The following is a 143,177-nucleotide window of genomic DNA, read 5'->3' on the forward strand; positions in this document are numbered from 1 at the left end:
GAAAAGCTGCGCTCTTGCTTTCTCCTTCCTCGCAGCTGGAGGGGAGGGGCTGGCGCCTGAAGGGCCAGATGTGGACCCCACCCATCACCTTCTGCGGCATGTCCAGCCTCTGGAGACTGAGGGCCTGTCATGTGTGGTACGGGGCCGGACTCCATCCCTCCCTGTCTGTCACCTGCCCCTCGCCCATTCTCAAAAGCAGCTAGGGAGAGCCCTGTTGATCCCGAGAGGCCCGTAGCATCTTAATAGCACCTTAAAGCCCCTCCCACTAAAGGGCGGAGTCTATCTTCCCACCCCTTGAGTTTGAGTCCCTTCCACTAACGAGCAGAATCAGTTTCCCTGTCCTTAAACTTTGGCCTGCCCACCCTAGATTCTGGGTCTGTTCATAGATCCGTTTGTCTGGGTTAGGCTAAGCTGGCCACGGTGACCTGACTTGGCCAAGAGACCGTGAGGAAAGCCAACGTGTTCATGCTAAGCTAAGAGCCTGCAAGACCCTGAAGACTCTATGGCTTCCCAACCCCACCCTGAGAGTAAGCTGGGAATCGATCTGCTGATGCCACATCCCCGACAACAGAGACCAGCCAGATGAGTTGTCAGTCAGTAAATGCTCTATCTGAGAGAGAAGCCAGTCTAGATCCACAGAGCTACCCAGCAATCCATCACCGAGCAGAAGTGCCTGAGAGTGAAGGGTTAAAACCAGGAGGACCATGATGCAGACTTGTGGTATGTGATGCTTATGGTCTGCGGCCTCAGGGTACTGGGGTCATTTGTATCACAGCAGCATAAGCTGACTGTTACATTCCACCCTCAGCTTACCCATGAAATCTACCCTTACCTGCTTCCCTGTTACCTCACTTGTCCCTCATCCTCCAAACTCTCCAATCAGGAACATGTCAGGCTCTCAAAAATGTGTCCTGAATGAACAGATCAATGATCATACACAGCCCCTCCTTGTGCTTATGTGGAAGAGCGACTAGGGAAGGAATAATGAAGGAGTAGGAGAGACAAGCTGTGTAGTACGGTAATATCTGAATAGAGGTGTAATGCACGGAAGGGAGAAAAGCATTTCAGAGGGAAGGGACAGCATGTGCCAAGGCCCTGTGGCAGAAGGATTCATGACAATAAAGTCAAAGAAGATGGCATTGTTTCTTTTGTTTCTTTTCAAGTGACAAAAAGTTATTGATGCCCCCTCACCTGTCAGGGATATGTAGCGCACGCGCACGCACGCACACACACACACACACACACACACACACACACACACACACACATTCCTGAATAAAAATTAGTTTTTTCTTTCAAAGGACTCAAGCTCTCATGCTCTCATGGTAAGCACTTGACTGTTTAATGGTTGCCTGAAACAAACAAAATCATGTCGATTGATTAGTAATGTCTGCTCTGGCACAGGCACAGCACTTGCGTAATGTGTGCTCCATGTTTGCCCTGCTTGCCTTGTTACTGTAGGTACTGCTCTGGCAAGTCCTTAATGATTTTAAGCCTGTACTTGAGTCATCTCTTGAAGATTGGCTCTAAACTGACCAGCTAAGCAAAGACATTCCCAACATAAGAAATCTTCAGGAACAACGTTTGGAAAAGGGCCCAGAGATGATGAGGTGAGAAGTCACAGAGCACATCTAGGGCTAGCCTGAGGATATGGCAGATTGTACACCTGCAGGTGAGCTAGGGTTCTGCAGCTCACGTCTGGGTGTGTCTTCACACACAATGGTCACTGGGTATCATGAAGCCTGTAGCCTGATTTTCAGCTGATCCTCCATAGAGCTCTGGCTAAGCCCAAACCATGCTCCATCAATGCTTTCCTTGGAGGGGACTCTAGAAACTGGGGTTAGCCCCTGTCATCCCCTTAGCAAACACTCCCCCAAATCTCCCCAGTGATTCTGGTAAATGTCACAAGCCGTTCTGTGCAGATGGGGAAACTGAGGCTGGCGGAGATGGGGCTGATGGAGAGAAACTGACCTGTCCAGCTCACATCCCAGGGGGTAGTGCTCAGACTGAAGCCAAATGTGTCTGACTCTGGGTTCTGGATTTTTCACTCCTTCCCCTCCAACCCTGCTTGGAGCATTTGTGAAGTTTTCATGCATGAGAGATTGAAGCTCCTGAAGAAGACCCTCAGTGTTGGCTTGGTGGGGTAGGGTGGGGTGAAGATCTGGCTGGCCCTGTATTGCTTTGTGATTTGCATTGCATGAGTGCACACTCGTGTGTGTGTGTGTGTGTGTGTGTGTGTGTGTGTGTGTGAGTAAATATGCACTCACCATCCCACAGTGTGCATGGAGGACAAAGGACAACCCTTGGTGTCAGTTCCCCATTTCCACTGTTTTTTGAGGCAGGGCATTTGTCCTCTGAAGCATTTGCCAGGCACACGGCCCTTTGCACACAAGGATTCTCCAGTGTCCTCCGTAGGAATGCTAAGCATTGTTTTTTATGTGGGTTCTAGAAATTTGAATTCTCCAGGTCCCCCCTCCACGCTACCCACTGAGCGACCTGTCTGGGACCATGAATTTGTGTGTGTGTGAATCTGTGAGAGGTGTATGTATAGTGTTTATGTGTGGGTTCATGCATGTGGCGGTCAGAAGACCAGCTTGGAGCTCTCTCACTGGCCTGGAACTATATCATCTAGTCCAGGCAGGCTGACCCATGACTTGCAGGGATCGGCCTGCCTCCTCCCACTCTTCCTCCCTAAGACATCACGCTTGTGTCACATGCTCAGCTTCCTTTAAATGGCTTTTGGGGATCCAGATTCAAGTTCTCACACTTGCCAGGCAAGTGCCTGTGGACCAAATCATCAGCCCGATTCCCGGTGCCTGCCATTCTTGTTGCCAAACAGGTACAGCATGACAAACACACACTAAAACCGTGAGCTGGGTGGGTGGCATTGAGAGTGTGTGCTCAGGTGTGAACCTGAGGTCCAGCCAACTTGTGATGCTCTTGCATCCCTGGGGAGCAGCCCTGGGATCTGACCCTGGCTCCTTCAGGTCACGGCCTGCGGGCTTCCTCTGTGATCACACGTAGAGCCCTCTCACATACAGTCCCACAGCACGAGGACTCAGGGGGCAAAGGAGCCCATTTCCCCAGGAGGGAAACTGAGTCTGGCTGGGATAACAAGTCAGGACTCACATGGGGACTGGGTCCTGCCTCCCATTGCTCCATGGAAGCCTCCTCCTGCTCCTCTTCTCCCTCTGAGGACTCGCCCCAACCCCCACCCCAGGGAGACCGGAGGAGGACAGTGATGGATTCGGGCTGGGCCTCATTTTCTTCCTCCCTCCCCACTTCCCCTGCAGACGGATGACAAGCGAGAACGCCTGTGACCCGAAGAAATTATCTCCCCTTTTCCTTTGCCGCATCATTTTCTGCCCTCGCGTCTGGACAAGCCTGGGTGATTTTTAGCTACAAAAAAAAAAAAAAAAAAAAGAGGGAGAAATTATCATTCAGGGGGAAAAAAAAATAGAAGTAGGCTCCGGGCTCTCTACTAGACAGGCTGTCTCAGGGCGAAAATGAGAATCTCCCATCGTGTGAACTCGGGGAGATGCAGAGGGGGTGTTCACACTTGCAGATGGTGCTGAACACCCTGGGGGGCCAGGCCTGTGCCTACAGCAGGTTCCAGTGGTTAGAGGCACCTGCAGGTTTTTCTGGGGGGCACCACATGTGGACGCACACCTGGCAGGCTTGCGGGGGGTGGGGGGGAAGGCAACAGTCCTGAACAGTCCTGACAGCTGTACCCCAGGATGGCTGAGCTCTCCGATAATGCTACACCCCAAAATGTTGCCTAAATTTGGGGCTTTCTGAAATTTTTTTCTCTCTCTCTCCCTCTACCCACATATCCATACGGTGCCATATTCACAGGGCCCATGCTGCAGGTTGGCAGACAAAATGGTGCTGTCTTGATATGTAGCCCAGGCTGGTCTTGAACTCATGATCCTCCTGCTTCAATCCCCTACGTGCTAGAATAGCAGGCACACATCACCTCATCTTGTGCAAACAATGTGGTGTTTAAAACACTGCTGCACACACACACACACACACACACACACACACACACACACACGCAGTGCACGCTTGTGTACATGCCCTCAGTGCCTCCTCAGCTCGACCACTTGCTGTCTGTCTTTAGGCATGATTGAGAGTGATGCTCATGACATTTTAGAATTGATGGCTTAACAGGGAGAGTGAGTGGCAGGAAGGGAGATTACCCTGCAGAGAGGTGAGAGGAGGAATATGGAAAGCCTTTTGTGAGAGGAGAGAGCGGCAGCCAAGATCCAGGGAGGGGCTCCTGGCTGGGTGAAAAGGTGGTGGGCGCCCCTCACACTGCCAAGACTAGCCTGTCTCTGATCATCCATGCAAGCCATTCCACCTGGACCATGTTCCCTCTCATCCTCCTCCTCCTCCTGGAGTTCGAAGCATTTGACTTGAGGCATGGTGTGGTGGTTTGAATAAGAATGGCCCCCATAGGCTCCTATATTTGAAAGCTTAGTCCTCAGGGACTGGTGCTGTTTGAGAAGGATTAGGAGGTGTGGCCCTGTTGGAGAAGGTATGTCACTGAGGTGGGGTGGGTTTCAAAAGCTCAAGCCAGCCCCAGTCAGTCAGTCAGTCAGTCCATCCATCTGTCCATCCATCCATCTGTCTCTCTCCCTCCCTCTCCCTCCCCTCCCCCTCCCCCTCTCCCCCTCTACGGCCCCTCTCTGCTACCTGCAGACCTCTCAGCTACTCCTCCAGCACCACCTCTGCCTGCCTGTAGCCATGCTCCCAGCCAAAATGAGAATGAACTAAGCCTCTGAAACTGTAAGCCAGCCCCAAGGAAATGCTTTCCTTTATAAGAGTTGCTATGGCCATGATGTCTCTTCACAGCCATAGGACTCTGACTAAGACACCTGGCCTCAGCGCCAAGCCTTTTCTTTCTCAACATGAGGCCTTTGCCCATCCACCTTTTCCTTGAGGATTCTTGAAGGTACAAGCAATCCCACAATTATTTCTGAGATGCTGTCTGTCCTCCTAGGGAGAGAGAGGGGAAGCTTATTCCTGGGGTGACCTCTCGGGGGTCCAGAACAGTTTGGGAGCTAAGGGCTTCATAGAGAGCTGTGGGCTAGCTTATCCAAGCAGAGTTTCTGGGATGCGTGTAGTGGGCACATGGCTGTCATCCCGGCCCTTTCTCAGCTGAGAAAGGAGGGTTGGAGGTTCAAGGCCAGCATGAGCTACATAGTGAGACCCTGTCTCAAAACAGAAAAATAAAACACTAAAACCAAGTCAAATAAAAAGTGGCCATTCTTTATCCTGGTCACCCCATAAACTTATATGGGGAGAGGTGACGTGTCACCAGCACCCAGCTTGTGGGCCTCTCAACCTCAAGGAGGAGGCTTGGAGGAGAGCCTTCAGGTGACACCCCAAGCTGGGTCATACATCCACCTGCCTATCTGTGTCCATCCTGGTGTTGAAACTGAACACAAGTTATACAGTGTGCACTGGTTTGATGGTCTCTCTCTTAGTTACAGTTTCTATTGCTGGGATGAAACACCATGACGGAAAAGCAAGTTGGGGAAGAAAGGGTTAATTCGGCTCATACTTCCACAACACTGTTCATCATCAAAGGAAGTCAGGACAGGAAATCAAGCAGGGCAGGAACCTAGAGGCAGGAGCTGATGCAGAGGCCATTGAGGGATGCTGCTTACTGACTTGCTCCCCATGGCTTGCTCAGCCTGCTTTGTTACAGCCTCCCCAGCCCAGGGATGGCTCCACCCACAATGGGCGGGACCTTCTCCCATCAATCACTAGTTGAGAAAATGCCTTACAGCTGCATCTCATGAAGACATTTTCTCAACTGGGGCTCCTTCCTCTCTGATGACTGACTCTAGCTTCTGTCAAGTGGTTACAAAACCAACCACTATTTACAGTCTATGTAGCCCAGGCTAACCTGATCCTGCCTGTTTCCAAAGGGCTGGGATCACAAGTGTGCCACCATCTGTTCCTTATGATGACACGCCCACCTCAGCCTGCCCGAGACCGGGTATTAGATCTTGTCAAGTGGTGCACCATGATGCTCCTATCTTCCAACCCGAGTTGTAAGTAGTGGGAAGACAGAAGTGACTTCTGCAAACTGTCCGTATTTAATGAATAAATACTATATTTATGTTCAACTGAAGAAAGGAAAAAGACCCAGACTTTTAAATGGCTATAGGAGCTCCCTTGTTAGGAGCAGGAGCTATGTATGTGCTTAGGGTATGGGCAATAGAAGATACACACACACACACACACACACACATACTCACTCACACACATTCACACACACACTCACACACTCACACACACTCATAAACACACCCACACATATTGCACACACTCTTACACACACACTTGTGCACAGACACATATACACGTGTACAACATATGCACACATACCGCACTCCAAAATAAAATAGGACTGATTGGGGAGGACCCTAAGGACACTGACATAAGAAATAAGTGAGGCCGCTCTCAGACCTCAACGGCATCCACCATGGTCCTCATTCCCCCATCCTGAAGACATGAGGCTCACAACAGTTTCCAGGGGTCAGGTGGGCTCACACTGGGGCTCAATGCTTTCCTCCCATGTGACCCTGGTGTTGCTAACCCACGATGACCCAGCTATGCAGAGGGACCTGACTGTCGCTTACACACAGACCTCCCAGTCCTGCCCAGCCACAAGGTCTCAGGGCCCGTGGGAAGGCCAGCATGACTTACCCTGGGTCACTCTGGCAGCTCCCACTCTGACAGTCCCGTCTGAGGGGCTGCCTCAGTCATTAGTTCATTCCCAGGGAGACCTGCATGGGGGGCACCAACGTTCAGAGTATTTGCTAGGCGCTGCCGCCTCCTGCGTGGGATCCGCTGTCTTCTCATCTTCCTGACATGATGCTCCTCTCCCTGGGGTGGATTTAATCCCCTCATGTCCTGTGGGTCTCAGGGTCTACTCAAAGTTCCTTCAAGCACAGGATCTGTTGCTCTGCCCCGTCATCCAGAACTCGGGGTGCCAGCTCACCCCTGTGCTGAGGACCCCAAACGTGACCACCTGCTGTCCTTGATAAGGGGGTTGAGAAAGTACCTGGGGTGGGGGGAGGTCTGGCTCCCCGCTCCACAAGCCATCCTGTGCTCTACACCCATTCTATAATACCCCGGTTTGGAGCCACACGTGAGTGTGCAGAGACAGAAGCAAGGCAGAGCATCCTCTAGGGAAGTGCCCGTGACGAACCCATCACTCTCCTGCATGTCCCTTCTCTGTGGACTATCTTGGCCCATGAGCCCTGTGTGGTGACCCTGCTGTGTCCACAGCCAGGACTGCTTCTGCGCAGCCTGCTTGGCCTTTGGGGGCCGGGGAAGGCAACTCAACACCTGGACCCCGGGCAGAGGAGATGCTTGTTGTATAAACACAGGGTCCAACTCTGTAGGACTCCCCTGGGAAGCCCATGGAGGGGGTGAGGACGGATCCGGATAGCATCTTCCACTAGGGAACAAGAGGGACCCTCCAGCCAGTGGAGCCTGCAGAGGAAGGCGGGTCCCTCCCTCTCAGGCAATACTGTTATCAAAGAGGGAATTTGAATAAGGAGTCACCGTCCCCCACCTCCACCCCACGGTTTCCAGGCGACATGTTGTCTGTTGTGGTTCGCTGTCATACAAACCCTTTCCCCGTAAGACAGCGGGTCCCACAGGGACAAGGGGCGAGGTGGAATATTTTATCAGCCGTGTACACGTGTAAGAAGAAACAGGCTTGAAAAGCCAAGCCTCGTTTTCCTGAAAAGGGTGAATCGGGGAGGGGACTGGTGGGGATGGAAGGGATTTGTTTCCACACCAGGTACTGACTCCCACACTGCAAAGTGATGGACTTTCGGGGGCTGTGGGGATCACATTTAAAAGGCATTTAGGGACGGACACACACACACACATACACACACACAGAGGTATATACGTACATGTATGTGTGTTTATGATATATATATATAATAAAATATAGGTAAACGGGGAAATGAACATTTTAAAGTTGAGCCTGGGTGTGGCGGTATGTTTCCGCAGCTCCAGCATTTGGAAGGACGATGCAGGAGAGTTGCCGTAAGTTCAAAGCCAGCCTGATTTATGTAGCGAGTTCCAGGCTAGTCAGGAATATAACGTGAGACCTGAGGAGGGGGCGGGGGGGGGAGACAGATTTAAAAAAAAAAAGTGGGGTTGGGGATTTAGCTCAGTGGTAGAGCACTTGCCTAGCAAACGCAAGGCCCTGGGTTCGGTCCCCAGCTCCGGAAAAAAAAAATTAAAAAAAAAAAAAGTAGAAGGGAGGGAGGGAGGAGGGAGAAAGAAAGATTTAAAAAAAAAATCACACATTATTGGGAGAGACTCTTCTGAGACTGAAGCCGTTTTCACATTTATAGACTGTTTATATCACTATTTTTGTTAGTCTGGTTTGGACGGAGCTTGACCATGTAGCCCAGGCTGTCTTTAACTGGCCTGGGATGTTGAGCATCTGCCATTGCACTCCATCTCCACTTGAAGACTTGACATCCCCGGGGCTCCTGGATGAGGGAGCGTAAGTGGGGGCCGCCTGACGTTCCGCTGGGTGGCGGACTTGAGTCCATCCTACAACCCAGGCTCTCCTGACACTTCCTCTGACTAGTGTGGCCTCCCTTGGGGGTCAGAGGAAGCATGGTCAGGCTCAGGGCCATTGCAGGAGAACAGGTCGCTCTGTGCCACCTGCCTGGCTGGGCACCATTCTCCAAGGGCCTAAAAGACTAGGGGGTGTGGTCACCTTGAAAAGCGCTGGCTCTGCCAGCAGGTCCTGTGACGGTGACCACCCTGCAGGTCGCCACCTGCCGAGTGGCAAGCAGAGCAGCCACTCACACACTCACACCGAGTGTCCCCAAGGGGCCTGGTCCGTCACCACCCTGCTTGTTAGGTTTGTCTAGCGGTGGCGGGGGCGGGGGCAGGAGGAGACAAGAGCCCACAGCATGGCTACAGATCAGATCTGGGAGGCTGCTCTGTGCATCTCGGGGTGAGCCCTCTGCTCATCTGGAAGTTGGTGAGAGTTAAGGCAAAACAAGTGGCTCCAGGAGGGGCAGGGTGGGGGGGGAGGGGAGGGGAGTGGAACCCATCTGGGCCAAGCTGCGCGTTGAAATTGCCCCGCATTAAAAATTCAGCGGCCGGAGAAGTTTCCAGGGATTTGTAATAATTAGATGACAGAATGCTGGCGAGCCTCAGGCTTGCCAAAGATGTTACACAGGGGTCAAAGACTCCACACTTTCGGCGGGGTAATTTGTAAGTGTCAATCACTCGCAGCCATCAGAGAGAAGCTGATCGGAGGGCTGCATTCTAACGAAGCTACTGCGGCCAGAACCGAGCCTGCGACTCTAGCTCAGCCCCCGGCCTCTAACTTCTGTCTTGAGTTCTCCTCCTTTGTGGAGTGATTCCTGCCAAGTTGATGCCCCCCAAGGGGTGAAACACAGGCTCTCTCCCTGCCTTTGTAACAGGGCGGATACTTGGTGTCAAGGCTGTGTGACAGCCTCCAGGCCTCAGTGTTTCCATCTTTGAAGTGGGGGCAAGAGGAATATGAAGAAGAAATGTCCTCTACAGATTCACCCACTCACTTCCCCACTGTGTATCTCAGCTGGGCACCACGGTGTCGGAAGTAAGCAAGAAAACAGATCCTGGCCTTATGACACATGAGAGATGAAGAAGAAAAGAGTCTCTCTCTCTCTCTCTCTCTCTCTCTCTCTCTCTCTCTCTCTCTCTCTCTCTCTGTGTGTGTGTGTGTGTGTGTGTGTGTGTGTGGTTGATAAGTGCTAGGACACAGTGACCCAGCCAGAGTGATGGGGTATGGGAACCTTCCTTCCCATTGATACAGGGCAGGATTTCCTTAGAGGCGTATTGGAGCAGAGGGTCTTTGACTGAGGGGCAGCGAGGCCAGGCCCATGCTGAGTTGGGGACATCAAGATGACTTGATGGCTAGAATGGAGGGGGAGAGTCAGGCTGGGTTGGGGCTTCATGGTTCTGGCAGGCATGAGGCCTAGGGTTCTATCCTTAGCATGGTGGTTCTCACAAGAATGGAGGCTGAGGGGCCAGGTTCACAGAGACGGGGCAGGCATAACATCGTTGAGGATGAGAGTTGGAGAAACCAGATCAGGTGATGCCTGGATGCCCCGGGCAAAGCTACAAGCTCTGAGCAGAGTGGGGTGGGGATGGCAGTACCTGGAGTTACCCCGGGCGTGAGCTGACTGGTCAGTTGATGTGAGCCTGCAGAGGCAGGGGCGCTCTCTGGCTACACCAGTCCACGAAGAGCTACAAGGGGACTTGGAGAGTTAATGAAAGTTAATGCTCTCACAACCTATGCTCCCCCTCGCTCGTCGCACCTGACATAGCAGATTCTAGAAAGAGCACTGGATGTGGAGTCCAGCAGACCCAGGGGGCTGAAGCCTGACCGCCATTCCTAAGCTGTGTGACCCTAGGCAAAGCTATAAACCTCTCTGAGCCTATGACCCCCCACCCTGTCACAGGTCGGTGTGAGAAAGGCTGTGGGCTTCAAGCCCTCTCGTGTCACAGCATCACAGCCTCTATGAATGACAGAAGGGATAGCCTCTGCGGGTCCCCTAAACATCCCAGTGACTTTGTCCCCAACAGTGTCTCCAAAAAATAATTGAGTTTAGGAGAATGATCCTTTGAAGGGTAAAGAAGAGCCCACGTTTTCAGCCTTCGTCTCACTGTGCATCACTGTGCAGCATGGCTCTTCCCTAGCAGGCTCTGGGTTCTGTGGTATTGGGGGGGGGGGTCATGGCTTCATCCTGTCTCTGGGGATGAGTCAGGGTGAGCCCCTGTAAATTCCTCTCATAACCCTCCCTGAGCATTCAGTCGTTTGTCCTGGGGGGGGGGGCAGAGAGAGAGAGAGAGGGGGAGAGGGGGGAGGAGGAAAGGAGGGAGGAGGAAGGGAGGGAGGGAGGGGAGGGGAAAGGGAGAGGGAGAGGAGAGAGGAGAGAGGTGGCTTGATCATCCCCTCCCCACGCCTGGGTCTCCATCCCGGCCTCTGCTTCAGGTCCAGCCAGGCCGAGAAACCACTCAAGGGGAAAATGAGAAACCGTGGGGTTTCACGGGTGGCAGCGGCTGGGACTGCTGAGCGGTGGCTCTCCAGCTGCTAGCCTCGGTGGATGGACAGACAGACAGGGCAGTGAGAAGGGGACCAGAGGCTTCAGACTAGGGGCAGGTGATCGCTGTCCCTACCACATTCCCAAGGCATTGTGGCCACAGGCTCATTGCGGGTGCCCGTAAAAGCAAGCTGTGGTGGCCCACTGGGCCCTGTGGTCGCCTTTATTGAGCACCTGCTGTATTTCTGTGGGCTCCTGATCACCTTCATCTTTGCTGTGCTCACGGAACCTGGTAAGGTCAGTATCACCACTATCCCATAGTGGTGAGGCCCTGAGGGAAGAAGGCCTGCCACACAGTGCCTTCCCCCTGCTCCATCCTCCAGAGCATCTCCCAGTCCAGAACAATAGCTTCACTTTTAGAAAATCCATCTCTCCACTCCCTACCCCAGGAACAGGGCAGGGACTTCGTTCTGTCTCCTCTATACTGCATTCCAAGATGGCAGTACATGTGTCTCATCAATAAGCCCCACCCCAACCCCCTGCTGCCATGTTTTGGAACTCGCTTTGGTTCCTTGCATCCTCTGTGAAGACCCAAGTGGGGCATATGTGCTGTTGCTGGAGACAGCTCTTGTCCCAGCATCAAGGACCAGGGACACCTACATTGACTGTACCCAGTAGGTGAAAGATTTGTTCATTCGTTTCTGCCTAGCATCCTCCATACCCTTCCCTGTGTGCCCAGGGAGGAAAGGTTCCAGCTCCCACAGCCTTGGCACCCCCTACTCATAGGTAGGGTGGCGTTTCTGGGTCTGAGGGATCCTGGACAGAGGCTGTCATGAGGGCGGGATGGGGGAGGGGGGAGTACACAGTGGAACAGGCAACTGCTCAGCCTGCTTCCGGCCTGGGCTCTCTTTGGAGCTGTGTGGTCTTGGACAAGTCTCCTAGCCTCTCTGGCTTCTGAAATCCTCACTGGAGCTGAGGATAAGACAGTGTATAGTACCTGCCTTGTGGGGTGTTGATTATGAAATGACTTGACCCGTATGTAGGTGCTGGTGACATCACTTAAGGATGTGGACAAGCCTTGATGACAGTGGGAGAGGTGGAGGAAGGTGGCGTCACCCAGGGCCCCCAATGTGCTGGGGGCTTTAGTCAGCTCATCCTAGTGCCTGGGGCCTGCCCTACTCGTGGGGACTTAGATCAGAGAGGTTTGATGTCCTGCATGAGACATATAACTTGGTGGCTTACCCCATTCAAGCTCACCCAGTGGGCCCAGGAGGGACCTGTTTCTGACCCCCATTTACATCAGAAGAAACTGAACCATGAGACGACCTGGTAACTTTCCTGGGGGTGGTCAGAGCTTTGTAAGCAACAGGGCTAAACCTCTGGTGAATCCAATCCCTGAGTCTCCCAGGGTCCTGGTTCTGGTGAGAACCTTGGGCTTCGGAGTCACAGGCAGTGCTCAGTACAGGGGTGGATAACCCTCAATCCTCAGAGTCCTGAAAGCACTCTCCCCCTGCTTGCTCTCCTCCCTGGGTGGAGGCTCTGTCCCCTAGAGCAGCCTACCCAGACAGCCCACCTCTTTCTCAGGGACATAACTGGATGCCATAACTGTGGCCAGGGGCCTTGGAAAGAATGGTCCTGCCTTTCAGTTAGGGTAGGGGTGACCTGAGGAGTCTCCCTATGACCGATGTCAGCTGGATGCTAGAGGTATGGGGCCTATGCACCCTGAAAGGCCACAGTATCCCCACCACCCTCGCCCCACGCTATTGCATAGACCGGGTTCTTCAGATGCTACCTATGAATGCTCTAAGCTGGGGCTCCAAGCCTGCTGCCTGTGGGGGACCTCCCCCCCTCACTCCTCAAGCTGCTTGCTGAGCCCCCTACCTCGCTGCCTACCGCTTTGCTATGTGGCTTTCCAATTCCTGTCACATCATGCCCACACCTGCCCGCTGCTTCCCCAGGCCCGGTTTGGGGTGAAACCGTTGCTTATTAGCCAATCTGGACTCCTCTTTCTGTGAATTACCCGGCCTGATTGATATTCATGAGCCGGCACATCTGAGGCCTCAGCCAGCTGCCACGTGACCGCTCCCGGCCTCCAGAATGACAGGGGATGTGCGCAGCCCTGAAACACTGCCGTGGTCCTCAGATGGGGACGGCTGGGCCTTGGGAGCAGCCCCTGGTGGACAGCGTACTATCTCTGTTGGCAAATATAGTATGGCAAAGACCTGGAGGCAGGAGCAGGACTTCCAGCCAGCATGACCAAGAGGGCTGGGTGGCCATGGTCTCCCATCACTGCCCCTCTCTCCCTGTGTTGGAGGCACCTTGTGCCTCTCACCCCATACAGGACCTCCATCATTCTTTGACTGAGGATCTGGAGCTGGAATTCAGAATCCTACCACTAAGCCATCCTCCCCCCGTTACTCATGCCCGCCATGCTGTCCTGGCACAGGCCGCATAGATACCATTTGTCACTCGGTCCCTTGGGAGGAGGACATGGGGATCTGGACTTGGCTTACCATCCACTGCCTAGCACTGGGCAGTGGGCAGCCAAACCCCGCAGAACGCCTGCCTGCCACGTTTCCCTTGGACCTGATCCTTGGTTCTGGCTTAATACACATCCTCTGGGTCCTTGGAACCATCTGGAAGGAGTGGCCTTCTCCCAGTCTTCAAGTGAGGAAGCAGAGGCAGATTTGGGAGCCTTCTGGACAGGATCTAGGTCCTGTGGCGTTTCCAGCCTGTGCTTTGGGGTCAAAAGGTGGCATTTAACTCCTCACCCTGAGGATGGGGATGTTTGGGTGTGGTCTTATCTTGAGAGAGAGGATGACTTTTGTTCCAGAAGCTGAGATGCTCGGGTCAGAGTCAAATAAAACACTGGACAGAGCGGGCGTGGGGGTGGAGGTCGTGGGGTTTGATCAATGCCTTCCGTCTCTGCCCTAGCATCTGCCACCTTTCGAGTACTGGGGGAGCCAGCAGATACAGGGCAGAGGAAGGCAGAAGGCCGGCCTAGCAGGCCAGGAGGCGGCAGAACTGAGACTGCGTTTCAGGCCCAGCCTGCTGGGAGCACAAGAAAGATGCTGGCTCCTCCACAGATCCCCCAGAAACGAGGCCACAGCATCGTCGGGGAGACAGGTAAAAGTGGGGCCTCTGTCTCTGATTCAGGCTCCAAAGTGAGGGCGGCGGCCAGGCCTGGGGAATTGCAAAGAGAAACCAGAACGCAGAGAAATGAGGCCACGTCCCAGACGAAGCTTCCTAGATTCAAAGTTTTCCCTTAGGGGATTCGGGTCTGAAAGGACAACACTGGGGGAATAAGACAAACTGGATCTGGTTGTTGGGGGCCCTGAGTACCTTCTCAACCAGGGGTGGGCGTCATTTGCAACTGGCCGCTGCCTCAGGGAGGCAAGAGCAGGGGGTGAGGGGAGCTCCTGTATTTGCTCACCTTCCTCACCCCCGGCAGGGATGGTGCCTCCCCTTCCTAACTTCTGAGGGAAGGCCTTCCAATGGAGAGTTAGAAGTAAAGTTCACTCAGACCCTAGAGGCTTGAGGAGCACCATTGAGTCCCTGGGAATGCTCCTACTCCTAAAGCCACTTGCCTGGCCAACACCTTGCTGGGCTGCACAGGCAAGCCTCAGACTGGTAAGAGAAAAACAATCTGCCTGAGTGACAGGGGGATGCAGTGTGGCCCTCCTGACATAGCAGGGGCAGGAACCCATCATACTTGTTCTAAAAAGGGCTCACAGCCGCGTGACGGAGTCCCTAGACTATGATGCACAGAGGGGTCAGGTGAGGTCCTAGGGGCCAAGTCTCAGGTGACCAGTGCAGACTGCTCTGAGGAAATGGCATCCAGATGTGAATGGCAGACAGGCTGCAACTGGGGAAGGGGTGGGGAGAACAGAAGAGCCACAGAGTGGGTCTGGTTCTAGGGTGGTGCCCAGAAAGGGACATGGGTGGGAAGATGTGTTAAAAACGTGTGGGAGACGGGGCTGGAGAGATGGCTCAGCCGTTAAGAGCACTGGCTGCCCTTCCAGAGGTCCCTAGTTCAATTCCCAGCAACCACATAGTGGCTCATAACCATCTATGATGAGATCTGGTGCCCTCTTCTGGCCTGCAGGGGTACATGCAGGCAGAACGCTGTATGTGTAACAGATCTTTAAAAAAAAGTGTGTGGGAGGGGTTGGGGATTTAGCTCAGTGGTAGAGCACTTGCTTAGCAAGCGCAAGGCCCTGGGTTCGGTCCCCAGCTCTGAAAAAAAAAGAAAAAAAAAGTGTGTGGGAGATTGAGTGCATTCGTGGCCCCCATTTTCCACATCTTCCCCCCATATCCACACCTGGACACAGCCCCCTTGCTGACTCTGAAATCTTTTTTTTCCCTTTCTTTTCAAAGTAATGCCTTGTCATTGGGGCAGGGGGGCACCCTGTCACTGTGCTCTGTCCCAGCCCCCTCCTGTTGACTCTGGATCTTCCAATGGGACTTATGGGCAGCAGTAAACTTGACCCAAGAGTCTTTAAAGCAAGCTCTTCTGCTCTGCCTTCCCCGGGAGGGGATGCCCTGGCTGGCCTGCTGGAGGGCTGAGGTCACACTGAGTCAGCTCAGACAATGAGCCATGATGTGGGGAAGGGAGGCCAGCCAATGCGACTGCAGCTGAAGGCAGAGGAACAGAAGACCATTAAGAACAGTCCCCCCACATCCTAGACTAAGTGCAGGGTCTAGAGCCACTGGGCTTCGTGGTGCAATTCCTTGGCTGTGGATAAGCGGTACAGGAAGCGGCTTAGAGCTAACGCTGGGGATTCATATGGGACTGGACTTCCGTAGGACAAGGTGTTTGCTATTCATCCTCGGCGTCAACCTGGCAGGATTTGGACTCGCATGGGAGACACGTGTTTGGGTGTATATCTCAGAGGCTGTTCCCACTGATGTTTAATTGAGAAGGGGGGAAGGCCCACCCCTGAGTGTGGAGGGTACCATCCCGAGGGCTGGGGTCCCGGACTGAATAGAAGGGTGAAAAGAAGGCCAGTGGACCACCAACATCCATCTCTTGCTGCTCCCTGACGGTAGATGCCTTGTGACGAGCCACCTCTCCCTCCTGCAGCTATCTATGCCTTTTCCACCTCAATGGACTGCTCCCCCAAACTGTGAGCGGGTGTGACGAGCCACCTCTCCCTTCTGCAGCAATCTATGCTTTTTCCACCTCAGTGGACTGCTCCCCCAAACCGTGGGCGGAAACTAAAACCAAAGCAGCAGTAACAACCTTTCCTTCCTTAAGTTGCTCCTGCCACAGGCATTTTGTTACAGTGATGAGGAAAGTAACCAATCGGCCAGAGTCTTCCTCTCCCTCTTATTAACACACATTCACCCGGTCCCGTTACTATTGCAGTCAGAATTTATAATGCCGTCCCCTTTGCCAGATCCCCACAGGGATACATATTGACAGCTCTTTGCATGACAGCACTGTTTAACTTTTGTGTCTGCTGGGTTGTGGGTGGAGGGATGGGAACTGCAGTTTCCCGTCCCCTTCTGCTGACAGCCTCTGACCCTGGACGAGGCTGGTTATCTGTGTGAGCCTAGGGGGAGCCCCAGGTTACTTCAGGTCACGTGACTTGTAAGGCTTGGCTCAGAAATGGTGACCTGAAAGTGGTCTTCCTACTAGCTGAAACCCCATCTCCACCCCCCAGCCCCCGCCATGAGGCACCCTACCCTTCTTCCGCTGAGGCACTGTGGTGGTTTGAAGGGTGAACATCTTGAACATCTGGGAAGCTGGGTAAGATTTGGGATTTGCACACTAGCTTGGATGTGACAGCCTGGTCACCATGACGTGACTAGCAGCCTCCTGCTGCCATTCTGAGCTAAAATCCCTTACGTTGTCATAACGATGAGAGCAGCACAGGACTGCAGGGGGCTTCCTGGGTCACCAGGGAGATATCAGAAGGAGGCCTTCGAGGCACATTCTTTCTAAGAGGTGGCTGAGCACCACAGAAGCATTAAGAGGGAACCAGGAGAAGCGCTGTGGTAGTTCCTCCCTCGGGAGTGTGTGGTGAGAGGCCTGTTAGGTCACAGGGTGTTGTGCTGGGATTGGCTCTGAAGGAATGGCTACTCGTGGGGCCTTCAGGGGCTCCCTGCTGTCCTTGGGCAACTACCCCTTGATCTGATGGGCTCCTGTGCTTGACCACCTGATCCCTAGAAGGCGGCACTGTTAGGGGAGCCTGTAGAACCTTCTAGAAATGGAGCCTTCTGGGAGGAAGTGGATCACTGGGTCTGGGAGGAGCTTAGGGTCCATGGCCTGGCCCTGCTTCTTGGTCTCTCGGGATGTGAGCAAGCAGCTTCACCTTCCCATATTGGCTGTCACACCTGCCAGCCATTGCCTAAAATGATGGCCTGCACCCTCAAACCGTGAACCAAAAGAAAACCTTTTCCCCCTAAGACGCACCTGTCAGGTGTTTGGTCACAGTAACAAAACAGTTAACTACCATAGATTGTTTTCCAGAATCTCTTGCAGCTAGGTTACCATGTCCAAGGAATATGGTAGGAGCTACATGAGGAACTCCAGGCTGTGGGACAGGGTAGGAGTTCTTCCTCCGGTAGCATGGGCATCCTCTGGACTATATGATGACACATCTGTGCCTGTGAGCAGCACCAGGCATCGTCATCTTCCCTCTGGAGACTTGCCTGCATTGTACTGAAAGCCCCCAAGGCCAGGGGCCAGAATGTACCTTCACCTGTGCACACTCTCAAAACAAAACAAAACAAAAAACAAAACAAAACGAACAAAACCAGTGCAGCTGAAGGCCCCTGATTCTACAAGATTCTGTCACTGAGTTATGAAGCTTGCATTTTAGGTTGCCCAAACTATCTCAGGCTGAACCATTAAGCAAAGATGCTCATACTGGGAGCAGGCTGGATCCTCTCCCTCTAGGCTAGTGGATCTCAACCTTCCTAATGCTGAGACCCGTTAATAAGGCTCCTCAGGTTGTGGTGATCCCTGCCCCCAGCTGTAAAATTACTTCCCTGGCTACTTTGTAACTGTGATTTTGCTACTGTTATGAATCAAAATGTAAATATTTTTGGAGACAGAAGGCGGCCAGAGGAATCCTGACCCACAGGTCGAGACTCACTGCTTTAGACCATCCCCCAGCCCCTCTGGGGGGCGCAGTTTGAGGCTTCATAACAGGAACAGGTGTTTTCTCCCTGCTGCCTGTGGATGGTCAGATCCCGGGCTAAGATTTTCTCCTCCCACTAGGCAAAAGGGAGAGGCTTAGTCTTTAGTCAGTTGTGAGGTGGGACATGAGAGGAGGGGGTGCCTGCCTTCACCTTGTCCTTTCCTGGAATATTCATCACGAGTGATCCAGCTCGTTCTTCCAGCCTGTGTCCCCTCGTATGGTAGGCCCTGCCTATGGTTCCAGTAAGCTACTCCGTGGACTGTGGGTATACAGGGTGGGGTGGTGGTGATATCACCTGGAGTCGTGGGAAGGAGAGCTCTCAACTGTTCCAGGAGGAGGTCGTGAGGATCTGCACAGATGGATGAGATTGCTGTTGGCTCCTGCCCAGGGTAGAAGCGCGCTGGCCTCAGTGGATCAGTCAGGAGTGTCACAATTAAGCAGAAATGGGGTTTATCAAGGACGCTGCAGGTGAAGGCATTTTGGGTGCCTGGCGATATTATAATAAACGTGGAGGTCCCCTTGGTCAGTGACAGGGCAGGGCCTGTCCTAGGGCAGCTGGAAAGTGGGGGAGCCTGTGTGGGCTGGAGGATGAGAACACGGTCTTTGCACTGGGGGATGGGATCATGATAGGAGAGGGTCTACAATGTGTGTGTGTTGGGGTCTTTCCCAGCTCCTGGCATATCCTGACTCTAGCATCTGTGCCAGGTAATTCTATGTCACTGTGACACAGCTAGAGTCATCTGAGGGGAGGGAACTCCAATTGAGAAAATGCCTCCATAATATACACCTGTAGGAAGCCTGGAAGGCATTTCCTTAATAGGGACTGATAGTGGGGAGGACCAGCCAATTGTAGGTGGTGCTAACCCTGGGCTGGTGGTCCTGGGTTCTACAGGAAAGCAGGCTGAGCAAGCCACGGGGAGCAAGCCAGTAAGCAGCACCCCTCCACGGCCTCGGCATCAGCTCCTGCCTCCAGGTTCCTGCCCTGCTTGAGGTCCTGTCCTGACTTCCTTCAATGATGAACAGTGACGTGGACGTGTAAGCTAAGTAGACCCTTTCCTCCCAAGTTGACTTTGGTCATGGGGTTTAATCGTAGCAATCAAAGCCATAACTAAGACGGCTTTCCATTAGCCTGTGTGTCTGTCCTAACCGAGTCCCAAGGACATTAGTACTGCGTCTTCCAGCCTGCATGTGATGATGGGGCAGAGACTCAACCTTACCGCCATAGCAACCTGTGTAGATGATATAAGATCTTAGCTGACACAACATGTTGGATGAAATTATACAAAGTGACTCTATCTGGCCCTTGGTCTGTTGTTGAGATTGTGTGTGTGTGTGTGTGTGTGTGTGTGTATTAAAATATAATTTGATATATAAATGTTTAAACACATATGTTTAAGATTTTCACACTTACATTTTGTGTGGCCACGTGTGAATGCCAAAGTATGTGTGAAGGTCAGAGGACAATGTGTGGGGCTTTGTTCTCTCCTTCTACCCTGTGGAGCTCAGGAATTGAACTCAGGCTGTCAGGCTTCTCAGCAAGCACCCTTTAGCCAATGAGCGTCTCGATGTATTCTGGAGAGCATGGAGAACCTGTGGATCTGTTTGTGGCAACCGCCTGAGAAATGACTTCATGAGTTGAATAATGACGTGTGGACTCCTGATGTCCTCTGATGCACTGGATCCGTGCGTCCTGTTGCAAGGCTGTCTGGATGGTGGTCAGGAAGCCCACTTGTCCCCACTGCCACTCTGTGCTGTGTTGGTACCAGGGGAATGTCCCCCACCTCTAGGATGCTCTCTAGGATGCTCTTGAGAGAGAAACCGGTGTGTGTGCGTGCGTGCGTGAGTCTCTCCTCTCCATTTCAAACACCAAACCCCCAGGGCCTCCCAGGCCAGAAGGACACTGCTCTGCTGAGACTCACTGTCAGGATGGAACTGACCCCAAATAACCTCCTGCAACTGGAGTGAGGAGGGGGCACAGGTCCCCGAGCCTGGAAGCTGGGGTTGCACGAGCCCAGGATGAGCCATATCTAGAATAAATGTAAACAAGGAGGGACTCGGTGTCACAAGGAGCTCTGATGGGGCTGATGCATCCTGAAGGGGACGGGGAAGGTGGGGGGCAGACGAAGGCGCTCACGTCAGTGGGCCCAGCAGTAGGGGCAAGCATGTTCCGGGGAAGCAGGAGCAGCCCACCAAGCTTTAAAAAAGCGACTCTGCAGGGAGAAAAGGCCTAGTCATTCCCTGTGAGGCAGAGTGAGAGCGAACTGGCAGAGCCCCGGAGGCTTCATTCCCAGGACCCAGGCGCGAGTTCCATTTCCTCCGGGCCTTACCGAAGGGTTAAAGTCATTTTCATTAAAATTTAAATTCCGGCAGGCACCCTCTCCCTCCTTCCCCGTCCTTTGAACGTTTTTGACTGGCAACCATTTCATATTTCAATCTCAGCAGAACAAATTGAATTAGATGTTGAGCCTGAGCTCGGCTCTGTTCGGCAAAGCCTGAGTGCGCAGCCCCAGCTGATCCTGCCCCAGCCATCCTGAGCGGTGGCTGTGGCTGCAGACTGCGGGGAGGGTACAGGACGAGGGGGGTGGCAGAGGCCAGGGGACACATGGGGGCAGGGGGCTGTCTTGCACCTGATTCGAGCATTTTCTTAAAAAAAAAAAAAAGACTTCTTTTTATTGATGTGTATTTCTTTGTGTGCCAGACTGAGTGCAATTGCCTGTGGGAGGCAGAAGAGGGTGCTGTGTCCCCCGCAGCTGGAGTTGTTCATGTCGCTGCTGGGAACTGAACCTGGGCCCACGGAAAGAGTGGTACACTCTCTCCAGTACCCCGTGTGTGCATCTCAAGGCCCTGGACAACTTCTGGAGTCCAACCAGCGAGGAATGCCATGTCTCAAGGAAGACACCCACAGAGGCACCTGGTCCTGGTTTGTCCTCAGGGCCAGGGCCAGCCCCAGCCCGGGTTTGATGAAGGGTTTGAGTCAGGTCTTGCTGATTCTAAGTTCTCCACCTGCAAACAGGGTGCCTGTTCTGATATGGCTGTCCTTTACTGGAGAATGACAAGATGCTGTCCCCTTCCTGTCAGGGTGCCCATGTTATGGCCTGAGCTCAGGGTTCATGGCCTCTAGCCTTCGCTGTAAGCCAGTGGCCAGCAGGATGAGGCAGGCTCCATCTCAGACCTCCATGCTGGACCAGGAGTCCCAGCTGGGCTCTCAGAAGGACTCAAAGGCCTAGAGCGGAGGAGACACATGAGGGTACCCACATCCCAACCACCAGAGCCTGCCTGTGTGAGGAACCGCGGCGTGGGTGATGCTGAGTCTCCTGCCTCTGGCTGCTGGCCAGAAACTATCTCCTCCAGGCCCTTGCTGGACCCACAGGCTTGCGAGGCTCAGGGAGACCACAGGCCTGTCCCACCCCTCGTCTCCAAGGCTCCCCAGCTGTGCAGGGCACTGGCTGTGTGGTGGGGTGGGGTCAGAGGGAGGTGCATGTGGAAGCCAAAGGTTCACTGTGTCCTCCGTTGCTCTCCACCGTTGTTTTTGTTTTTTCCCTCAGGTCTCTTACTCAACCCTGAGTTCACGGATTGGCTAGGCTCACCATCTGAGGACCCGTTTGTCTCTACCCCAGAAGAGCTGAGATGATGGGTGTACACTACCTTGCCTGTCTGGCATGGGTGCTGGGGACCTGGACTCAGGAGGCTGGGGGACTCAGAGACGCTACCTGCTGAGCTCTAGGGCTTGGAGGCCAACCTGGTGGGGCACAGGCGTGGACCCTGCTCTGGGGACATTTACGCAGTTGTCAGATTGCAGCTTTCTGCCCTGGGCCGTCCTGGCTGAGGTGCTGTGACATGTTGGTGCACCGTGAAGGGGTGGGTCAGTTTCTAATGACCCACGGCAACATGGGATGTGGCTCCCCATCCCCATAGTCCAGCACGGCTGTGGAAGGCATCAACTTGACCTCTGTGCAGAACCATGGTAGAGGCTGCTGCAGGTTGCCACCTAAGTGACAAGTGACATCGGCAGTAGAGGGAGGGGCAATTCTAGGTTCTGACATTTATTGCTAAATTTTCAGCGCCCTTGAACTATAACAAAGTACCCTCCCTGCCCACAGAGTGTACCCCCAGCTTTGATAACCGGGTGTAGGGTCCAGGCCACTCTGAAAAGCAGGACCTCACGCCCACAAAATATTCATAGGCCAAGACTCTCACAAAGTCGGAAAGCCTGGCGCCCAGAGTCCTGTCCAGCGCACCGTCAGCCCTTGGTGACAACAGCTCTGAGGTGAGAGTGCTGTCTCCTCAGGTCTTCCTGGTTGGATGGCTGAGGTTGGAGGCAGCCATGACAGTCACCTGCACTGAACAGACAGTCCTCGAAGTCGAAATGAGATGGGTCTTAGGCTTCTTGCTGGGGCAGGACGGTGTTGAAGGACTGTGGCCTTGCTCTCTGACTGATGCCATGTCCTTCTCTGGCCGACGGTGCGTCAGTGTTTATGGAGAGGTGTGCTAGGCTCTGGTGTGGGTGAGGCCTTGGTGGGAGTCCCAGGGCCTCCACTTGAGCTACAAGGGCTGGCAATGGTGCTAGCGCAGCTCAGCCTGTGAACCTGGCATCAGGGCTCGGAATGATGCATCATGAGGACCAGGAAGGGGCCCTGCTGATGAGGTAGAAGGGTCCCCAGCTCCACTGGCCAGCAGTCCTGTAGAGGGCAAGGCAGGGTTGCAGGAGCCTGGCTGGGTGGGGCCTGGTGGCTGGTGGACGGGGCTGAGCTGTGGGTCCCCACCCAGACAGCAGCTCATTCCTGCTGGGAGCTCTACAGTGGCTGTGCACCCTGTCACTCATCCTAGAATCTGCTCCTCAGGGAAAAGGGGCCAGGGTGTGGCCAGCCATGCCACAGGAGGATACCAGGCCTAAGGTCCTTATGGAGTCACTCACAAGTGTTACCCAGTGCAGGTGCTGGGTCAGCAGCCGCTCAACACACCACTGGGGCGGAGTCTGCAGAAGAGTTGTTCTCGCATCTGGTACTTGCCACGAGCTTTTGTTGCCTTTGGTGCTGACCCATGGAGACCTCCTGTAAGGCACTGCCCGGCCCCGGGGCCCTGGAGTCACACACCCTGGCAGTGCCAGCTCACAGCTGGAGAGTTTCCTCGCTGTCACTGTCGTCCCCATCTTCCAGCTGCTCCAGGATCCCATCCAACACTGCAGACCGCTTCTTCTTTGGGGGCTCTGTGGCAGATGGCAGAGAGAAAAGACCCCGAGAGGGTTCAGCAGTGAGTGGGGGAGGCAGAGGTGTGTGGGGCGGGCACGAGGAGAGAGCAAATGGGGGATGAGCCAGGGAGGAGTGAGAGAAGGAAGGGAACAAACACAGCTCTGGTCAGTCCAGCCTCAGCAGGGCACCTCCCTGCCTCCCACAGATGCTGCTCACCTCTGTCTCCCTTGCCACAGGGCAAAGGACCCACTTTAGGAAGCCAGTGGCCCACCTGACGGCTGCCTCCTCCCTGCCTGCCAGAGGCCTAGTCAACCCAGGCAACTGCTGGGCTGAGGCAGAAGCCAGTTTCATTTCTGTGCCAGCGATGAACTCAAAGTTAGGTGCATCGCTGCAGTGCCCAAGGAATCCAGAGGGGAATGGGGATCATAGCAACGAGGATAGCTTTGGAGGACAGGGGTTATTTGATTTGGGCTTTGATGAGTGCAGAGGAGTTTTCTAAGAGGAAGGCACAAGGGGAGGGGTTTAGACACACGACTGTTCCATATGCCACTGATTGAGTACCTACTGTATGCTAGGGTACTAGTGTCCTCAACAACCCCACAGACAAGGAACCTGGGAGGCTGGCTCTGGGCTGCTTGCCTCACCAGTCCTACCGCTGGTCTAAGCATCCATTCACCAGTGAAGGCCTAGTTTGTAAAGAGGCTGTCCACCCTCATCCCTGCCTTCAGGATACTCTTAACTCCTTCTGGGAAGCCCTCCGAATGCAGCCACCCAACCCTTTACCTCACGTGTCTACCTGGCAGCAGTCAACACCATGTGGGCAGTGCACCTGGCTCAGGCATGGATGACCTTGGCTCCTTCTGGGGTGGGTCCAGAAATGCCTCTCATCTCATTCCTTCCATATTTAGGAGGGTATGGACCCTGCCCTCCATGGTGGTCCCTGGCCTGGCCACTCTGGCCCTTTCCCCATCAGCTTTGCTCTTCCCTGGGCTCTCCCACACCCTAGCTGTTCCTGCTCTAAGGAGACCCGGGCACGTAGGCAGCCCTCTGTAGCTGCCATGCCACTTTCTGAAACACCCCCAGGCTTGCAGAGCTCACACCCTGGTCTCTTTTGCCCCACCCATCCCTCCTCTACCATGCACCTGTTTGGGACTGTGTCCCCGTCCGGGGCTCCTATGAGACCCCTAGGCATGAACAGAGCTGTGCTGCCTGGAGACAACATGGGAGGTGGGGCACTGGCTGGGAGCTGAGCTCTGCTAGTTCTGCCCATCATGGCCAACTGTGGAAGAGGAGGAAGCGGCCTGGCTCCCTGCGGTGTCCTCTCCTCACTCTGTGCCTCATGCCCGCTGCACAATGGCCTCAGGAAATTGGATCGTGGGCAGGTAATAGGGCTGGAAATAGACAACAACAAAACGGGCCCAGCTGTATCTGGTGCTCCTCCCGCCGCTACTGGGTGGGGATCCAGGACAGACTGGCTGGGGAGAAGCCGCAGGGGCCCGGCAGGTGTCCCTCGGGTACCCTTGCTGTTTCAGAGCAGACCCCAACCTCCAGCACAGACCCCTTCTGCCACTACGATGGTCCTCCCAGCATCTCCATGTTGGGGACAACAGAGGGGCCCTGTCAATCCAGCTCTAGAGCCCATCCCCCTCTCCTGCAGCACCTCTGCTGTCCTGTGCCTGGGGGAAGCCAAAGCCGTCATACTGTTGGTGACCAGTCCACAGGACCTGGCCTATCCATATCCCTCTCACCTCAGGGCCTTTGCCCTGCCCTGCCCTGCCCTGTCTGGAATGCTCTGCTGGGCCGCTCAGGGGCCTCATGTCTGTGGTGAAGTATTCCTGGGTCTCCCCCACAGTATCCATATGACCTTTGGGCTTCACTGCTGTTTGTCTCTTGCTGGGAGGTAGAGATGCCTGCCATGCTCACCCCTGTGCTCCAATGCCTAGAACTGTCTTGGCACCTGGCGGCCCTCAGGGAATGTCTGCTGAGAGACTGACTGAACAGGGCCAGGTATAACAGGGCTCAATGGGGGTCAGGTTCTGCCAGGAGGAGCAGAGAGAAGAATGTTTGAAGCCAAGAATGGTTTCCATGAATCCCCCGAGAAACACACACACACACACACACACTGCTCTCAACACCGGCCTGGGACCCCAGTCAGGAGCCAACTGACTCCTGGCTAGGACCTTTGAACACTGCCCTGCTAACTGTCCTCAGGGAGGAAGCCTTGGGGCAGCTTCATGGTTACCTATTGCCCTTCCCTGTGCTCACGGCACGAGCCAGGCTGTCTGCTTGGAGCAGGGTTCCTTATCCCACGTCTTTGTCCACGTGCTGAGCAGCTGCTCTCTGGAGCGCTCAGAGGCAAGGACCACCTTTATTCCCTTAGCCGCCCGTTCGCCTGCCTGGCAGTGGATGATCCGTGCTCTGCCTCTAGGGAGCGCTGTCTCTTGTGACATGCGACTGCCACCCTACAACCCTGGAGCCCATGGGTGCAGACTGTGCTCTACGACTCCTTCCACTCCCTGGCATTAGTGATACTTGGAGGACCCTTGTGTATGGGCCACTCCACCCCGTCCCATCTAGAGGCCCCAGAGTCCCCACAACAAGGAGCCAGTCCCCTTGAAGGCCTGGGCTCCCGAGGCTGCCCTGTGACCTCTGCCTTGGCTGATTCTCTGCTTGGCCCAGTGTGAGTGATGGGCCATCGGCCACCTGCAGAGCCAATGGGAGCAGCCCAGGGCTTGAGGACCAACCAGCAACTTCTTAATTGCAAGCTAGAGAACAACAGTGTCCAGGAGGTGCTAGGGGCTGGGACACCAGGCAGTGGCCACAACTCTAGAACCTCAGACCAACAGACTGCTATCACCAGTCATGTCACCCCGAGCATGTCACCCCTGCTCTCTGCCACCTCCTGTGGTGGCTGTGAGGATGAAGGAGTCAGAGGAAGGGATGGGTGCACTTACTGATGGGTCGGGCTGGTCCACAGCCAGGGATTGGGGTTGGACACCCCCCAGCCCCCCTCAGCCCCCAAGGCACCCTGTAGGGCGACTGGGCCTGCGTGTATGCTGCCACCCAGCCCCCCGCTGGCCTGCCTCCACGAGGAGTGCCGGCTCTGCCTGGCAGGAACAGCTGTGGAAACCCCGCTTCCCCGTGTCGGAGGCCTCCGTGGGCCTTCACCAAACAAACACAAAGCAGAACCCGGGGAAGGTGTGAAATAAATAAACGGAACAAGCCGTGCATTTTCCTTCCACGGCGCAGCTGCTCCTCAAGATAAACAACAAGTGACTGTCACCAAACATCAATACCGAGAAATGAACTTGACAAAAAGCTCGGCCGGCCCCCAACAGCCCCCCAGTCCTGCCCCCTCCCCCCCAACCTCCAAACACCCACTTCTGCATTTCTCCAGTTCCCACCTAATGGTTTTATTTTTCAATTAATTCCTTGACAGAATGCCAGCCCGCATCTTTCCCTTCCCTGGCTGGCAGTGTCGCCTGCGTGGAAGGCATCGGTGGGCGGGGGACTGCGGGAGGACAAGAGAAAAGGGCTCCATGGGAGGAGAGGGAGGCTGGGATGAGAGCAGGGCTGACAGGAAGAAAGAATGCTGGAAAGGCCCCGTGAAGAGGAAGGCGAGACGGAGGCCGCCCAGGAGGGGAAGCCAGTGGGCCAGGAGCAGACCCTGCGCTCTGGCTGGAGGCTGCGTGCAAGCCAGTTGCTTTCCCTGTCTGGGCTCAGTTCCTGAATGAAGACGAAGCTGTGAGCACCAGCTGCATGTGCTGGCCATGCCTGGAACCCCAGTACCCGGGAGGCTGGCACAAGAAGATGCCCTGAGCATGCTGGTCAGAGGATCCCGTTTCAAATGCAGGGAGTGACTAGCCACAAAGCCTTTAAGACTTTGGCTAGCACAAGGGTGAGCTCTTAGTTGCCAGAAGGCATGGGCCAAGGTAGACAAGTCTGAAATGTACCAAGTGACTACGATGCCAGCACCCAGCAATTGGGGCTGGGCTGCCATGGGTAAGCCGGGACACAGGCAGGGACGGGTGTCTAGGTGCCTGTGAGGTTGCTGCAGCAGGCGGAGTATAGATTTTTCTTCTAGGAATCCCACAAGTTGGATACAAAATTCCTGAGCTCTGGGGAAGTCCTGCGGGAACAGACGGGCTCTCCTCATTGTGTTGAGCTCACTCTGGGCCCTTTTCTTCATACCACAGCCAAGCCCCAGGTCCCACAGACACTTGCCCTGCAGCAGAAGGCATCAGCGCCACCCTCAGGGTCTTGGCAGGAGACGAGGGAGCACAGTGAGTCACGGGGCAGAATTCACACAGATACCGACCCAAAGCCCAAAAGACCTACCTCAAAGGGCAGAGTTGTATTCAAATGGCCCACGTGGGCAGTGGGTTTGCTTCTCACAGACACACTTTCCACTGTTAATATCCCACAGTGAGGGACCTAAATGGTGGGAGGTTGCTAAGTGGCCATAGGCTAACTTCTCTCCAAATGTCTATCCTGGTTGTGGGTCCAGAAACTGGATTAGTCCTGTGCATGGAGAGCCCCAACCTCCACCATGCTGGGCGTAACCCCAGGTAGGGGAAGGGTACACGCTGGCCTGTAGGAGTGTGGGCTGCAGGGGCTGGGAACCTCCTGGGAGGGCGGCAAGTGTCGAGGTGAAGGAGACTTACTGCAGAGATAGCAAGCACAGGCTGAGGGGAGCTGAGGGGAGGAGAGGAGGCCCTGAAGCCCTGCTCGGCCTGGAGCCTCATTTTCATTACCACCGTCTCTTCTTCCTGGGTCCAAGCAGAGATGACATGGAGAAACATGACGGTGGAATAACACGGAGTCGCAGCGTTGGGAGAACCATGTGCTGTGGACTGCGTAACGGGGAGTGCACGTCTCATAAATGCAAGTGGCTCTGCAGGCTTCCGTGTGCAATGTAGGACCAGGGTGGCCTAGATTTCCTAAGACTGGCTTGAACCTGACTTCCAGGTCAGATCTTCCAGTGGCCAAACAACGATGAATCCAATACTGCTTTGTGTTCACATGTCGCAGGCGAGGCACCGATGGCTCAGCTGGTGGCCTCCAGTCTACGTGCTTCTTGCTGCCTATCCCAGGCACTCAAGGCAGTCACTGAAGCTGTTTCCTTGGCTTCCTCTGGTTGGGCCAGGATGCACGTCAGGTACGCTGGCCAGCCTGTACCTTCTGGGCTCTGGGGCTCTGGGCCCCGCCCAGGATGGTGGCCAGGCCCTGCCCCTCCCACACCGCCCTGCGGTACTTCTGTCAGTTTAATTCTGTGATCGATGAGAAGGAGCAGGCGAGATGGCCCGGCACAGCTGGCTTCCCCGTTAGCCCTAGCAGGGATTCGTGGGCTTGCCGGCGACGGCTGAGTGAAATGTTTGCAGAACGCACAGAACACAAGTCAATAACAATTTATTGGGATTGGGAGCAGGTCCCTTCCTCGCACGGACAGTTGCTCCCAGGGGAGGGTGGCACAATGTGCAGATATTGTCAGATCGCTTGGAGCGGGAGGCTCAGGTGTGTTGGGGGGTGAGAGGGAGGCAGGGGGTGTGGCTGGGCCACACCTGCCCCAGCTGGCCCCAAGGACCTGCAGGCTCCCGGTATACTTTCACTGGGAGTCGAAGTTGCTGTCTGGAGGCCCCTCCACTGGCCCCCATTTATCTGCACCTTGGCCAGGAGCTGCCTGGGCTCACACGGTTCCACTTTGTGAGTCTCAATTCCCTTCACCAGCCGTGGCAACCAGGGGTGAGGGATAAGTGTCCTGACCTCTTGCGGCAGGAGCCATTCCTGCAACCAGGAGCCAGGATGAAAGTCCTCTTGCATAACCCATGCCCTCCTGGGACCCAGAGTGACAGTCTGGGGTGTCCAGAGGAGGGGCTGACATAACCTGGTCTCTGAAGAGTGAGAGGTGCCCAGATGAAGGGCTGAAACATAAAGCTTAAACAAAACCCCCATCTCCAGGGAGCTGGAATGAGGCACAGCCAGGGGATGTTTTGAATAATAAACTCTGACTTCACACACTTGCTTGAACTTCCCGCCTATGATTTCGAAAGCCCGATGATTAGGTCTTCGCAGTTCAGATCAAGGAGGCCCATTTGCAGGGGCTGATGGGGGATAACGGGCTCTTGTGGTCCCTGGTCTTTCAGAATCGTGCCATCCTGCTGCTGATGGAGGTGTGGAATGGGGGTGTGTGGAAACGCCGGCAGGCTTTAAATATCATCTGTATGCTGATAACTTCAAATTTATATCACAGCTCAGCCTTCGCCCGGGAGCTCTGAACTCATCCATCTATTTGCTAATATCCCTGGGGCATCCTGGCTGAGGTCGAAAACCCAGGTTTGCTTAGCACCTGGGCACCACCCTTGTTTCTCCCCTGCCTTCTCTATGCTGCTCTGGCCAGCTCCCCCTTCTCCTAACACAGCCAGTGTCCCAGCTGTTCTCTACCCTGCAGCCTTGGCTGTGGTCCTGGTTACTGTCTCTGGATGACCCCAGTGTGATCCCCAGGCCTGGTTCCAGCGCCACCCACTGCAATCCCACACAGCAACAATAGTGTCGATTTATGAGGTTAGTCCATGTTGGCCTTCACTTTAGTCTTCCGGGGCTTCACAGGGCAACATGAGCAAAGTTAGGCTTCCTGCCACAGCTGGCCGGACCCCTGCTGGTTTTCCTGTCTGGTTTCCATTCTCTATCCTGGAGCTCCAGTAGTAAACACCCTTCTGCCCCAGGGCCTTTGCACCTGTGGGCCCTTGGGTTTGTAATGTTTTTTCCACAGGCCTTTGGCTGCCTGGTTCCTTGCAATCACACAGAAAAGCTGGCTTCAAGGGAAGGCTTATTCTAGTTGCCACATTAGATGCACCCCTTCCCTTGTGGTATGTTGTAGCATCCACTCTAATTTTCTTCAGAAAACCTGCCGCCGACAGAACTTCGATCCTTCTGATCCTTATAGTTTGTGATGCTCGCCCCTCTCTCTTATACAAAAACCACCTCCATGAGGGAAAGAAAGGGGGGAGAGAGAGAGAGAGAGAGAGAGAGAGAGAGAGAGAGAGAGGCCAGCCACATTCCAGGAAAGCTTACACTGAGGCCGCTATCTGGAATGTGTATGCATGCCAACTGGGATGGACTCAGGAAATGTAGGCATCGTAGGACGGGAGGAAATGGAGTGTCCGTTTACAAGGGCCCAGAGCTGTATGCTCCTAGGAAAGTCAACAGCTGTCTCTGGGTCTGTCTGGTCCTGTAACACTGGACCTGCCTCTCTCTGAGTGTGCTAGGCTAACGTGCCACCAGGTATGCACAAGTGCTAAGTATTGCTGCTGCACAAAGGCCCCTGACAGAGCTCTCTCTGGCTTCCGAGGCCGAGCTCATCTTTAGTAAGAGTTTACGAGGCAGAATCTCTGCAGCAGGACAGGGCTTGGAGGACCAAGGTGAGAATACTAGGCTCCAAGCAGGGTCTGTCTGCATGTCTCCAGTCTAAACAACTCTGGGCTGGGGTAATGGCTCGGCTGTGCTGAGCCTTGGTGCCCATACCTAATGTGAAGGTGTCTGCAGTCGGCACCACGCAGGACCCAGAATATGCTAGATACTCTGCTAACATCAGCTACAACCACAGCTGGTTCTAACAGGGCTCATTCATCTGCTCTGTGGACAGTTATGAAGCCGGCTTTATTCTTGATGCAAGGCTAGTTAGGGCATAAGAAGGGGGCTGTGTCCTTTGGAGGGTCTGTGCATGCATGTGTGTGTATATATGCGTGTGTATATGTGTGCCTGTATGTATGTGTGTATATAGTGTGTAAGAGAGAGAAATGCTACAGGCCTGGAGGTGAGGTGGTGGGCTGATGGGACAAGGGTGTGGTTGGGGCTCCATCCCTACCCTGTGAGGTTAGGAGGGTGGCTCAGAGTGCCAGGCCACTGAACAGAACTCTTCCTATCTGTGCCGAGGGCTCTTGCTGTGTGTGCTCTCTGTATGGCCAGCGTTGCCAGGCCCGGTGGGCAGGGGATAAGGCGGTGCAGGGATGGCGGCACTGCGGCCACTTGCTATGCTGCTCATGCCTGAGCTCCTACTCTGGAGGTGAAAGTTGCAGCCGCTAACCACAGCCCATCAGGCCTCCCCAGCTGGAATAAGACAACAGAGGGAAGCCAAGCCACGCTCCTGGCTAAATGAAAGCCCGTGTGCCGTGCCTCCCTGGCTGTGAGTGCTTAAGACAGGTTGGGCGGTGGATGGCTTCCCAGCCATTCTATTCTGCCGTCTGTGCTCGTGGTACCGTGGCCTGCCAGGCCCTGAAAGCTTCGCAATGCTGCGACCCTGCTGGTTTGTAACACGTTCAGAAAGAAAGGGACGCAGCTAGAGGCAGACTTTCTTCTTTCTTCCCCTCCTGAGCACTCTTTTCACACCCCACATGCCAGGCAGAGAAGAAAACCACTTCACCTACTACAGGGCCAGGGGCTGGAGACCAAATATCTGATTCCTGACCGGGAAGGGGGATTGATGGGGAGGGGGAGGGGGAATGGCAGGCAGAGAGCAAGAAGAGGGGGAGTTGGAGGGATGAGGATGGGGAGAGGACCAGACTGGGATAGTCCAGGGGGTGTTGAGAGAGGACAGGAGAGGAAGAATGGACTAGGGAGGACAGCAGCCTTCCTCCCTCAGGCACCTGTCCAGCATTAATGTCTCTACTGACTCAGGGTGACTTTTTCTTGTGTCCTGGCCTGTACTGTGGGCTTGCCGGGGGGGGGGTCCCCCAAGCCCAGCTAGGTAGGGATACTGAGGTGTCAAGTCATTGCCCAGGGACTGCGGACAGCATGAGGCATGCCCCATGGGGCAGACAAGGGGGTGGGGCTTAAAGCCAAGCTCCTCTAGACACCAGTAAGTGGAAAGCCTGCAGTGGGCTGATCCTGGGCCTCCTGTTTGTGCCAGGCCCTGTGCCCTGGCCGGAGACTTGGGGGCACCAGGCTTCCTCTGTTCTCTGCTCAATTACATCCTCCTGAACTCAGCTTGGGAGAGTGGCCAGAAGAAGTCAGGTGTCACCCCCCTGGAGCCACAGGACCCCAGGGTGCTGACACCCTACCTTGTGTTCCCTGTGAAGATGGCAGAGCTGAGGCTGAGACCCACCAGGGCCACAGAGCAGATAACAGAGCAGACACACACACATGCATACACATACACACAGACATACATACATACAGACAGACACACACACAGACATACATACATAGACACACACACAGACATACATACACACAGACACATACAAACACACATACATACAGACACATACAGACACACAGACATACATACACACACATGCACGCACGCACATGGACACACACACGTATGCACGCATGCACACACACATGCACATGCATGCGGAATCAAACCTAAGGGTGATGACCGAATCGGCCCATGCAAAGCCACTGTCAAGAGAACGACTAAAAGCTTAGGTTTGAGTTCCAGCTGTGTTATGGGTGGCTGGTACCCCTTAATAAGTTTCTTGCCCTCTCTGAGCCCCTTCTGATCTGCTAAATGGGTCAATGACAGCTTCTATCTCCCTGAGTCCTGACAAGGCCTGACAGGAGAGGCTGTGATGGAAGGGAACCTGTGTCAGTTAGCCTGAGCCACAGTTCGGCTGACTCCCTTGACCCAGGAACTGTGTCCCCACCAACCCTCCCCTGTCAGTAGTGGGCTGTGGGAGAGGTGTGGCCTGTATGCAGCCCAAAGGCAGCCTTGTGGGGCCAGAGCTTCCAGCCGTCCGCCTGAGGTCTGAGTACGTTCCTGGCAGTGTTCAGGGTCCATGCCAGAGCTGGGCACAAGTCCCACTCGCCCTGGGCTCTGCCAGGGCCCTGGAGGCTCAGAACAATGCGAACTCTGACACAAATGAGCTAGTACTTTTCTCGGCAGGGAAAAGGGCAGAGGAAAAAGGGGGCCCAGGGCCCTGTTCTGAGGACTTAGCTGCTGTGCACATGTGCAGGACAAGGTGAATGGTGGGGCGCACCGTGTTCCTGGGGCATCTGCATACCTGGCAGCCTTGCACTTGCCAGGGGGCCTGCAGGTGACATGCCTGGCAGGTGTTACAGACATGCATGGTAGCCTCAGTACCTATGGTCATCATGGGGCTGCTGGAGAGGCAGACACAGGGTTATCTTCCTCAGTTTCATTACTACACCTGCCTAGTGGGGCCGGGTGGCTGTGAGTGGCCACAGAGACGGCTCTCACACACCAAGCATTAGCTTCTGCTGCATCCTTGCGCCTGGGAGGAGATGATGCAGAGCTCAATTTATTGAAGGGTCCTCTGTCCACACAGAGCACAAGTGCTGAGCCCACAGTCTTGGAGGCCTGGGCTGGGTGGTGGAGTGACCACAGGGAGGTGGGCCCTGCCTCGGGAGAGTGCCTTCCACAAACATTTGCCGACGGGTGCATTTGGGGCTGTCGATGCCTGTCAATGTAGACAGGTTCTGTCTGCCCATCAGGACTTGGGATCGTATTGAGCTGTGAGCCCGCCACTGAGTGCACACAATCTCCTGCTTCTCTTGTTTTGCATTTGCTTGGGCTAGAAAGCTCTGAGCCCTGGAGAGGAAGCCCGGCACCATTCAGAGTCGGAGCTACATGGGCACTGGATAGGAATGGATCACTCCAGATACAAGCACGTAACGCACTACATTTGCCACGAGTGGGGGTGGGGCGGCTGGGCCTGCTCAGAGTAATAGGCCATAAGATTAAAAAGAAACCCAAGGGCTGGAGGGATGGCTCAGTGGTTAAGAGCACTGACTGCTCTTCCAGAGGTCCTGAGCTCAATTCCCAGCAACCGCATGGTGGCTCACAACCATCTGTAATGAGATCTGATGTCCTCTTCTGGTGAGTCTGAAGACAGTGACAGTGTACTTATATATAATAAATAAATAAATAAATAAAAAAAAAAAGAAACCCAAGCCAACCAACCAACCAACCAACCAACCAACCAACCAACCAGCTGGCCAGCCAGCCAGCCAACCCAAACAGCAGCAGCAACAACAACAAAACCAAGAAAGTACAGGGTCAGAGGCACAAAGAAGACATGGAATGACCAGAGCCTGGAGGGCAAGGCAGGGCAGGGCAGCAGTTATGGAAGCAGCATCAGGCCTTTGACCAGGGCACCCATGTCACTCGGTGCAAGCAAATGCAGAAAGGAAGGTGCTGTGTTGATGTGGAACAGCACACTTGAGGGCACAGGGTTCTCCTTAGCTTGGGGAGAAGTGACCTCTGTAAGAAGTATGGCGGGCAGGTGACATGGCTCTGGCAGACCGTTGAAGGGCCAGGGTTTGTGTTCCAAGGCTAAGGCCTGCTGGCTATGGTTAGGACTCCATGCCACCTCTGTGGTTTTTAGCACACTGGTCAGGGACAGTCTCCCTGGATTGCTCATAACCCTCCAGGACAATGCACCCTATAGTCCTCCACTGCCCCTGGCTCCTCATTCCAGCTCTGTAGACAGAAAGCTCATAGCAAACACCTTCAGGGGACAACAGCAGTCTCTGAACTTGGAGCTAGAATACCAAGGGCCCCAGTGCAAGGATGACAAGGTAGGAAGAAACTGCCTGCCTCTTGAGGTCACAGCACCAATGACTACAGACAGGGCTGTCCCAGCCCAACCCAGAACCTGTCTGTCAGCAAGTGGGAGGGGGGACCTGTTCTCAGCTGGGTGGCTCAATGGCAGCTGCCTTGCTCTGCTTTCTGGAGACCACTGTGAAGATACTTAAGGGAGGTGGGCTTCCAGTTCAAGTCTTGACATCCTTGTGAGGGGTACACACCCCACTACAGATGAGGCTCAGTGATTCCAACCCCACAGACCTCTGCAGCTCTCCCTGAGTCCCTCTACCCCTCAGCACCAGGCATAATGGGCCTCCTGTTTTTCAATTTTGGGGACCCTCAGCCTGGCTTACTCACGAAAGGAAGTGGCTACCTTCTTCACCTGTGTCCACGGCCCTGCTCAGTCACTATGGTGTCCCGAGTGTGAGGACAGCAGGGCTCAGGAGGAGGGCAACAATCTTTAAGACCACAGTGTCACCTTGGTGAGTCAGCTGTGAGCACAAAGCTTAGGCAGGGGTAGACAGCTCTCAAGAACGGCATATTGGAACTTGGTGACCCCATGGTTCCTAGGGCCAGCCTCCGGGACCCATTTTGAGTACCCCTGGGTTTGAGGCATCCTTTTTTGGAACCTGAATTGGAGACTGTAATATGAACAGAAAAGACAACGGTCCTGCCCTTCTTGCTTGCCTGGCCCCATTGCTTTACCTACCTGCAGTAGACAAGGTAAGCCACCATGCACATGGCTGTTCTGATACAAGGTGGCTTAAAGTGGCAGGTGACCTTGGAGCTGCACCCAAGTGAGGGCAGTGATCCAGGTGGTCCCTGTCCCAGCTCTCAAGCCCAGAAGCCCCAAGTCAGCCAGGTGAGTGCCAGGCCGCTCCTACCTTGGAAGTGTTTGGCTGTCTTCCTCCTTAGGGCCTGCACAGTCACCTCCGAGTCTGCCCATTCCAGAACCAGCCTGCGGCCGTACAAGTGCGTGCTATGACACAGTGCATTGAAGGCTTTCTGGAGGAGGGGGCAAGAAAGAGCAGTGCATGAGCTGTAGGTGTTCCACGCAGCCCCCTTCTGCCCTTGTGACTTTGGGTGTCTGGCGATGCTCCGGGGTGCTGTTGGACCATCTATTTAGTGAGCTATGTTTCAAGTGAAGGAGCAGCGAGCAGCTGAGCGGTCACTGCCTGGGCCAGGCGGGTCACCCGTTTCCTGGCTGGCATCTTATCTGGTATCTGTGGGGGGCGACCCCACTGACAGTGAGCCTCTCACCCAGCTGTCAGGTGGTCAGCCCAGCTGCCTAGTCACCAGAGGACGCGTGTACACTCCCTCATGGGTACCTGGTGCCTGTCCTCTGTCTGACCCCACTGTCTCCTTCCCAGTCCCATCCTTTCCACTATGGGTTTCTGTGCCCAGCTCAGCACCCCGGGCCTTCTTGCTCTGCCAAGCTCTCCCTCCCCTGACCCCCACCAGCATTTTCAACACTAAACTGAGATGTAAGCATATGGATTCCGGAACATTCCATCTCCACCTCAAGAGAAAGACATATTCTGCTACCCCTTAAGTCCCCCAATTCTTCTCCCAGCTCACACACACCACAAACCTACTTCCTGCTTCTGTGGATGTCCCAGCCCTGGGCATTCATCTGTTCACTAGACAGTACTGATCAAACCTCCAAAAACATGGCTGACTGAGGATCAGTGGCCTTGTGCAGGGACAGCCTGCTCCGTCTCTTCTGGAAATACCCCATGGCACTAACACGGGACTTCAGAGGCTAAGAAGTCTCTCAACTCTAGAGTCAACAAATCTAGGGCAAGGCAGACCCTGTGCTTCCTGTTCTTCAAGGTCTTAGGCAGGTTAAGTGAATCTTCTAGGCTCAGCATCTTGAAGCAGAAGGGTCAATGCAGCCAGATTTGGGACCCTGAAGAGGATCCAGGTGACTCAGTGTGGGGCCCACAGTTCGTCCACCTACCTCTCCTGTGTGGGGCATGCACACAGCATGTCCACCTACCTCTCCTGTGTGGGGCATGCACACAGCATGTCCACCTACCTCTCCTGTGTGGGGCAGGCACACAGCATGTCCACCTACCTCTCCTGTGTGGGGCATGCACACAGCATGTCCACCTACCTCTCCTGTGTGGGGCATGCACACAGCATGTCCACCTACCTCTCCTGTGTGGGGCATGCACACAGCATGTCCTACCTCTCCTGTGTGGGGCATGCACACAGCATGTCCACCTCTCCTGTGTGGGGCAGGCACACAGCATGTCCACCCCTCTCCTGTGTCAGCATGTCCACCCACACCTCTCCTGTGTGGGGCAGGCACACAGCATGTCCACCTACCTCTCCTGTGTGGGGGGCATGTCCACCCACATCTCCTGTGTGGGGCACACAGCATGTCCACCTCTCTCCTGTGTCCTACCTCTCCCTGTGGCACACAGCATGTCCACCTACCTCTCCTGTGTGGGGCATGCACACAGCATGTCCACCTACCTCTCCTGTGTGGGGCATGCACACAGCATGTCCACCTACCTCTCCTGTGTGGGGCAGGCACACAGCATGTCCACCTACATCTCCTGTGTGGGGCAGGCACACAGCATGTTCACCTACCTCTCCTGTGTGGGGCATGCACACAGCATGTCCACCTACATCTCCTGTGTGGGGCAGGCACACCATGTCCACCTACCTCTCCTGTGTGGGACATGCACATAGCATGTCCACCTACATCTCCTGTGCTCTCAGACAGATTCCCTGAGCTGCGTCCTTCTCTCCACAGAGCCCTAAGGTGTAGAGGATACTCTGGGGGCTCCTGGAGGCTGCAGAACACCCAGGCTGACAGCTGGAGGAGGGTGACATGGGACCAGGAGAGGAGCCTGCCTTCCTCACTGTGTTGATGCCTAGAAGCACTCACTCACCAGTCCAGTGAGGGCCAGAACCAGCCACTGTCCATAACGTGACTGCTATGGTTGGCACCTTGGGAGGTGACTGTGATTGAAAACAATGGCTGAAGTGACCAGGCAACACAGGAGTGAGATGACCCTAGTGTAAAGGAACTGGTGTCAGACACTGCAGCACTGTGTAGAGGAGGATGGGGCCCAAGGTCTGTGAGTCTGTGGGCCGCCGGATGACGCCTGTGGACAGCATCTGGGAGGGAGGCAGAGGTCACACATTTTTCCAAGCTACCCTGGTTTTGGGTCCTGTAACTGCCAGGCTGTGTACTTCTGTTGTATAGGCTGCAGGACATGTGAAGAAAATAAGGCCACAACCTAGCTGGGTCCCGTCCTGTCTTGGAAAGGGTTCAGGACTTAGAGCAAGCAGTGACGGCAGCGCCCAGCATCTATTCAAGACAAGCAGAACCTGGAAGGATGGGAGGGCTCGGCGATGAGGGGAAGGTGGGAGGGAAAGCGCTCAACAGCCAATGGAGGGAAGGCTTCCACGCTTTGTTCTCCTCTGCACCCCTTGAGAAGGGCCAGGTGCAGCCCCCACCCACCACATACACACACTTTTTTTTTTAAGTTTAATTTAGAAGCCTCTCTTGACTGCCGGCAGAGCCCCCACCATTTTTTTCCAGGCAGATATAAAAATGCATCTGGCCCCCGAGCTGAAATGGCTCATTCTGAGCTCAGAATCGCAAGTGCTCAGCTGTCGAGGGAGGCAGGGAGACGGCAGGACTCGGGGAGCCGGGCGCCTCGAGACCAAGAAAGGAACTGGTGGGGAGTCTGATGAGGGTCCCTGAGGAGCTGCATCCTGGGGACATAGCAGTCTGGGACAGCCATGGCTGCATCTGGTGGCTGCTCTACCCTCACTCACAAAGCAGGAAGAGATCTTGCTTGGCAGGGAGGCCCAGGCGAGGAGCTGTCCCAACCCCAGCCTTTATTTTCTTTCTCATGGTTTTTTTTTTTTTGTTGTTGTTGTTGTTGTTTCTTCAATCTTTCTCCTGCCTCAGAAGGCCTGGTGATGTTTCAGTTCCCTGCAGGAGCTCCTAACAGCCTCTCCCCAGCTCTCCCTCTCTCTGTACCCCTCTGGCACTTTATTAGCTCTTCATGCAAAGGGCTTCCCATACTCAGAGTGGGTATGGGGACTGTGGTTCTGCAGCCAGGTTATCTCAGTTCAAATCCCTTTCCCATCACTTTCAAGCTGTGTGATCCTGGCCAAGCTGCAAAATGTCTCTGAACCTAGGCTGCCTGGAATTTCAGAAGGAGTAGCAGAGAAGGGGGTAGGGACACTCAGGAAGCTATTTACTCACGGCTTAGAGCACTGCCCTGTGGCACTGCTGTCTGGTACACCGTCATAAGCCACTCCTCAGTCTGCAGGAACCAGAGTGGAAACAGCGGCGTCTGCCTGCAAACACTCTTATTTTTCTAGAACACAATATGGGGTTCTCCAAAAATAGCAGAGCCCTTCCCAGCTCCGACTGCTGAGGGCTGATAGACACCGGGTCATGCTCCGTGTGCCTATTTCCTGAGCTACAGTGTGGTGTCCTCAAAGCTTTCCTCCACAGGGTGGGTGGTACAGTGACTGGAGGTTAGAGCCAGCCTTGGGAATGCAGTGAACTTGCTTAGAGAAGAGATGACGTATGCCTGAGGCATCTCAGGGATGGATGAGGAGGGAGGGATGATCCCCCTTTGAGGAGCTTTTGAGCTGGGATAGGGGCACACCCGAGAGGCATAGAAAATTCTAGGTGCTTCAGCAGGAAAATGCCAGCCACCAGCAGCTTCTTCCAGATACTGGACCCCATAGAAACAAATGCTTTGCCACCTCGCCTGGCTCAGGGAACTTGCCTCTGCCCAGGCTGCCTGGGCCAGTGTCCTCTAGGAAGTGTAGTGCTGTGGCTAACCGTCTCCGTGGTGTGGCCCAGGGAGCCCCCAGGTTGGACAGGTCTTCAGCCACACAACCCCCGCATGCTTATTCCACTGACGGGTCACTAACTTCAACGAGGGCAACTGAAGACCCACTATGTGCTCCATCTCCTCGGGCATTGAAACTGTGGCCGAGTCTGTGAAGGCCCTGCGCCTGGCACACCTAGTCTGGTTTCTAAGAACCATCACCCACCTACTGCCTCTCTGCCTAAACCCGAAACCCTAGAGGAAAAGTCACCCCGTCCCTCCCTTAGCCAGCGCACTGCTCTCGAGTGAGTAACTACTCAGGAAAGCAGAGTCTTCCTCTGTCGGGGTTCTGGAGAGCTCGTCTCCACCCTGGGGGATGGTCAGTGTGACTCTGCTTTACCCTGTCACAGACTTTCAAGCCTGCTTTGGAACACGAGGACACAGCAGGCACAGCTGGGACCTGGACACAGGATGGTGACCTGGACTTGGTCTGGCTTTATTTCTAGCATCCGCTGCCTTAGTCCCTGCTGAGTGGACTCTGCAGCCCACTTGCTGGCACGGGAGCTGCACCAGCCTTCGCCCTGGCCTGTTGGGAAGCCTACGGCCCAGAGTACAATCGGAGGGACCGGAGGTTGACACAGAGAATGACAAAGAAAGCCACACTCTGCCACCTCCTGGTGGCCAGCACCAGCCACCCTCAGCTCCTCTACACTGCAGGAGCCTCCTCTTGGGGCCACAGCCAGCGCTGTCCCTGTTTCTACAGATGGGGCGTAAATAGGAGGCTTAGTGGGGGATGAGGGGTGGGAGGTCGAAGCTTCTACCCATCCCAACCTCCATCCCAACCTCCAGACGACAGCATGGGCCACGCCCTTCTTCCTGAGAGTCTATCCTGAGGGTGCAGATGCTTCCTCACCATTGGAACACAGGGATGGACCAAAATCTCTCTGCCTGAAACACTGTGGGTGGACCTGCCCCTGCTGGACCCCAGCTCCCATTGGTGGGGGTCTGTCTCAGGTGGTTCCTATCCCCGGGGAGCATCCACCCCAGGCCCAGGCTACCACCATCCATGTCTCTAGCCTGGATTCCCTGAGACTAAAGCCTCCATCCTCAGGTTCAAGGCCATGGCCTCCTGCCTCCTTGCCCTGATTGCACTAGGAAGCCAGTCTACTCAGTGGGTGACCATCAGTACAGGCCTCAAGGAGGCTGGACCTGGTGGCCATCTTTGAAGACCACGGAAAGTCTGGAATGTTGCCAGTGAGTGCAGCACTGGGTCCAACCTCTATGCACGTTCCCTGAAGACAACATTTCTCCCAGCAACCGTAACCATTCTGTGCCCTTGGCTGGACTTCAGTCCCATGTGGTTACAGAGAACTGGCTGATTCCCAGCAGTCTGCAGCCCCAAGAATGGACCTGACTTTAGGAGTCAGCAGCCTCCTGGCCCTGTCCTCTTGCTCTTTGAGCATCCCTGGCAGAGCCAGAGGGCTGCAGATACTGACTAAAGGCATCCAATGACACCATCAACCCACCCTAAACATCTGTGTCCCACACTTGAGGGGGGGTGACAAAGGTGGCACAGGATGGCCATGTGCATGAGGTGCCTTGCACTGAGCATGGGGGACAAAGGAGGCAGGTCATGTGCATGCAGGAGGCCTGTGCTGACATGTGAGGACAGAGGAGCCAGGCTCGGCCTGGCTTGGAAGAAACACTGGATAGTGACTTCTAGGGAAGGGTTTTCACATTGCCTCCCCGGGCCTGGAAGTCGGGTCAGGACACTTGGCTAGTGGCTTCTGGCCTGACCAGATGCTGCCTCACAGGTAGGACTGTCCTAGCTCTTTTGCATACCATGGAGTGACTTCCACAGTGAATGGCACCAGGGTTCATTCTGAGAAGTGACAGTGTCTTAGTCACTGTTCTATTGTGGAGAAGAGACACCATGACCATGGCGACTCTTATGAAAGAAAGCATTTCACTGAGGGCTTGCTTACAGTTTCACAGCGTTTTTGGCATGGGCTTCTGAAACCTCAAAGCTCACTCCCAGGGACACACTTCCTCCAACAAGGCCACACCCAATCCTTCTAATCCTTTCAAACAGGTCCACTCCCTGGTCTAAGCATCCAAATATATGAAACTGTGGGAACCATTCTTATTCAAACCACTACAGACACTGAGGTGCAGAGGCAACCTTCCAAGACAAACAGCCACAGGCTTATTTGTAGACTGTGCCCCGACTCTCGGAGACAGACAGATGCACCCCTAGTCATCCCATCAGCTCAAGCACACGGCGCTGACCCAACGTCAGGTGCTACAGCAGAACAGAGTAGGGAAGCGCTCCTCTCCTGCCTCTGCAGGTCTGCAGCACCTTAGAGAGCAGGTGTCAGGTGGCCAGGGAAGGTGACAGGCAGTCCCTGCACTGTCCAGTGACCTGACGAATTTCTCAAGTCAGTGTGAGCTCAAGGGACTACCTATGCCAGAAGCAGGGAGTGAATATTCCTTGGCCTGGGTTTCCACCTTCTTCTGATTCACACTGTGCCTGACAGATCTGAAAGCAAGGTCTTTGCTCTGGTCTACGAGGTGCCTGGCAGGCCTTGGTCTCCATGGTCTGGAGAGCCACAACTGGCACAACGGCACAGTATGATCGTGCTTATGCCTTGCGGTAAACGGGGCAGCACCTGATCCTACTTACGCTCTTAGCTTACACATGCTGGCTGAGCCTGAGTCCTTACCATTACCTTGAAATGCAAACCTGGCTAGAATGTGTATCTCTGGGCTGTGGTGACAGAAGCCTGGCAAAGTAGCACCATTCAAATTCCGGTGTGAAACTGTACACAACACGAATGCACACCCAAACAGAAAAGTAGGGGCAAAACCCCGACTCCTGGGTTAGTTCCTGACAGCATTCTGGCAGATACAGAACAACTACTGGATATAGGTTCCAATACAGCAGGGAATCTTCAGGGCCCGGGGGACTCAGCTGCCTCCCTGTCCAGTTCCTAGTACATGCACAACACCATCTGTTCTCTCAAGCTCTGCCACTTGGAAAGGGCAGTGTCACCAGCTTCCGCTGTGGGGCAGAGTCACCTGGGCTTGGGGGCACACATGTGAAACAGGAAAGCAGCTCTGACGTCATGGGCCACTCTAACCCTACTAGGCATGGCCTGGTTGGAAAAGGGGTGTTTCCTTGAGGTCATCCCCTGCAGACCCCACTATACTGACACCTCGAGACTGACTCCTCCTTGCACGCCACCATGCACGTGCTGCTGATCATCTGACAGATCACGTGCTGCAGGCTACCATTCAGCACTGAGCAGGGGTGCCGGGTGCCGGGTACCAGGGAGGGAGGCAGGAGGCTGGAGAGCTCTGTCCTGCCCCTCGTCACCAATCCTACCACCCTAGATCCCACTCAAGCTCTCTGCACCACACAGCACCTCCAGCCAGTGTGAGCTCAGGCCACGCATCCTGTCATTCACTCCCCGAGCGTCCACCCGCTGGGGTGAAGTGGGAAAGAGGAAGGAGACGCCTGCGACCCTACAATTAAAGCTGTGGTTGTTTATCACAGCAGAGCTCTGCCTGCCAACGCCAGCCGCCATCGCATCTCCGGCTGCCGGCTCCCCCCGAGTGTTTATTTAAGCCAACACATTGCTCTGCTAATTGGATAACATTCTATGTGAAAATAGGCCTTTTAAAACAACAGTGTCGGTGGCTAAAACAGCTGCAACCACAAAAGTATAAAGAAGCGTCGCTCGGGAGGGAAAATTAAAGGCACCTCGTGTGGGGAACAATTAATATCCTGGTTTCCGGGTGTCTGTCTGCTCTTCCCCTCCTTCCTGTTCCTGGTGGCCCTTTCCCCCTTCCTCCAGGGCCAGCCTGGGCTAGGTAGGGAGAGGAAGGTGGAGCCTGAATGGAAGCACAATGTCTACTGGTAACAAATCCACCTGCCTAGGATTCCCCGCTGCCTGTCCAGGTGAGGAGCGGCCTGGTGAGTGAGGGCCGGGGAGGGGGCTGGAGGCTGGGGGAGCTCAGCAATGAAGAAGGCAGCTGCTTTTTTTGGGGGTCAGGGGTTTCTCCCAAGAGCTGTCTTTACGGGACCTCTTGGCCTCTCCATGTGTCTCTACCCAGGGAGCCCCTTTCCTGGGTGAGGGGCTGCAGCTGGGTAGCAGGAATGGGTGTGAGAGGTGGGTTTGGTTAGAGTGGGAGTCAGCACTTTGGTAAGCCAATGCCTGATGGGAGGAGAAGCCCAGCCGTATGACGCTCAGCCAAGTCTGGTCTTTGAGCCATTTCTCCATCTGTCAAATAACCCTACACAAACACCTAGGGGACACTCAAAAGAAGTCCACAGGGTTGATCAATCAGATGCCCCAGAGGAGGTACAGCCATGGTGACAGGACAGGGGAGCCCAGGGTGACCCCACAGGTAGGCAGGATGTGTGCTAGCCCGAGTCCCTGCCACACTAGTCTCCAGGTTGACAGACACTGGTTTCCCTCTTTTGTGAAGTGCTAGGCTCCCTGAGAACCCTGAGGTTGGGATAACACTGGTACCTCCAGCAGCACTGATATTCGCTGCTTAGAATATTAGAGCCATCAAACCTCCGAGACAGGAGAATTCACCTGCTCATCCATCCACTTCCCATGGGCAGGCAGGGCTCAGGTCAACCAGGGGCAGGGCTCTGGGGCTGTGCAGATGGGCACAGGAGAGGGGGAGAGGAGGAGAGGAGGTTTTGGGCTAATCTCCACTAATCATGGTGCACTTGCTGGGCTGGGACAGGCAACGTGCCTACAGTAGACATGTCACTTGTAAGACGGTGCTCTCAGGAGCCCCTGCCTGCCACTGTTGGGTGCCTGGGATCTTCCATGTGGCCATCATGGAGCCTCCTGCTGGCTTCGCTCCCCAGCACTGTTACGTGCTTGACTCAGAAGGGGTCAGATGGGTCAGAGTACCTGAGAATGTGTGAGGGATGGGGTAAGGCCTGGGGAGGGAAACAAACTGTTCATTCCAGGATGAGGAGTGAGCACTTGTTCTGGGTCAGTGGGCCTGGGTGGGTGGGAGACTACACCTCTTATACCACAGGGCCAGGGCAAGAGCCCGAAACCAGGAGCTGAGGTGTGGCAGGGTGGGGTGAAATGGGGGCTGGGACTGGATGTTGGCCCCTCTGACAGACATTGTCTCTGGCCTCAGTCTTCCACTGAGCAAGCAACCTCCTGCCTCAGCCCTAGTGGCTGTTGTACTATCTTCTATCCCTTTCCCTTCTATGTCTGAGAACGGCTTGGGGAGGCCTCCAAGTGTACAGGTTGCAGGTGCCCAGTGACCACTGCTCTTTCTATGCATCAAGAGGGCAGAGACTATTGAGGGCCCTGGGTGTTTCTAAAGGGGCCTCTCTTCTCTAAAACATCGAGTGCAAAAAGGAGGCTCAGGAGAACACATTTCGAGAGGCAGGGGGCCGAGGGCCCTTTCCAGCTTGGTTGGGCTCCACTCCTCCACTGCAGGGTAACCCCAAGCCCTACGCCATAGCTAGAGAACGGCTCCATGTTCAGAGTGTGTCCACACTGTGCAGGGCCCATGGATACACTGCAGGTGTAAAGAAGTCACACTGCCACTCTGGATACAACCTGGTTCTGCAGACAGACCAGGGTCGTGGAGGAGACAGACAGCTGCTCCAAGAAACGGCAAGAGCAAGGGAGATGTGGGAGATGGATCGCAGCTCACCCCCACTTCCATTCAGATGCGCTTACTGGCACAGTGGGCAAAAAGAGCGTGAGTCCTGGCAAGGGGTGGGGGGGAGGGCAGGGCAGGGCAGCAGGAATGGAGAGGCCTGAAATAGCACCTGGAGAGTGGAGGGCACAGCCAGTCCCTCACTGTCCTCAGCTGCCCTTTCTCTTCCAGGAGCCAAGAACAGAAAGGGATGGAGGGAGAAGCTGCCACTTCCATAAGTCACTGCTGAGGGGCTGACGGGATTAGGAGGGACATGGCATCTGGCCTGAGGCCTGTGCTGGAGTGCAGAAGTGGCCCTGTGAGGCCGGAGGTTTGGGGAGGGCGAGTCACTTTTCCAAGGTCACACCAAGGGGAAGAAGTCACACTGGCTACATAGATGGTGCGCATAAGTCTGGGGTTGGCTTTGGTGAAAAGACCTTTTTCAGGGGCAGAGTTAGGCTCTACTCCCCAGGGCAGCCTTGTCTGGGGGTCTGGGTAGAAAACTGTCAGTGGTGGTCCTGCTACTCCCACCTTCCCTGTCCCCTCTGGGAACCCCAAAGCTCAGAACAGAGTGCACACACTGTCTCTCTCCACAGCCCCTTGGCGACAGGATGCCACAGGTGTGCACAGACCTGAGAGCCAAGGGATAGAGGCTCACAGGGTCCCTGGGTGATAGCAATGAGGAAATCAAGTTATGTTGAACATCTGCCATGTGCCAGGGAGCTGCCCACATAGGACCATCTGTCACAAAGCAGGAATGGGGGCATTACTGTCAACCCATTTCACAGATAAGGAAACTGAGGTACAGGACAAAGCTAGGGCAGTCCAAGCTGCCTTCAATGACAGTGTTTCTCTGGATGCCAAGGCCTAGTGTTTACAGTGTGTTGTCCCTCTGTCACTGAGAGGTGACAACAGAAGGGCTGCTAGCTGAGGAGAGGGGACAAATGTCTAGGCACTTCAAGTGGCTGCCATGTCCTGGGGGCTAGTGTCCTGTGCCTGTGGGATGCTCAGGCTGTCTACGTAGTAGTCTTAAGCTGTCCCTTCTGCCCCATGCTGCTCCCCACCCTGGGGCCCCTTGGGGTGGAGGAGCCCTACCACTTGGCAGTGGTCCAGGACACTGTTTTTCAGGGAGGAAAGCAGAGGCAATAAGGGCTGTGGCTGCCGGGCAGCGCTCAGCAGGGGCACAGGATGGCCTAGCAGTCCTGCCCTGCACAACCTGGCCTTTGGAGCTTGGGGCTGTGAGAATAGTTTCTAGACTCAGCTGGCGAGGACTCAACATGGGCAGAATGAAAGCCTGGCTGTGCTGTCCTGGGCCTGACGTCAGAGCAGCGGCCTTGCTTCAGAGCCCAAGGGGAAGGGGGGAGGGTGTTATGGAAGCGTGGCAAGAGGGCTCAGTTGGTAGGGGTGCTTGCCCGGTGATCTGGGTTTAATCCCCCAGCACCTATGTGTGGGAGAGAATCTCTCCATTTGCACATGCATGCACACACTTATGCACACACACCAAACACACACACACAGTAAGTGAGCAAAACTAACCACTGCCGACAGGGGCTGCTCTGATCTCTGCATAGCTTGAGCAAGGTCTGCACATGTGCACGTGGGCTGCAGGGGTGGCCCTTGGCGTCACCAGGATACAATGGAACTGGCCACAGTGGAGGGATGAGGGAGCCAGGCCCCAGCCTGTGTACTTCCTGCCTAGGCTGCTTCAAACAGGGCTGTCGATAAAGCCCAGCCCCGTGGCCATGTAGACTGGGGTCCTTTCCCTGTTACACAGCAGCCTGAGAACTAGGTCGACCTAAGCTCCTGCTCATGTATGACTGACACGTGCACACACCAACACATACATGGCCCTCCAAGCCCCATACCCAGTGCTCTCCTCCAAGGAGGCTGGGTAAGCCAGCAGCGTCAGGGAGAGAGCGGAAGGCACGAGGCAGCGCTAGCCGCTCTTCCCAGTTCAGGGATCCGTGCTTCTCTGGGGGACAGGGCTCACCTTTGCGTCCTGCTTGGTGATGAAGTCCACAAAGCCGAAGCCCCTGTGAGCGCCGGTCCCTGTCATCTTCTTTGGCAGGCGCACTGTCTTCAGTTCCCCGAAGGTGCTAGAGACAAAAGGCAGACATCAAAGACAGGACCGAGGGCTTTGAGGGACGCCAGGGTCCTGGACCCTGTGGGTTACCAGAGATTGCTGGTTGCAGGAACACCTACCACCCCGGCTTGTTCATGTGGCTTCCCAGTCCCCCACAGCCAGCCCTCCTCTGCAGGCGTGGCTTTCTTCTCCCTGTTGGCCACCACTGGGGGGAGGGAGGGCACCATCGGACTGGAGGTGCTGATGGGAAATTTTTGGTGTCTCTCCTGCCACCTGGGGGACACCTGGACACTTGTCCTTTCCCCCATGAGATGAGTCCTGCACAGGCTGCACCAGGCCAGGAATACCCAAGCTGGGGCAAGGGGCTGATTGTAGGAGTCAAGGTTCTGGATGCGCTGTCAGTGAGGTTCCCTGACCTTCCCCAGGCCAAGCCCAAGCTGACTAACGCCAATCCATGGAGTTCGTCCTGTCAACCTAGAACCTGGAGTCTGGAGATGCCCCAGTACTCAGGGATCTGAAGACACACGACTCCTTCTGAGCTGCCCATACTCCACAAGCTTCCCTTTCGATAGATACCTGCTACGCCAGTCAGGCAGTATTCTGGAGCAGAAAACCTGACCAGGAAACTGTGGCCTGGACCACCCTTGGGGTCGCCCCTCTCCTCTCCATTGAGTTAACCTTTGAAAGACTCTAGGACAAAGGGAATGAGTTTCCTCGGGTACCCTGGCCACACGCCCCTATCCCAATCTCTTTATAATGTCCATTTATCAGATATGTATGCGCACACCGCCACCGATGAATATTCAATGAGCTCAGCATCTGAAGAGAGGTGTCATTTTTATTTGAAAATCTACACTCTCTGGTGGCCACGGGGTCCACACATCCGTACACAGTGGTTTGGGATGCTTCAAGGCCAAGGACCGATTGGGTAAAGAACACGGAGCAGGCCGTAAGCGCTTAGCAAATGATATAAGTTAAATCTGGGGCGTTAACCTGCAGCCCTGCCAGCATGGGCAGGCATCTGCTGGCCCCATTTCTGAAGGCAGGACTGTGTGTAAACGCAGCATTATGAAGTCTCAAAATGAATCGGCACGTCCGGCTCTCCCTGGCAGCTCCCCCATCCCGACGCCTGTGCAGGCCTCGGGGAATGGAGCTGGCGACAAGGCAGGCTGGCCTCCCCAGGATGGGAGAGAGGCCTCAGGGAACCTGGCCAGATCCTTGGCTGAGAGGGAGCTCTTGGCTGATCTGGAGGGGGTCGGAGTCTGAGCGGGCCAGACGAGCAGCCTAGAGAGGACAGTCACACACCCGGCAAGGCCTGCTTCGCTCTGGCACCTAAAGGCCTGCACATCCCACGACACACGGCCTCGGGTCCCTCCCCCAGTCCCTATGAAGGTAATGCTGACTGGAACGGGGTGATCTGGGGATGAACAGGCTCTCTCCCAGGTTGCTCCACAGAAACAGCTCGTTGGTGGGGATGTTGAGAGCCCAGGTCTGAGGGCTTTACATCTAATGTGGGAAGGCTAGATGGTGTGGGACCACCAGGCTGGTTGTCTGACAGAGTAGAGGATGCCAACACCTGGCTCTCCAGACTCACTCACCTCATCTTCAGTACAAGTGTCACACTGCCCACAGTGAACCAACCAGAACCACCCAGTGTCTGTCTGTCTGTCTGTCTGTCTCTCCCTCTCTCTCTGTGTGTGTGTATGTGTGTGTGTGTATGTGTGTGTGTGTGTGTGTGTGTGTGTGTGTTACTTCTAGTGGAAGAACCCACACTCATCTTGCTTGTGGCTGTGCCTGGAGCCTGAGGCCCAATGCCCACCCTGCACAGGCACTGCTGGAAACACTTCCAGAATGAACAACAGCAGGAGACAGCCGGAAGGGGTGGGGACTATGAAAAGAAGCTAAAGAGTCCACCACCCAAGCCTTTCCACCCTGCTTTACAAATGAACCACCCTAGGGAAGCGGCCCTGTTCAGGGTGGGAAGCAGTAGGGGTTGAAGTCCCTTGCTTGGCCACAGGATGGTTCGAGCCTGTCCTGTTCCCCATAGAGACAGGCCACTTCTAGAAGTGGGGCTTCTTCCTCCTTCCCAAAATGTGGCTAAATCCAGGGTGAAGTAGGAGCTTGTGTGTATGTGCATATGCATGGCACTGTGTGTGTGTGTATGCATGTGTGTGTGGTGTGTGATGTGGTGTCATATGTGTGTGATGTATATGTGTGTGGTATGCGATGTATATGGTGTATGTGTATATGTATATGGTGTGTGCATGTATGTAAATGTGTATGGTATGTGTGATGTGTGTGTGTGTGTGATGTATATGGTATATGTATACATGTATATTCGTGTGGTGTGTGGTGTGTGTGTGTATGTGGTAACTGGTCCTACTGATCCACACAGGATCATGGGGGCAAGAGAGAGAGGACCATGTGCACTTTCTTTCTGCCTGGCTCTGTGTTGGGGTGGGGGAATAGGCACGGGTGACAGAGGAGAGGGAGAGGAAGACGGGTGGGGGAAGGCTGTTGAGGTTAATTCCTCCCCTCCACAGCGGGCTGTGAGCTGTGGATGCTCGGTGCATGGTAAGCAGCTGAGGGGCCGGAGGAAGCGAGGAAAATAATTAAAAGGTGGAGAAAGAAGCGGGTGAGGAGGCGGAAGGGGCCGTGCTGCTGCGGTCTGCGGACGTGCATCTGAGAGTGTGGTAAGGAAGCCATGACAGACTCGAACCACCATGGAACTGGGGTGGGGATGGGAGCTGGGGGCCTTTGGGGGAGTCCATGACCTAGGCTTGGGACCTCTAGACTGACACCAGAAGCTCCTAAAGGCCCCAGGAGCTTAAGGGACATGATCCTGATAAAAAGGGTCTTCTCAGAACAGGGCAAAAAGCCAGGCTGAGGAGCAGCTGAAGGGTTGAGAGTTAGAGCTTAGGAAGAACCAACTTCCCAGTGTCTGTGGACACGTCTAGAAATGTAGCATGGAGGCTTTGGAACACTGTCACTGCCCACTGCTACTGTCACCCCAGCTACAAAGAAGCCCTCCCCCTGCCCCGGTCTCTGAGACCTGCCACCCCCAGATCTAACAAATCTGGCTGGGTCAATACTGCCACCACCTCTGGTTGAGAGATGAAAACCAAGGTGCAAAGGTGACAGATTCCGGTCTGAGGTGAGCTCCTGCCCTTGGTGCTCAGGAATGGGGCCGGCCACAGACAGGCCCGGGTGCTTGCGCAATGCAGGATCATGGGAAGTCAACACCAAGGATGGCGGAGAGATCAGAGAATTCAGGCAAAAGAGAAGGTTGGGGGAGGGAAAAAAAATCAATGAAGTACCTTTCGTTCCAAGGAGATAAGAGACATAAACACCAGCCATTATGAAGGTTCTTATCTGCTGCCCTGGTCTGTGAGGCCAGTTTTTAAAAGAGGCCTTTGAAGGGACTTCCACGTGAACCCTGCCTCCTGGGAGCCAAGGCCACGGTCAGTGGGGAGAGGTGGCTGGGGCCACCAGGGGCCAGGGAGGGAGGAGGAAACTGTGGCACCTAGGGATTCATCTGCAGCCCAGTACGCCGGGAGACGGAGCTGCACACACTCCCCACTGTGTAGATAATAGAAACCACAAAATAGCAATTACTGTATCAGAAGCTGTGAATAAAGAGGCCAGAGCGGGCTTTTAAACACAGCCCTCCTCCCCTCCCCCACACGCTCACACTTCCCTAACAAACTCACACCTCACTTTCCAATTATTTCCTTCACCCTGGGTTCACCAATTATGCCTCCCGCACCACGCCCCGCCTCCTCCACCAGGCTGCCGCCACCAGGATTGGCGCAGGTCGGTGGGTTTTCAATGACGGCTGGAGACCGTGGCGGGCGGTGCTGGTTTCTTCAGGTGTGTGGGGTGGGAGGAGGCGCCTATGGGCCAATCCTTCTGCTCCGAGGTTTGCACACACAGGCAAGGTGTGCCCCATCCCCATACAGGCAACGTCCCCCAGCCCAGACTCAACTTACACAATCCTGGCCAAGGAGATGGGCTCAGGGGAAGGAAGGGAGAGGGAAGGGCCTTGTGGGTAGGCTGGGAGGGGGACCTGTGTGCACCCCACCAAGGGGTGGACGCAGTGTACCCTGATTCCAACCGTTTTTGAGGTTGAAGTCCTCACTGCTCCTCGGAGCTCAGAGTTCCCAAGTGTGGAGTCACGTGGGACATCCATTCTCAGGTCCTTCCCTACCCGCGCTCAAGGCATTGTTGAGGATGCCACCACCCAAGGGACCCAGAAAGCGGCACTGCAATACAAGGAAGAGGAAGGGTGGTTTTGTGACAGGGTAAACTGCAGGCATCTTCTTGCAAGTCCTTCAAATGTATGCCCAGTTCTGTCTATCAAGCCACACATGCGCACTGCAAGCAGTGGCCAGTGCATCCAGTCCAGGGTGCTTTGCAGCAAGAAGGCCTGGACCATGGACTCATACGGCCCGTGACAGCAAGGCACTGCCATCTCTGCTTTACAGGAGGAGACTCAGGCTGGTCCTCCTAGGTGACAAGGAGCAGGGCAGGGTTCATGATGGGGGTCGGTCCCCAGGCCTGCAGCTTGGCTAAGTGTCCACAGCTCAACCTCTCTACTACCAAGTAGGCAGAAGCCGGCAGAGCCATGCCCTGCTGGGAGAAGTGGCTGTTCTTTCTCACTCAACAAACAAGGGCCGAGAGACCAAGAGGTCTGATCTTTGCTACTCAGCTCCCATGATGCCACTCTAAGGGAGGGTGCAGATGACTCAAGGATGTGCAAACCGTTCCCATTGTGGCGCAGGTGAGGCTGGCAGCTGCTGAGAGCGTCCCTGTCTGTCCCTAAGAGTCCTCATGTGGCTGAAAGTCTCACTGGGCAGCCAGAGCGTCAGGTGCCCTGTCACCAAGCGGCAAACCTGGCTCATGCACAGGGGTGGATGGACATCCAAACAGCCCACTTGCTGGAATGCACGGAAACCAGGCCTCCAGGATGGTGTGTCCAGTCTACCTTGTCTGATCTCTAGCTAGGCAAATAAACTAAAGGCCACAGCCACCCCACAGCAGATTCGGGGACACCATCTGCCCTGGGCCTCACGTCTGCGTACCAGACCCACATTCTCAGTGTTGAGGGATCTTCACCTCTCTTGTCCAGTCAGCTCACCTCCTGTCCCTTCTTGACTGTTAAGGACCTACAGCTGCTTCCCTTTGAGTCTGCACCAACCCCAGGGCCTTAGCATCACCTGGTCCCATTACTTAAAAGCCCTGAGCAGGAAGTCTCCTCACTCAACTCTGCTCTATTATCTTCACAGTCCAGACTCTGCCCCCGCCCCTAGTGCCCCTCCGCCTAAGCCACTGTGAAGACTGATAGCATCTGAATAGCTTCTCTATCTTCCCTTCCTCAGCTAGACACAGAAAGCAGACTCTGCCGTGGCGGGGTCATGACACTGAGTCCAGTGACCTGTGCCCGGCACTGAGGAACACCCTCACCTCTCTCTAGGTGCTGAACCAACATTGTGTGTTCTGAGTGTCGAGCACAACCCACTCCCTGTCCACTTAGGCAGTCGCATGTTCAGGCAGAACATTTGGTCTCTTCGGATGATGCCCTTGATGTAAGGTGGCCCCTGAGTTATTCCAGGGACTCACCTCTACTCTGAGTCTGGTGACAAAGTCACAGCAGGAGAGAGGGGCTTGTCCCATACCTGTTGATGAAACTGTCCCCACGCAATGACCTTCTCAACTACTTCCTGCCTAGCAGGAAAAAGAGGTGGTCCCTCCAAAGATGACCTGGGCCAGGTGAGACACCTCAGTGGGATGCGTCCACTCCCACAGAACCACGGACAGGCAGGTGAGGGCAAGCAAGTGTGCTCACGTGAAGCAGCGCTGGGCCTGCTCCACAGAAGGGATGGCCCAGGGTTGGCTAATGGAGTCTCTGCCTCTTTGTCCTCGCTGGCTCTTTAAGAGTGCCTTTTACACTGAGCCCTTCCAATTACTCGGCGCTTCGGCCTGGTGAGAGCCGATGTAAAAGGTTACCTGGCCGCCATCAGCCAACACTCCCTTTCATTTTTGTCTCTTGAAGGCTGAAAAATGGCCTGGTTTCCGAGCAAGCGAGAGGAGCGGAGGGCAGCGTTTAGCGTTTCTCAATAGCCTTTCACGGGGCCCTTGCCGGGCAAGCACGGCCTCTGCAGTTTCTAGATGAGAGATTGAGGGCTGAGTGGTTAAACGGAGTCTGAATCTAAGCCGGGGCTGAGCTCCGGGTGAGCTTGGAAGCTCCACAGAGGGGATGCTGGAAGGCGGGCCCGGGCCTGACGGAGCCTCCACTGGGGACTGTGGGCAGGTCACTGCCCGGTTGTGCAGTTGGGCAGTGAGACAAGATTACTAGGAGTTCCGAGTGAAGAGCAGCCACTCTACTAGGTCACTCACTGAACGAGCAGCCCCCATGTTCCCCGAGAGACTGTCAGAGATGTGGGTCCTTCCCCACCTTTCTGAACCTGTTGATGAATGAATGGGAGATTACACATGTCAGAGGCCATTCCGCCAGGAAAGGTAGGGTCCACGAGGCCCAGCCTTGGCCTCCAGGTAGACATGCGTGTCTTCTACAAAAGGAGGCTGGTGGTCCAGAGTCTGAGAGACTAAAATGATGTCAACAAAGCAAAACATGGTATTAACAGAGCATCATTAGATACCCTGGATGTCAGCGCTGCCCCCAAGTTTGAGTTCCGATCTGATTTGGTGCAAAGAACCCTGAAGAGCTGGCCCACCTTCTGAAGACAGTGGTTCCTGCCCCTCCCCGACACCTGGGCCTCACAGTAATTCATGTTCAGACAAGAGGGATTCTTGGCAACTCCAAGCTCCACGAAGTCACATAGGGCCTGCCGCAGCCACAGAGCCACCTATAGCCGATCCATGAACTGAGTTGCCCTCACTACCCTTTGAGCGTCAGAGCGAACTGTGATGTTCCAGGGAGGGCTGCATGGATTTCCATCCTGTAGGTCTCACAGGCACCGGGCAATCACCTCCCTGCGCCCTCTGAGCAGGCTGAGCTCTGCCGTGATGCCCACCAGGGGCTGGTGATGTTTCTGGTTGTTCTCTTGGGCAAAGAGGACTTGAGTTTTGAACCCAGAACCCTATTAAAAGCTGGCATGGAGGGATGGTTCTGTAATCCCAGCCCCGCAGAGGAGACCAGCAGATCCCTGGACTCACTGCCCAGCCCCTCAGTGGGCCCCATGTAAAAATGAAAGACTGTATCATGAAAGACTGAGGGAGACTCCAGAGGTTAACCTCTGACCACTACACACATGCACATGTACATGCTTAAAACATGTAAAGGATGCTGTAACTCCTAAACAGAAATGGACTCTTCTTCTGACCGTACCAAGCTATGTTTTGAGCTACAGAGGACATGGAGTGTACTCTGAGTCCCCACACAATCCTTGGAAGCACTGAGTGGCAGGATGTGAGGCCTTCTAAAATGGGCAAAGCTATCAGGTGGTGAGGCAGGGCTCACATGGAGGCCCTGCATGGACTCACTTGCTGTGCACACTTCCTTTTAAACCAGTGCTGTTTAAAGCTGTCCTGCAGGGACCGAGCTGTTCTGCATAAAAGGTTAAGTTAGGGACCTCTGTGTGTAAGCAGCCTGTGGCCAGTGTCTCAATACAGGCCAGCCCTTAGCACAGGGACACAGAGGGGATGTCTGGAGGGCAAACAGGATGCAGTTTTTCTCAAACTCATTTACCCATCAAGCCCTGCTTTGTTTTCTCTTTGCACAAATGAAAAAAAAATTGACAGGACATGGTAGCACACCCCTACAATTCCAGATATTCGGGAAGCTGAAGAAGACCTCCCAGTTGTAGGCTAGTCTTGGCTATAGGCTAGTCTAAGGCTAGCCTGAGCTACTACTGAGTGAGTCTAAGGTCAGCTGGCATAATGTGGTGAGAAGTGATAAGAAGGCTGGGTATATAGCGCCTGAACATCTGAGCATGTGTGAGGCCCTGGGCTCCAATCACTGGTACCTCTGGGCAAAACACCAGGGGCATCTCTCAGGACACAGGTGCCACAGACCAGGATGCCGTGGTAGACGAGAGAGGGCCTCTAACACACTGGCTCAGGCAGATGAGACTGGGGAAGGCTGGTCCTGATACTCAGGTGACAACTCTGGTGTCCCTCTGCAGAGGGTCCCGTTCTGATATGAGGAGTGTCTACGCCTCAGTGGGAGATCTGGAGTCACATCCCAGGCCTGCACCTGACGCTATGTTTCTGAGGCTCAGTGCATCTCTGTACCTCGCAGGGCTGTCTGTTGGGTGGTCCTGTGAGAAACTAAGCAGCGAAGGCTGTGGCTCCTATAGTCACATCCAGAAAAACGCCTGTGCTGGCACCAAGTGAGGCTCCCTGGGAACCAGGAGTGCCCAGCGGGGCCAAGACAGCAGATGGCGCTTAGTCATTCCTGACACTCTGACACGGGCAGGTCTGCATCTTGGCATGTGTCCCACCAATGTTAAAAGACACTGTGAACAAGTTACCATGAAGGTGGCCCAGCACCTCTGCTTTTCCTGAGCCACACGAGTCCATCCGGACCCCAGGTCCCTCTGAGGGACGGGAAGAAACCCTTGCTAGCCCAGGGTATACATTCAGCCAGTCCCGCCCTCCACCCGGTGCAGTAATGGAACACACGGGCCCTCTCCCCCTCTGGTCTTCAACTGCCTGGAGAACGGCTAATCCCATTACGAGAAAATAAAGTGGATAATTTAGGTTAATGAAATCGTTACAAGCATGCAGCGGCCAGAGGTGGACGCCCAGAGCCAGTTCAACACCCTCCATTGTCATTATCCACAAGACAGGAAGGGACAGAAAGGGAGGACAGACGTTTAAAGCGACAGCAAGGAGGGGGGGGGGGGAGGGGAGGAGGAGGAAGAGGAGGGGGAGGGGAGGGGGAGGAGGAGGAGGAGGAGGAGGAGGAGGAGGAGGAGGAGGAGGAGGAGGAGGAGATGACAAGGAGACCAGGCTTTCCTGCCTGGAAACCAGCAGGTTTTGCTTTTCCTTTGTTTTTTGCCTCGAAACCAGCAAGGTTTTGCTTTTCCTTTGTTTTGTTTTGACTGTTATTTCTACCCCACCTAGAGAAACCTCAGAGATCCAGGCATTCCAGATGTGTGCACTGCTTTGTGGGACCGGCTCTACGCGGCTGCTCCGCCATCTCTCATCCTGCTTGGTAGGAATGGAATAGCCCTGAGGTATGAGCGCACCATTGCTGAGGCAGGTGAGAGGACGCCCCACAGAGGATGCTCGACAGCCAGGCCACCTCCATTGCCAACATCTGGCAGTGAGGAAGGAGCAAAGGCCTGGCCAAGGTGCGGCTACTTGGTGCTGCCTTCTCTACGGGATACAAAGCGACCTACTCCAAGACTCAGAAAGGTCTCTATGGCTTCCCGACATTGTCTGTGAAAAGAGTTCTCATGGACCTCCCCCCATCCCAGGATGCAGAACCTCTAGAGAACACAATGGCTCTGAACCAGGACACCAGAGACTTGCAAGGAAAGGGCAGAGAGAAGGACACCACGTGCCACCACTGTGGCCTGACTCCCATAGTTGCACAGGGTGGCAGCCTTCCTTCATCTAGAACCCAGAGTCTCCAGAAGGAGGGACAGATGCCCAGTTGGACCCTCCTCCCCTCTTTCCTTTTCCCAGAGTGGCTGACAAGGGCACAGGGTTAACCGTGGCGGATTCCAAAAGGCTTTAGGACGTGACAGCTGGCAGCCACTGCCACAGTGGGATGCACACATTTTCTCTAAAGGTCGGATAACCAGCTTTGGCGTTGTGACTACTCGGCTCTCCCTGTACCTGGAAAGCAGCCAGTGGATAAACTTGGCTGGCTGTTAATAAAACTTTATTAAAACATTGGAAAACCATGGCCAAGAGTGCCTGTGTGGTTCGGAGATGGTGGTTGCACTGCACAACCTAGATATTCCAGGGATGTGAGGGGAGGGGACAGGTTGGAGTACAGGTCAGTCTCTCCTGAAGGCCGAGACTGAGGAAACCTCTCCTCCTCCTGAGCCTTGAGTGAGAAGCTGAACTGGGCATGCCTGCAGGAGTGCTAACCCCTGGACCCCCACCCTACCCTTTCCCCACCCCCGCCAGCTTGCCACTTATGTGGAGACTTTCTGAGCAAACACAAGACCTTTAACTCTGGTCACTAGACAGCTACGGGAACAGAGTGCAGGGTGGCTATGACCTCAGGGTGGCCTCTGAGAGCATGGCTGGCATCCGTTGGTCTCCAGCTCAGTTCTCTTCCTCCGAGTTCTGACTGCACTCTAGGAAGCCCCCTTCTATTCACTGATGCTGTGTCTCCCTGGATGCTGACGGCTGGACAGCACCAATAGCACCTGGCACCTCCTGTAGAAAGCACATGCTGACTGCTGAGTGAGCCACACGTTAGCACATGCTTGGCTTTTCCCAGCTTCTCTGTTCTGTGAGTCTTCCTCACCCCATCATGACCAGGGTGACCCTCTGGGACAGCCATGGTGATACTACCTGAGGTCTTGCTGGAAGTCTCAGACTTTCTACTTTGCCTCACGGAGCGCCCCTGCCCCCAACTCTAAACACAGTTGCTACATTGTGCCCTTGAACAGCTCCTGGGTATCTAGCAGGGGGTGGGGTGGGAGTGGGGGGAATGATACCCTGGGGAGCTCCCAGGCCAAGAAGGAAGCGGAAGAAAGGAGTGAACTGCTCTGGAGGACAGCATAGAGGAGCTCTGGCCTTCTGGACACTTCTGACAACTGACACTAGGGGAACTGCTCCAGAACCCCAGCCCATGACACTGCAAGGCTGCAGAACTCCATCCACGGCACCAGAAGGCTCCCAAACACAGCCCTGCTCGGGGTTGTGAGGAAGCCTTGGAAGTCTGGGGAATACCAGACTGGCAGCTGGTGACCACTTTTCCAGACCAATAGGATTCAGCCTGCAGTGTGCTCCTTCAGTATCTGAAGAAGCATCCAGCAACAGCCAAGCCCGAGGCCAGGAGCGGAGATGCCACTGCAGGTGCTGACAGAGGCAGTGTCTGGAGAGCAAGCTGGAAGGAAGGCCTTGGAGGCTTCCCAGAGGCCTGGGCGATGACGGGTAAGGAAGACAGCGGGTGAGGGAGACGGCAGGCAGGGAGCGGCACTGATTCATGCCACCACAGCTGCCAGCACGCGGGGAGGGCAACTCGCCCAGGCTGAGACAACTGTTATTTTTAAAAGTCTGGAAAAAAAAAACAATAATAAACAACGGTGTGCGCGACAGCTAGTGAGTTTTGAGAGGGGGGGAAGGAAGCAGGAGATGAATCTGTGAGCTGTGCCATTTATTTGGGACCAAACAAACCAACACAGGACTCCATTCAATCCCACAGGGAAAGTGGAGGGGGTGACTATGTGGTCCATCAGTTGCTGAGAGCCAAAGGACCTGGGCAGAGATGGGCAAGCCAACAGGGCCATCCCCCAGCAGGCGGGTACGTGGGGCAAAAGGAAGCAACAATTAAAAAAATCCAACGAGGTCCAGGCAGGACTGAGTGTGAGAAACTCGGGAGTCAAGAGAGAAGGGGGAGGAGGGCCTTGTGATCATTAGTGTTCACCTCGCCAGTGGGTTAACAGCACTTTTCTCAGAGGTGGCAAGGTGGGGAAGAGGCCATGGCGGAGGAGAGGCACAGAGTAGAGCTGTGCTAGGCTCCAGGACAGTAGTACGCTGGGCAGGGGGTGCCTGCATTCCCCTCCCTTTCCATTTGGGAGAATGGAAAGTGTGGCCACAGCTGGTGATGACAGGATTCTGTCTGTGGTGACATGTGCCTTGTTGGGGACTGGGGGTGGGGCGTGTTGTCAGAGGGACAGAACTGAAGCTTTCCACACCCTCTTAGGGCGGGATGAGACAATTCAAACCAGACTTGGTTTCTCTGGCAGGACTGGAGCTCCCATGAGACAGAAGTTCTGTGTGGACCAGATGTGGTGCTGGCAACTGCTCTGAAGAGTGCTATTTCAAAAGCGGCTTTCAAGCCAGGCTTGGAGGAGAGGGTCTGGCCTAACTCGGAGGCGGGTGGGGCCTGCCTCTACACAATCCCCACTCTGTTAACTTTGGCACACAGCGAGCAGTGAAGCAGATGAACTCATGAACAAATGGTTGAAGGGACAGCTAGCTCTCCCCAGCATGTGGGAGGCCGAGGCAAGACTGCTGAATCTGAGACAAACCTGGGATACTCAGTCTGACCACTCCACAAAACAAAACAATTTGCAAAGGCTGTATGTTCTTAGAACCAGTGACGGTACCGGGGCAATGCGTGGACACCAGAAACCCACTTTCCAGCAGAAGGGGCAAGGAACTTGTCCCACCTACCTAAGCAACGAAACTGGACCATGAACCACAGTGATATCCCAGTACCCACTGCCTGCCTCGCCTCTCCAACTCAGAGCATGAGGGCCGGGGCTGTGGGGCTGGTGAGGGGGCTCAGAGAGGCAAAGCAAAGGCTTGGGGAGCAAGCCTGAGAAGCGAGTTCAATCCCTAGAACCCACAGAGATGGGAGAGAATCAACTCCTGGGGTGGTCCTCTGACATCCACACTATGGCACACCACTCTGTGCCCCTCCCATGCATGAATGTGCGCATGCATACACACATGCATGGACACGCACACTCACGCACACACACGCGCGCGCACACACGCACACACACACACACACACACACACACACACACACACACACACACACGCACGCACACTCAATATGCTTCTTGGTACCCTAGGGAACAGACCTGCTCTTCCTGTGTCTCAAGTCCTCGCAGATTAAGTCTCAGCTAAGCCACACGTTAAGGTCTGACCTACGACATGAACATGAACCTGACCAGAACCCTGGGGTGCTCCCCTAATGGCTGGGGTGAAACCTGTGCCTCTGAGAGTCTGTGTGGCACACACCAGTGACCTCGCTGCACCTGCACACCTGTGGCTGGGGCATGAAGGACATCCGGCCACACAGGCTAGCTGGGACAGTAGCAGTGGCAGCTGATCTCAAGGACCGCCACCCTAGGGAGGAGAGGTTGGTTCTCCCTGTAACCACAGGGGGTTAGGTTAAGTTAGGAACCTGCTGGGAACCAGGCATGTGGCCGGGGCCTCGGGAGGCCCAGGAAGACAGCAGAAGCAGCTGTCCTTCTTCCCCTAGCCAGGACTCTTGTCTGAAATGACGGGGAAGGAGGTGAAAGCTGGTTGGCTCCTTCATCTGGGGCTGGCAGGCTGTGGGTTTCAGGTCAGATCTGATCTCCCGGGGACATCCCTATGTCACTTGAGGCTGAGTGCACGTGACAGGGATTATGGGATTGACAAGAGGGAAACTTTACTCTGGCCCCCCTGCTCCACCCAGAGGCATGGTTTGGACACGGTCCCCTTGAAGCCCAGGTGTCTCTCTCCCTCCTTGGCATCATTTGTTTTCCTTAATCAGGTACTTATGAGGCCTGATGAGAGGCCAGGGAAGACCAAGTCAACCTGTAATTAGGGAGGTTTGCAGCAAGCCTCATTAGACCTCCCAGCCTTGCCGCCTTCCAGCGTCACCTGAGGGGCCTTAATGAGGATGCTCTGTGGTGCGGTACTAAGCGGGGTAAACTGGTATCATCTCTGGCGGACAGCTCAGCTTTACTCTGTAGTGACCAAAAGGGAGGCGAGTGGGCTTCCCCGCTCCACAACACTCAGAGCGCGGGGTGGAAGGCAGGCACGGGGGTAGGTGGAGGGCCACTCCCCATGGGGACCTCATTGAACTATGCAGCTACGTGAGGGAGAAGCCAGGTGCCAGAGAGCTTAAAACAAAAACAGGAACAAGGCTGCAGGGGAACTGGGGGTGTGGCCCAGTGACAGTGTCCTTGCCTGGCATCCCCCAGTGACGGGCTGGAGTGTGGCTCAGTGGCAGAGTGTTTGCCTAGCACTCCAGGACTCTGGGTCCAGCCTCAGCACCACCAAAACCAAGAGTCATTTGTATTTGAAAAGAAGCAACACAAACAATGTCATAGCAGAGACCCCTACAGGCAGAAAGACAGATGGCTCATTCTCTGGCCCAGTCATATTTAGTGACATGGATCTGGGACAGAGTCACTTGTGCCAGAGCACCTGGTATTCTGCCAGCCTTGTCTTTGCAGGTATAAGGCCAAGGCCACTCTGAGGGAGACTTTGCCTACTCAGCAAACCACACTTCCAGGCGCCCACATCCCACCTGCCAGCCAGCTGTGACTATAGGTTTCACTGTCCCAAACAACGCTGAGGTCCTCATAGCCCTACCACATAATCAGTCACTCAAGAAACTGATAAAGGTACAAATCAGCAAAGACTGGACCTCTCCTCCACCTTGCACGTAATAACATGGGAGCTGTGAATATCACAAATGTCATTCAGTCTGTAGGTACCAGTGAGCCAACCACTCACTGGCTGATCACTGGGGATCTATATGGGTACCCCAAATATGGTACTCCAAAGGTCCCATTCTTCTCCCAACTTGTTACACACACGACACATGCACGTGCATGTACACACACATACACACACACACGCACGCACGGCTTGTTCTGATAGGGTGCTGATCTAATCAGTTTGTGGGGGCAGGAGGGGCGGGAGCTCTTGTCCTGGGGCCCCCCACCTCCCAGATAATGACTTCTTTTCAGTAAGTTTCTTGCTGCTGTGGCCGCAGAGACAAGTGGCAGAAGCTGAGATGGGGACAGTTGCCATGATACGCGCTGTGGTAATTTAGCCTCAGAGCTTCGGCTCCTGTGGAATAATTTAACGATCTGGCGGGGAAGGAGGGAGGGAGGACAGGGGTTATGTGGCTTCATATCCCTACCTCCAAAAAAATAATCTAAGTCCCCAGAGCCAGAGGAGGTGCATGGCTGAGGGGAGGTGGGGGTGCCTTCCCCACCATGTCTATACGAGGAAGACAACGGGTGAATTAGAAAGACTTCAGGGACAGCATCTTCCTTCCCATCCAGAGCCTGGAGTGTCTTTTCCTAAGGGGACAGGTGCTGGGAGGCTTTGGCCCCTCTTCCTTCCTGTGATCTCCTGTCATCTCCATTGTCAAATGGACTGGATTTGGAATCTCCCAGGAGATACCTTTGGATGTGTTTGTGAGGGTGTTTCTAGAAAGGTTCAACTGAGGTGGGAAGGCCCACCCCAAATATGGGTGGCCCCATCCGCAGGCTGGGGTCCTGGCCTGAACAAAAAGAGGGCGGGGAGTCAGTGAGCTGGGCCCTGGCATTCCCTTCTGTCTCGATGCTCCAGGCTGTGAGCACAGAGCCCCATCCTTTCCTCACCCTGCTGCCCACTATACTGACAGCAGCTTCTACAGGCAAACAGGTCCTTTCTCCACAAATGACCTTCTCTTGGGTAGTGGTCTCAGCTCCAAGGAAAGTTAATTGATACATGGGAAAGACAGGCCATGGTCCCTGGACAGTGCTGGCCCACAGATTGCCCAGAGGCCCCACCCCCCAGGCCACCAAAGTGAGCTTACTGAGGCAGACTGTGGCCAGTATGTTAGGCCCTGAGCATCGCAGACCTAGGGTTAGGGGTGGCCAGGACAGGTTGGAGGGCGAGGGAGGGTCAGGGTCAGCCAGCTTTGCTGCTGAAGTGTACCGGGCCTCAGCACCAGACAGAGAACAAACAGCACGGTCTCAGGCTGCTTCTGTCAGCCACCTCCATCTACAGTACCTGAGCCACGCTGGTTCCAGTCCACCGTGATGTTCCTTTCAAAGGGAGGAAACAGGCTCTCCAAGGCACCCACCCACCCAAGGCCAAAGCTGTGCTCAGTGACAGGCTGGTATCCAATTAGCCCAATCCTGTTCCCAGGCCTTTAGCCACACGCCCCTCAAATCTTTACAAAACAGGGACTCTACACAGGCCCAGGTTCCCAGAGGCTGCAGTGGGATTTGAACTCAGATCAAGCGGATAACCACAGAGCAAGTGGCTGGTGCATGTCACAACTGTTTCAGCTATGGGAAACAAGGGAGGAGGCGGCTGTCTTCCTAATTTACCGCCACCTCAGCTGAGGATGAGGGGCAACATGGGCTCTGCCTGGTCGGGATATAATTCCCTCATCTGACAGTGTTTTACATTCAGGTTACAGAGCAAGCACAACGTGGCGTTGGAATGGCCTGATTTTGATAACTGTACAAAATAATGGTCTTTAAAGACATCCCGTTTTCATAAGAAAGATCTCTTTAGTAACTTAAGGGGGGAGAGGCAGGGATGAAGTTCACCCCCATGCCTTCGAACTTCTGCCTCAGTGGGTCAGAAAAACTAACATAGCAAATGCATGAGCAGAGAGTAGACCGAACATGAAGTTTTATAATATTGTTGCTTATCTATTCTGAAAAAAAACAAAAAACAAAAAACAAAAAACAGACAGGCAGCATGCCCCACCCCCAACCTCTCAAATCCACATCTTCAGCTTTATCACCTGCTCCAGTTGACAGAGCCAGGATCCTGTGACAAAGCCAGGATCCAGTGACAGAGCCAGGATCCAGTGGCAAAGCCAGGCACCTATGATCAAGTCTCCTTAAAAGACTAAGAAAACAGAAGGTAAGGCCTTGAGGCTGTGACTGGGTCTGTCTCCTGTACTAGGCAGACACAGACTGGCTCTGGGCAGTGTGCAGCACTACTGGCTGGGACAGAACACAGAGCTTTCATCAGCAATTGTCCCTTGTCCCTGATGAAGGGCAGACACCTCTCTCCCTGGTGGACACCCGACAGGGCTTCAGGACACCAAGGGGCTTCAGGGATCTGATTTTCACACTGGTGGCTCAAATGATAATTTCAAAAGGATGGGGTGGGGGAACCCCAGTCCACCCATCTTTGCTGTTTGTTTTCCCTTAAGCCCCTGATGTACCCCTATGAGTGCACAAGCAATGGCGTAGAAATGGCCCATCTATGGTAGCAGGCAAGGGTGGCCCAGGGCAGCCAAGGAGGCTCCTCTGAGGTGATGGCCCAGCGTTGCAGCTCACGAGCTGAACGAGGGGTGGGGTGGGGTGGGGGGAGGTGTTCGAATTCAGGGAAGACAGTCCCAAGCCCAAGGTGGAATGATTCTAGCACTGGGTGGCAAGAAGGTCCCAGGTGGGTGTTGGCAACACAGCAGAGAGGGTCTGAATTCACACAGGATGCCCAAGGACAGTGATCCTCTAATAGGAAAACACAGGCTTCAGAGATGTCACCCATGTCCCACCATTCGCCAGATTAGGGGTGGCCAGAGCAGACATGGCAGGCTTGTTGTCTGTCTCTACACAGCTCCAGTTTTTACACTGTGGAATGGCTGGGGGGAAAAGAACTCTCACAAGAACATGGTGTGCCAAAGGAAAAGGTTTGACTTCCCAGAGGAAAACACTGCAATAGCTGTACCCCATTCCTCCCGGTCCCCAGGCTTTTGAGCTGTGACTGCTGTTACCACCTGCCCTTTACAGGAAAAGCCAGCCAGTCACTGCGCTGGACAAACCCTGTTACCCTTGCAGTGCCCGGGAGTTACCGGGTGGAAGGGATTGGGAGTCAGCTTTCTGGTGCTTAAACCGTGGGATGCGACATGAACATCTGGACGGTATACAAGGGAAGGTAGAGAACTGGGGCTGGAGGAGGGATGGAGAGGAAGAGTGGAGGTGACGTGAGCAGAAAGTGACTTTATTGGACTGAACTCTATTGCTATTTGTAAAAAGTCTGCAGAATTCACAGACCCTGAGACGACACAGTGTGACCCATCTGTTTAGTGGTGGAACGCAATCCCCAAGAAGCAACATCAAAGAGTATTTGATTCTGCCTTGCCTCAATTCGTAGTTTTCAGCTCAAATCTACTCTGGTTTTTCAATCCTGACTTTGTTTTTAGGGGTGCTCAGGGTGGACCTGGGGCCTCACAGGAACACTCGATGCTGGACGACCCCACAGCTCTTTACATGCTGAGATGGCGTCTCCCTAGGCTTCGCAGGCAGGTCTTGAGCTCGGGTTCCTCCTGCCTCAGCCTTTTAAGTAGTTGGCTTGTGCTATTAGGACTGGCTTTCCATTTTTGTTTGACATAAGACCTTGTGGCTATAGCCTGGTTTTAGGTTACATCTCCACAGCTGGGTCTAAGGTGCAGGGCCTTAAGCAGGCTTACGGCTGTCCCCTTGGATTTAGGTTCCTCCTAGGCACAACAGTGCTCTTCTCCTTACTGTATCTTTGCCAAGCTCCTTTTCATTGTCTCCCCCTCCTCCCCTCCCTCCTCTCCCTTCCATCCTCCTACCTCTCCCTTCCATCCTCCCTCCATGAGGGCTCTGCTTTTTTGCTGTGAAGCTTGGGGTTTCATTTTGTGCTCCTGTCTTCCCCTCTGTAAGGATTAGCAATAGTGAGGACGTAACTGAAAGACGAGGTTCTAGTGGGTGGCACTGCCCCCGAGGGCCTGTGGGCACCCATGGGGCTTGTCTAGGCAGCCTGGATGACTATCAACACTACTGGCAAGTCTTGGGTGGGCACCCACTCATGCAGAATACCCCCTAGGCACACAACAAGTTGTCTCTCCACTCCAAGCCCACCTCTATTAATCCACTGCTGTCCGCCCACCCCCCACCTCCCCCTGTAAATAACACCACAGGCCTCCAACCTCATGTATCCCACACCCTGGAGGATGCACAGCACTGTGGCTTCTACTCACAGTAAGCACCGTCGGAGCCATGACAACACCAACGGTTCTGGACACTGCTAAATGTCACATTTTGAGACCACAGCTCTCAGCTCTATGGTATCGACAGCCCAGGAAGAGGCAGCACCAGGCCCAGCTGCAGAAGGTGAAACCTGGAGGAAGGGAAGCTCGGCCCCCGTGGGGGAATCTGAGTGGGGTTGGGGATTTGGGGAAGGAAAAAGGACAACACATGGTCCCATCGTCTGGCTCGCTGAGATTACATTCTTTTGCAGCGCTCTGCCTGGAGCACGGCCCCCACGGGTCCTCAATGCAAGGCAGAGTGTGCCTGCCTCTCCGCACCACACATCTGCCTTCTGGTACTTGCTGACTTTTTTCCCCCAAGCCTATAAACAAAACAAACCCAACGACCAAACAAACAGGGAATTTTCAACTGCTTGGGTAAAAGGCAGCGAATGCGAAGCGTTATTTATTCCCTGCCTGGGTGCACAGAGCCTGGAAAGACACATGCACGGTGCAATTCCCTACCACGGAGGGAGAGAAGCCGAGAGATTCGAAACTGCACACATTCCACCCAGCTTCAGCTAAGCATCGAGGGAGATGAGGAGGCTGTCTGGTGGACCGACAGGCCTCTCTCACCACAGGATCTCCTTTTTTCTAGGCTCCCTGACTCCCAGATGTAGGGTTTCTGGTCACCCCCAGTTTGACCGGCTTGCAGCCCTGGCAGCTGGAAGCCAGGAGTGGAAACCTCGCTAACTCAATCAATGCACTCTGACAAGCCTAAATGGTTGTTTGGAAGGGGCCTCTCTCATCCACCTCCCTTGTTGCCCCAAACCTCAAATACAATAAATTAAATAAAACATGAGATACAATCGGGGCCTTTTTGGCTGCTGTTTCTAGTGGGAGTCAGAAACATGTTAATGAAGCCTGCGTTTTCCCTCCTCCTTTTGATGTTTGCTCTCCCTCCTCCCCTGCCTCTCCTGGTGGGTGGGTGGAGGGGGGCTGGGGTATTATTCAGCGCACTGCCATAGGTGTCTTCAGCCAATCGCAGGCGATGGCAGCCGCTTGCACCTTGCTGACAGCTGCTGTCAAAATACTCTCTCAACCAGCAGCTCGATAATAACTCGAAAATGAGATACAAATGAGTGATTCCTTGCGTGTGACTGCGCTGACGATCCTGCAGCCCACCGGTCCTTGCTGTGGTCGGGGGACACTACAGGGCAGCTCTGGCCTCTGAAGAGAGGCTGGCAGAAAAAACAGAAGCCAAGTAAGTGGCCAGCCAGCCCTGGATGTATGTCTGGGGAAGATGCTCTGACCCCTGAAAGGGTCTTGAGAATTGGTCCAAAACCCCTTTATGATGGGATGCTACTTGCCCCTGCCCCTGTCAGATATACTTTATGTATGGCCAGAATCTTCCAGGGCAAGGAATCAGGAGGTACTTTTTGCCTACTACATGGACCCCACAGCTGCTTCCCAGGGAAGAGTATCCCTCACCTGCCTCCCCTGCCACCCACAGCCAGGCTCTCCTGTTTCTCCTTCAATGATGCCAGTCCCTCACACCTTGATAAAAAAGGCCCAGATGGGCCCTGGGAGGAGCAAGTGGGCATATAGTCAGTCCTTTTCCATGCATGGTTCCAAGGGATAGGCGGGGCTCCCAGCTCCAGACAGCAGGCCCTGGGGGTAGGATGGATAGCTCTTCCCCAAGGCCAGGGCTGGCTGCCACTGGGGAGACCCTCTACTTGTCATGAACAGGGATGGAGGAGGGTACAAGGAGCCTCTGAAAATGGTTTAGCACTGTCCCAGGCTTTAAAAAGAAACAGTACATTGATGATGCTTCTCTCCTACTTAATAAACTGCTCTGCTCTGGCATGGCTGTCTGGCTATGTTAAAAGAAGTTTGTGTGCCACTAGGTCATTAGAGAGGACCTTATGTAAATTTAAGGCAGTAGGGTGCCTTGGTCCCAGTGAGGGGCGCCTACGAGGCTGGCACTAAAATTCCCTTCCTAAGCTCCCTTTCTTCATCCTTCAGCAAGCTTTTATTCCCAGCCCATGCTAGGAAAACATTCTGCTTCCCCCCACGTGTGTGACAATGTGTGTTCTCCACCAGTGGCCTGTGTCACCCATCTACTTTAAAGAGTGAACGCTGGCGAGGGTGGGCTCAGCCTGTGGAGCCCGCTGTGCCAGCCAAGCCACTGTAGGAGGCTTTTAAGCGTACACTCGGAAGGACAAGAGGCTCTCAGCACACATGAGCAGGGGAGTTGCCGGTTTGGGGGTTACGTCCATCAAACTTGTCTATGGAGCAGGGGGAGGAGCGCAGCCTGGAACCTGGGCCCCAGGGCCTTGGTTCTGCCACTTGACGGCTATGAGACCTCAGGCAAGTCACTTAACCTCTCTGCCTTGCTGTGTCCTCATCTGTGAAGGGAGTATATTAATGCCGACCCCACAGCTGAGGCGCACGGGAAGAGGATGGGCGGTGCCATGCTGTACTGCAGACCGCTGTCTATGGCTGCTTTTGTGGCTTTTGCTCACTTTCCCGCGCTCTCAGGAATGAGATTCACTTACGAATGGGAGGAAGCCTTCGACTTGTTAGCAGGTAACGATACTGAGGGCACCTCAACGTTCGGACGGTGTAGGAAGGGGTGGGCAGAAACCACAGAGGCCAGTATTGTCCGGGCTATGTTTACAGCAAAGGAGATTCCAACAGGGGGCTGGCCCAGGAGTTCAAAGGTCAAAATACAAGAGGGTGGAGCCACTGGAGAGAGAACTGGCTGTGGGTCTGACCTGAGTAACCCATGGATGCTCTCAAGGCTCTCTCTAGCAGCCCTGCCACAGGGATATGGACTTCAAGGAAGTGCTCTTCCCTCTGACTCTGGGCGGCACAGCAGCACAGGAAGGGAGTCTAGGCCTCTTAGAAGTGACCCTTCACTGACTGCCGCGATGCTCGCTTTCTTCTGTTCCTCACTCTGTTCAGGAGCAAGTACCATGTGCGCCTTGCACGTTTGCTCGGTGGCCCCTAACACACATACTTTCCTCCCTTCAACACAGGGAAAGCCTCTCTCCAGCCAGCCCTGCTGAGGTCTCCCTCGCATCCCTCCCTGCTTGCTGTCCTCAGCCCTGGGAACACCAGCGAGGCAGCTGTCTGCAGCAGAGGGAGGAACCCGTGTGCACAGTGCCGCCTCGCCCTGGCACCAGAGAGCTCTTTCGGGATGTCCCACGCCACAGTAAGGATAGAGAAGCTTTGGGTCCAAGGCCAGTTCCCTGGAGGAGCCACACTCCACCTACATCTAAGGCTGATCCTTGTTGGGAGCCAATAGGAGCATTCTTTCCAGAAGAAATGCCCCCAAACTGGGATCAGAGAACAAGTGTTCTGAAATGCATCTAAGAGGAAAGCGGTGAGCAGCGAGGAGGCAGGAGACACAGCAGACACTAAGGAAACTCACAAAGGCAGAGATAAAGGAATCTAGGAGCCTGCATGCCCTCTGGCTGCAGCACAGCGTCAGACACAGAGAGCTGTGTGCTCGTCACAGTTCCCAGACTCCTTTGCTACCCAGCACCCCACACGTCCTTAGAACCTCAATGAGTTTTAAAGGAGTCCCTCAGACCTTTCCCCTATCTGCAGCAGCCTCCCATCACAGCTGACCCAGGCTCCTTCCCCACACTGGGCACCCACTCACTGCAGCACCCAAGGTCACAAGGTGCACTGAGAACCTTGGCATTGGTACCAGGAACTAAGTTACTTTGACTGTCAGGCCGAATGCTGGTGAGGACTGCCTGAGATTCCACAGAATTGGACTCTTGAGGGGCAGAGACCAAAATGACTTCTCTGAAGGAGACAGGCAGCAGAGTCAAGATTCAAAGACTATGCTCAATCGGATGTACTCTGGGGAGTTGTGCCGGTTGAACACTGCACGGTCCTCAAGGCGGCTGCCCCACAGCACTGTGCTTATGAGCCTACAGGGCTACCTTTAACAGCCGATGCCCTCCTCTAAGCCACCTGTCCTGTGACTTCTGCAATGAGGCTCTTGGAGGCCCTGGTCAGATTCTGCTGGCCAGGCACACGACTGATAATGATGAGCCACAGGGTGACAGAGGCGTATCGGCCAGTGCCCAGTGTTAATCGGAAAGCTGTACCCCATTAGAGGCTAATAACCACCAGTCAGGCTGACAGCGGAAAAGACCTGCGGGCTTAGGTGGACCCAACAAATGCATGGCACTGAATATTGGGACTAAGACTCAGGGCCAGTCTTCTACAACAATTCTTTAATCGGCTGCCTAGGGGGACCATGTCTAACCAAAGGCCTACCAGGCAGTCCTTGTCCCTGTGGGAGCTAACTCCCCTGTGATGCAGCGACGAGAGCTTGCCCCTTCCAGAGGCCCAGAGAACTGTTCACTTGAAGGCTCTGTGATGGAGAAGGGGCCCAAAGCTGCCAGACCCGAAGACACTCCGGGACATCTCACAACTGTGTGGCTCCCACTGCTTTTTGTACCCAGGAAGCCAGGAGACAGGCAGAGCCCTGCACTTGCTCCAACAAGTGAGCTGCAAGCAACAATCAATTGGAACGTGAGGCGAACAGCCACTGTGTAACAGAAAGCTAGTAAAACAACTGTTCACTGTGGAGGGAGGGACCATGGCCCAGGGTGCCTCACTTCAGCCTGAGTTCTGTGTCTTCCCTGGATATAGCAAATGGCTGCCTATAGCAGGAAGGAGAGGGAAGAAGCATGCATGCCAGTGTGCACAGGCAGGGGGAAACACCCTTGGAGCAGATGAACGCTACTATCCTACTATCGCCAGTGCAAACTGTGGCTGCTCCTACAGCCGCAGCAGACATTACTAATCAATTGCGATGCCACTTTCTGCAGATCCCAGGCAGTCTCCCCGCTACCCAGCACAGGATCCTAGGCAGCCATGACCAATAGGTTTTGCTGCCTTGGAAAGCATAAGCTCTCTGCTGTAGCTGAAGCAACTGCATGGAGTGATTCAACTAACACAGGACCAGAGAGCTCAGGCAGTGGCCCGAGTGAGTTTAGCCTTCTTCGTGGTGCCCTGTAGACTTGGAAAAGTACTGACTCCTTCCTGAGCTCACAGCCAACTTCTGATGCCTGAGATAGGAGATGCCAGATAACCCCCAAGCTCTTCTCTTAGCAAGGGGCTGAGCCTGGTCAAACAGCAGAGGAACCATCATTCGGTGCTGCCCAGAGTTTGGGGGAAGGAGCTCATCAGAAGGGGGGCCTTTAGAACTGTGGCTATATGCACCTGCACCACAGAGCCCATCCTACCTCGAGGAGAGTCTAGAGATCTCACACCACACACTCACACGCACACGCACACACACACACACACACACACACACACACACACACACGCAGTGCTTGGTCTTTCACACCACAATGAGGCTAGGGACTTCCAACTTTCCGGGGTGCCAGGATCATATCAATTAGCATAGATTTAAGTACTAAAGTTTATGCAGCATATGGAAATTGGGGTGATTTCTCTCTCCCTGCTTGTCCCCAATGCTCGTTGGCCAAGGAGGGAGACTTACTACTAATCAAAGACCAGAGTATCCGTGACTGACCAGGGCCTGGGCCTTCGTGGGTCGCAGATGGCTGCTGGCTGCATGACTCAGTAGCTACTCAAGTCTTCCCAACAGACAGCTGCTGTAGATGCCACCTGCTTACTCCTGTGACGGGCAGCTCACTACTGCCATCTGTCACCGTTTGGGGTATTGATTTTCTAGTTGAAATCTGGGGGGGGGGGCAATCTCCAGATTTACACGTGGGTAGCCTTGAACATCTTACACAGGCTGCACCTTGCACCTTGCTCTGCTGTGGAGCATTGAGATTCTAAGCCTCAGTATCCAGAGAGGTAGAGGAATGAAGGGGACCCCAGGTACAGACAGCTTCAGGTGCTGTAGCTGCTGTGGTCAGGAGGCCTTGCCCACTGTGCCCTGCCCCATGGCAGTAAGATCAGGAACATAACAAATGGTAACCTCACAGTAATGCACAGGGACCCACAGGAATGCTCACCAGGAGCCCACACCTCTGCCAACACTGGCTTAAAGAACCAAAAGCTGACTCTGGATGGTAGCCCTGGCCGAGGTTCTCTTTGGTGCATATGAGCCAGGGAGTATGTGGAGAGTCGGAGGAGGGACATGGCCAACCTCACTGGCTCCGCCCCAGGTGTGACACACTGTCCTGCCAGCCACACAGTGCCTCCGTTTTTGTCTCAGCTTCCCTCTGTCCTAGCCCTCACCGAAGCCACGTGTATGTCCTAAAGTGGCCAGCACCCTGTATCCAGGGCTGCCAGCTGGTTCAGGCCACAGGAACCTGAGATGCACAGGACGCAAAAGTCCCTGTTCATGAGAGGCTACATTCTCCTCAAAGGGCCTTACGGATAGGGTCCAGAGGCCCAGTGGAAGGGCAGAGAGGAACATGGCCCAATGTGTGGGAACAAACACAGCAGACTGGAAGTGTGCGAGGTCTGCATGGATGGGCCGGGCTGTAGGAGTGCGACCAGGTACAAGGCATAGCCATCAGCCAGACGGGCTAATTCAACAGTGCCAATGGGGACAAAGCCTCTACCTCACCCTGGCACAACAAATGGATTCCAGAGGGACTGTGCCCAATGCAGCAAGGTTCACAGGAGAAGATAGGGAGGGGCAGGGACTCCAGAGAAGGCAGCTGAGTGACGGCCATGCGTGAGTAGGCACTGAGCTGCCACAGGACCACAGAGATGTTGTGATCATGTAACCTGGGATGTGGTTCCAGAATACACAGAATGACAGAGCCAATTAGAAAGTTAATAAGAGAAGTTAGTTTACAGATCAGACAACTGGGGCTAGGGGGGATGCTCGGCGGTGAAGAGAACTTGCTGCTCTTCCAGAGGATGGCGTTCAATTGCTAGCACCAACATGGCAGCTCACAACCATCTGAAACTGCAGCTCCAGGAGACCCAACAGCCTTTTTGGTCTCTGTGGGCAAATGGCCTCCCACAAAGACACATGAGCACACACCCACCCACCCACATCGTCCCCCACACATATAGATCAGACGACTACTATCATAGGGAAACTAGTCCCACAAGTGAGATTGGGTAGAAAAAGTGGGCAAGTCATGGGCGTGCTGGCCAGATGTGGGGTGTATGTGGAGGGGTGCAGGCACTGGCACACTGGTGTTAAGTGCACGTAGAACGGAGCTACTCTGGAGCCTGCTCAGTGGCAGCACTTAGGGAGCCAGCAAGCATGTGCCCCTGGAGCAATATGCACAACAGCCCTGCAAAAGTCTGTACTGCCCTGCCCCACACCCCGCAGCCCTGCCCCATGCACTGCAGCACGGCCTCCTGACAGAGTGAGACAGAACAATAAGCAGGCAAGCCACAGCTCACCCAGACGGCATGGCTCGACCTCATGGCGGCATGGATACACTTCCACAGGCAAGCATGGAAGCTCAGGGGTGGGAAGTGGTGTCTCACTGGTGCACACACCATGCTGTCAGACACAGAAGTGAGTGGAGGGGCCATTCTCGATGGGTGGTGGCAGGGCCAGGAAACATGGGGACATCTAAGACTTGTGTAGGGCGTTGGCTAAGGTATGGATGTGTGAGCACTCAAGCTTGTGATTCACATGCACCCCTGCATCTGGCCACCTCTGCCGACTTCAGCACGTCACTGGATCAAATGTCTGTCTTCAGAAACCTCTGCTTGCCCACCTGAGATTGAAACATGTCCACCCGGAGCCCACGATCCCATTCTGATACTGGATGTCTGCAGATGTTATCTAAGACAGACAGATGGAGCCATGGAGCCCATGTCACAAGGAGCATACGGCCTGCACTGTCAAGTACAGAGGGCCTGAGATGGGTTCAGCTGTGAGGCAGGGGACATCGCTAGCCAGGTGTGTGTGAGGTAGGGGACATCATTGGTCCAGGGTGTGTGTGAGGTAGGGGACATCATTGGTCCAGGGTGTGTGTGAGGTAGGGGACATCACTGGTCCAGGGTGTGTGTGAGGTAGGGGACATCATTGGTCCAGGGTGTGTGTGAGGTAGGGGACATCATTGGCAGGGTGTGTGTGAGGTAGGGGACATCATTGGTCCAGGGTGTGTAGGGGTGAGGTGTGTGTGAGGTAGGGGACATCGATGGTCCAGGGTGTGTGTGAGGTAGGGGACATCGATGGTCCAGGGTGTGGCATCTTTCCTGAGAATCAGGGGAACTGGAAGTCCACTTTTGCAGAGCAGTTCAAAGCGCTTGAAGCTTCTAGAAAATACTGCCAGGAACCAGACTGAAAGCAGCAGAGCCCTGAGCCCTGGTCAGGGGAGGGAGGCCACTGACCTCCCTCCACTATCTGAGAGAGATAGGGACAGACTGAGCTGTCCACAAAGTCAGCACAACAGGTGTGCTGGGCACAGGAGACCGGGCGTGTAATTAAGGGCTCTGGATGCCTGGTGTGAATTGCCCATTCACACCTCGCAGGTGGCTCACACCTCTGAGGAGGAAATAGCAGGGAAAAGCAAAAAGAAAAAAAGCTGTGTTCTATCTGGAGCCAGAGCCTGGCCAATCTGAGAGGCAGCAGACATCCCTGCTCTTCAAAGACAGTCCCAGGAAGATGGTGAGCTCTAGATGGGAGCTAACTACAGCACCACAGAGCTGTGCAACCCTAGGCAAACTGCTTACCCTCTCTGTGTCTCCCAACTTGGATTTCATCAGCATTCTAGAGTAAGGCTCTACACAGTAGAGCTGTATACTCCATGAGCATCTTCTGTGTACCTGGTGTGCACCAGGCTCCCATGCACACCGTATGACTCTGGTGATATCTGACCTTATAGTCTGGAGTCGGGTTTTGTTCAATAAGCAGATAATCACGTGGGCAGAGGTCAAAGGGGAGCTGGCAGACAGGCTGAGAGATGGATCTAGGCAAGGATGAGTTGAAGGCCTGGACATAAACAGACATAATCTCAGAGGCACTGCTGTACCTGATCTGTGCCTGGCACTGAGCACTCTGGGTTTCTAATTTCTAAATGAGACTCAGGGCACAGAGCTAGGGATGGCGGCACTGGACTAGGGGCCCAGGCTGTGCCCTTTATCTTACTGCCCCGAAGACTCTGACATCGGGTCTTCATGTCTGACAAGTCTAGGATACAGGAAACCTCCATGTGAGAATCTGAGGGCCGTGGTATGGGGTGTGTGTGTGTGTGTGTGTGTGTGTGTGTGTGTGTGTGTGTCCACTCAGGAAGCTGGCAGGACGGAGAGGAAGCTGGAGGGGCTATAGGGTCTCAAATCCAGGAGAAGCTCAAGCTCTCATGCTTGGGGGTGGGGTGGGGTGAGAGCAAGGGGCTGGGTGGGAGCGTCTCTGCGGAGTGCTATGCAGTGTGGTTGGCAGAGCTGTGTGGGAGCCGGGCTGATGGGTTTCCCATCCTCAGAACCAGGGCTGTCGGCACCTCCCTACAGGACCTCGCTCACCACTGAGTGCCAGCCCACACAAATCATATCTGGGCCACAGTCAGCCTACAGTCTGTCAACAGTACCTCAGGCTGTGGTGAACCAGGTGACAATGACACTCTGCAACAGCCAGTCTTACTTACCCCAAAGGCCTCCTGTGGGGTCCCTGTGGGGTCCCTGTGGGGCAACCTTCACATGCCAAGGGTTCTGTGTTCTGGGAGGGGTGGGCAGCAATGAGAACACTTGTGAGGAGACTGAGGCAGAGGGGCTGTGTGGGACAGACAGAGTCAACCTAAGGGTCTTCCTATAGAGCAGCCATGCACCTGGGCTCTGCGGTGACTGGCTGGGGACCAGGGAAAGCACACAGGTCCTTCAGGCTTGGGCTCCATATCTCTAAGATGTCCTGTTAGCTATCCAGTCTTCAGCATCAGTTCTCGAAGAGACCCAGTCCTTTCAGGAGGGAAGCACACAGCTTGCAGGCCTGGGACAGCTCCAGTGAGCATCTCTCAGGGATAAGCAAGGGAGAAGAAGCCAAGTCTGCCCTCACATAGATGGCTCGCACCCCGTGGCTAGGAAGGCAAAGTAAAGGACCTGTGGGCAAGGGGCAGACGGGGAGTGGAGCACACCCACACAGGAGAGATGGACAGGAGAGATGGGCAGGAGAGATGGGCAGGAGAGATGGGCAGGAGAGATGGGCAGGAGAGATGGACAGGAGAGATGGGCAGCTTTCTTCCTACCCCTCGAGAAGAGCGTGAAGCTTCTTCTGAGCAGAGCCTACCCGGGGCGTCTGTGGAGGTCTGTAAGAGGCAGTGGCTGGGCATCCTCCCTGCCTCACCCAGGCCTTCTCTCCCACCTTGGACTCCTGACACTACTCTTCCAAAGTTTCAAGCCAAACAGGGTTCTGCGAAGGTCACAGTGACCCAAGGGGAGCCTATGGCCAGGCATGCTCCCTGCCCCCCCCCCCCCAAGTGAAGGACCCCAAAGATGCTGCAGTCACTTGGGGAAAGGAACCATTGGAAAGCAGTCTGAGCTGTGCCCCAGACTGAGAATGATGCTGGCGACCCTCCCTCCTGTCTGTCCATCCCACCCCCAGGCCATGAGAAGGGAGGTAGCAGGAGCCAAGTTATGGTTCCTCTCCAACAGATGAGAAAACTGAAACTGGCTGGCCATCACAACTTCTCTGCCTTCAGACATCCTAATCTTCCTGCCAACATCTGGCAGGTCCCTGCCCCCTGTGAAAACCACACACCAGGCTTCAGAATGGACACCAAACCAGGTGTGGGGCCTTGTGTGACTCTGCAGTCTACATGCCTACAAGGCCAACCCTACAGAACTTCCTTCTTGGGAACGGAGACTCTGCCTTTCCTGAACTCAGGGACTCCAGGTAAGGCAGCCCCAAGGAAGGCAATGGGCCCTTGGAGCTTGTGCCTATGGCGGCAGCTGTGTGGCCTGAGCTGCAGTGTGTGCTCACACAAGGTGCAGACACCTGAGCACCCCTGCTGGTCCTTCTACAGGACAGGGGCCTGGGCAGACAGGCACTCCAGGCACCTTAGGGGCTGATGGGAGAGAGGGAATGGCAGTGTGGGAGGCTCGTGCCCAGGGAAAGAAGAGATGATGAGGAAAGTCACAGAGAATCTCCGGGATTCTTCACTGTGGGTAGACACAGGTTCTGCCGGTGCCAGACCCTGGGGTTCATCTTGCTCCTAGTTTTGGTGATGGAACCACAGTTGCCACCCACTGCGACTGCTCCTTCACAGAGCCTGACAGCCTCTCTCTTCCCCGGCCCTCTGCAGACAGCAGCAGAAGAGAGGATACTCCTGAAACGGGTGCCTTCCCTGGGGTCTAGCACAGTGCCTCATATAAACCACAAATTCACCAATGTCCCCAAGACAACCCCGGGGGTGACAAGTCCTTCTAAACCTGGGAGGAAAACAGATACGAGACCAAGCTCTGCTCAAGAGTCTGGAAAGCCACATGGATAGCTTAGATGTGCAGCCCTGCATATTGGCCACAGCAGAAACTCTCCCATGCCCAGAGTCGCAAGCTCCAAGCCTGCCAGCATAGCAGGTACTAGGCACAGCCCAGCACACAGGCACAAACCAGGAACGTCGGTCGGTTGTGACTCTGGGTGTATCTACCAGGAACAGCTCCCCCTCCCCCCCGAATCCTGCCTGACACAGTAGGTCAACCAGTTCTCCCAAACCCCGAAGTCTCCCTTCCCTTAGTCAGTGACCTTTCGCTGGCTGGTGGGTGGCTTTGTCTAGAATCAGAGCTGAGGCATAGGCCTGGCATCCCGGGGAAGTCTCACAGTGACCCCTGCTGTCCACCACTGCAATCGGCCACAGCTCTCCATCCACTGGGAAGCTAACAAAAGCAAGGCAGAGCCTGTACAGGACGGTTCCAGTTTCAGGGGTTTACGACCGCTCAGTCAGAACAATGGCGGAGGGGAAGAGACGCCCCGTGTAAGTACATTCAGCAGACACTAATTCCCTGTCTACTAAAAAGGACGTATAATACAAAGATCAAACAAAGCACCTTCTCCTGCCTTGCAGTCTTTTGTTTCCCTGGATAAATGTCATCCCCAATACACCCTGGATCCAAGTGACACTGTCATCTCCGAGGGATGAGGTTCCTGATCAACACGCTCGGTTCTTAGCAACTCCTTTTGATGCAGCAGCTGTAAGATTGGACGCTTTAAAAAGCAGAGTCACCACAGGCGAGCAGGGAGCTGACACTCTCCCTCTCCTCTTGCCTGATGTGCTGGGATATGTGGGGGGAAAAAAAACATCCTTCTCCCCTGACTGTGACCCATACCACCAGGTACCAGAGCATACAATGTCAGTGGGGACAGTGCGGCATCAATTGGGCTGACCACAGCGGTGAACACCCCCAGTCCAGGGAATGGGGAAGAATGGGGAGTTAAGGGATGGGTTTTGAAGTCGATTCCCCAAGCAGCATCCCGTCTCTTAACCTCACAGCAAGAGGAAAGACGCAAGCCTCACAAAGATAATTCCCTTTCCAACTTAGCACTTGTCATGAAGCCAGTCTGCCTTGCAAGATGCAGACAGGTCATTCTACCAGAGACATCACCTGAGAAAGTGACAAGCAAAGGCTGACACGGCTCCTCCCCGTGCAGCGCCTCAGAGGAGAGGGGGACTCAAGGGCCCCGAGTTCTCTAAAACCCCAGCAGAGCCTCATCAATTGGCTCGGAGGGGTGAACTCACCCACCCAATGACCTGAGAGCACATGCCTGGGGGTCCCTCAGGACCCAGTGCCCTCCCATGGGATCACAGAAATGTCTCCTTCAACTTGGGCCTCAATGCGGGGCCACCCAAGCAACACTCCAAATCACAATGCTCCTCTGTGCACCTACGGGGTGGCCTGTGCGGTTCAGACTGTAAGAGGTCGGATGACGGAGGGCTGGCTCAGTGGTTAAAAGCACTCGTGGGTGATCATTCCCAGCACCCACACGGCAGCTCACAACCTTCTTTAACTCCAGTTCCAGGGTATCTCATGCCTTCCTCTGGCCTCTGAAGGCCTCGCATGCACACAGTGCATGAATGGAAGTAGATTGCTCATGCATGTAAAACAAAATGGTTGGAGGAAAAGGAAGCTAAACTGATGGACCATCTTTCAACCTCGAGCGGAATGAGCCTGACAATGTCTAGGCTCCTGAGTCAGGCTCCTGCCTGCTGCCTCAGCCTGGGAAGGAGAGCCCTGAAGTGTCTATCTCTGTCCCAGCCAGGCTGGCTTTGACTCTCGTCCCTTGCCAAGACCACCTCCTGTGCTAACAGACTATGGTTCTATATGGAGGACTTCACCATCTCCCGAAATGGCTTTTCCAAGAGAGCAGCTGAGACCAGTGTCTTAATCCCATGAGGACAACGGGTCCCCTGCGGAGCTGAGGCGAAGGTCCCAGTGTCTGGGTCCCACCTTAAAGGAACTGACTCTCCTGGAGCAAAGCCTACACAGGGATGTCAGTAAATCCCACAGGGGAACCACAGGCCGCAGCCACCAGAACTGCTGTCTCTCCTGATATCTAGCGACAGCCCTAGGGTACAGACGCACATCCAGCCATCCTCCTGCCTCTGAGAAGGGAGGTCAGGCCACTCTGGCACCATAATCTCTGAGATTAAAGAAGCCAAATCAAGGGCCAAGGTTGGAGAGCCCCACTGTGGACTTACAGCAGCACCAGTTCGGACCTGAGTAGCCTCCCAGCCTCCGGGGGGCACTGTGCCCACAGCCCAGTGTGGGGACCTACCTGAAAAGCTCCCGGATCTCCCTCTGGTTGGCCTGGAAGGGGATATTCCGTACCAGGATCTTGGAGGTCGTCTGCTTCTTGGGGACCTGCTTCTTCCGAGTGGATGTCAAGGCAGGCCTGGAATGGGGTGGGCAAATGCCAGGTCATTTGGTTTGCCAACTGCTTGTACCTAGACCAACTCTGTCACCTTCCCACACAAAACACCTCCCTGTCATTTCAAGTGACCTACAGAAGGGGCCCGGATGACAGCAGAGGAAGTCAGCCCATCCTCCACTTTGGGGTGACAGGGACCAGAGCTATCCTGTCCCCTGAACAGCACAGCCCATTGCTGCTGTCCTGTAACAAGGATCATGAGAAGGAATGCCATGAGGAAGGGCCTCAGGCATTCTGGGCCAGCCCTTTACCCATGGCTACATATACTCCCATGTGCACCTTTATTATAAGAGCATGTCTGAGCTCGCTCTCCCCAGATGATGGACACGGACTGGTCCAGTCAGGCAGGGACGTGGGTATCAAAGTTGACACATGAAACCTTAATTGGGAAGAACCTCAAGAGGCTAAGTATTGGGGTGTGTATGGGGGCATTTAAGAACCAGAGACACCAGAACAATCAGCGTCAAGTCAGACTCAGAAAGCTGCCACCCATCCATGGACAGAGAAGACATCTGAGGACTCACTTGGTGGCCCGTTCGGAGATCCGTACTTCCAGCTTATGGCCATCCACAACGTGACCCTAGAACACAAAATGACGACACCTGGTCACTAACACACCCTTGCCCTTGCCTGTCCCAGGAAGAGGGGTTGGTGGGAACCCAGGACAGAGATGGCTTTAGCACAAAAGTCATCCCCTGAGCCAAGCAGCAGGTGGCCAGAGAGACACAGTGTCCTAGGTACTCAGGATCTCCTGGCCGCTCAAGGAGTCATTTTTACCATTGGAGGGACAGGACCCTGCAAGTCTAGTTTGCAGATAGCTCACTCTAGTCCACAGGCTCTTTATGGAAGGTTCTAACCCACCGGAGCCACACGTAACTAGGCTGAAACTGCAAAGCTGGTGCATTAGACAGTGACCCCTGGAAACCCCTCCGTATCCCAGGAAATGCTACGAGTGGGGTTTTGGATGCCCGATCTCTGGCAGTGATGTGCACACGAGTTCATGCATAGAAGAGCACATGGCTTGTGTGCAAATGCCGCGCTACCAACTCTTGAGAAACACGACAGAGAAAATGTGGACCACAATCTTCAGAGTTGAATTTGAGTCAAATGAAGACACAGGGTCCTGGAGTGCAGTGCGATTTCTAGTAAACGAAAGAGAAAAGCTCATGGGCACATGCTGAGCTGTGTCCTCTGCACGGCATGGCTTGATGACTGTCAATGCAGAGAGACCTACCTTTATATTCTTGAGATAGTGTCTATTGTATAGATCAGGCTAGCTTAAGACCTGCTATGTAGACCAGGCTGGTCTGGAACTCAAGAGGTCCTCCCGAGTACTGGCCTTGTGGCTGTTTTCTTAAGCAGGGTTCAGGTCCCTCTAGGGCCACAGAGGCCGCACTCCCACTCTTGCTGCTGAGGTCACAATCTGCCTCTTTGCCTTAGCCCCTCTCCCAACCTTTTCCTTGGCCCAAGCTACAGTGTATGGTGAGGGGGTGCAAGGGTCCCCCAGTTTCCCCCAGACTATCCATGCTCTTCTCGGCAGCTCAGGAAAACGTCCTAAAACTCCAGTCAGAACTCCATCTTCCACTGCCTTCAGGCCCCGGGGTTAGCCCTCCAAAGGACATAGCTCAGGCTGGGCGTCTACATCTCTTTCCTCTGTCCTAGCATCCTGTCCCTGTCCTGCCATCACCCTGGCCTCTCTGCCTCCCTCTCTGAGGCTCATTCTTGCCTTAGAGGGCCTGCCATAGGTCTCTGCACTTGCTATCCCCATCGCCTAGCTGATCTCTCCCAGAGCTCTGAGCAGGTGACTTCTGTCATGACAGGCACTGGTCACCTGTCACCTCCTTAAGGAGCCCTCTTTGTGTTTTCTGCAGTATCCCCTGGGAGAGGTGTGATTTCCATGGAGCACCCATGACTGTGCTCTTCCGAATCTGTCCAGCTCTGAAGCCTGTCTGTCCCAACAGAGGGAGGAGCGAGAGCCCAACTAGCTCACAGTCATGTCTGATAGACAGACGGGCCCGCGTGTGTATACAGCGCCACTCGCTGTATTTCCTGGGATATCGGAGGGATTTCCTGGGGTCATTTTGCTAATGCACCAGCTTTGTGTCTAGGGACTGCGGTCAGAGCCTAGCTTACGTGTGGCTCAGGTGGGTTAGAACACTCCATAAAGAGCCTGTGGAATAGAGCGAGCATGTTGGAATCACGGCGAAAGGATGAATGAGCCAAAGTGACCACAGAGGGGTGAGAGAGGTCCTTAATCTTTCTTGGGCCCTGGTCTCATCATGGTGACCTGGAACCCCCATCTTACTTACCTGGAGCTGCTTGAGTGCTTTCTGGGCCTGTTCTGGCTTCTTGTATTCCACAAACCCGAACCCCATTGACAGTAGCACTCCTGAGGGAAAGAGGGAGGGAGAGTGAGGGAGGTGGGGTGGGACCCAGCACTAGAGCAGACCAAGGCTCCATGGGTGGACCCCCACTTATTCCTCTCCTCTTCTTACACCCCTCTTCCTTCAAATCAAGACTTAGCTCCTGCTAAGAGACCTAGGACCAGGCATTAATGTGACTCACAAAAGAGGCAACATGGCTGCTCGCTGGGCCTCCCTGGCTATTAACTAGTGGATGACTGACACCACAGCTCACCTCCTAATCAGATTCTACCCCTCACAGGGTGTGGGAAGTAACAGGGTGAGCAGGCTCCTGGGATCCGCCTGACAGACACCCAGTAGGAACCATGGCCGTCCATTACTACTCAGGAGCGCGCTGGGCCAGCCCGCGTGCTATCCCCGCCAATCCTGCCTAACTGAAGGGGACTCTGGATGGTGATGGCCCTGCCTACCCCTTGCAGAAAGCTAGAAGGAGGTTGGCCAGGACTCACGAGAATCTCTAGGGCCAAGGAAAGACATGAGGTCTAGGTGCCCAGGGAGGCACAAGATTAATGTATCTGTAGAATGCTCTAGAACGTATTCTTCCAGGATGAATACCTGCTTTACTCTTCTTCTTGGAGATGGTGCAGCTCTTCACAGCTCCCACTCTGGAAAACACCTACGAAAGATAGGCCCCTGTCACCGGCTGCCTTCTAGACAGAAGTGTGCAGGTACCGCCATCCCCTTACATGAGGACCCACCCCTAAGGTGAAGGGGGCAGATGTGATGCTACCAGGAGGCTGCAGGCCAAGGGGTCCCATCCCTCTGTTCCCCAAACTCACTTCCTTCAGGGTCTCCTGTGTGGTGTTGAAGTTGAGGTTCTTAATGAACAAAGTGCACCCTGGAATGCTTTCTTCTTCTTCCTCTTCCTCCTCTTCCTCTTCTTCCATTTTGCCCATGGAGGCCTCTGCTCCTTCCACCAAAGCCTTTTCACCTTCAGGGTCCAGTACTGGCCCGTCGACTGGCCGTCAACAAAGAAATCAGTCTTATATGGTGGCACTGCAAACCACAGACATCGCAGAACTTCCAGCACAAAACTGGCTGGATTTAAGGGGTCCTGAGGCACTGATGGGCTTCAGCAGAGGGAGAGGAAACAGGAAGGGGTGGGAGGAGGAGAGAGAGAGGGAGAGAAGGGGAGCGGGAGAGATGTAGTGGAGGGGGGCAAGAGAGAAGAGAGAGGGGCGTAGAGAGAGGTGTAAGACACACAGACAGACACAGATGTCCTGCTCTAGGCCCCAATTGAGAGAGAACAGAGTGCTGAACAGGCCTGACTTAACTTTAACATGAAGTACTGTGCCTTTTAACCATGAGCCTAAGCAAATGCTATTTTCCTCAAAATCACAAACAACCAACACCCTCCCCCTCAAGGTACTTGGTAAACTTTCAAACTAAAATCCAACTTGAAATCTCTCCAAATGGTAAAGTGGGGGTGGGGTGGGGGTTGAAAACAGATCATTGTCAATAACCCCGCCCAAGGGATGGGACCTGAAGCCCCTGGATGCACTGCTGTCAGGAATGTGATCGAGGGCAATGCACGCCCTGGCGGGCCAACACCAGAAAGGTCGTGTGGGCCAAGGGACAGCCGCTGTTCTTTGCTCTTAGTCCAGCTTCTGCGTGTGGGCGGGACTTCCTGGTGCTCAGCTCTGTCCATCTCCCCAGCCTTCTGAAAGCCTCACTCACCCCTGCTGTAACTGCCAGCCCCCCACACCCAGGCCCGCAAGCCCAATGGAAGTGACACAGTGACATCGTCCCCTCTCTGACAGTGGGAAATACAGCTGTGCCCAGAGCCTGGATGCAAGCCTTGTCTCCCAGCAATGCCACCACAGCACAGCCGCTTCCACCTGCAAAGGCAAAGCTGAGAAAGACATTCAGGATGGAGAATAGGACGTCAGCTCCTGGGGGAAGACACAGAACACTAGTTCGCCTCTGCCTCAGACAAGGGAGGCTGGTGACATCTCTGATGCATGTGCCATGACCCAAAAGAGGGACCACATCACAAAACATGAGGCTCCAATGTCTGACACTTGGAGAGGTCACTTCAGTGTGGTCAGAAAGGTGGAGTTTTCAAGAAGAAGAAAATATAGCTGTTTTTAAAATTAATCAATTCTTACAACAAGGCTTTCAGCCTCAGCTGGGGCCGGAAAAGAACCAGTTTGCTGGCCTCATGCCCATGCCCCGGCCTGTACCACATTCCTGACCCTGCCCTCCTCCCGCCCCCAGTCTGGACTCAGCTAGCGTTCAGCAGTATGCACCTAGGACTCTGCCCTGGGCTGTGTCTCACAGAGTGTGTTCAGATGGCCCCAGGGAGGTAACTCTGCTTTAGCAACTGGCTGAGCTGAGAAAGGTTGTAGGCAGTCAGTATCCACGATGAGCAGGTCCCTTCTAAGCAGGCCAGCTGCTCCTAGCCCCAACCTCAGGAGGCAGGGGACTTTTGAGAATGCCTGGCACCTAGTCCTAGACGTGCAACTGGCTTGGCCGGAACAATTCCAATGAGCCAACCCACACCCCCCCTCAACACAGGAAATACAGGGCACACTTGGGTATGGTAGACTTTCTTCCCACAGCCCAGATAGGGCTACGAGCCTCTCTACACTCATCCAGACCCCCTGGATCCAGAGATCCACATGGTCCTGGAGAAGATGTGGGGAAACTGCCGGGGGCATGGAGCTATGAGCCACGTTGCAGGTCACACATTAGCTGTGCTGGGGCCGGTGGCTGAATCCCTACTTTAGCCCCATTTACAGTACAGCTGTGGTGGTTTGAAAGAAAATGGCCCCAACAGGCCCAGAGGGCGTGGCACTATTGGGAGGTGTGGCCTTGTTGGAAGAAGCATGTCACTGCTGGGGCGGGCTTTGAGGTCTCGTGCTTAAGCTATGCCCAAGGTGGCTCACAGTCTCCTGCTGCCTGAGGATCACGATGTAGAACTCTCTAGAACTCCTTCTCTAACAACATGTCTGCCTGCATACCGCCATGCTTCCTTCCTATCATGACGGCAATGCACTGAACCTCTGAAGCTGTAAGGCAGCCCCAGTGAAATGTTCTCCTTTCTACGGGTGGCATGGTCATGGAATCTCCTCATAGCAATAGAACCCTAAGACAATGAGACCAAGCACAGTGCACAGGCATAGTGCACATATGTATGCATATGCACACTTATATACACAGAACATGTGTGTACACACTCCTGCACCCAGCACTTGGCTGTTCTGAAGTACGTGTGCCCATAACCTCATCCACAGGTTTGGATATTGTCACTGGCCACCAACTGACCAAGTGACCTCCTTGCCAGTCCCCTACCTGGAGCTGGCCCCTGGCTTGTCAGCTTCTCAAACCTCATCCCTAGCTTCTCTCTGCTCAGCCCACACCAACTGCTCTGGCCTCTTTGCTGACCACCAGATCCACCAAACCAACACCAGTCACGGGACCTTTGCACATGGTGACCCTGCTCATTCTATTCAGCTCCTGGATTCCCGCCAGGTCACGGCACAAGCATTCCTGAGGGCCCTTGCTGCCGACTGTTACAGAGGACTCAGCGAGTCTCTATGACTCTCCTCTGGTTTCTTCTTTTTTTTTTTTTTTTTTCTGGGGCTGGAGACCGAACCCAGGACCTTGCGCTTCCTAAGTAAGCGCTCTACCACTGAGCCAAATCCCCAACCCCCTCTGGTTTCTTCTTTATAGAGCCCTGGCCCCACTGTGAAATCATTTTCCCCACTGCTCAGGTCTGTGTGTCTCAAGTATGAGGGGAGCTCACCATGTGTGGGGCCGGGTCTGGAATAGTGATGTCTACTCCAGAAACACCCCTGGAAACGAGTGTGTCACACTCAGCCTGTGCCTGGAACACAGGACGGGCAGCCACACTTATGGTGTTTCTGAGCAGCTGTGGAGTCATGTACACAAGCTCAGACCTCGGGCTGATTACTGAGTCGCACACAAACACACTGCCCTCATGAGTTCACATCTCCAGGCTTCCCTCTTTCTTACCATCTCAATGGTATCAATAAAGGTTCTGAGAAAGGCCAGGAGGGGACCAGGGGACCAGCCTGCCACAAGCTCCTGGGCCACTGGAGGACAAGCTGTGAACCCCTACCTCTAGAGCCAAAATGGCACAAGCAGGGAGCATTGGTACCCGCCTCCTCTGCCTGGGGTTCTGGGAAGGCCACACATCCAGGGCACCTGGCCCCACCTTATGCCTCACCACCAGCCCTGCTGTGGCCTGTGTCTGGGTTTAAGGGAGGCTGGAAATGGCTAAGTGCCAGGATGCTGAAGACAAGGTCTTTTTAAAAAAAAAAAAAAAGATTCTGCTTTAGCCCCAAGTGGGGAGACAAAGGAAAGACAAAACACTGGGTACCATGAAATCTAAATGGATAACAAGAAAAGCAAGGACCAGCGAGGGGGAGGGGTAAGAGAGATGGAGGGCTCCGCAAAGGCACAGGGTGGGGTGAGAAGCCAGATGCAAGGTGGGCTGCAGGGACCAGGAGGGGCAGGGAGAAACCACTTCCACCTCAGTCAGCACAATGACAGCCAGTCATGGGTGGCCACAGGGGGCGTCATTAGAAGCAGGCTGTAGGATTCCCCTGCCCCTCCCCACTGGGGTTCCTGTGAGGCCCACAGCGACAGCCTGTTATCAGCAGCAAGCAGCTTTGTGGGACCTCCCCTGACTCACAGCCCGTTATCTGGAGGTGAGGGTCTTGGTTGTGGGGAGATAAAACACGCTGTTCCTGTCCCTCGGGACCCATGCAGGGAACGGCAGCTCACTGCAGAAAAGCCTGCCCATCCCCCCCACCTCCTTGCCTATGAAATCCTAGCCTGGGTCGCCAGCAATCTAGGTTCTCACCCTACAAGGATGGGAGAGCCGACGGAACCCCGAGAACAATGTGCAGGGGTGAGGGGGCACGGGATGACAGTGGGCAGGGGTGAAGGGGCACGGGATGACATTGGGCAGGGGTGAGGGGGCACAGGATGACAGTCTGGGCAGGGGTGAGGGGGGCACAGGATGACAGTCTGGGCAGGGGTGAGGGGGTATGAGATGACAGTCTGGGCAGGGGTGAGGGGACATGAGATTTCAGTCTGGGCAGAGGTGAGGGGGTATGAGATGGCAGTCTGGGCAGAGGTGAGGGGACATGGGATGACACTGGGCAGGGGTGAGGGGGTATGAGATGGCAGTCTGGGCAGAGGTGAGGGGACATGGGATGACACTGGGCAGAGGTGAGGGGGCATGGGATAATACTCCAGGCAGGGGCTTGGGGACTCAGGATGGTACTTGGGGCAGGGGTGAGGGAGCAGAGGATCACACTTGGGGCAGGGGTAAGGAGTCATGGGATGACACCCTGGTCAGGGGTAAGAGGGCACACGGGATGACACTCTAGGCAGGGGTGAGGAGTCATGGGATAACACTCTGGGTAGGGGTGAGGGGGCATGGGATGATACTCCAGGCAGGAGTGAGGGGGCATGGGATGACACCCTGGGCAGGGGTGAGGGAGCACAGGATGACATTCAATGGACAGGGGACTATATAGTCAGACAGGATGGGAAGTGCCACAGGAGGCCAAGGAGGCTTTGGGAAGGGGCAGAGGGACGGTGTGGGCACAGTGCATCCGGGCAGGGAATAACTAAGGACAGCTTCCTAGTCCTCCTCCCAGGTCTGAGGTTGCCTTGGTGTAGGTCACAGGCTGTGTGGTCCTGGAAAGTCCTCAGGGTCAGGGCCTGATATCGGGGACAAGGTGATAGAGGACCACACCCAGACCCCAGACCCCAGTGTCAGGAAACCTCTCTAGCTCCAGAGAAATGTCTGCACCCAAGGCCACCCAGGCCACAGCTCAGTCCACCTCCGCAGCTCCACCTGCCCCTGGAAGTGCTGGGGAGCAGGCTCTGTGTGGGTGTAGCCAGTCAGCCCCTGCGGCGGCTGACACACAGATCTACATGGCTACAAGGGCACTAGGATACCACTTGGTTCCCCGCCTGTGGGTGACAACAGTAACCTTGGACACCCTGATGGCCATCACCCATGTTACAGACACAAAAACAGAGCTCAGAGAAGGGAGGTGCTCCCCCAGCCATGGCAAGGAGCAGAAGACTGCCCACATGCTAAACAGCATGTACACCTCCCCCAGCAGTGCCACTGCTGTGAGTGTAACTCAAGGTTCCACTGACTACAGACTCGAGTCACAGTCACCTTCACACTTCACAGTGACACTGACCACTTACTGGTCAGGGCCACCAAACCCTGGAGTCAGTCTCAAACCTCACGAGTACCAGAGGCTCAGGACATCATAACCCAGCCCTCCCTGCAGAGGGGTGAGTCATACTCTTCCCTCAGTCCTTCCCTGCCTTGGCTGGCATCTATCTATGTAGTGGTCCTGCCCTCCACCTAGGGCTGCATCCTGGAGGTGCTGGGCACTGGGGTGCAGTAATTGGCTGGCCAAGATGGAAATGACAAGGGAGAATTAACATGCAGATTCCGATGTTCGCCAGCATGGCCATAAAAGGGGGGAGATGTGTCAGGACAGGGGAGCAGCCACACAGGAGCTTTGTGGGCCTCCTGGGTGTATCTTCAGGAACCCTGGCCCTGCCTAACTTTCATGCTTGACAGTGAGTATTTACTTTTATGCCAAAATGTATCACCCAGGCTCAACTGTAAGGGCAGCTGGACGCCTTGGGTGCTGACGGGGAGAACTAACCCCAGGAGAGGTGGCACTTGCAGAATGTCCACAACCTGAGGTCCCAACCCCCAACACTAATGATCAACAAATGCAGGACCGACCACGAGAAGAAACACCTCTGGATAAGATCATGAGAAGGTCTGAGGGGACCTCTGGTCTGAGAGACCACCAGGCCACCCCCTGACAGACAAACAAGCCTCAGTGACCGTGAGCAGAGACATCACTCAGCCTGGGCGAGGATCCAAACCCTCCGTCTGCCAACCTCGTTACTTGTCTTCGCTCTTCTTGCTGCAATGTATTCCTATGTGCGAATACTTGAGTATAGATAGACCACAGAAAATGGGCTACGGTCTACACACCTGGAGCCCCAGCACTTGGAGGTGATGGCAGGAGGACCCGAAGCTCAGTCATCCTCAGCTAAGGGCAAACTTGAGAACACAAACCAAACCAAAGCAATAAACAATAAACTCTACACAGCACCCTGACCTCCACAGCAGTCTCCGGGGCCTCAGGCTCGCTTGCTCCACTGCCCAGACTGCACACGGCAATGTTACCCAGATGCTTCAGGTTATCAGAGGGCAGGTACGCCTGAGCATCAGTCTGGAGGAAGGAGAGTTGTCTTGTACCTAATGTCAAAGATGTGCTCTCCCCCTCCCCCACAGTGAGGCACCAGCTGAGGGCACCACTGCTGCTTCCTATCCTGACCATCAGGGGGCGCTGTGATACACAAGCTGCTACACAGGACCATCTACCTCTTCCAGCAGCCACCACTGATGCTGGAGACAAGGTTCCCACAGCCCCTGTCAAATCCCAGTCAATACACTCGAAGATTCCATCTCTACAAGATGAGAAATTAAAAGTTGGCCACCTCAAGTGACACCATCCCAAGGGTCCACTCTTTAAACAACACTTGACACATCTATGACATCTATCTGTAGGCAGAATGAAGCACACCCGGCCAGTGGCCTAATGACAGTCTCCCTCACCCAGCCCTCTTCCCAGCGCTGCCCACAGCACGATGACCCGATTCTGCTCTCACCAGTCTCCTGCTCTGCCTCAGCTTTCTGTGCAGGCTGCTCAGGTTGGGAATCTTTCTTCTGGGGGGCTGCGCCGAAGACACCAATTGGAGCCCACTCCAGGTACAGGGGGACATGGTGGAACTGCAGAAACAGGGGTGTCAAGGCTGTGGGTCCCCATCAAAGACCTAGCTAGAGACTCAGTGCTGCCTGACAGCAGGGTCAGAGAGGACAGAGCCAAGAGAGGCCGGTACAGAGAGCCCTTCCTGCACTGGCAGGGCCCAGCACCCTCCGTACAGCTGAGCACAGCCTGCAGACACAATGCAAGACGCAGGTCATAAAGCACAGAGGTCCCAGGCAGACACAAATCCCTTGTACTGAGCTGAACAGTGCCTCGCTAAGACAGTCGTGTGTTGACTTTGAGGCCCAGCCCGTAACTGTGACCTTGGTAATAGGAGGCTAATCTTGGGGTGAGACTGCTATCCGGCTGGGCTGTAAGTGTAATACAGAAGTCCGGAGGGTGAAGGACTGAGATGGGCAGCGGTGACTGGGTGAGTCTGGACCGATGATCAAGCTGAAAGACCAAAATCTACCATCTCATGCCACCAAGCTGGCAGCCCTTGTCACAACAGCCTGGGAAGCTCCTATCTGCTATTTTCATCAGAAGTCGGGAGGTGGCCCCAGGTACAGCAGCAATGTCCACCTCAGGGCAGCAAGCTCCAAGAGGGATGGTGGGTTTGGGCGGAGCCTGTGAGTGCGAGGCCCAGGCCAGCCTGGAGCCAACGCCAGCTCGGAGTCTCTCTGGTGCCCCATGGAGATCAGTGGCATACCTTGGAATAGGCCAGGTGCCTGAAAGCCTTGCGGGCCTCCAGCGGCTCCAGGAACTCTACAATGGCCGTGATGCCACCGTCAGGCAGGAGCACTCGGCCCAAGCTGCCGAAACGGCTGAAGATCTCCTGTAGCTCTGCCGCTAGTGTGCCTGCTGGGAGGTTCTTAGCCAGGATCACCGTCTTACTTCGCTCCGCTGCAGCCTGAGGGGAGGATGAGAGTGTGGGGGACAATGGGAGGGTGACCTCAGCATGGCCTCAGACGGACACTACGGTAGCCTCGGCAGAGAGGCCCCATGAGGGCCCCTAGCAAACAGGCTTGGGAAACAGAGCTGGGGTTGGGGGTGGGGGGATTCCAGCACAGGCTTCTTTCTCATCCCAGGCCCCACAGACTGCTTTGTATGGGGGTGGGGTCAGAGGCTCCAGATCACACCTCTTCAATTCACCCCAAGCCACATGAGTCCAATAGTTCCCAACCACAACCCTGACCGGAGCTTCCCAAGGTGGCACGGTGGGCTTCTGAAGGACAAGAGCCACGTCTCAATGGCTAGGCTCCTTCCTGCAGCACAGCCCTGTCCCCTCTGTGTGGAAGGCAGAAAGAGCTAGGGACTTTCGTCTCTGCAAGGGACAGTCTGAGGGACCAGCCTGCAGGCTTCCTCTTGGCTCCCACCGCCCACAGGATCCATCTCTCTGGCCTCCCAGGAAACTCTGTCACAGTTCTGCTTGACTGTGGACTCACTGTGTGCAGTTAGGACTCACCTGGCTGAAAGAGTCCAGGCAGACACCATTGTCAATAAGGAAGCTTCGGACCTCCTGGACCAGCTGAGTCTCCCCCAGAGCCATACGCACAGCCACACTGCCCTTGGTCTCCTGTGGGAGGAAAGCAAGAGGCCCAGGTGCTGTCAGGAGGTGGCTCAGAAGGAAACGCCTGTGTCCACACCCATCATTCTCCAGACTGGAGGTCCCTAGGACTCAAGACTCCTCTGAATATGCAGAGTAAACCTGGGGGTCCTTGGTCCCCAGGGAGATGTCCCTGCTGTCCTTCCTACAGTTCATTGCCTCAGGGGCTTCTAATGCACCCACCTCAGTCTGAGCCACCTCCAGCCCCAGCCTCTCATCTAGAACCTTGCTGAGGAGCCAGCCCAGTGGGGCTATGACAGCTCCTTTGTGTCTCTCTCCAGCAGAGGGCGCCAAAGAGCAAGTCCCCTCTGTCCTGGGCATGGCTGATATTTGAGCCACAGAAACTGCCCTTAGGTCAGGCTGTGGCTGCTCAAAACAGTGGCCAGTGTCTCTAAAGGTGGCCCACTCCATTCAGTCTCCCAACAAGTGTTAAATACACACCAGCACCAGACGAATAAGGAAAAAATGGCTCAGGCTGTTTTCGTGTTGAGCACATGTTCCAATCATATTATTTTGCCTATACTGAATTATGCCATAAAAATTAACCTGCTTGATTCCCCCTGCTTCTCTGAAATACAATCATTATCACATTTGTGGTATGTTCAGTGTCTAGGAAGAAGGGTAAGTGAAGGGAGGGGAGGAGCTGCAAGCAACATCAACAGGCATTCTCTGCCAACCACCAGGAGATGAGCACGCCCACACCCCAGGCCTGGCCTCAGTTAACCCAGCAGCTGTCCAGACACCAACCCTGGGGAAGAGAGGCCCTTCACTCACATGGTCAAACACTTGGCTCTTGGTGGCGTTGTACTTCTGTGCGATGGCATCGGCCACGGCATTCGGCCCCATAAATAGCGTGTTCCAGTTGTGGGAGCTGAGGAGTGGGCAGAACAGAGGTCACATAGTGGTCAATACTGGTTCCTTTTCAGAAGCCTGAGCCCCTCCCTCCGACTCCCTGCCATGGAGCAGCAGAGGTCTCTGCTCTGGGCAGGGACTCGGTACTCATCCACACCGTGCTGCAGGTGGTGGGGAGACCCTGCTTCTGCTCTCCCCATCCCACAAGTGGGAATATGGAGGCCTTGCAGTCATGGATGAGGCGCACAGAGTGAAGGGTGGGGTCAAGGGCAGCAGACCGCTGGGCTCAGCAGTCACTGTGGAGCTGACAAGGACCTGGAGCTGTTGGCTTTGTCCATGGCTTCCTTCTTCTTCTTGTAAGAGGATCCTGGGGCGTTGGCCTCCTGGTTGGCTTCTTTCTTGATGGTGGATGGTAGGACGTGGAGCATCCTGCCCTGGAGGGGATGGAAGGAGGATGTAACACAGTTCCACCCTCAAGTATGCCACCCCAGGTCACAAGTGCTCTAGATCTATGTCTGACTGGAGGGGACAGCAGACGGACCACGCGGTTTGTGGCAGTTTGGATGAGAACGACCCCAGAGGCTTACATACTCGAATGTTTGGTCCCCAATTTTGGAACTATCTGGACAAGATTAGGAGGTGTGGCCTTGCTAGAGGAGGTGTGGCCTTGTTGGAGGAGGTGCATCATGGAGGTTTCAAAAGTCCACACCATTTCCAGTTAGCTCTCTTTCTGCTTACTGATGGAGATGTGTTCTCTCAGCTGCTGTCTACTAGTGAGGTCCCCATCCTGGTGGTCATGGACCCACCCTCTAAAACTGTAGGCCCCCAACAGTTTAAGAGTAAGTTTAAGACCTAGTTACTCTCCATCTGTGTGACAAAGGGACCTGTCATTGCGGTGAGGCCGGCTGACACCACTGCACACAGGAGACATTGTGTTTTTAAAAAGACTTGCTATTATTTATGTCTATGTGTGTGTGCCTGAGCCTAAGAATTTGTATGTGCACTATGTGTGTGCAGTGCCATTGGAGGCCAGAAGAGGGCATTAGAGTCCCTGGAGCTGGAGATCCAGGTATTTGTATGTGGTTTAGCATGGCTTTTGAGAACCAAACTTTGGTCCTCTAGAAGGGCAGGAAATGTTGATTGATTGATTAATTGATCGATTGATTCCCTTCCTTTTCTTTTTGTCTAATTGGCCTGTAATTCCATTCGTAGGCCATGCAGACTTTGAACTCACAGAGGTCTAGCTGCTTTGAGTGCTGTGTTCCAACTCAGGAATTGCTCTAACCGCTGAGCCACCTCTCCAGCTCTGGAGACTGTTTATAGCACCCACAGCCCCACAACCCTGCATCCTGTCCTTTTCTGTCCCCCCCAGGGAGAGCACATGTGGTCTATACAGGTGGGTGCAGGTCTGGTGACAATGGCATCTATAAACCCTGAACAGATGAGCTAAACAGGCAGCCTGGGTCTCCTGGGTGAGCGTGCTGAGCCCACCGCCTGCTGCCACAGGCAAATAGCCTGAGCGCTTGCGCACACCACGCAGCTTCAACTTTTACGAAGGAACAGTTTCAGAAGGCAAAAAAAGCACAGTTGCATTCAACAAATATTCTGTAAGGATCCAATGTGTGCCGGGCTGCCACCAACAAACAGCCGATGTCAAGGCCAGACCACTGCCCTTGGAAATCCCACCCTCTCAAAGCTCACGTGATGTCACAGCACAGCAGGCCACTGTGGGCTTTCAGGCCTGAAATGCAGACAAATACAGGCACATGCCTGTCCCTACCTTGAGCCCAACAGCCCATCAGGCCTGAGCTAACTTACCTGGAATACCTGCCCGTCTACCTCAGCATAGGCCTTCACAGCGTGCTCAGGGAACATGAAGGTGACGAAGGCAAAGCCCTTTGGCTTCTTGGTCAGGCTGTCAATGGGGTAGTGGAGTTCTGACAGGGGACCTGGAGATGGGAGAAGTGTGTCAGTCAGTCGTGGGCAGAGCACTGGGTAACAGAAGTGCAGGGCCCTGGCCAGGCAATGGGCTGAGCCGGTGAAATCAGCAAACGGCTGCTCTGGAGCAGCCCAGATTGCCAGGTCCTTCAGGAGAGCAGAGCCGGCATCTGTGAGTCACCCCTCATAGGAGAGGTATGGGCTGAACACCTGTTCTGCTACCTGCTCTGCATGTGGCCTTCCCCTGGGATATGTCACTTATCATGCACAGACCAGTGTCCTCATCTATAAAGTGCTACAAGATCCCTGGCTCACAGGACAGGTGTGGGGTGAGCTGTGCTAACACCCGAGGAGTGTAGCCAACAGTGCCCCCTATAGGCGGTGCCATGTAAGTGCCACAACATCACCATGCAGACTAGGCAGTGCTCACCACTCTGAACACAGGACAGGATCATGTTCCCACCGAGTCTCTTCCCAAATGGACACTCACAGTCTAGACAAACCCCGACCTGTCTAGTCAGGAGGCAGGAGGGTCTGGCTGGCAGGACAGCTGTGGGCACACTGGGAGGTTTCAGCGCAAGGAACTATTCTTACTGTTGCTACTGTTGTAGTTTCTTAGGTTAAAAACTCACTGGCCTATAGGCTGTGTTTTACCTGTGGGGTCAGGATATTACACAAAGGGCAACAAGGCTCTAGATGGGGCTGGGGTGCTGACACTTGCAATATGCCTGAAGTAACTCCTGTGTTTCTTCTAAGGAGAGCCTGGGTGTGGAGGCTCAGACACAGGACGAGCCCCTGGAGTCTCCTTCCCTGTCCTGTCTGAGCCTCCACAGTGGCTAGGAAGGATGGGACAGCAGTGTGGACAGCCCAAGAGAGACACCGCTCTCTCCTCTGCTCCATATCCTGACAGAGTGAGGAGAGGCCTGTCCACAGGGCTGGGTGCTGTGGGACCCTCAGCAGTAGGGCGCTTTGTCTTCTTTCCACAGAGGAGCCTCTAGCTGATGGACAGAGATGTCACCCAGGACCAAGCGGAGGCCACACGTACCATAGGCAGAGAACAGCTTCTCCAGGTCCTCCTCAGAGCTTGTGTAGGACAGGTTCCGTACAAAAAGCCTCCCAGAGTCTGCCAGGTCTTCTTCCTCCTCATGCTCGCCCAGCGTTCGGCCTTGCCAGGGTGCGGTGCTGCTCTTTGGGGCACCACGGGCGGTGGGGGCCTGCTTTTCCCTGAACACCTCGATATAGCGCCCACCTGCAGGAAGACAGGGGTCAGGCTGTGGTGAGCCTGAGGTTGCTGGAGCCTCCCAAGGTCACCTCAGCCTCTGTTCTGCTGCTGCTCAGAGCCTGCGGTCTCTGTTTGATCATGACTGCAGCATACGGTTTCCCAGGCCGCAGGTGGGCCCACTGGGACTTCATTCACCTCAACAGTGCAGCCAAGGCCCCTGAGCTTGCAGGCCATCCCAGACCACAGGAGTCGGCCGCTGGGTTCTGGGGCCTCCCCACAACCCATGTGGCTGATCTGGGTCAGTGTCACATGATGACCCAATTTGGGGCACTGATGGAGTGAACCTTTGCCTGCACCACTATTCCCAGGTGCCCCACCCCACGTCAGCCAGCACCCATCCCCCTCACCCAGTCATTGCTCCATCAGTACCCAACACCTGACCTGCTAAATGGACTCCCATCCTCCCTCAGTGAGCCTTTTCTCTGTCAGTGGCCCACACCCACATCTGAGCCGAGTCAGCCAGTATCTCCAGCTGTTCTGGAGACCGGGCAAGCTACTCCAGGAGGCCAGGGTGCAGGGCAGCACAGCATTCCCTGCTCTGCAGGTCACTCAGATCAATGACATCATCCGCCCACATTTCCCATGACTATCTCTGTGCTTGCTCCGTGGCTGCTCCAGGGGGAGGGACTGTGGACTCCTTGCTCTCTGCTGGATCCCCAGGGCCCAAAAGTATCTGAGTACCAACGTGTGACATCAGCACAGGGACTGCCCTCACTGATGTAACACTCCCTTACCCTCACTGATGTCTGACACTCCCTTACACTCCCTTACCCTCACTGATGTCTGACCCTCCCTTACCCTCACTGATGTCTGACACTCCCTTACCCTCACTGATGTCTGACACTCCCTTACCCTCACTGATGTCACTGATGTCTGACACTCCCTTACCCTCACTGATGTCTGACGCTCCCTTACTCTCACTGATGTCTGACACTCCCTTACCCTCACTGATGTGACACTCCCTTACTCTCACTGATGTCTGACGCTCCCTTACCCTCACTGATGTGACACTCCCTTACCCATGTATTCACGGTTGCACTTAAGAGCTTTCTTTACTTCTTCTTCGCTGCTGAGGTCCACGAAGACATACCCTGAATAAGGACAGAGACAAGGAGAGTCATGGGCTGCAACCTCCAGGACACACCCGTACACCCTACACCCCAACAGCTTCAGATCAGAGGCTGGCTGTGAGTGCAGATGTGGGAACAGCAGGCCTTCCTGCCTGTCCCAGCCCCACCCTGCTCCTGAACACCCTCTAGAGAAGTGGAGGCTATGCTGTGACTCAGTTCAGGATGGTCAGAGCCATCGTCACTGCCACTGTCCCTGGAACTCAGATCGAGGCCTGGGAGCCTCCCTGAGGGGAGCCCGTCTCTGTGAGGCAGAAGAGCAGGGGCGTCCCTTCCCTGAAAGATTAAAGTCACATGTCCCGGGTCACAGGGCTGTCTGATGGCAATGCCACAATGTGTCCCAAAGCCCAAGGGGTTTCCACAAGCAAGATGAGGCTGTTCTTCCTGTCCAGCCCTCTCTTCTGTTCTCTTCAGGGACACCACCTACCCATGAAGTACTTCACCCACCTCATGCCCCAGGTCTCCCAGGGGCAGACCAGCCAAGGGACTGTTCTTAATTGGATCCGGCCTCCCCATGCCCAAACCTCCATGGACCTGCTCCTAGGCTGGAAGTGCACTGCACTGACTGAAGTCCCACATGGCCAAGCCCACTTCTCCAGCTCTGCCACAGCCCTGCTTGTGCTCTTAGGAGGGAGTGCCATGTGTTCTCCAGCTGCAGGCCCAGCTAACTCTCCTCCTGCTCTCTAAAGTGCCGTAAACCAGGGCACCACCCTCGGCCACAGACGAATGCTACCACAGTTCTCAGAGTGGGCAGGGAGGCTCTCAGTGTCAGCTCCTCGGCCCCTCACTCCTGGCTCACAGCCCACCCCACAGTGTACAGGCACTGAGGCTGATCCTATCCGCCTCCAGCGTGACAGAGCAACTCAGCAGCTAAGCTGGGATGAAGCCCCTCTACCCGACACTGCCCTCTTCAGGGTTAAAGGTGAGGAGAGCCAGCTTGGTACAGGATGGTGACTGGGCTGCCCCTAATGCATAGGTGCTCCCTTCCCCAGATGCTCTACCCAGGCAGCCTCCTCTGCCAAGGACCCCTCATAGCCCGCAGTCTTCCTGTAGCCAGAGCCTTGGTGTGGCTCTGTAAAGCGCAGCTACGCTCCTGCTCCACCTCTGACAGCCTTCGGGCCTCCCCCAGCTCCAGCGCTGGCTGATCACCAGACTCTCTGCCTTGTGGCAGCCAAATCAAGTGCTCTGTGGCCAGGAGGCCCTGGCTGGCCAGGAGGCATGTGGTTGGCAGCCCCAGGGCCACCAGGGTGGCCTTTGTGTCTCACCTGTTTTGTTCCCGTGAGCATTTCTCACTATTCGAATGGCCACTGGCTTCAGTGGAGCTAGGAATTCCAAGACGTTTTTCTGGAACAAAAAGAATTGTTTTCCCTTCTTTTTCTTTTTCTTTTTTTTTTTTTTTAAAAACAAGTTTAATACTTCATCAGACCTGTTAAAAATCCTCAGCATTTTCTCTTAGAATTTAAAGCACTTGACAACTACACTAGGGATGTGGCTCAGTGGACGAGTGCTTGCCCACAGTTCCTCAAAACAGAGAAGTAAGTGCCTGCCAACTGGTCTCATGGTACCTGTTAAGTCAGCAATACATCATACACCTGGGGATTGAACTTGGGTCCTGAGGCTTGCACAGCAAGCACTCTACCCACTGAGCTGTCTCTCCAGTCCCATGTTAAAGATTTTTTTATTTATTATATTTAAGTAATATAATTGAGACACACCAGAAGAGGGCATCAGATCCTATTATAGATGGCTGTGAGCTACCATGTGGTTGCTGGAATTGAACTCAGGACCTCTGGAAGAGCAGTCAGTGCTCTTAACCACTGAGCCATCTCTCCAGCCCCAGCCCGTCTCCTCACTTCTTAACAGCGAGCCTCCAGCCTGGCACCAAGGGGAGGAATGGAGGCAGTCTTACTGCCACCGGTCTCCTTCCCACATCAGCAGCCTCCAAGCCCGGCTCCAGCTAGCTCATGATACTGGCATGCCCACCCTCCCTTTCCAAACACATACCTCAGTGACATTAAACGGGGCTCCCCGGAGCTTCACGGTGTAGGGGGTAGTAGGTTCCTTCTGGCTGGCTGGCTTCTCTACCTGAGAGATCACAAAGATGGTGAATGCCTGACGCTCGCTCGTGTGGCAGGTGGTGGCTGGGACACCCGGAGCGGGAAGGGGAGCTGGAGAAATCCATGAGAATCCCTGCTGGCTATTGAGCTGAGCCCGGAGGGAGCTGTAGGAGGCAGCTGTCCACAGAGCCTGGTAAGCCAGCAGCATAGCAACAGAGGCCCTGGCCCCGGAAGGAGCCTAGAGGTACCATTGCGGCAGGGCTTGAGCACCGTCCAGCTTAAAGTGCAGATTTCATCCACAGGGATGCTGGGGTCAGGATCGTCTACTCTGGAATTCCAACAACTCCCAAGGGCCTCTGCTCTTGATTTCCCCTTTAAAGCCCAAACCTGCCCTGACTAGAACTCTTTCCTTGGCAAAGTTTGTTCTGGGCTGCTGTGTGCCCCAACTTCTTCACACGAACCCCAAGAGCTGTGGTCCCACCAAGTCTCTAAGTGTCTTGTCTCTGCGGCTGAGAGGACCTCTGGTGGGAGATGAGGACCCTCAAGGTATCAGCCATCTTTGCAATCTAAGCTTCAGGCACCCACTGAGTCCTGGCCCTGCCATCTCCCAGCCATCACCGTGGCTGAAGCACTGCTCACCTGCTTCCTCACCTGTGCAGAGGCCTGTGACGTGAATCACTGACTTGTGAGGGATACTACCCAGCATGCAGTGATACGCTCATTTATCTGTCAGTGATAAGCTTCCTCACAGCTACCTTGCTGCTAAATACAAGGCGGGATCAGCCCAGCTCATCGATAACCCACAACTCCAGGAGCAGAGAGCTTTCTCAGGCCAAAATAGGGGCCTAAGCTGTGAGGACACCTATGGCCAAGTGGGCTTCCCTTCCAGGTAATTCTCTAAGCAAGGGGCTGCAAGGACCCTAGGTCACCTAGGCGTATTCCTCAGCCCTCACAGAGACAGACAGACACACACACACACACACACACACACCTTGCCAGCAGCTTCCTGGGGCCTCAGGCTCCCAAGCACAGCTCCCGGTTCACACCCGCTTGCTGGGCTGGGCAGGCAGGGGAGCCCTCCTCTTCCTCAGCCTCACTTCCTTCTTCACAGTTCACCGCCTCGTCCTCACTGTCCTCTTCGTCCTCCTCCTCAGAGGACACCTCGGCCCGCACCATCTTGGATTTCAAGTAGTCCATGTCTGACAGCTCCTTCTGCACGGCCGCCTTTGGCTGCAGGCCTTGTTCCTCTGGGGACACAGGTCAGCAACCTTAGTGAGCTGAGACAGCACACCCACCATAGCCAAGGCCCTCACGAATAAGCAGCTCCAGAGAGTTCTCTAACAGGAAGCACTGGGTAGTGAACTGGGCCACACTGGACTGTACATGCCTCTCCATCCCATGGCACATAGCAATCTGTGGCTCCCTTTCACCATCCTGATCCTGGTCCCTTTCTGGTCCTTCTCGTGTGCACATGAGTGCAGTGCCCACAGAGGCCAGAAGAGGGTGCTGGATCCCCTGGGGCTGGAGTTATGGGCTACTGTGAGCCATCATGTGGGGCTGGGCACTGAACTCAGACCTTCTGGAAGAGGACTAAGTATACTTAATGGCTAAGTCAATCTCCCCAGTACCTCAAGATCCCCCTTTTAGGTTCATCTTTAAACAATCTTTTAAAATCATGTACAACACAGCCTCCCCTTTTGTTTATGGCAGAGGCTGCTATAATTCATCCATTCAGGAAAATCCATTTGAATGGACCACAGTCTCTGTCAGATACCAGGTACGGTGCGTGCGTGCGTTCGTGCGCACGCGCGCGCATGCGCACACACGTACCTACCACCCAGCATCCTTTACCCTTGCTGTCCCAGGTGGACAGTGTAGTTTGCACACAAGTACAAAGGACACCTGGTGTGACATACTCCAATGACAAGTGTTGAGTGAGAGGAAGCCAGAAGGGAGTTACCAGGGAAGACTGAGCAGAGGAAGACAGCCATCCTTTACACTGCAGTGTGTGTGACCCTCCTAGCACACGGTGAAGCTATGGCTCTATTCAGCATCCTCCAGGGTTTTCTGGTGCTCAGGGTGGAGTTTGAAGTCCCATCCCCCAGCTCCATCTTCTTTAGGTCTTGAAACTAGGCTACGTCTCTGGCCACTGTGCTGTCCTTCCCTCTGAGACTCTCCTTGCTGTTCCCCAATTCCTCTGCCTCTCCACCCTTAGTCCCAGTCTCCCGCTCAGCAGACTTTACCAGGCTGAGTTCTGTTAGTCCCACATCCTCACCTATAAACCAGAACAGTCCCCACTGTGGACTGCAGCTTATGGTCTAAGTCCTGTGCTCTGATTGGCTGCTTACAAGCCACATGAGGGTATGTATGACACCCCACGACTATCACCCGGAACTACAGAAGCCTTTCCCACATTCAATCCTGCCTCCTTGGCACGCCCATCACCACACATGCCACCCTGGGAACTACCTGCCTTGCCCCCTCTGCTCTCAGCAGGATGCCCCCTGCACAGGTACAGAGATTCTTGGTGTCTGTTCTCACTGCTGTGTCCTGAGTCCCCAGAGCTGTGCCTGGCATACTGCACATGCTTGGTGAACACTGGCTGAGTCACGTGACCAGATCTGTCTGGGGAGGCGCACCAATGGAAGGATGATCATTCCCCAGATGGCTGGAGGGTGACACCTGGCTGGCCCTTTCCTGCCAAGTCCAGCATGGCCATGTGTAAGGGACAGATGGCATGGTTCCCACCGCTGGAACAGAGCCAGCAGGGTGTGGGCCTCCAGGACTGTTGATGGTTGCTGTGGGCATAAGGCTTGTTTGTATAATAGTGTACATGTTTTCACGTTCCTCATTTGAGGAATGTCCTCTCTGCCAAGGTTAACGACTCCATGATAATCAGAGACAGCATGAGTCTGGGAGGCCAGGCTGTTTCTAAGTCTCATTGAAATGGTAGAACTCTGTGACCTTCACGACAGCCCTTAAGGCTTCAGGAAACAACTCTGAAAACATGAGTTCGAAAATATATATAGTTTCTCAGCTATTCAAACATATAAGGATCAATATGAATTGTGTGAGGAGCTTCACAGATCTAAAGGGACAGAGGCAGCTGCACTATGAGCCAGCTTGTCAGAAAGACATAGACAGGCAGATTCCTGAGTTCAAGGTCGGCCTGACACAGATGGAGTTTAGGTCCAGGCCAAGTGTGGTAGGAATGATAATTTCGGGGCTGGGTCTCACCCAGCTATGTTACTGTCTGTGCTTATGCTTGCTGCCTCCTTCTGAGAATCAAGGGACTGGGGTCATGGGATGCTGACTTATGGGAATAATCAAAAGGGAACCTGGATTAAATGACTGGATTGACGTGTAAATAAAAACTAGGCTTTGGTCTACAAGAGATGAGCTATCCCGAGTTTTTAAAATTGAAAAAACAACAACAACAACAACAAAAAAAAAAAAAAAAAACAAACAACAAAAAAAAAAACTATCTCAAGAGATGTCTGGAGATCTCCAGAGAAAGCAGAACATGGAACAATCTGGAAAGCTGTTTTGGGCAGAACACAGGCGGTCACTTTGTAACCCATGGTTTGACTATTTGGGAGTCTTTGGTTTGCTCTTCCCTGACACCCCTTCTCTCAGGAACCCCTCTCCAAGCTGAAGCTGGTCCTTGGCACTTTTCTTAGCCCTTGTCATCAGAGTGTCACACAAAGTGTCCTTTGTACGTCTGCGCCAAGCAGGCCAAGGACTCCGCACTCCCAGGATGTACGCTCACCTTCACCGTCCTCTCCAGCCGGCTCCTCCTCACTCTCCTGCCCTGAGTCGGAGTTGGAGTCAGAGTCGAAGTTCAGATAGTCACTTGACGGCTTGGCTTTTGCTTTTGGGAGCTCAGCCTCCAAGGCGTCGTTTGCCCAGGTGGCCACTTGGGTCCTCTTCTGGTGAATTGACAGGAACTCCTGGAACTCGGCATCCTCCTTCAGCTGGGGCAGTGCAGCCAGGCGGGAGGCCGGGGGAGGGAGAGGAGGCAGAGCTTCAGCAGGCTCAGTTCCTCAGCCCCCCACCCTCTCAGCCCTCACAGACCTCCCTCTCCACCCACAGAACACTCACCTTCTCCAGGTCACTGGGCACCTTTTTCTTCTTCTTGTCCTGAAAGTAGAAGGCAGAAAGACTCACATCAATGCTGGGGAAAGGAAGGCACTGCCCTGACGCACCCACCTTGCAAAACCACCCAAAAGATACTCCCAACTCCTTTCCAGCCAGAGGCCACCCTGCTGTCACAGGGCACCGGGCTGGGGGCACCGCCTACATACTTTTTTACTGTCTGAGGGAACGGAGTCTTGTGTTGGCTGCTTGGGCTGGCTTGGCTTCTGTGCATGTTTGCTCCAAGCTCGGGGCTTTGATGGGTCTCCAAAGGACTTGCAGAATTCTACCTGCATGGGAAAGAAAGCTGGCTTCCATGGCTGCTGAGGTCCCTAGGCATGGGAGTCCCCCCTTTAGCACAGGAGAACGGGGGGTGGGGGGGTGTCCCCAGAGTGCGGTGGTCACTGACCTGCTATCTGCTTTAAAGTGAATCACTTTCATCCCCAGCCTAGACTGTCTCCCCAAAAGTCATTTACAAGCTGTCATTTACAGAGGACTGTCTCCCATGCCCTCCAGCAGAAGGTGACAGGAAATGCTACTGTCCACTTTGCTCAGACCAAAAAGTTAAAATGGAGACTGGATGGCACAGGAAGCAGGTGACGCAACAGAGACAGGACCTGGGGTACATGGGGACTGGGAGCCCACATCACCCCTTAGGCCGACAAAGGATGTCTGGGAGGCGGCCCCTGCCTGGCACAGGGCAACGTGGAGGAATGGCCATGACTCAGGTGACTACCATGAGGCAAGTTCAGTCACAACAGAAAACAAGCCCCGGGGGAACAGAGACAGCTGGGTGACCCCAGGCATGTGAAGAGTGCCAGGGACCAGGCATAAGTTGATGCATCCCTCGTCCCTGGCACCTGATACAGTCCCAGAGGCAGCCTTTGGGAAGACGCTCCCACAAACCATGCCCAGATGTTCCAGGCTGTTACTGTTCAGCAAGCCACTTCCCCAGTGATGGATGCCGCTGTAGAAATAACTGCTTCTCTCAGTTCTATCACACGTATAACACGTGTAGAGGGTAGGAGGGTCAAACAACAGAAAAGAGTACAGTGAGAGTTAAAAGCACTTCGATTCCTCAGAAACCTGGGAGAGGGCCCAGTGAGCAGGTGGCCAACTCTCAGGCAATGATGCTCGGGCACTGGAAAGCCTGTGTGGGCCTGAGGGAAGGAAAACTGTCTGTGGCAGGCAGGATGAGACTCTCTCAGACTCACCGTGATCCGGGACGTGTCAATGAAGCTCCGGTGGAAATGGTTCAGTGCTGCCTGGGCCTCCTCCTCTGACTTAAAACCTATGAAACCGAACTTCCGGAACTTGCCTTCTTTGGTGAACTTGAGGCTGCAGTCAGTCAGCGTGCCGAAGGCTGCAAACAGCTGCCTGAATCGGTCCTCCTTCATCTAGAGCAGAGGGGCAAAATGAGAGAGGAGCTGGGGGGGGAGGGGTGTCCCCTGGAGCGATGGGACAAATAAGCCAGAAGCCACCTGCTGAGCACCCTCCCACCCCACCCCACCCCACTCCCAAGGAGGCTACTTCAAGCCATCCTGTCCCCTTTGAGGACAACATCAATTACAGCTTCTACCCTGAGGCTATAACACAGCAAACAGATACCCAACAGAGGCCCGTTCAAATAAACAAAGACTAGGGAAGCTGTGTAAATGTTTGCTAAGCATGGGAAAGAATAATGGGAGCCCATTAAAGATGTCCACACCCTGGTCCCCAGCACCTGGGACTGCACTGTAATACACTGCAAAGGGGGAGCAGCAGCCTCAAACTAGAGATCTGCCTGCCTCACGTCCCAGTCCCAGAAGGGGGTGCTCCACCACACCCAGATACTGCAAGAGGGATTTTTCAGGCATGTTTTAAAGCCTGGTGATGAAGCCAGACATGGTCATGCACACCTTTAATCCTAGCACTCTGGGGGCTGAGGCATGCAGATTTCTTTAATTTGAGGCCAGCCTGGTCTACATCTTAAGTTCCAGGCCAGCAAGGACTGCTAAATGAGATCCTGTCTCAGTAAAGGAGAAAAAAAAAACACCCAGAGATGAGGCTAAGTACAGTGGGGAGGCAGAACCAGGTGGGTAGCACATTCAAGGTCAGATAGGGCTACAGATTTGAGTCTGTTTCTTTAAAATTCATCCCTAAAACCAACAAACAAAATCCCTGGGTCTTCTGGGTACTTCAGTGCCATCAGTGAGGTAGGCGGCTCAGAGGCTGAGGAAGGCTAGTGGGGGGGGAGGGATGGGGAGGGAGTCACAAAATCAAGTGACTCAAGGAGCCATGAGTCAATGAGAGAGGGCAATGGCCAGGAGACCCAAGACAACTGGCTGGCAGTCACGTCCAATCCACAACCTTGAAGCAGTCACTTCAAAGGCTTAGACATGCCTGCAGGCTGCCAGTGCCTGACAATACCTTTACCTTAGGCTGACCTCCAAAGTGTCAAAAACAAACAAACAAACAAACAAGATACAATACGGTTTCAATCAGTCTACCAAGGAAATAATGGGAAATTAGCATACCATTAAAATGTTCTTAAAAGCCCCCTCAGATGAGGACAGGTGGCGCCTACCATTCTCACACTAACCAGTTTTGTATGTGGCTCTCTAGGGCAGTGGTTCTCAACCTGTGGGTCAAGACACTTTTTGGGGAAGCATATCAGATATCCAACATACAAGATACTTACATTATATGCATAACAGTAGAAAATTACAGCTATGTGAAGTAGCAACAAAATAACTTTATGACTAGAAGGTCACCACAACATATAGCACTGTATTAAAGTGGCACAGCATTAGGAAGGTTGAAGACCACTGCTCTAGGATCCTAGCACATGGTCCCATCAACAGCCAAAACACATTTGTTTTTGTTTTGTTTTGGCCACATCATCTTGCTATGTAACCCAGGCTGGCCTTGAACTTGCCACCCTCTGCCTATCGAAAAGCTGACAACAGGTGTGCGCACCACACACTAGGCTTCAAAGTCTGTAGAGAAGCTTGCTCCGTGATAGTGAAACACTATGTGTTCTAGTCTGCTTCTTGTTCTGATATGTATCAAGGACACACAGTGATTTGGGGAGGAAAACCGTTTATTTGGCTTACGGGTCTCAATCACAGTCCGTCATCCTGGGAAGCCAAGGCAAGAATTGGAGCGGAAACCGTGGAAGGAACACGACATACTCACTTGCCAGGTAACATTTGTATACAGCCCGGAACACGTGCCGAGGCTTGACAGCACCCACAGTGGGCTGGACCCTCCCACATCAATCCCTCATCAAAGTATCACAGCCTTGTCCCACAGGCTAATCATTTGGAAGCCATTCATCAGCTGAAGTTCCTTCTCCGTAAGTGATTCCGATATGTGTCAAACTTTCCTAAATTACCCAGCACAACAAGGAACGGTCCTCCGAGTTCTCTCTATCCAGCCGCCCTTTCATACCACATACATGCACTGACTTCTTTACCCGTGCCATCATGCCTGAGTTGCCCGCTCTCCACTAAGAGATAAACAACTGAATGCGGTTCGCATTACTCGGGTCCCGACAGTCTCGGGAGTGGGACAGAGAACAGCGTGGATCGAAAGGACCGGCGTCCGGGGCACTAGGTGGGAGCCGGCATCTGCCTGGAGCAGGGCTATCCGGTTTAGAGTCTCATTGGGTTCGGGACCTCCCCAGTCTTGTCCAGACTTAGAATCCCTCCATCCTTCAGTCACCTTTCCCAGACCCCCGCTCCCACTTCCGGACCCTATCTCCAGCTCCTGCTCACCCCATTCGGGAGGTTCTTCACGATCAGGCGCGACATGGCTCTCAGGTTCCCCACGCTTCTGACTCAAGATCCCGCGACGGCGACTACCCACAAATTTCACGCCGCCACACTGGGCGCCGCCATCTTTAGCGAGTCACGTGGCCCCGCCGCGTTCCACCCGGAAGTGGGTGTGGCCTCAGTGTAACCTCTAGGGGGAAGTCACACCCTCAAGGCGGAGTTGGGGGGGGGAAGGCCCGAATATTTGCATACTGCGCAGGCGCAGTTTCTCCGCGGGTCTTGATGATTTCTAATTCCCGGTAAGGAAAGCAGAGCGAGTGATGCCTAAACCCCGCAGGATGACAGACAGGAAAGAGAGAAGATTCTTGCTCTCTTAGAATTAAAAAAAAAAAAAAAAAATTAAAGGCAGCGGCAGGCGGATCTCCGGGTTCCAGGATAGTCAGGGCTGCACAGAGAACAGCTGTTTCAAAAAAAAAAAAAAAATATATATATATATATATATATATATATATATATATATATCTGTGTACCAGGCACACATGTGTAGGTCAGTCCCGACTATACCTGGTGGGGCTTGGGGATCAAACTTAGGCCTGCCAGCAAAATGCTTTAACTCCATGAGTGATCTCACCAGCCCTCTCGTATCCTTTTTTAGGATAGAGAAGCTAAGGTTTAGAGAAACTGCCAATCCCTGACTCAGTGGACCCGCTTCTTTCACTCACATAGGTCCTGGGTAGAAAGGGAGATTAAAACCCAGAGCCCCACGGTGAGTACTGTCAGCTTCAACAGACAGCAGCCTTACAAGCATCCCAAGGGGCTCCGGGAAGCTTTTATCCCCTCACCTGCCAATCTGGAGGCTGAGTTCTTGGCCAGACCTCCTTCCTTTGAGGGCTTCATGCTTGCTGCAATAAACTGGGGTAGTTATCCTAGGGCTCCATGGCATAAGACTATTGACAGCCTTCTCTAGACCTTAGAATTAAAAAAAAAAATAAAAAAATAAAATAAGGCTCTTAGGTGGGGGAGGTTTTAGATGGAGACTCCCATTTTCTCTTCAGAAAGACCACAATCTATTATGGTTTCCCACAATGCATTGGCTGCACCCTGTGTCTTCCCTCAAGGTGTTTACAATTTTCTTCTTCTAAAAGACATTTCACTCCATCTCCCCATATCCTTTCTTGTTATTGTTGGCAGCTTTATTGAGATAGAGTCCACAGGACACACAATTCACCCACTTAAAGTGGACGGTTCCGGTTGGCAAGATGGCTCGTCGGGTAAAGGCACTTGTGGACAAGCCTGATAGCCTGAGTTTTTACCCCTTGGTTCCTCGTAGTGAGAGGAGAGAACCAACCTTAAAGCATTTTTTAAATTTAATTAAAAATTATTTTTTTAATTTTTTAAATTTAAAGTGGAAAAAAATTGCAGCTAGGTGGTGGCACACGCCTTTAATCCCAGAGCTCAGGTGACAGAGGCAGGCAGATCTCTGAGGGCCAGCCTGGTCTACAGAGCTAGTTTCAAGATAGCCAGAACTAAAACATTTTTTCAGATAATATATTTTGAGCATGATTTCCCCTCCCCACTCCTACCAGATTCTTCCTGCCTCTCCAACCATCCCAACTCATAGCACTATATTCTCTTTAGAAAGCAAACAGGCAAACGAAACAAACAAAAACTCCAAAGAAAATAATAAGAAAAATAAAAATAAAGAAAAAACACAAGAAACACAAAGACACACACACAGACACACATACACACACACCAGAAATCAGAAATGATTTTATACAAACAAAAGTCCAGTCATTATTTCCCGCCCTCTGGGAACCTAGAATCTACCATCTTTAGGGATGTGTTTCTTTCCTGGATGATTTTCTCTCCAGGTATTGATTTCAACGTCCACCCAACCAACATGTCTGACCTCTATACGTTTGTATATCCAACCATCAGCCTAAGGCATCTGAGTGGATGCACCCTGTGGCTATTGTGAATAACGTTACTGAGAACATCTGTGTCTGTGCTTGTCTCTACGTGCACGTGTGTCTTCATGTCTCGTGGGCACAGTTCTAGGGTGGGATTCCCAGGTCATATGTAACTCTCCTTAGAAACTCTTGAACAAATAGTTTTGCAAACTGCGTCATTGTATATTTTAAGAGGTAGCTTATGAAACTGTTCATTTCCCATCCTTCCATTCTCATCGGCTCTTTTTAATTTTTTTCTTTTTTTTTTTTTAAAGATTCATTTGTTTTATTCATAGATGGTTGTGAGCCACCATGTGGTTTCTTGGAATTGAACTCAGGACCTCTGGAAGAGCGGTCAGTGCTCTTAACCCCTGAGCCATCTCTCCAGCCCTCATCGGCTCTCTTTAAATAACGCCCTCCCACTGTTACTGAAGATTTGATTGGCTGGAGAGGGTAGCCATCTTTCTCTCTAAGCCCACTGGGGCCCCGGAGCTCCAAGACCAGCTTAAGCACAACGCCCCAACCAGCATCTTCCTCCAAGAGCTCCAGATGCTAGGAGCTCAGGTGTCCAACAGAGGTGCATCAAGCAGGCAGAAGTCACTGCTGGATCCGGGAGGGAGGGACTCATTCCAGAAAGTACTTGCTGGGACCGGAAGTCCAGTTGCCAGCTCTGCTAGCTCATTCTTGGAACCCCAGTGCTGGAGGGGCAGAAGGCAGAGAAAGGCGGATCCTCGGGGTTTGTTGGCCAGCCCATCTAGACTATCAACTGAACTCCAGGACAGGAGGGATCTTGCCTCAAAGGAGGTGGACCACACTCCTGAGGATGACACCTGGGGTGGTCTTCTGGCTTCCACATACATATGCATGCACATGCCCCCCCATACACACACACACACACACACACACACACACACACACACACACACACACAAGATTTAAAATCAAAACGCTGCCAGGAACATATTCAGCTGATTTCCACGATATAGGCCGGCAGCTGCTCTTTCCACGTTTTGCTTCCAAAAAGGCTTCATTAGACCCATCTTCCCGAATCTCCTACCAGGAGCCGGGTGGAGCCAGCAGCAGCTGCTTATTGAATGCTGATTGCTGGCAGAGCACTGTGTATTTCAGGCATCTGGGTGGTTTGTGAACAGAGCCAGGTGGCTCTGTATGGTCTCCGCGGGAATGAAATAAGCGGGAGGCAGAATCTTGGGATTCAGTCTGAAGCAGCGTTAGCTAGAGGGTTGGTGGTGGGATCAGTAAGGATGGCCCCTTCTGGGACTAGAGAGATGGCTCAGGGGTTAAGAGCACTGACTGCTCTTCCAGAGGTCCTGAGTTCAATTCCCAGCAACCACATGGTGGCTCACAACCATCTGTAATGGGATCCATGCCCTCTTCTGGTGTGTCTGAGGACAGCTACAGTGTAGTTATATATAACAATTTTTGTTTTTAAGAAAAGACAGACTCAGGGTGTATGAGGAGACAGATTGATAGACAGGTAAGGGACACCTCAGAGCAGGTGAGACAAAGGCTGCAGAGATGGTTCAGTGGTTAGAGCCCACTTGCAAAGGACACAAATTTAGTTTCTCATCACCCACAGTGGTGGGCTCACAACAGACTGTTTCTTTAGCTCCGGGGAATTCAACAATTCATTATGGCCTCCACAGGCACCATACTCACATGTACACACACACACACACACACACACACACACACACACGCTTTAAGAGTGAAATGTTTTCTAAAAGCAGGCGACACTGCACAAGGACCAGCAGTCCCCTCCCCTACAACCCAGGCTCTGAAGGGCAGAGGACAGGGCAGGGGGCATGGATGCTGAGGTGTTGTCCCAGGAACTGTGGTGGTAGAGAGAGAGAACCACAGAAGGGTGTGAGGCTGGTTTAAATGCCATGTCCAGTCTGCCTGCTGTCCTGCATTTCCTGGTGTAGCCTCACACTGGGGGGCATGGCAAGGGTGGGTCTTAGTCACTGTTCCTTTGCTGTGTGTGAACAGACACCATGACCAAGGCAACTCTGGTAATGAGAGAGCATTTCATTGGTGCCTTGTTTACAGTTTCAGAGGTTTAGTCCTTAGGCAAGCCTAGTGGTGGAGACATAGCTTAGAGCTACAACCTGATCCACAGGTAGGGGAGTAGAGAGGAGGGGGAGGGGGAGAGCAGAAGAGAGGGAGGGGAGGAGTGGGGGAGACTGTGCCTGCCTGGGCTGCTGAGTCCTCAAAGCTGGTTCCCAGAGACACACGTCCTCCAACAAGGCCACACCTAGTCTAAGCGTGCAAATAGATGAACCTATGGGGGCCATTCTCATTCAAACCACCTTGTTTGACCAAGGACGGGGACCGGCAGATGGGACACAGAACCTGGCAAAAGAGCAGAAATGGTTGATTAGGGACCAGCTACTAGAAAATGGTCACAGAGAGATTTCCAAGAAACACCAGAACAGAGAGACAAACGAGGACCAAAGGCTGTCACGTTCATTGTCCCAGACTGTAGGGATGGTGGCATAGAAACAGCCTGCAGTCTTTGTCACGGCAGCCTGTGCACTTAAGCACTGTACTGACTGGTTTTGTGTGTCAACTTGACACTAGCTAGAGTTATCACAGAGAAAGGAGCCTCCCTTGAGGAAATACCTCCATGAGACCCAGCTCTAGGGCATTTTCTCAATTAGTGATCAAGGGGGAGAGCCTAGCCCATTGTGGGTGGAGCCATCCCTGGGCTGATAGTCCTGGGTTCTATAAGAAAGCAGGCTGAGCAAGCCAGGGGGAGCGAGACAGGAAGCAGCACCCTCCATGGCCTCTGCATCAGCTCCTGCCCCCTGTGAGTTCCTGTCCTGACTTCCTTTGGTGATGAACGGCAATGTGGAAGTGTGAGCTGAATAAACCCTTTTCTCCCCAACTTGCTTCTTGGTCCTGGTGTTTTGTGCAGGAATATAAAGGATGACCAAAGCAGACACCTACTGTCTCCTGGTTCTCCCCTCCTCTGCACAGGATGCTGCTCAGCTCAGTGTCTGTGTTCCTTAGCTCCAATGTCTATGCCCATCTCTTCTCTGCTTTCTCCTTGTGTACACCTTGCCCTTTCTCCAAGGGAACTAATGATTCCATTTTAACTCCGTCACCACTGAGACTCTGTCTCCAAATAAGGTTCCCCTCTGTGGTGCTCAACGTTAGAGTTGGTAAGACCTCAATTCCTAAGTGTGTTGCAACCCTTTTTTAATTTTCTATTGTTTTTGAGACAGGGCCTCTTTACATAACCTTGGCTGCCATAGAACTCACTCTGTAGACCAGGTTGGCCTTGAGCTCAGATGCTGAGACTAATGCCAGGACTAAAGGCATGTGTCACCATGCCTTTCTTTTTTCTTTTTTTTTTTCTTTTTTTTTTTCAGAGCTAGGGACTGAACCTAGGGCCTTGCGCTTGCTAGGCAAGTGCTCTAACACTGAGCTAAATCCCCAACCCTCACCATGCCTTTCTTATGTTCAAGCGTTAACAATTACATCAGCTGTTTGGGTCTGGTGGTACAGGCCTTTAATGCCAGGACTTGGGATCAAGGCAGAGGCAGGCAGATCTCTGAGTTCAAGGCCAGCCTGGTCTACACAATGAACTCCTGGAAAGCCAGGGGCTAGACAAAGAAACTCTGTCTCCAAACAAACAAACAAACAAACAAACATCCCAGTTACATAATTACATCAACCAAGATGATATCCCAGGCCCATGAGGAAGGAGATGGCAGCAATCGCTACTTCTGGGGAAGGGAGAGAAAAAGTGGTGTCCAGATAGAAGACATCTTTGAATAATGATTTATTTGTATTTATTATTTGTGTGTGTGCTCAGGTATGAGTGCCATGTCTCCAGAGGGCAGAAGAGGGCACTGGATGCAGGGAGTTACTGACAGTTTAAGTCACCAGACGCGGGTGCTGGGAACGTGAACTTGATCCTCTGCAAGAACAGCAGCCACGCATAAGCACTGCTGCGGCCCCGAGAGGCCATCTTTTATACCCAGCCGTGATTTGCCATTTTGGTTTTGTAAAAACATAAAACAGTTACCGGCTATTCTTTTTGTCTTTAAAGATTTATTTTTATTTATATGAGGACACTGTAGCTGTCTTCAGACACACCAGAAGAGGGCATCAGATCTCATCACAGATGGTTGTGAGCCACCATGTGGTTGCTGGGAATTGAACTCAGGACCTCTGGGAGAGCAGTCAGTGCTGAGCCACCTCTCCAGCCCCATTATAGGCTATTCTTGATGATAGAGTATTAAACACGTGGGTACATCTATATTGATATTCACACAATGAGAGTCGGCCGTCGTGACCACGGAGGCGGTCGCCAAGGCATGGGAGGGACAAAAGGCGAGGACTGTCAACTTGGCAACTTAGAATCACCTGGAAGGCACACATGGGGTGTGTACCTATGATTTAATTGTCAAAAAGATTTGATTGGGGTTGAAAGTCCTGCCCCGAGTGTGGGTCAGACTCATTCCCGGGGCTGTGGCCTCGACATCCATCCATCTCCCTCGGTTTCCATCTCCACCGCCTGTGGAATGAGACCAGCAGTCTCATGTTCCTGCCGCCATGGCTTCCCCACTATGATGGATTGCGCCTGCAGACCGTGTGTCAAACAAACCCTTCCTGATTGCCCATCTGAAGCCCAACAGAGCACAAGAAGACAGATTAGTACATGGATGGATCAACTTGGCCTTTAAGAGCAGAGAGTGAATCTTTCAGAGTTGGTGAGCTACATGGTCTCCGAGAAGGGTGCCCAATTCTGTTCCAAGGCAACCGGAAGCAGCAGGCATAGACATGTGAATCTGCCCAGCTGTGATTAGAACCTGTTGAGTGCACAGGTCTTGATAGTGGTGAATCTTAACCATGAGACCACCAGACGTTCTTCTACACACATCTATTAAAGTGTCATGCTATGGAAATAGAGGCTACTATAGGGCTGGCTAGGGAGTGGGGGAAGGGGGGCTTGCTGCAGAAACTCGAGGACCTGAGTTCAAATCCCCGGATCCCATCTATAACCGGGCACAGTAGCATGTGCCAATAATCCTAGGGAGATGGACAAGAGAAAATTACTGGGAATGAGTTGACCAAGAACAAAGGGACCTTGTCCCACACCAGGTGGAAGACAAGACGGAGATTGTCCTCTGAAGTCAACATGCTCATACACGTGCACTGGATTAAGAAAATGCAATTATTTAAAAAAAAAGGAAATGCAATTATTAAATGAAAATTTCTACTTTTTTTTTTTCGGAGCTGGGGACCAAACCCAGGGCCTTGCGCTTGCTAGGCAAGCGCTCTACCACTGAGCTAAATCCCCAACCCCAAATTGCTACATTTTTAAAAAATTTAAAACATACCTTCGATTTTGGGGGGGAATACTCGGGGTCGTCCGTTCATTGACTCTGCCCCGTATTTGATGGACTACGGTGTCCTTAATAAATGAAAACGAGGGACGGGACCACACCCAAGACCCTCTCAAAGTAGGCTGGCTCAGTCTTCTTGGGGTGACTTTGGGGACTTGGCCTTTAAGCAAAGGGCAGGTATAGGCGCTTTCCCCAGGTCCCAGATTCATAGACTTTAATTTTATTATTTTTCATGAACTGCTGTTATTAAAGCACGCAACTAAATATAGCCTCCCCCGAGAGACGGCTGCAGCTCAGAAAGGTGTTTTAAAGGCATTAAAAGAAAATGGAATGTTCTTTATGAATCCCATGTCCCCAAGCTGGGCTGGGAAATATGGCTGACACATGTCCAGAAGGCCGCTCTGTTCGAGGCCTCTGTTCCTGTGTGTTAATAAGCTTGCTCACCTCAAGTTTATTGCGCCCTTCTTGCCCTCCTGCCTTGCTCCCTACCTCTTGCCCCCCCCTTTTCCTCTCCTTCTAGCACTTGAAATTTGGGGCATCTGGAACCCCCAGGTTGGCTTCACTGACGACACCTCAGGAATTAAAAACATAAATAACTCAGGGTGGTCCCAGCAGCTCCAACCTGAATTCAGTTCCAGTATGAATTCAGGACCCCGAGGCACCAGGACCAGCCCCAAGAGGGTCGACTTCCCATGCGAGGAAAGACAAGCAGTAAGGAGAGATTCTAGAAAGGTCTAGAACCTGTTCTCAACCTGTGGTCTTGGCTCCCTGGGGTGGAACAACCCTTTCACGGGGGTCGCCTCAGACTGGAAAACACAGATATTTACAATGAAGTAGAAATGAAAATAATTTTACAACTGGAGGTCACCACAATATGAGGAACTGAATTAATGGGTTGCAGCATTAGGAAGGTTGAGAACCACCATTCTAGAAGATGGAGAAGGGGATTTCAAACGAGCTCTGTATTTCCTGTGTGGAGTTGTTGTTTTTGCTGTTGTTGTTTGTCCCAATGCATGGGACCACCAGGAACCCTGGTGGTGCTGGTGAAAGCTTACTTGATAGTTAATGTTATTTAAATGGTTATTGTGGGGCTGGAGAGATGGCTCCGTGGTTAAGAGCACTGACTGCTCTTCCAGAGGTCCTGAGTTCAATTCCCAGCAACCACATGGTGGCTCACAACCATCTGTAATGGGATCGGATGCCCTCTTCTGGTGTGTCTGAAGCCAGCTCAATGTATTCATATACATAAAATAAATAAATAAATCTTTTAAAAAAACCAGCTATTTTGTGTGTGTGTGTGTGTGTGTGTGTGTGAGCATGCACAAGTGAACACACATGTACAGGCCATACATGGATGGCAGTATTTCCCTAAATCTTTCTCTCTGTTTTGAGGCCAGAACGTCCTTCACTGAATCCAGAGTCACCCATTCAGCGAGGCTGGCTCTCCAGCCAGGTCTAGGGATCCCCTGTCTCCATTCCCCAGTGCTGGGGTTAGGGTCTCACCCAGCTTTTTTCTTGGCCACTGAACTCAGGTCCCCTTGTTTGCATAACTATTACATTACCTTCTAAGTACGGTCCTGTCCCTTCTCTCTTCGGGTCCCACCTTCCCAGTGTTGAGGTTTGGTCTTTGTTATGTGTTGTAATGCTAACTACTGGCCTCCAAGACCTGACTGCCCCCAAGGACAAGAGACTCAGTACCGTGTGACCTTGCCCCACCCTAAATTATTGGTAAGTAAAGACGCCTACAGGCTATAGCTGGGCAGAATTGAGATAGGCGGGCTTGGGGTATCTGGGCCTGGTGTCTGAGGAAAACAGAGAGAGAGAGAGAGAGAGAGAGAGAGAGAGAGAGAGAGAGAGAGAAGGAAAAGAAGGAGGAGGAGGAGGAGGAGGAGGAGGAGGAGGAGGAGGAGGAGGAGGAGGAGGTAGAGAGAGAAGATGAGATGCCATGGGGTAAGAATCTTGAAATCATGGCCATGAGGGCTGGCCAATTGGAGTTAAGAGCAGCCCAGACAGAACATGGCAAGCCACGTTATGGGGTGATTGTCAGAGAAGTAGACATAATAGCATAGAGGGTAAATACCTGCCCAGCTCTAGTGCTGATTAAGTCTTACTATAATAGTAAAAGTTATGTGTCTTTTATCCAAAAACTGAGAGAATAAAGGCAGGGCAGAGCCCCTGATTGAGAAGAAATAATTTCTACAACACAGGTGCCACTTAAATATCCAATGAACATCTCTTTTGCAACAATTTCTCATTCTACCTTCCCCATACTCCATGCTGACCCTGAGAGGAGCAGAGAGAATGGGACCAGGGACCACATTCTGTCTCTGATACTTCCTGCACTGTGACCTTGAGTAAGTCAGTTAGCCTCTCTGAAATCCTAATGCCTCATTTGTAAAACAGGACTAATCATACACACATGTGTGCCCGTGAGGGTTCGAGAGAGCATATTCACACCAGTTCTCACAGTGGCAGCAGCACTAAGAACAAAACTATGTTTTGATGCGCGTCGGCTGCACAGAGTGGCTCTCCCCAACCTCACAACAACCGAGGGATATGTCTGCAATTACGGAGGATATAATAGGAGCACAGAGGTGTGGGCGAGCATGCCTGAATTTGACAACTATTTGTCAGAGCTGCAGCACCGGAGTCCCGCCTGCCACCCTGTGGGTTCAGGCTCCAGGTTCCGCCCCAGAAGTCCCCTGTCGCACTGTCTGTTGGGTCTGGATTTCAGTCTCCTCTGCTAACTACCGCCCCCCACATCACCCCAAGGCTTCTCTTGAGTCCTCCCAGAGTCTGTTAGGAAAGCTGCCTGCAATTCCACACCACCGCCAGCAGGGGGAGCGAGAGGACAGTGGATCTACGTTAACAACTCTGGCTTTCTTTGGCCCCTTAGATCCTTGATGGAAGCGTCCCGGTTCAGACCAGCACAGGGCACAACGCTTGGTTACAGTTGGCTGGCATATAGTTCTGCAAACACGGACAGATCTGAATACCGAGTAACTGACGGAAGCCAGAGAGCCACCCAGCTGGGAATGGTAGGATTTGTCAGGGTCCAAGGCAGGGAGGTCCCCAGAGGTGTGTACATGGTAAAGGAACACCAGGAAAGGCTTGGGAAGCTGGACCTACAATGTGTAGTCAGTCTGTAGTAGGCTGAGAAATGCCTCTTCAGTTCCCCTGGGGCAAGCACTCTTGCAGATATGGTGACGTTATGGGACTTAGGATGGGAAAATTTTTCTGGAATGGCCCAGTGGGCTCTTGTGTCATTGCTTGTATCCTAAGAGAGAGAAGAGTGACAGACATTGAGAAGGCCATACAAGGACAGGGCCGGACATCAAGATGGCAAGACGTGGGTCCATAAAGCAAAGGAGGCTGGCAGTGTCCGACAAATGGGCCACACCATTTGTGTGACCATCTAGGGCATTGGTCCTCCACTTATGGGTTGTGGCCCCTTCAGGGGGGGTTGAACAGCCCATTCACAGAGGTCACAGAGGTCATCAGAAAACACAAGTCTGCACATTATGATCCACAACAGTAGCACAATTACAGTTATGAAGTAGCAACGAAAATAATTTTATGATTGGGGATCAGCCACACCATTGAGACCCTATTAAAGGGTCGCAGCATTAGGAAGGTTGAGAACCTCTGGGTTCTTGGAGTAGGCTGGTTCTTTTAACCCCAGTTATCACAGTTATTAGAGAAACTAATTTTTGGCTCTGTGTTTCAGAGCTGAGAGCGAGTGTCCATTTGAATTGTTTGTGTAGGCAAGTAGGGGAGATTGGTCAGAGGCATGGAATGGAAGGGTTTCAAGAACCACTTGGCAGGGACTGGTGGACAGGGACCCAGAGGGAGGGGCCTGCCTGTTTTGGAATCCATCTGTGAGTGCCTGTCAGCCTTCCCATCGGCTAGTGTTATCAGGAAGGAGAAAGAGGGGTGAGGGAGCCCCTGCGTATGCATGTGTGTGGGGCTCATTTCTGTGCATCCCGTGGACACAGAGCTGGGCTGGAGTTGTGGGGGATATGAGAGTGTCTGGTCCACATGTGCAGCCAGCTGAGGCTGTTCTGCTTTGAGGATATCCCCAGTCCTCAGGGAAATTTCTAACCTGTAACACCACACATCCCTGTGGGCGTTGAGGGCATGTTCCTAAAAGCACCTTTCGTGATGGGGGTGTGTGGTTCACATTCCTGATTGCAAGCCTCCATCCTGAGCTTGGGAAAGCTGGGTCACGCTGTCCCTGAGTCAGGAGCCCCACCCTTGAGGAACCTCCCAGCCATCCTCACCCGCTCCATCAAGCAGGAGTTAATTGATCACAATGTAGTGACTGCCATTTAACACAGCAGCAGCAACAGGAGGCCAGTCGTAAGGTCGGGAGAAAGGATATAGAAGCCATGGAGTTGTTACCACATGGGGTGGCAACCTTACCGCTGACCTCCTGAGCTGTGTCACCTCGGGAAAGATGCTTAACCTCTCTGTGCAGGTTAAGCCTCCTCTCCCAGAGCAGGGACAGTACTCGGGGTCTTGTGGTTCCCATAGAAAGCTGCCTTCACCACCCTTCCTCTTTATAAATTCAGATGTATTCTGGATCCCCGGGAAGGGAGCAGCTCGAGGACTTGGGGGATAGAGTGACTGGGACTCGACATGATGATTTCTGGGATTCTGAAGGCTCCTCCTGGCACCAAGAATGTGGTCAGTCAGTCCTAGTGAAGTGTGCAGATGAAGAGCAGGTTCTGAATATAAGACCTGGAAACTCTGGGCAGATAACCGGTGGGACTGGAAAAAAAAATCTGCCGAGAAAGAGCAAGAAAGTAGTTGGAGACATGGTCTCATCCCAGCTGAAAGTGATGGCCTACTGAGGGATGGGGGTGGGGGATGGGAGGGGGTGGGGAAGGAAGTGCAGAGGCACCCGCCACTCTGACCACACACATGGGCAGAGAAAACCCGACTAGGACAGGCGGTCGAGGAGATGCTCTGGATAGGACTGCTGGGCCCAGAAGGAAGGACTAGGCCAGATTCTGTCAGCCAGGAGCGGGGATGACTCCCGACTCACCATGGCTCCCTTTGTGACCTCGCCCGCCCGGCAGGGTCCGTCTGGCCAAATCCTTGTGGAACCAGACTCAGGGGGAGGATAATGGAAGCAGAGAGGAAGCTGGGTAAGCGGTGACATCAGGCTGCACAGCATCATCTGTTCTCTGGGGGCCTCAGATGGGCCCTCGGGGCTCTGAGCTATCGCTAGGGTCGAGTCCCAGACTCTTAGGTCAATAAGGGACAAACCATTGGCGAGCTCTCAGGCCTTTGGGCAGGAGACTCTGGCCTCGGAGCTCCCTGAAGAGAATGCTCGAAGTGTGGGCCTGGGGAAGTGCCCGACTCTCAGCTTTTTCCCAGGCAGCCTAGCCCTGCAGGAAGCCTGACGACTCTACCCCAGCTGACTGACCCAGGGAGTTCGGAGAGGCCAGGAGGATGTTGGGGTTCAACATCCATTTAGCTGTGCGACTCCTTGGGGGAGTCAGTCACTCCACCTCTCTGAGCCTCGCTAGCTCATCTCATCTGGAAAGTGGACCGCCTGCCCTGACTACTTGCTGAGCCTTGTTTCCCCCCCAAAGAAGCACTGGAGGGTTAATTCTCGAACATCTGACATCTGTAATGTGACCTTATTTGGAAAGAGTCTCTGTAGAGGGGGTCAAGTTAAGACGGGGTCAGACGCGATGCAGATGGGGCCTGTGATCACTTGGTGTTTTTCTAAGAAGACAGAGTCACAGAGGCGAACACAGGGGTCAACAGAGCACCACTGCGAGGATCTACCTGTAAGACCTGGGGCTCAGAGGCCGGACAGCCAGAGACCCCACACCAGGAAAGCCTGTTCCTCCCTGCAGCCGTCAGTTCCTCCCTGTGGCCGCCAGAGGGCGCACAGCTCAGTGCCGGTCAATTCCTCCTTGCAGCCACCAGGGGACGCAGAGTTCTGAGTTTGTCTTTATCTTGGAGTCCAGTTTTCAGACCTAAGCACGCTGTCATTTTAAGCTGCGTGGACTTTGGTTGTGCGTGACAGAAGCCGACGCAAGACAGACAACCTCAAACCAGAGCTCACTGCTTTCGTGTGCACACGGGTGAAAATTTGTACTGCGCAGGGTGCCTAGGCCGGTTCCCTACTTAGCTCACTTGTCCCTTTTTATACAGACTCCGTGGACTCCTCTCGTGCACAGCTGGGCTCCTAGGGGAGCTTCCCCCTAACCCCAGAATAGAAACTGATCCACCTGAAGCTGGGCACACCCAGAGACGTTGAGTGGACTTGTCTAAGATCATATAGCTGGCAAACAGTAGGTCTAGGATTTGAACCTAGGACTCTTTCTCATGGTCAAACTTGGTCTTTTGTGCTCTGCTTTGCCTCCAAGTGCAGCATGCTGGGGTGAGCCGGAGGCCTAGGCTGGGGTGGCAAGTCCAGAGGGCATGAGAGAGACCAGTCCAGTTCACCTCCTTCCCATGCTGTCTCTGCTCGGGGACTCTGGCTCCTCACACGTACACAGCTGCCAGGGATCAAAGCCCTCTCCAAGATGTATTTGCTGTGACTTGCAAACAGACGGGTGTTAGCATGTAGCTAAGACAAACATCGGGAGGACACAGCGTACAAAAGCCGGAGGGCCTTTAAAGTCCCGGTGATTGATGGGCCCTGCTTTGGTCTCAGGCTCTCTGGGGGCTGGGGTGGAGGGGTGAGGAGCCTGAAGCTCTCAGAGCACAGGGCAGAGCCGCTGGCCACTGTGGGGACCCCTCCCACAGCCTGATCTCTCTCTCCTACTTCCATACTGAGAGTGAAGTGTGCAGGCTATATGAGCCCTAGACCAACATCCACACAGAAGAAAAAAATACCCCCCTCTTATCTGTTGCCAGGCTGTGCCAACCAAGTGGGACACTTCCTGTGTTGTGTCTGGAAGCCACACCCCTGGTGACAACTGAGTTGAGGACCCAGAACTGGTTTCCAGGCATGCTGGGCTCTCTGCTGTGTACTCTTGAATTCTGACAGACCAAGACAGTTGAAAAGCCACCGTGGTAGTACATACTTTTAATGCTAGCACTGGGGTGGATGAGGCAGGAGGATTGCCATTTTGGGCAAGCCTGGGCTATATAGTGACACCCTGCACCCAGTGCAACTTGGGTTCAGTTACACCAGACCTTGGCCTTGTTAAGAGTTTTGGATATCCCCCAAAGTGCTTTGTGTTCCCAAAGCAAGACTCTGGGGAGAGGGGGGAGGGGGGGAAGAACAGGCCTGCCTTGAACCACCCATGGCCTTGGAAATGCCTGCTCAGCCCTGATTCTCCAGTTTCAACTTCAAGTTTCCAACTTTCCGTAGCCCAGGCTGACTTCAAACTTGTTATGTAGCCAAGGATATCCTTGAACTTCTTGATCCTCCTTTCTCCACCACTTGAATGCTGGGATTGATTCCAGGTATGCTCACCCAGTTTATGTGTTCCTAGGACCCACATTTGGCTTTGTGCGTGCGAGGCAGGAACCACAGCAACTGAGCTACACCCCAGCCTCCTTTCCTTTCTCTCTTGCCCCTCCAAGAGCATGCGCGTGCCTAAACACTCACATGGAAACCAGAAGACAGCTAGTGAAAGTCAGCTTGCTGCTTAAAAAAAAAAAAGACTTATTTTAAATGTGTGTGCACGTGCACACACATGTGCACACATACACATGAACATGAGTGTAGGTGCCCACGGTGGCCAGCAGAGGGCATCAGATCCCTTGGAATAGAGTTACCACAGGCCATTGTGAGCCACCATGCGGGTCTTGCGGATCAAACTCAGGTCATCAGGCTTGGTGCAATTGCCTTTGCTCACTGAGCCATCTTGCCAGTCCCTCTTTCCTTTCCTTTCCTTTCCTTTCCTTTCCTTTCCTTTCCTTTCCTTTCCTTTCCTTTTTAAAACAGGCTATCCTTGCATCTCAATTCCCCCTGCCTCAACTTCCCAAGAGCTAGGACTGTTACAGGCCATTAGGACCAGAAAGTTTCAAACTATCAGTCAGAGATTTTTTCCCCCCTAGCCTTGCTTGTTTGTCTTGGCGAATAGAATACACAGAGACTGAAGACAGGCTGCTTCTATCGAGGGATGAACTGGGCACTCAGGGGCTATAGGTCTCTTTGATTCTCTGTTCCCAGTGCTCCTGGGTTTGTGTGATGTTGGGTCTTGGCCAGGGCTATAGGAACAAAGCCAGCAGGTGTCCCGAAGTTGTGATGAACATCCGAGCATCTGCTGGAGAGAGAGGAAGTTGTCTCTGGGTCTGCACACAACCTGGCTTACAAAAATAGAGTCATGAGCTGGGCATGGAGGCACAGACCTTTGATCCCAGTGCTCAGGAGGCTGAGGAAGGGAGACCATGAGCTATACAGGCCTGTCTGGGTTGTATAGCAAAACCACATCCAAAATGCAAAGGAGCGAGGATCCTGGGCTGGGGCTCATTTGGCAGAGGGCTCGCCTAATATCATGAATGAAGCCCTGGATTCCATCCCCCGATTCAGCCTAGAATGCATGAGACAGACAGACAGACAGACAGATGGACGGACAGACAGACTGAAGGTGTTTCTGTAAGAAACATCTTCAGCCCCAAAGCCCCATGTTACACATTGAAAATCCCTACCACCCACCCCAAATCCCCATATTCCCGGCCTCCCGCTTTTGTTGTTTTCAAGACAGGGTTTCTCTGTGTAGCCCTGGCTGTCCTGGAGCTCACTCTGTAGACCAGGCTGGCCTCAAACTCACAGAGATCCACCTGCCTCTGCCTCCTGAGTGCTGGGATTAAGGTATGCACCACCATACCAAGCTTCCTGATTGTTTTTTTTTTTTTTTTTTTTTTTTTGTTCTTTTTTTTGGAGCTGGGGACCGAACCCAGGGCCTTGACCCAGGGCCTTGCGCTTCCTAGGCAAGCGCTCTACCACTGAGCTAAATCCCCAACCCCCCTGATTGTTTAAAAAAAAAGAAACAACCCAAAATAACGAACAACAACGTAATTTACTTGTGTGTAGATGTATGCCAGTGTGCATCTGTGTGTGTGTGTGTGTGTGTGTGTGTGTGTGTGTGTGTGTGTGTGTGTGTGTGTGTACATGGTGATTTTGAATGTCTTTCTCTATGACTGTCTATTCCTTCGGACCGTGTCTCTTTGAACCTGGGCATTTCATCTGTCCAGCAAGTCCCAGCTATCCTCCTGTCTCCGTCCCTCCTGAGTCTGGGGTTATAGGCATGCATAGGTCAACTACCTGGGAGCAGGGATCCAAACCCTGGTCCTTATTATTGTGGAACAAGTACTGTTAACCTCTCTGCACCAGATCGCCCGAAGCCAGCTCTCTCCTGACACCACATGGCTTCCAGGATCTGGACCCCAGTTCAGTTTAGTCTTGACCAAAAGCACCTCTACCTAGAGAGCCATCTCGCTGGCTCCTGGTTTGACTGATGCGTCTGAGAAACTTGGTGCTTGGTGGCTGAGGCAGACTTGGGTAAACAGTGTGGTGCTCTTGCTGTGGTTCCAGTTGAGGGTGAAGGAAGATGTGACGTAGTTCACATCCTGATCCCCCTAGAACCACGGTGGATCCTTGAGGGGGACAATTCCTGGTGGTGGTGGTGGTGGCGGCACTGGAGAGATGGCTCAGCAGGTAAGAGCACTGGCTGCTCTTTACAAAGGACCCATTTCGGATCCAAGCACCCACATAGGGAGACTCAGAACTGTCTGTCACTCCAGCTCCATGGGGGATCCCTCTGTGGGCGTTCCCCCTTAAATAAAAATGAGTATATTTTAAAAAGCTCCCGGTATGTGACAGTACTGCTGCGGTCAGCCTTCATAAGCTCATGTGGAGCTGCGTTTCCGTTGTGCCCTTTTTCTGCCTACCAGAAGTACATAAAATGTAGGGGGACAATTAGGACGTGAGGCATCTTATTTTAATGTAATCTGGCTGTAAGACTGTGTACTTTTGGTGGTCTGTGCTAGGGGTGGGATGTGAAGACACTTCGCAAGGGACACACTCCTGAGCTAGGCCTCCGGCCTCATATTTTTAATTCTCTGATGATTTGAGAGACTGTGTACCTCAGGCTGGCCTTGAACTCCCTCTAATAGCTGAGGATGACCTTTAACTCCTGATCCTCCTGCCAAGTGCCAGGATGGCAGGCATGTGCCACTACTGTCCAACTTTTCATTTAACACTTAATAATGTCCATGTTTATACAGCTCTTGAAATCTCTGGGCACTTGGGACTATGCTTGTGATCAGAGGCTGGTGGCAGTGGGAATGTGGGGAGGAAGGAGCTTTATGCTGGAGGGGAAGCAGGGAGGGGGCGTGGCAGAGGGGAAGAGAGGTTCCTGTCTGTCTGTCTGCCTGCCTGTCTGTCTGTGTCTGTATCTGTCTGTCTGTCTGTATGTGTATATGTATGTGTCTGTATCTCTCTCTCTGTGTCTGTCTGTCTGTGTCTATATCTCTCTGTGTCTGTATGTGTATCTTTCTTTGTGTCTGTCTCTGTATATATGTATATATGTGTCTGTATCTCTCTTTGTGTGTCTATCTGTCTGTCTGTATGTGTCTGTATCTCTCTTTGTGTGTGTGTGTGTCTGTCTGTCTGTGTCTGTATCCCTGTCTGTCTGTCAGTCAATTGGCTTGTCTGTCTGTCTGTGTCTGTCTGTCTGTGTCTGTATCTCTTTACCTGTGAATTTGTCTCTGTGTCTCTCTCTCTCTCTATGTCTGTATCTCTCTCTGTGTGCTTGGGTATATCTGTACTCTCTCTCTCTCTCTCTCTCTCTCTCTCTCTCTCTGTCTCTCTCTCTCTGTATCTGTCTTTATCTCAGTGTGTGTCTGTATGTTGTATGTGTATATCCTGTGTGTTGTCTTTATGTATGTATGTGTGTCTGGTGTAGTATGTGCATATTGTATGTGGGTGTGTGTATATGGGTATGTGTGCTGTGTATGTGTCAATGTGACAAGATCCCTCCAAGGACCCATCCCCAGGGATCTTTGAACTCACCTCTTAAAGTCTCCCTGAATCTCCCAAAACAGTGCCAGCAGCCGGGGACCAACCCTCTAACACATGAGGTTTGGGGGGTGGGGTGACAACACTTCATAACCAGGTCTAATACCAGTGCCCCCTTTCTCTACTTAAATAATTCAAGTCTTTGAGAAAGTTATATCTGGCTATGTACGGAAATATTTGGCTCAAGTTTTAAGAGTTTTTTTTTTTTTTAATAAAACCAATATTAAGGCTGGAGGAGATAGCTCAGTGGTTAGGCTCACTGGATGCTCCTGCAGACGACCTGAGCTCAATTCCCAGCACCCACATGGAGGTTTGCAACCATCTGTAACTCCAGTGCCAGGGCATCCAAGTCTCTCTTCCGGTTTCCTCAGGCAGTAGATATACATGTGGTACCCACACATATGGGCAGAACACTCATACTCATAAAAATAAATAAAAACTTACAAAACTATACACACACACACACACACACACACACTCATTCATTGTCCCAAATAGAGAAAAACATCTTTAAAACGTTATTGCTTGTTTATTTATTTAATTATGCACTTCTGTGGTTGTGTGAGCATTAGTACACATTCATGCACAGAAGCTAGAGGACCGCTGACGTTCAATCCCTCCTACCCTGTGGACTCCGGGATTCCTCAAGCTTGGTGGTAAGCCCCATTAGCTGCTAAACCACCTTGCTATCAAAGGCTACCCCTGTTTCTTTCTTTCTTCTTCAAAAGACTTTTTAAAAAGATTTACTTATTATTATATTTATATGAGTACACAGTAGCTGTCTTCAGACACACCAGAAGAAGGCATCGAATTCCATTACAGACGGTTGTGAGCCACCATGTGGTTGCTGGGAATTGAACTCAGGACCTCTGGAAGAGCAGTCAGTGCTCTTAACCACGGAGCCATCTCTCCAGCCCGGTAACCCTGTTTCTAATGCCCATAACTACACCGAATCAGCAAAGGAGATGGAGAAGTGTTTTCTGCTTCCTGCCCAGGCCCAGCCCCTTTCCCGTGCTAAGGATCAACACCCCTTGCATGTACTCGGTCAATGTTCTGCTACTGCGCTATGCATCGCTATTGGAGACTCCGTCTTATGTAGCCAAAGATGGCTTTGAACTCCTATCTTCTGTCTCAGCTTCCCAGTGCACAGTGCTCACTTTGTTTAATTGAGTATTAGTAGAAATTGCAGCTCTTGAAGATCTACAATGAAAGACCGATGGAACCAGGGACCAGAGAGGGAATCATGGCCACCAGCTAAGGCCTGGGAGCCCGGTTCCTCTTTAAGTTCTTGTTTCATGATTCCTTTCCAGTCAGACCCTTGCATGTAGTGCCAGCCACCTTTAAGCTACTCAAACCAGTGACCTTCCTCCTTCTAGGAACCCAGTGATGGATGGGGAAGGCCCTACCGAGCCCCGCCCAGCCAGGTTCCACGTCTGTCACGTGCCTGTCCCACCCGCTCTGGGGAGGGTCTAGGCAACAGCTGCCTTTGATCAGCTCAACATCTGGGCTGCCTGGTGATCAAAGATGGGAACGCTGTGACAGCTGAGACTTGGCAAGGACTCAGCCTGGCTGAATGTGTGGTGGGGGAGGGGAAGGAGAGGGCAGGGGTAGAAACTGGGGGTGAAATGGGGTGGGGTGCTGGAATGAACCACCACGCCTGATGGAAGGAGCAAAAGTTAGGAGCATAGACTGCTTCTGTGACCTCAAAGCTCACATCCCTCAGTTTCCTTCTCTGTAAAATGGGGTTGAATAATGTGGGGGAAATGAGCTAACACACTCTGAGCAGCGCCCCCTGCTGATGCTATGAGGTATTGCTATTTTCTTGCCAGGAATGAATGATTGGCAGAGGCTGGGATGAACCCTCGTTTGGGGTCTCAGTTCCCCCAGATGTAAAGTGAAGATCCACAACAGGACTTCGTAAACAGAAAACAGTCAATTCTTTCCCCTAGACAGATGGAGAAACTGAAGTCTACTGATGAAGGTCACACAAGGATAAAGTTTACCTAGGCTGTTACCGTGGCCCCTAATGGAGAGTGTGCACAGGAGCCAGGGGCCCAAAATAAACCCTGGGGTGTTTAGCATCATCCAAGAATCCTGTGTTAGTTCCCTTTACCTAGGAGTCTGCAGTGTCACCACTAGCAGCAGAGAGTTTTATTTTGTATGTGCATATACAGGTGTGCGTGTGTGTAAGGTGTGCACGCACGTGTGTTACAGGTGTGTGCATCTGTGTGTATAGGTGTGTGCACGTGCATGTTCGTGTGCGCAATATGTGTGTGTGTCTGTGTGAGTGTCTGTGTGAGTGAGAACAGGTGTGTGTCTACGGGTGTGTGTGCAAGTGTGTGTATATGTGCAGGTGTGTGTATACAGGTGTATGTGCGTGCACAGGTGTGTGTGCAGGTGTGCAGGTGTGTGTGTACACCAGTATATGTGTATATACAGGTGTGTGTAGGTGTATGCATGTGTGCAGGTATGTGTACACAAGTGTGTGTATGTATGCAGGTGTGTGTGTACACCGATGTATGTGTGTATACAGGTGTGTGTAGGTGTATGCATGTGTGCAGGTATGCATACACAAGTGTGTGTATGTGTGCAGGTGTGTGTGTACACCGGTGTATGTGTGTATACAGGTGTGTGTAGGTGTATGCATGTGTGCAGGTATGTGTACACAAGTGTATGTGTGTGTACAGGTGTGTGTCTCCATGTGTTAGTGTATACAGGTGTGTGTGTGTGTGTGTGTGTGTGTGTGTGAGAGAGAGAGAGAGAGAGAGAGAGAGAGAGAGAGAGAGAGAGAGAGATGTGTGTGTAATCTTGGTCAATATTTATCAGGAACTGTTCGCCTTTTCTCCTCTCTCCTCTTTTAAATAAAAAAAAAAAAGTGTTGTGTGTGTGTGTTCATATGTATCTATGTGCATAAGTACAGTCTGTGAGTGTGTGTACCCATGGAGGCCAGAAGAGTGTGTCAGGTCTTCTGGAGTGTGAGTTACACACCGTGTGACCACCTGACATGTGTGCTAGGACTGTCTGTCTGTCTCTAGTGCTGAGATTACAGGCATGTGTCAGCACGCCCAGCTTTCTTTCTTTCTTTTTTTTATTTATTTATTTTAAGTACACTGTAGCTATCTTCAGACACACAAGAATAGGGTATCAGATCTCATTACAGATGGTTGTGAGCCACCATGTGGTTTCTGGGATTTGAACTCGGGACCTCTGGAAGAGCAGTCAGTGCTCTTAACCTCTCAGCCATCCCTCCAGCCCCACGCCCAGCTTTCTTTATGTGTGTGCATGTCCTTATGCATGTGAGGCAGTCATCCCCCAGTCTCAGGCTTATTAAAGTGTGAGGTTTGTTGGTGAGAGTGCTCACATCAGCGCTCTGCAGACTCACCTGTGGCACCAGCACCCAGACGAAGAACATTTTATTCTCTTAGACTTCTCTCCATCTTCCCACCAATCACTGTTCAGCTATAAACCACATTCACCCTGGTGACCCTAGGAGGCAGGTGCCTTGCCTCACCAGCTCTGTCCTAATAGAAACCGTGTAATCACGCAGAGGTGGCCAGCGCTATCCAGGTGACCATGGTGCAGAGGACTCCCCAGGGCTCTGGAAATTGAGCTGCTTGGTGACCCAGGAATGATCCACTCACGTCCTTGAGCCCCTGATGTGATGTTAGTGCCTCACTCTCAGGAAGCTCCAAACTCCCTGTGTCTGTGGCAAAATGTGGCAGGAACAACAAGGGAGGAAGGACTTTTGGCCGCAGGTTCAGTTATGTTGGTCCAGCATGGTAGAGAAGGCATGGATGCTAAGGCATGGTGGCTGGGGTGGATCTGTTCTTGATGGCAGGAACTTGTAATGTAGCTTGTTCAAATCTTGATGGACCAGGATGAGGGTGCATATGGAAGCAGGGCTCTGCTTGGAAGCAGGACAAGGATAAAATCCCCAAAGGGGAACTCCAGCAACCATTCTGTCAACTTCAATCGCAAAGGTCTGTAAACTGTTCAAACAGCGCCACCTGCTGGGGGCGGAACCAGGTATTCAAATACGGGAGCCTATTGAGGACATTTCAAAATCAAACTCGCACATACTTGAACCACACGACAATCATTTATTTCATTTAAGCCACCTAATCTGGAATTTTTTAAAGAATACTTCCAGCTAGCCAACGTCCCCTTCAACAAATGTGGCAATTCTGCAGATGAAAACTCTAGCCCTTAATATTTTTTAATTTAAAAAGTTATTTATTTTTACATGTGGGTGTTATTTTTTGTCTGCATATATACTATGTGTGTGCCTGGTGCTCTTGGAAGCCAGAAGAGGGTGTCAGATCCCTTGACCTGGAGTCACAGATATTTGTGAGTGCCATGAGGGTGCTGGGAATTGAACCTGGGTTCTCTGGAAGAACAGGTACCAGTACTATTCTTTAGTTAGGGTTTCTTTTGCAGCAGTGAAGCACTGTGACCAGATAGCAAGTTGGGGAGGAAGGAGTTTATTCAGCTTACCCTTCCACATTGCTGTTCATCACCAAAGGAAGTCCGGACAGGAACTCAAGCAGGGCAGGAACCCAGAAGCAGGAACTGATGCAGAGGGCATAGAGGGGGGCTGCTTATTGGCTCGCTCCTCATGGCTTGCTCAGCCTGCTTGCTTATAGAACCCAGGACACCAGCCCAGGGATGGCTCCACCCACTGTGGGCTGTGCCCTCCACCATTGATCACCAATTGAGAAAATGCCTTAAAGCTAACTGCATTTCATGGAGGCATTTCCTCAAGGGAGGCTTCATCCTCTCTGGTGACTGTAGCTTGCATCAAGTTGACACACAAAACCAGCCAGTACAACTATTAACTACCGAGCATCTCTCCAGCTGTAAAATTCTAGTCTTTGGGCTTGCTTTTGGTTCCATGTAGGCTGGGCTGTCTCCAAACTCACTACATTAACTGAGGGTGACCTTGAAAGTCTGGTCCTTCTATCTCTAAGATGACAAGAGTGTGCTACCACACCTGGTGTATGTGGTCCTGGAGATGGGACCCAGGCAAACATTCTACCTACTGGTCCTCAGCCTCAGGCATATTTGGAAGCTCCTAGAGAGCCTCAATCCATGATGTAAGGATGCCCTGGAGCTAGTGAACGTCCTGAAGAACCCAAGAGCAGTTTCTGAGCTCACACAGACCGGGGGCTTTGCTATGACCTCGATGCACAGGTCAGGTCTATGACTTTTCATGAAGGAACAGGCGGGAGGAACATGGGTTGTTGGCTAGGATCTGGTGTGAATGGTCACCAGAGTCTCACTGCAGCTCCTGACTCACAATAGGGACTCAACCTCCCCTTCCCCTTCTGCTGCCTCCCAGGAAGGACAGGCGTACCTATAGACAGGCAACAGCAGTAGGGAAAGCCTTGGGGGCTAGTCATCTTAAGTTTTTTTGGGGGCGGTTCTCTAGGTCAGTGTCCCACCTGGATTCTCTTTCCTTCCCCACTCTTTCATGCAGCCTCACCTCTGAGTGCTTCCTCTTCTTGGGGCTGCATCTGCAGACGACTTCAGAGGTCTGCTTGTAGCTGGCACAGCTCTGCCAGCCAGTGCACAAACCAGCGGTGCTCTCTCTGGGTGAGCCTCAGCCACCATTGACTGGGAGTACAAAGACCAGCCCCTGGGCCTCTGGAGAGCTGAGGCCAGTTTGTAGCTACAGTGATCTTCAGGGTGCTATATAGCACCAGGTGAAAGTGGGGCTTTGCTGAGACTCCCCTGAGAGCATCATCCTATGTCTTCCCTCACTGCCTGCTGCTCTCGCTTGGCACTCATCCTCAAGAGTCACTCTCCAAGATGCCCTGAGAGGATTCCTGATTCTGCAGTCTTACATGAGGCAGGTGGTTAGTGCCTTCTGGGGTACCCCAAATGGTCTTCTCTGATATCCTGGGCTTGGGCTGTTTTCCTGTGGCCCTGGTTCTAGCTGATTACATGGTTCAAGGGGGAAGAGTAAAGTATTGGGTATATATATAATGTATATGATGTATATGTATATGAAGTATATGATGTATATGTGCATGGTATATATGTATATGATGTATATGCATATGGTATATATGTTTATGGTGTATATGTATATGATGTATATGCATATGGTATATATGTTTATGGTGTATATGTATATGATGTATATGCATATGGTATATATGTTTATGGTGTATATGTATATGATATACATGTATATGTATATGATGTATATATATGATATGTATGTGATACATATAGTGCATGGTGTATATGTATATGATGTACATGTATATGCTATATATGTATATGTATGATGTATATGTGTATGATGTATGTATATATGATATATGTATATGATATATATTTTTACATATGATGTATACGATATATGAATATGTATATGATGTATATGTATATGGTGTATATGTATATGGTGTATATGTATTATGTATATGTATATGATGTATATGTATATGGTGTATATGTATATGGTATATATGTATATGATATATGTATATGTATGATGTATATGTATATGATGCATATGTATATGATACATATGTATATGTATGATGTATATGTGAATGATGTATGTATATATGATGTATATGTATATGATATATACATATATGTATATTTTAGATACACACACACACACACACACACACAAAACTAGTCATTCTCATCAGTGGTCCTAGAGACTGGGAAAGGCTATGCCACTGAACTAGGATGATCCTTTCTGGCTCTGTTGGCTTTTGGTACTGTCCTGGCATCATAAAACAACAGATCTTTGACCTCTGTGCTGCTCCTTTAGTGTGTAAACAAATGTGTCCCTGGAGAGTGGCTGATGTCCGTGTCCTCTGTCAAGGACATGCTGCGTCACAGCAGGTTCTGAGAGCCCTCTGAGAGGGTGAGTAGCTTGAGTGAGCCAGTGCTAGCTGGCCAGGGAAGATCATGAGGTGCGTGCAGTGCACAGCTCTCAGGTAAGGGGTGTGGCCAGAATCCAGGGATTCAGGGACAGGGATGTTAGCTGTGGTCGTGTTTGTGGACCACATGCGTGAGGCTATAGAAGGTTAGCGAGTGACAAGCCTGTCCTGTGATGAAGGACTGGCTGAAGCAAGCATGACAATTTTCCTCCTAATGGCATCAAACAGTGGTGACTGGGTGGCAGCATCTCTGAGCCTTAAAGAGGGGGAGACACTGGCTGAGTGCTGGGCTTTCTAGGCTCGTGAGTTACCATAACACGCCAGCCGCCCAGCATCTGTCAGGTCGCTTATGGAAACACGAGGTCTTGGCTTCCATTCCCTCCCATTTCCCCTCTTCCTATCTCCTAATCTCTTTCAAAACAGAGGCTTCCACACGGACGCCTCCACGCTTCCAATTTACCAGGGGCCTCCCCGCCTGGACACCAACCCTGGCTTTCTTCTTCGTCAGGACTGGAGCTCAAACATCCCTTTACAGCAGGATTATCCCCGGACCCTCCCCACTGACTCTGCCAACGCACACAATCTCCACCTTTCCTCCCCAGCCCAGAGCCTGGCTGTCTGGAGGACAATGAGTCGCTTGTGAGACCTGGAGGACAGCCTTGCCCAGGGTGGTCCCTTGGCGCCTCTGCAAGATGGCCTCCCCTGCCCTGGCTGGGCTAGCTCTGCCCAGAGATGACCAGCCTGCCTGGGCTTCTGTTGGCTTCCACTCGGGAAAGGCAAACTCCACATCCTCTCTGCAGCAGGGCTCTGGGTTTTCTTGGAAGCATTCGATGATGGTTTGTCAAAAAGCCTATTTTGTTCCTTTCCCAAATAAACACTCTATAAAATGATCTGACGGTCAGAGGAGGTGCGCCCAGGCCAAGGACTGCTCAAACAGGGGCAAGCTGGTAGTGGCTAACTTTTCTTTTTGCTCCAGGCTTAAAGATATTCAGGAACGATACAGTGTTCTGTTCTTAACTTTACCAAACAAATCAATCAATCAATCGATCAATCAATCAATCAAACGTCTGCATGTATGTGTGTGCAGGTGCCTTCTGAGGCCAGTAGAGGGCGTCAGGTCCCCTGGCACAGGGGCCACAGGAAGGTAGGAGCCCAGGACTGAACTCCAGTCCTCTGCAAGAGCAGCAAGGGCTCTGAACCCTAGAACCAGCAGCTCACCCGCACTCTGGTCTTAACTTTTAGAGATGACTTTTTTGTTTTTGTTTTTGTTTTTTTTTTTTGAATATTGCAGTTGAACCCCCCCCCCCATCCTGGGTTCCTACATCGATTACGCTCACACCCTTTCGGATTGGATCCAGCACACGAGAGCCAGGTTCAGTGAGGAGAAACCAGAAGCACACAGATTCCGGGTCTTCACCCCCAGGGGACCCAGGCAGCCTACAATGGATAGAATGACAAGCAGCTTACTCGTTTTCAAAGGGACAAGAGCCAAGGAGGCCACCATCTGTTCTAGGGGGAAAGAAAAAAGTTCACAAACAACCTAGGAACCTTTTCTTCCCACACCTCCCCCCCCCATCAGCATCCTCCTGGCAGAGCCCTGCCCAGCCCATCACCTCATGCAACAACAGCATAAGTCCTACTCAGGCACGGACCAAAGGTTCACACCTTGACCTCAGTCCTTGGGAGGCTGAGGCGGCAGAATTGAGAGTTCAAGTCTAGCCTGGGCTACAAAGCATATTCCAGGTCAGCTTGGGCTGTGTAGTGAGAGTTTGTTCTGGAGAATAACGACTGGAACCTGAGGTTTGGAGGCATCTGGAGCTGGTCTCCCTAGAAGCTGTTTCAGAGACAGTGGCTGGGGTGGCTACCCTTACTTGGGAGGTAGTCTCAGGATGTATGGTGTGTCTATAAGGGTGGTTGTTTGGCTCGGGTATCTGCTTAGTCCTTACAAATCAGCAGGGACGAATGTCCACATGAGCCTAGCTTGGAGCCATTGATGTATACAGAACATGTGACAGCCATCGGCCAGGACTGGAGCATCTCCAACCAGCGGCCATGACTGCGGCACCTCCTGATGACGTAACGCCCCTGACTTCAATGACCACCACCCTGCTCTGAACCAGGATTCCAGCAATCGGATCAAGCAGGCTCCATCTCGTGCACCAGTCAAGGACCAAAATGAAAAGCATTTCCTCGAAGCTCCCAGAGGGTTGTGCAGAAGACTGTGCACTTACCCGCAGCAGAGAGGGGAGAGACTGGGGCTTCATCCTTTCTACAGATGGGACTGAGGATTGAGTGGGGGGTGCGGAGAAGAGCCCTGAGATGGGTTGGACACACCTTTGGACATCTCCGGGACACAGTATTCAGGTCAGTGGTCTGACGCCATATTGCAGAATGGGGGTTCTGAACCTAAAAGAGACAGGACCAGGGGTGGGGATGGGAACAATTCCAGGGGGTTAGGAAGGGAGCTGGAGGGCTTCTTGGAGGTGGTGCCAATGGAGCTGAAGCTGGTAGGGGAAAGTAGAGGATGCTGAGGGCAGGACTTGGGCGGGGATAGAGGAGAAGCCGCTGGGTAGGCAAAGTGGACAGAATACGAGGAATTCTTAGGCACACGTAGAAACGGATGCAATCATCACTTCGCTCAGATTAACTGTGAAACATGCTGGTGAGGATTCAGGCAGAGAACCCAGCACACACCTAGGGCTGAGGAGAGACTACATGGTCAGCATCCTCCTGCGGCTGGCCGGTGGGTGGCCAGCTTCCCCACTGTCTGCTGGGACTTCTAGCTTGGAAGTTAGAAGTTTGGACTTTATAAATGTGTATAGGTCTCAAGAAGGTCTAGGGTCAATATTCTGATAGATTTAGTGATTGCTGGGGTTGAGGGGGAATTCTCTGCTCAGGGATAGCTTCCTGAATCAGAGGATTCCACCTAGTTCAGGGGGGCACCTTCCTGGCCCACCACCTCCCCACTTGAGTGGCCCTGCCACTCAAGACTCTCACCTCAGGGCTTAGAATTTCTCCACAAACTTGGGAGGTGAAATGTTAAGACCACAGCTGGGATCCCTTGACCTTCATCATAGTCTCTCCTCGGCCTGGGTTCTCAGCATATTTCAGTCATCCTAGATCTGGTTTTGCTATAGACATGCATACTAAAGCGTTTGTGACTAATATTATCCTTTCTCTTTTCTCCTGGTCTTAAGTGAGAATCTGAGTCCCATTTTTCTAGGAAACCGCTTTCTGCTTTTTTATGTCAGAAATCTCCCATGGTTACAGAGACGAAGTGTTTTTTCTCCCCTTAGGACCTTCAGAGTCAGGTTGGCTTGGTGACAATGTAACCACTGACTTTGGAAGATCCTCCCTGCCAACCTCCCCTCTCCTTCTGCAACTCCTCTTTTCTAAGTCTAAATTGCCATCAAGCGATGTGACATTTTGCCACAAGGGGGCGCCCGCGCTCTTCAAGCGGAAGCAAGCTGCCTTGGCACAGACCCTGATGAGGACCCGTTTGCATTCTAGCGCTGTCTCCTTACTCTCTCTCTGACATCTTTGATACGGGACTTGGTTTCTCTGTGCCTTCGTTTTCCCATCCGAGAACTGGGATGGAATCATCTCATCTCTATGGCAACGCCCCTGAAAGATGCTGACCACGGTGCTTCTGAGCCTTCCTTTTCGAACAGTGGAGTTTATAATGGCGTCGTTCATGGGACGGTAGGGGGCGGTTAAAAGAAATTACCCATGTGAAGAACCCAGGAGATAATGTCAGTTGATTGAATTTTACCTCTTAAACAACTCACATTTATTTTTATCAATATGACACTAGGCAAATGCTCCTATTTTACATGGGGGAAAAAAAGCAGAAGATAAATTAGGCCAAGCCCACTTGACAGGTGAGAAGAGACATCTTTCTTTAGACCCAGTAGGTCCTCTAAGAACAAACTGTAGCAACACAACCCAGTTCCATGCTCCCCAAACTCCTCATAGCCCACACCAGCTCTGGTCCCTTTGGCGGAGAATGCATCTTAGCGATTCCTAAGGGACGCCAACTCTGCCGGGGGTGGGGGTGGGGGTCCAGGCTCTCCACCCACGTCACGTGGCCATCTCGGGATGCTTCCTTGCTATTCTTGGAGTAGATTAAGCAGGATCTCTCCAAGTTCATCAGCCGGGCTCTTTCCTATCAGTCTAAAGATGAATTACCAGCAAGGGCAAGCGCTTCACAAACACTGGCCACGTTCCCAGCTTGGATACAAGAATATAGAACATATACGGGTTATGTAAGAGACCTCAGGGACCCCCGCTCCCGCCCCAGTTCTCTCTGGCCTCAGGTAGAAGGAACCATGATCACTTTATTTCCACACGTGAGCCAGGCAAGGTCCCGAGGTCTCTTCCTTTAGTCCCGTCTCTCCTTTCTGAGCCCCCGCTAGCAAGCAGGGTGTGGTCACCCAGGACAGGGCTCAGCGCTGAGACTGGCGCTTATGGAACATTTAGGACACAGCTGCTCTTATCATGGGAGGCTCTGAAGACCCTAACTAGGCAGCTGGGGGTGGAGGGTTCTCTCCTCTCTGATTTCCTGTGGGAGAGCTGGAGTTAGGTTATCTCGTGGTGCCCTTTCAACCTCTCAGAGGGCCGGGGTCAGGGCTGGGGCAGCAGGCCTGCTGGGAACTGGATGACTGGCAGCATGGTGTATGTCAGCATGAGATATACCAGGGAGATGGTTGGAGATGGCCGGGGAGCAGGGCAGGAAGAAAAGACGACTTACAATGTCCATTTGAGTGGGGGCAGGGGTTGAAGAGAGGGGAGAAGGGTGCTGGGGCCAATGGTGGCCCCTCCCTGTTCTGGTTCCATTTTGCCAGCTCATAAAGGTCTTTATTTTAGAAACTTTTATTTTAGGTGTGCATGTGCGTACATGTATCTACATGGAAGGGCAGAAATCAATCTTGGGTTATGTTCCTTAGAAACCACACGTGAAATCTGTTTGTTTGGGACAGGATCTCACCACTGAATCCTAGCTGCCATGGCTGTCTTAGATCTGATCTTGCTAAAATATAGCCACCCAACATTTTACTGAAGCATTTGTGACTAATATTATACTAGAGGTCCCCCTCTTCTTTTCCCCAATTTTAAGCAAAAATTTGGGCCATATATACATAGTGAGAATATATCCTTTCTGTTCTCTCTCTCTCTCTCTCTCTAAATATATATATATACATACATATATATGTATATATAAATATATATGTATATATATGTGTGTGTGCATGTGTGTGTGTGTATTTTTACACATACATATACCATTCTTTTAGTCTTATCTACATAAGACCCATCTGGCTTCAAACTCACAGATATCCTCCTGCCTCAGTATTCTGAGTGACTGAAGGGATGCACCACCATGTCTGGCTCTGTGCAAATGTTAGAGGCAAGTTCTCCCACTGGAGTCTGAGGCTTGCTGACCTAGCTAGACAGCTGGCCAATAGAGCTGCAGGGATCAGCCCAGCACTAGCATTGTAAATCCACAGGACCGTGCCCAACCCTTTTCTCCGGGGCTAGGGATCTGAACCTGGGGTCTCATGCTTGCATGACAAGCATCTTCCTAATGGAGTCATCTTCCCAGGCCAGGGTTTTAATTTTGATGCTTATTTTTAAAAAATTAGATGCATTTATGCGTGTGTGTGTGTGTGTGTGTGTGTGTGCATGTTTGAAACAGTGCTCATGTCAAGGTCAAAGAACAACATGATTGGTTGGATACCGCGTGGATCCCAGGGACTGAACTCAAGCTGTCTTGCTTGGTGGCAAGCTCCTTTACCCATTTAGCCCTCTTGACATCCCCTTAATACTTGGCTTGTGGTTTTGAACACCAGCAGGTGTATCTCTTTGAGAAACTTCAGAAAGTTGTGACATCTTGCCAGTCGATCCTAGCCGTATGTGAGCCTCCTGCCCTTTTCAGTGCTTACACAAACTCGCCCAGCCTTGGCTTCCTTCTGCAAAACCCAATCCACATCATCACTTCATTCATGTCTTGGACATGCCTTCAAGTTAAAAAAAGAATTGGTGTGCCAACCTTAACCTTTTAAATAGTTGCATGCTATTTCTCTCTCTGGCCAGGTGCCTATTACTCTGTCATTTCTCTATAGAAGGTCAGGGGGTCGTGTCCAGTTTGATGTAAGAAGGGTGCTACCACCAACACCCCCATTCATGTTCTCAGAGGCCTGATTGTTACTTTTCTAGGGAGGGGCTCCAGAAGTGGGCCAAAAAGGCCACTCAACTTGGGGATTTTAGATTTACCACATAGCTTCCCAAAGAGACCCTAGGCTGTTCTGTGAAAGGTCCATTTCTCCTGTGTTTCATTCTTAAGTTTCCCGTAAGCCCCGGGATCACAAGAAAAGGTTCTTTGCTCTTTTGGGAACAGGACTATAGTTTTCTAGCTGATTCTTATCTCATTTCACAAAGAGGGAGGCTGAAGGCATATAGGGACACCTGAGGCAGGACGAGGCATGGGGGTTGTGGGGCAGGGTGAGGCACAGTGAGGCTTTGGGTAGGAAGAGGGATCTAGAAAGCAGGAAAAGGGTCAGTTTCTTGTTATCCTGTCAGCGTCCGAGCCCTGGCATCTCGACTTCTGGGCTCCCAGTGGCCTGAACCTGGCTCCCTGGGAGATTGTGTATATAGGGGGAGATCTGGAGTGCCTCAGAAGGAGGGGGGTAATTGGGCTCGGTGCTCTCTTCGAGGCAGTGTTCCAGAAGTGGGGACTCCAGGAGCCCAGACGGTTCAGACCCCAGAGCTGCTCCAGCTCCATGGGTATTTCTGAAGGCATCCCCTCGCTGAACTTGATCCTGGCCACGATATTTCACCCTCTTCCTCACCTGTGTCTTGGCACCGTCTTAGTAACACACCAGGTTCATCGCGGGCTCTTTGTGCTTCCAGGGGAAACTCTAAGGTGGTAGGAAGGCCTGGAAGGGTTTGTGTGGAGACATCTTTATTTTGCAGTCATCGAGCAGCAGAGGAGGGAAGTGACAACTTGTATGCACCCCGCAGAAAAGGAAGTCCGCGTCTCAGTGGTAGAACGATAGGCTTTCCAGCATGCACCAGGAGCCTGAGGGTCCCGGTGGTCCTTGCCCTGGCCCTTCAACCTCCAGAAATTGTCCTTAAGAGTTATCAATTTAAGTGGAGCCTAATCAAGGTCCTAACACCCCCCACAGGCTAAATTGGGGTTGGGGTTTGCTCCCCCAGCGCAAGGTCCTCGATCCCAGCCCGGAAAAAGAGAAAAAAAAAAAGAAAGAGATTTGATTACATGAATCGCATTTATTCCATAATTTAAAAGGGGTTGGGGATTTATCAGTGGTGGTTGCCTAGGAAGCGCAAGGCCCTGGGTTGGTCCCCAGCTCCAAAAAAAAAAAAAAAAAAAAAAAAAAAAAAAAAAGAGTTATCAATAACACCACCGGACAGGCTGGGTTGCCCCCCACAGCGTCCTCAACTTCTACTGCCTCAACTTTCCCTATCTGGTTAGCGCCAGCAGTGCGCGAATCACGGGCTTCCAGGCACAGGAGCAACAATGAGCTTCTTGTTCACCTCCACGCTGACTGCTCCAGCGGATGCACATCCGGCCACTCCTTCCTGTCCACGAGGCCTCCCACTGCTGTGCCTCAGTTTCTCCGCTTGGTTACCGGCAATGACTGCGTCCGTCTTTAGGATGTCAGAACGATCACCTGGCTGAAGAGGTGCGTAGAGAGGGCACCTACTCTCCAAGGTCACCTTTGGTTCCCAACGGAGATGGAAGGAGAGATCAGAGACACTCTCACAGGTGGATTGAGGGAGAAAAAGATGACTTTGTGTTCATATAATCATATGAAAGTATTTCTTTCTTTCTTTCTTTTTTTTTTTAAAGCCTACAGCATCCGGTATTCCCAGGCGGTCTCCCATCCAAGTACTAACCAGGCCCGACCCTGCTTAGCTTCCGAGATCGGGCGCGTTCAGGGTGGTATGGCCGTAGAGACGAAAGTATTTCTATTATACATTTGTGTGATCCGACATACAAAACTAATAAAGTCAGTCTCCCTTGGCATTTCTTAGGGACAATCAATCCACAAGGAACACTTGAGTTATCCACGTTCCTTAGGGACAATCGCCAGGAATACTCAGTTTATCCATGCACTTTCCCATGCCTTCCTACACACTACATGTAAGTATATAAATCTGGCTTGGACCTCACTCTGTAGACCAGGCTATCCTTGAACTCACTGCCTCTGGCTCCTGAGCACGGAGATCAAAGGTCTGCACCAGCACAACCAGCCTTCAAAGATATTCTTGAAAACCCATCATTTTGTCTGTGTCATTTAAAACACGTTAGTGGCCTCAGGAAAGGCGGCTTGGTGCACAGGCTGGGCTAATCCATCAGTTACCCGCTTAGCCCCTTCCTTGTATGGTCCCTTTGGGGACACCTCATATAGACATCTTCCTGATCATTGATCTTGGAGCGTGTGCGGGGTGGCTCTCTGTCTCTGTAGGGAACAGTTCCTGGGCCTCCTGGGAGACATGTGTCTGGTGTGTAAAGTGACACACAGATTTGAATGTAATATTTACACGTCCTTATATACTTTGGTGGTCCTAGGGATTGAACCCACGGTCCTGCACACACTAGGTAAGTGTTCTACCGCTGAGCTACATCCCCAGACCTCTTTTTGCTTTTCCGACTTTGAGGTTCCAAACATCCTTCTGATAACTCCACCCTCTAGAGACCCAGGGGCCAGAACCACTCATTCTGCATGCACCCTGCCTCTCAGCCTCAGAGATGGGTACCATCAACCCCATGTGTTCCTCTCAGTTCCCTTCCTTTCTTCTCCAACCAGGTTCTCTCCTTTTCAGCCCACCAATGGACAAGGAAAAGGTTGGAGGCACATAGGCTAGAATGTTCCACAGAAGACCAAAACGCCCTCCTGATTCATCATCCATTGGTATCCTGGGTGGGAGGCACTGGGTGAGCTGTCTCCCCATCACCACCATCCTTCTAGTACACATGAGGGGTGAGATTTTACCCACACTACTCCAGGAAGGAGCTACGGATATAGGGAAGAAACCCGAGGAGGCTAAACCACACAGGTCCTCATGTAGGAGGCACCTTGAGTAGGCAAGTCCAGAGAGAGAAAGTGGACCAGTGGACGAAGGCGGACCAGCGGTTAGCAGATGACAAGCAGAGCTCTGGAGGCGGGAGGCGATGGCTGTTCGACCATGTTAATGTACTTGAGGCTGCTGAACTTGTTTTCCTAGAAGAGGGAAGGAGGGGCATGTCCAGGCCTCCTCCTTGCACATGGCTGTCCAGCTTCACTGCCACCCACAGCGCGGCGTCTTGTGTGCTAGCTCCTTGCAGCTGTCCAGCAGTTCTCACTGCCCCCAGCCCATCCATCACTCCGTCTCCACGCTCATCCATCTTCCCTGAGGCCTGCCTGCTCATCCGTCAGCCATGGCGACGCGGGCCACCACTCGCCCACCTCTCCCAGCCCACCCACTCATCCTTAGCCACCTGCTGCCACTCCTGTGCCCCTCCATGCCTTCCAAAACCACTTCCTAACCATCCTCCGAGTTTGAAGAGAGGTTGGAGAGCCAGTCATGTGCCTTAAGGACAAGATGGCATCACCCTGCTCAGAATAGCTGTCCCCCTGTCTGCACCCAGGCACATGGGGTCCTAAGACTGCACAGCGTAGGTGTGTTTGGGAGTCTCGTCCGGCTGCGAGGAGGGATTCAGGTGGGTCTAGTGGAACCTGGGATTCTGCATTTCTAACCAGCTTCAGCTGCCGCTCCGCTGGGCCATAGTTTGAGAAGCCACATTTGAGATTCTGTCTAGCTGGTGTTCTGATTTCCAACCCCAAGGACTCCTGATACCTCTGACAAGGTCCTTGCCACCACTGGGGACTTGTACAAGAACTTGTGGGGACACCACAGGACAACCTGATACCCCTCAGCTCGCTCTGCACTGTTCGTCTTGATGGAAGATCTTAGTGGATGTTGGGGAATACTTTCTTGAAGTCATTGGTAATGAATGCGTCATTGAAAAAAACCAAAGCCCTCAAGGGCCTGGGGTGAGCTCAGTGGGCAGAGCTCTTGGGGATGTGCACTTCGAATCCCAGCACTGGGGAGGAGGAGGCAAGAGGGTCAAGAATTTTGGGGTCATTTTTGGCTACCTAGCAAGTTCAGGGTCAGCCTGGGCTACATGAGACCCTGTCTCAGAGGAGGAAGATAAGGGGGGAAATCCCCAAGATATAAGTGAACAATTTATTAAAGGGTGCTTGGTCCCTTCTCCCCTTGCAACTTACAGTTCTAGAAGTTTAAGGAGAGAAAGGAGGAAACGCTGCCCCTGTAGCAAAGGCAGATGTCCCTTTGACCAAGTGATCCACATCTGAGGTGTGAGAAAAGCGCTTCACCATCACCCTTATTTCCCCAACCTCTCTGCTAACCATCCTTCCAATCCATTCATATCCCCAGTCCCCGTTCTTACCCCCACTCCTTCACCCAAGCCTTTATCCCCCATCTCCTCATCCCCAATCTCAGATCCCCTCTGATCCCCCATTCTCGAATGCCCCACCCCCACATAACTCACACTTACCTCATCCTTTATATCTTCATCTCCCCAGAACCTCCTTCCCCCACCAAACCCCCAAATCTCCCACATCCCCATCCACCCCTTCATCCTTCCATTGCCCTGTCCATTCTTCCTTCAACTCCCCATATCTTCATTCCACCCTTCCCATCCCTCATCCCCATCCCTCCTCTCCCCATCCTTCCCATCCCGCACCCCCATCCCTCTTCTCCCTATCCTTTCCATCCCTCATTCCCATCCCTCTTCATCCCATCCTCCCCATCCCTCTCCCCATCCCTCCTCTCCCCATCCTTTCCATCCCTCATCCCCATCCCTCCTCTCCCCATCCTTCCCATCCCGCACCCCCATCCCTCTTCTCCCTATCCTTTCCATCCCTCATTCCCATCCCTCTTC

At 53.2% G+C, this 143,177-nt stretch overlaps 1 protein-coding gene and 1 pseudogene across 1 annotated transcript; both read right to left on the reverse strand.

The window, feature by feature from the left end:
• Window positions 1-22,268: 22,268 nt before the first annotated feature.
• On the reverse strand, window positions 22,269-107,128 carry Rbm19 (RNA binding motif protein 19). Its single transcript, XM_032886848.1, is given in 25 exon segments — window positions 22,269-23,447; window positions 35,863-35,983; window positions 47,468-47,573; window positions 79,861-79,977; window positions 80,538-80,593; window positions 82,323-82,402; window positions 82,992-83,052; window positions 83,216-83,382; window positions 90,132-90,252; window positions 90,939-91,139; window positions 91,695-91,805; window positions 92,610-92,706; window positions 93,003-93,121; window positions 94,506-94,636; window positions 95,671-95,874; window positions 96,927-96,998; window positions 98,300-98,378; window positions 99,039-99,119; window positions 100,083-100,129; window positions 100,132-100,338; window positions 102,861-103,065; window positions 103,193-103,231; window positions 103,396-103,515; window positions 104,440-104,622; window positions 106,984-107,128. Coding segments are annotated over 25 exon segments (2,859 nt in total). The 5' UTR covers window positions 107,020-107,128; the 3' UTR covers window positions 22,269-23,349.
• A 32,948-nt stretch (window positions 107,129-140,076) lies between these two features.
• LOC116885972 lies at window positions 140,077-140,185 on the reverse strand (annotated as a pseudogene).
• Window positions 140,186-143,177: the final 2,992 nt, after the last annotated feature.

This window comes from Rattus rattus, chromosome 16 (assembly GCF_011064425.1).
Source record: "Rattus rattus isolate New Zealand chromosome 16, Rrattus_CSIRO_v1, whole genome shotgun sequence".
In the NCBI taxonomy this organism is placed as follows: Eukaryota; Metazoa; Chordata; class Mammalia; order Rodentia; family Muridae; genus Rattus; species Rattus rattus.